We start from the raw sequence: 129730 nt of genomic DNA on the forward strand, positions 1-129730 counted from the left end.
CTACCAGGCAGACCTGCGTTCTTATGCTTTGTTATTCCAAAAGCCTCACCTGAAAGGAGGGGGGAACAACTTCAGAATATTATCTGTGCTTAATAGAAAGCAACACATTTGAAAATGCTCCAGAAATGAGTTGTGCATTATTTAAAAAGGGAAGAGTATTACTCCCTTCCTTGGATCTCACTCTTCTTGCCTATCAGATTATTTTTTTTTTTCCCTGGGATGGCAGGGAGTTGCTTAAAATGAAAAATTTATCACAGTGAACAGCTGAAAACTGGTTTGCATAAGTCACAGTTATTATTCAGATATTACAATGCAAGGCAGTGAGACCCATGAATACTCGCATGGAAACATTTAAATATAAAAGCTTAGTACTTCCAACCCCAAACAATCCCTGCAGCCTGCCAACAAACGAGAATCTTACTGGAATACACATAAATCATCTTGTTTCTGACAAATCCTGAAGAAGCAGGGGGAGGGGGAACAGAATCCCTTGCTAATTCCCCCAAGCTGCTGTTTATTGAAATTAGGCAGCAAGGATAAACTATAGCTGGATCAATAATTATCTGTCTAATATAATCAAGTGCCTCCTATGAGAGTCTGGCGTTAAGCACAACTTCCTGCCAAACCCTCGGACAATGCTTCATGCAATGAACTATCGGGCGATTCAAATGACGGGAATGCAAACGAAGATGTGTCTTGCTGGATCGCTGCATTTCTGGGGGGGCGAGCTCCCTCAAGCCGTTTACCACTTGCTTTCTGCTGCTGCTTCTGCAGCTATTACTCATTATTTGCACGATGACAGCACGGAGCTAGGTGCAGTACAAATATATAGGAAGAGACAGGCAAAGTCTGATGAACTCGCAGGCTACGAATCACCTTGATCTTGCAACAGGCTCGCAGTTGGAGAAAGGCAGGAGTGGACAATCCCTTCACGTAACACGAAAGGCTCATTTTTTAGTATGTTTTTTGCATTGCAACCCTTCTGTCCGTTCCTGCTCAAAGTCCGTGATTCTCCTGCCACCAACTAACTTGCGTGCTTACTCAGAGGGGTAGATCTGGGGGCCTGCATCTGTACCTGAGAGTGACTGGGCGCTCTGATGGAGAGCAACTTTATCTGTAGAGACCAGGATAGAAACAGGGAGTGCAGCTGCGAATCCTGAAGCACAGCGCAGTTAACCAGCACTCCCATCAAAACAAATGAACTGTGAAATACAAATAAGCAAGGAACATTTCCTATAGTGAGAAAATGAAGGGCAGAATCCATTTTGCTATAATCTGCCCACAAAGCCCTGTCGCTTGAAACGACTATATTTACTATTCAGATAATGGAGTTGCTAAGACTGCAGGAAAGCCTGTGATTAAATAGCTGTACAGACAGAGCTAATTGAAACTCTCAGTGATGAGGATGAAAGCAGAAAAGTGTTCTGTTAGTTTTCTCCTTCTCTAAAATGCTTTTAATATTTATCAAGAAGTTCCTCGCATTTTTCTGATTTTTAGGCTTCCTACTTGAAGTTTCACATCTGAGAGTTATTTTGACAGACAATCCAGTTAAACTGTGAATTAGGCATTTACAAGCAACTTTCTTCTGTTTCCACAGTTCAGCTGCAGAATATTAAAGGCTTGTAGGTGTTAGTGATAGTCTCATATTGCAGCAATAATGTGTCCTACTGCTATGAACGTCACTGCAGAATTCATCAATTCCATGAAAAATAGTTCCACGTGCACGAGTGTGTAAGTTCACGGCAGTGCTTGTGCCTGGACTGTGCCGAGGCTGCTGACGGCAATCGGCATAGATCACTTGATGACACTGCTGAATGCTTCCCCACATACATATGAAAATGTCTCTCTGAAATGGAATTCACAATTTTGGACCCTCCCCAACACCCCCATAGGTACATATGTTCTTGGAGCAACTTAATGTATGTTCTTCTGATGGGCACAGCCTTATCTTTTAATATCTTCATTTAAGATAATCCTTCCTTCCTGCCTCTTCTCAGCTTGGATAGAGCGTGGTGCAGGGATGGGTGTGAAATCTCCAGAAGTTTTGGGTTAATATAGGGATTCTTATTTCTTTTGGAAATTTGTGTTTCTTATAAATGAGAAATAATTAAGTAATGAACATGAAATCAAAATAAATACACAGGCAAGTATACACTCGCTCAGTACTCTGGTTGGTGTCATCTGCAGATGTAGCCGCTCACTAGGTCCAGTCAGAATGAGGACTATGTAATTAAAAGCTTTTATGACTAATATCGTAAGCTACAAACGATCTCTCCTGCTGAAGAAGGCCACTTCTAACGCAGACATCCTTTCTCCAGAGAGCTTGCAGTAGGCATTTAGACTTTACTAAAAGCAATAAGCTAATATATCTCTATAACACGTCCTATTTGGTATTTATGTTTCAGCTGGCAATACAAATCAGAGCAGGCACAACAACATTCAGATGCAAAGTCATTTCCTTGCTAGCTAGCAAAAGTCCTAATTAATTCTGTACAAAGTGGTTTATTAGACCTGCTTACTAAGCCTCTTCCTACCAAGCAGAACCATGCTGCCTGCTGGGCAGAGACTCAGGGCTCTCTTTACAGCCCACAACTCTGTAAAGGCCTCCAGGTGAATCCTATTCACCACTTCCCAGGTGCCTTCTACTGGAGGCTACTGGGCTGGAAAAGCCCTTTGAGACCGGCAGGCAACGGTAGCCTTTTCTTTCCTTTCTGAGCCGATACTGAATAAACCAAATATTCTTGTGAATGTTTTCATGAAGCTGCGGGGGCTGGCTCTGCTGGAAGGTACAATCTTAGAAGGACTTCAGGAATGGTATTTATTTTAAAGGAGCACAAATGGGTACCCTAGATATTGCTGGCAGGTTTAAGTCATGTTAGTTTATAGAAATATCCTATAGAAGCTCTGAGCTGTAGGGATCTAAGTAGCTCAAGTTTGCTCTAAAGGAAGAATTACTACTAAATAAAAGCGTGTATTCAGAAAAAGGCTTCTTAAAATCTGTCAAGAATAGGAGACTTTAATACCTGAGCAGATAAAATCAGCTACCAGCTTGTGAAATCTGGCTCCTCAGAAATTGCCTACCAAATGAGTGCAAGAAACGTTTAAAATTCTGATGCTCTAGGGCTACTTTCTGATCTAATTTTACACTCAGGTGAATAAGATGAGCTGCTTTGAATTTAGCCAAGTATAATTTAGATCATCATTTGTGCCCCCTCCCCTTCTGTAAAGGTGTTGGATAAGACGTAAGACTGCTGCTGAGACAAAGCTGTGATGGGCAGGACAGCCACAACTGTGGCCCGAATAAATTCATTTGGTGTGTGTGGATGTCAACTGTGTTTTTGCAAGCTTTTCATTATCATTTAGCTTTAGTTAATAGAAGCTCTAGCAATAAAGAGCTAATCAACATTTGACAGGTATCTATGATTAAAAAGAAATGAAAATGTTCTTTATTCTAGAGGGAGAAAAATAACTTAGATCTCTCCAATGAAACAGCAATTTGGCTGTATAGATACCATGGAAGTAGCCTTAAAACTGTAGTACTTAGACCTGATGATTTGTGGTTCTGTTGTTCTGAGAGTTCTTATGCTCAAAGTGCTTTGTACAGCAAGAGGTCAATTCTGGCTGACGTCTAAGAATATAAGCCAGCAGCACTAATACGTAAACTGAGAAGGATTTGACCTCTGGACTGTATTTACCGATAGGCAGTGGGCATCTTCAGCTATACCTCGAAGTAGGAATGTGCAAATAATAAGTTAAATTTAAGCCTGACAGTCTTTCACCACTGGACCTCTATACTGGTTTATACTGAAAAACCTCTGCAAACAGAAGTCCTGTCAACAATAAAATAACTGAGCTTAGTAGGAATCTGTGTAAAGTCAAACACGCACATGTATATTTAGAGGGTTGAAGCCCTCCACAAACATCCTACTCAGTGAATGCGGTAGTTGAAGCCATGAATAAAAGATCTCCGTTTGGCTCAGTGGTCTCTCCAGGCTAGGTTCATTTCTACTCACCAAATGTATAGTCTATGGAAATCTAACTAATTTGTTGTTGTTTTCTGGTAGCTGCATCCTGCTGAGTTATTGATTGTTTGGACTCGAGGTATGCATGTTATTGTAATAGGCTCCTGAGCTGTTAGCACACCACTGATTCAATATTTCTCTGGAGCAGAAGCCTACTACCAAGGAATTTCCAGGCACTGGGAGGCTGTAACTACTTCCCTATAAATTTTCGTCTTAGCACTTTGACTCGGAGAAAACTCTTCTAGTTGTTGCCAGAACACCATTTCTTGTTATTAGCAGTAGAAGTGGGAAGCTGATTAAAAAATGACAGCAAGAGAAACTCCTTTTCTGATGAGAAGCTTCTAAATGTGTTTTACTGGCTGATCCTATGTTCTCTCTCTTACCAGCCCCTAAGCCAGGGAGGCAGGACACCCTTGTGACCAGAGTGCAGAAGGAGTAAATAAAACTCAGATTTGGCCCCAGCTGTGACTTCAGCTGACCCCAGAGTTGGTCCTGCTCAAGCTCTTGAGATCTGAGGTTACTCATTATTTTTCCATGCCTCAGTTTCCCTGTCCACAAACGGGGGTGGTGCTGTAGCTGCCTCGCTGAGGAGCTGTGCACTGCGACTGTTTAACAGTCGTTAAGCCCGTTGAGTTGGAGGGGGTTAGAAAAAGTCAGTTTGCTCTTTGTTTTGCCCTGTGCTTCTGTAATTCTGGGAAGGAGCCAGAGCTCTGCAGTGGAACTGCTCAGCAGGTGAAGCACAGACCCCAGCGACCTCCCTTGCTGATGGGATTCTCTCCCTGCATGGCTGGCTGTGGCTAGCGGTTCTCTGCAAAGTGCTACCCATTTCACAGGACCACACGCAGAGGTTTTCTCGCTGAGCAATCCTTGAGCACTATCTTCTTATTTGTTAGTGAGGGACATGGGCAATCAGGAAACATGTAGAAAATGAGAGAGTGCGTGTGTGTAACACGTGCATCAGCTGATTGCAGGGCTCTGCGGATCATGGCTGGAGATTCTCTAACTTCTCACATATGCACTCATATTCAATTATGTGCTTGACTTTTCTTTTTTTGGTTGGCAGAGTACTTCTTGCAGGGGATGTAACATCTCCCATGGAATAAGTGACAATGGGTGGGGTGAGGGCTTTATAATCATAAGTAAGGATCAGCTCGTATTTGTCGGCATGGCTAATCCCTTGCCTGTTTCATCACTGATTCTCCCAGCTGAGCAACAAAACCTGCAAAGAACCAACTTAAAAAAAAAAAAAACCCTGCATGAAACTAAAGGAAATCAAAAGCAAATTATTTTCCAGATTATAGCCCTCCAGAGCTGCTGAGATATTGCCCATTTTTCACAGCAGACAAAAACATTTTCCTGGGGATCAATTTAGCTTCCAGAAGTCGGCTCCTTTCAACCCATAATCCATCATATTTCCCCATTTGCAATCTCTCTGTGTCTGAGTGTTTTAAGTTTCCTATGAATTATTTTATAAAGAGTATAAAGAGGCCTTTCTTCCTGCTGAAATGAGGGAGTTGCCTTTCTGCCCTATCAGGTCAGATACCATTAGACTGTTGTACAAGGGGGCCCTGCCATCCATACCTCCATATTGGCAACTACCTTAGTAGGCTCATCTGTCAAAGAGATCTAGTAATCAATCACTGCAGTGATCAATATGCAGCTTATGCATTCATCATTCCTTTGAGGAGACTATTAGGATGAAGTTGTCAGTGAAACAGGAACAAAGGGAGAAATATACTGAGATGGCTGAGGGGTGTGAATGTGTGTTGGGGCAAGAAAGAGGAGCTTAAAAAGAGGAAATACAGCTCTACTGAAAAAGGGAAAGAATTCTGCACCTTGAGGGAAGGAGAAGTTTGTGACAGATTTATCTGGATGCCCAGGAACGTGGTGCAGAAGGTGACTCATCTTTCAAGAGGCAGAGTGGTGTAAAAATTTCCGGATCTCTTGATTGGTGTGTCACTATGATTTGTGGGCTGCTCTGCCAAGGTAAAATGGGTACCACGAGGAGCTGGGCACAAACAAGCTAAGGAGGAAGATGCAGGAAAGCTTGCGAATGAATCCGTGAGAAGCACGTTGAGGCAGGGAGAGGACTATTTATTTATTGCTCTGAACTCATGCGTTTATTCCATTTAATCTGAGCCCAGGAATTATTGCAAACATTGATGATCACTTCTGCCTTGAAAAACACACCAGGGTCCCTCCAGGTCTCAGCAGCACAGGCACTTGGAGGCATTTCTGATGAGCATAAGCTCCCTGCCTGGGGCACTCTGACCACAGGCCCCCAAAAGCACACATTAAATCTGGCTGTGAGACAGGACTACGTTTCCCTGTTCGCCCTGCCAGGCGATGCTCTGCACCGACCCTGAGCTCCGTGTCCACAGGGGCACGGCACGTTTTGCACACTGGAGGGAGACAGATGTGTGAATTGGTGCCAGGGTCAATACCTCCCGGCTGTGCTTCCCTGGGAGGTGGGTTGGACTGGTTGTGCGCCTTGGAGAGTGGGAAATAAAGCACATTCCCCGCTGCTCCCGAGCATGACCCTTCTCAGTCCGGTGAAATGCTGTCCTCTAGGCAGATACCCCAGCACAGTGTATTTCTCTTCTTCCACTGCTCCATCCACATCCTTCCCCGATCTAAAGAATATCTGGTCGCTCTTCTGACCTTGCTGTTGAGTTAAGCTGTAGCAGTTTGGGATCTTGCCTTCCCCTCAAAGTGTCTCCCGTTGAGGCAGCGGAGCCCAGCAAGAGATGCAGGGAGAGGGGTGTCTCTTGCCTGGTGACTGAAAGGACAGACGCTGTGTTTGTCGGTAGGCAGCTGCGGTTACTGTGATTGCTCTGGTGTTGCCCAGACCTTCGTGGATGGTGGTGAGAGCATTGGATCAGGCAGGCTCGGCTCCTGCAGTCAAAGGAGTAGAGCTGGTACCCAGCTCTGACACCGCGTCCAGTGGAGTCAGGGGAAAGGGATAATTCAGTTGGACCTTGGGAAGTTGCAGACTCTTATGATTATTCCCTTATCTGATGGCAGAGCCATTATTTAGTCACTGTAATAATTTACATTAATTGGATGTAATGCATAACAAATTTATGAGACTGGGGCTAGGCTCAGCTTTTGCATGAAACTCATCATTGTGATGTGCTGACCCAGCACAATGGGCTCAGACCTGCCAGTCAGAGGAGAAGTGGTGCTGGCCCACGTTGCCTGGGGACAGGAGGGAGACGTGCTTGGTCCTGGGCTGGTGTGCGAACACCACCTCTGCGTAGCAAAGCCACGGCCTCTGCAGGGCCGTCCCGGGGAAAACACAGGCAAGGAATCCAGCCTTTGCATACGTTTGGGTGTTGCTAAAACCCTTCAGCTGCGGTTGCTGTGGGGCTCTTACCACCATTACCAGTTATGGGTATGTCTCTCCAGCAAACAGGAGCAGTATGTGAGAGCCCATGATAAAACAATAACAAAAGAAATGCAACAGATAAGTGAGAGTGTATTCCCATTGTCTTCCAGCCACCTCCCTAATGCCCATGGAAGCCCCTTGCTGGTCCCTGAGGCTCTGTTGTCTTGGACAGGTGACCAGCATCAGCCCCATCAGATGGCAGAGCGGGGCTGAGTGGCCCATCTCATGCCCTCACAAGGGAGTGAGCACAGCCAGAAAAAACACAAGGCAGTGTGCTATAGCACTCAGGTCCTAGTTTCTTGATCTCTAAACATTCAACACCATCCTTTAAGATCAACTGCACACAGATAATTTTTGGATATAAGTGTGTATGAGGACTGCCATGAAGAAATGGCCTGCCACACTGAAACTCTGATTTGGGGGATCTTATTTCCTTCCCAGCTCTCCACATCCCTTTCTCCTCCTGTTGTGCTGAGCTGCAGGCACAGCTCACACCATTTGGAGAGAGGAATACAGTTGTGTTTGCCATAGGTTGTCTCCTGTCTGGTTGCAAATTGAAATGAAAGAGGAAGAAACCTGGAGGTTTCTTCAGCCGAGCATCTGAGCTAAGCCAGGGGTCTGTCAGCCAGATAACTGCAGGCCAGCGGTGACTGGGAGGCTCTGATCTGGGGTCAGAGAGGACTCGGAAACAAAAAGAAAAGGGAAAAGCCTGGGATGTGATCCCTGGTGCTAATTAGCTTGACCCCAGTGATTGTGTCTTAAAGCAACACTGATGACCTTTGACTGCGAGGTTCTTCAACTGTGATCCAATAAAAGTTGCAGGAATGAATTTTGCTTTGCATGTGGCCCCAGGGTATTTGTCTCTTAACTAATTTGTAAGAAACCTGGGAAAACATAGAACCCTTCCATTAACCTTCATATCCTTACTTTACAAGACATAGTTTCCTTCCTAGACCTAATGACCATTCATAAAAACATCAGTCACCTCTAACCTCACAGCTCGGCAGCAGGACGTGTGCACAGGCACGGGCTGCTCTGCTGTGTGAGGACCACGTGGACCTGACAGATGCTCCAGCCTGCCCACCCAGGGAAAACTCCAGAGGCTCTAAACTGGGACGACTGCTGGCAGAGATGTATCCCTCTGCCCTGAAGTCCAGCACGCCCCACGGGCCACGTCCTGCTGCACCGGTGGCTGGTTCCATTTCGGGTGCTTTCTTCCCCTGGTAACCCCCCTCTTTTCCTTGCTGGGGTCTCCCTACATTGACTGTTGACCCCAAGCATTGGCTCACTGTACACTGGGTCTAGCAGGAGCAGAACTGGCTCTGTAGCCAGCTCTTTCTGGAGGTGCTGTAGCTGTCAGCGTCGCTGTTCTGGCACACAGAGTTTACCTTCCTGTAGTCTTCCCCAGGCACCTTAAGGAGCTAAGTGATTATTTCGCATTAAACTTTGTGCTAACTGTAAAACTAACTTTCATCCCTCTCTGACCTTGGTGCACTGACTTCAAGGGTTTGGTTTTTGTACCTTGCATTGCTCCTCTGAAGCAGATCCTGAATGAGGAACACCCTCGTCAGCAGTAACAGTCCAGGCCTTAAAAACTGGTGCAGGCAAAATCCCCATGCATGAATCTGTCAGATTAGGATGCCAGCTGGAAAACAAGCAAAGCTTCCAGGTCAAGTGGCACAAAGTATCTATCTTTTAGGGACACTTCTCTCTTGCACCGAGATAAAGAAGTGTCATCCTGGCATTTTTCTAGGCAGGATCCCTGAAAACAATGAAGAAACTGTCTTGGCTTTCCTTAAGGTCTGGAGCAGAATTGCCATTTGCCAAAGCACCAATGTTCCCAGCAGGGACAGACCCGGTCCCGACTGCAGGGCGCCACAGAAAACGGGGAAAGGATCTGGCATCTCTTCTGCTCCGTGATGGTCCAACCAGTGACCAAGAGGCTGAAGTCCTTCTCTCTTGACAGTCTCTTCCAGAGTGCAATGTATCTTAGTCATTTGTACTAATAATTTATTACAGAATTAAGTGTATTGCATAGGAAGCATGCCAGTAATGCTTTGACAGTATATGTACAACACTTTGTTAATTAAAAGTATTAGGCAATATAGGCTCCATTGTTGTGAATTAATCAGTTTAATTATGAAGAGGATTAAATATCATAGTTAAAATAATAGCTTTTGTCATACACCAAGGTGAACGCCTGGCATGTGATACATATTTTTTTCCTTTAAATAGTAAATCATTGCCCATGTTCATGTTTTCCTTCCCCGCCGCACTGTGTGGTCACCAAGCTGCTGCCAAGGTGGAGCACCGCGGGAGCGAGAGGGAACATGCTCCAGTTTTCCCGTGTCTTTAGCAAACCCAAACCCTCTTTGGAGTTGCTTTTCAAAGGATGAAATCCACTCTGCCTGTTTGCTGAGTGCAGGCTGAAGGCTCAAAGGTTTCTGAGTGTGTTGCCTGTTCCAGTGAGGTGGCTGCAAGTTTGGGCTCAGGGGAGAAGAGGTTCACGAACAAAAACCTTCACCTGCACTGTACTGTGGAGGGCTGCTCTTTCCCTCGCCCCTTCTCTTTTGTCCACCCTCCTTCTAATCATGGCCATAGACCTTTTTTATTGGGAATAGTGGGAACTTTTTCACTCTAAGAGGAAAAGATCAATTTGCTCACTTCATTTAAAAAATGATTTATTCTCCTTTTATTTCCCTCTCATAAATCAACCCTGGCCCAGGCTCCAGGAGGACAGGCTCTGGAAAGAATAGAATGCTGAAGCTTGGGGATGTAAATAAAAACTGAATCCCAAGCAGATTCCAGGCATCCTCTGGAGCCAAAGATTCATCTCAAAGAAAAATAACAGGACGGCATGGGTTCAGGGCAGCGACAAGCTCCCAGGCCGCGATGTCGCGTTGTTTGCAGGAGCAGTCTACAGCGGCAGTGGTCTGTGCTGATCCTGCTATCAGTCACTCCGGAGCGACCCTGCTGTCCCCAGCCAGCAGGTACGAGGGAGACAGAAGATGACTCTTGGTGCGAGGAAGCAGCACTGTGGACCCCACTGCACCCCACACCATGCCACCGCGGCCAGCAGCTGCAGACCCTGCTGTGCGTGAGCCAGGGCAAGCCGCACTTTACCCCTGGGAGATCCACTTGCTTGGAGAGCTATGCACGTGCAATTCACAGCCACGAGCTGTGCAACAGCAGTCCCAGGACTTGCTGGGATGTGCCTGAGATGCAGGGAAGTGTGGGAATGGGGAGCAATCCCGGGGCCAGTACAAAACCAGAGGCTGCCGCAGCCGGGAAAGGCAAGTGCCGCACGCAGCAGAGAGCTCTCGCTCCTCCTGCGCTCTCTTCAGACCTGCCGGTATTCAGGCGGAGGGCTGGGAGCCCAGCTCTCACGGGGCTGCTGGAGGTATCGAAATCTATTTCCCTTATTTATTTGGGGGATTACTCTTTTCTCTCGGGTAGGAGTGGAGCACAGGGGGGTTGGAGGAGGTTTAATCCCCAAGACAAGAGGAAACCTTCGAAAAGGTTAATTGCTGGGCTTTGCATTTTGTGTAGTGAGGCTGCTCACGTTACAGCAGCGATGCCATCTGCTCAGCACAGCCCGCTGCCCTGCATAATTCACCAGCTTCGCATGTCGGTGTTTGGGTGAGCGCTTGTGGGCTATTCATGAGGAAGTTACCTTTAGGCAGAGCTCAGGTAACCGGTTACCCGACACCCCAGACTGACTTCTGCTCCCTTACCCTTTTGCCCTTACTGTTCCTGCCCCCCGGTTGTGGGAGTTAACAGCCAGGGAGGAGGCGGTGGAGAGGAGCCCGCTGGGTGGTCTGGCAGGCAAAGGCACGGGGCTCTGCCTGTGCCCACCCTGCCCTGCTCAAGCATCGCCTCCTCGAGCAGGAGCGCTCCAGTCGCTCATTTGGACCGGAATGGCAGGTTTGATGCCGTTCCCTATCCAACCCGTCTTCTTGCCCTGCGCATGTGGGCATGGACACGTGCCATGCAAGGACACTTCATTTTTCTTCCCCCGTTAAAAGCTCAACCCGTTTGGAAATTCCCTCCTGCTGCTTTAATGGCCACAAGTTCACGCAGGACTTCACCTGCTGCCAGAGGTGTGCTTTAGGGCTCCGGGCTGCCCAATATGCCACTTCACTGAGCACGCTGAGGTCATTAATGTACTTCAGCAGCACAATGTGATCAGGATGTTTTCCTGCCTCTCCATGCCCAGGCCTTACGTGGAGTAAGTCGTTTCCACGAGGGTTTTTAACTTGATATTGAGTCGGTCTCCTCTGCCAGCGCACCCTTCTCGTCTCCGCTGTGTAACCTGAGTTCTCGCCCCTAGTTTAATAGCTACCTCTCCATGAATATTTAATCAAGGATCTTAGCAGATGAGCTCCAGCTAACATGTGGCAAACAGATTTCCAGTACAATAGGGCCTACTAAAATGATGATGCATAAAAGAAACCCTGGAAGCGAAGGAAAGGTTCACGTTCTGGAAAGGGAAAGGCAGTTTGTACATGGCGAGCTCCAACCGGCTGCTCCAATTATCTGAGGAAGAGGAGCACTGGGGGCTCTGGCAGAGCACGCAAGGAGTGCATTGGTGAGAGGCAGAGGCAGAAACAGCTCGGGCAAATAAACCGGAGCTCTTTTGGTTGGCCTAAAGCCTTATCTACATGAGTTTGGAGTGGTTTAATTGATATCCCTGCAAGATATTGCAACCTGCCCGGTGCGCATCCCCAGCGGTCCCTCTGGCCCAAGAGCCAACTCCAATGAGGCAGCAGCACAGGGGAAGAGTTTAAAAAAAGGGCAGTCCTGCTGTTCATTGCTGCCCCTCCAGCCTTCAGCAACCCACCGACTAGAGACCTCCTGGGCTGAAAGCTGTAGATGGACACATAATGCACAAATTTGTGTGGTCTTTTTCTAGCTCCTTCTTAGTGATAACTTACAGAACATCCTCCAGCAGCAAGTTCCACAGTTCATTAATGCTCTGGGGAAAAAAAATTCAGCCTACTGCCTGATAATTTTACTGTGTGCCACTTAATTCTTCTACAGAGAGGAACCAAAAATAATTATTTTTTACTTCTTTTCTTGGATACAATCATGATTATTTGCAGACATCTACTGTATACAATTTCTCAATATACTCTACCCAGGTAAATCTGTGGTTCTGAGGTTCATTAATCATGAAAGTGAGGATTAATTTGAGATCTAATGAGAGATTAATTTAGCAATTTCCGTTCTCCAATGAGGTGAAAGACAGTAGTGCTGTCAATAGCAAAAGGTCTTTCTGCTCTATTGAACAGCCTGAATATTAACAATAATCTCTGCTGCTCTCTTCAGCCAAAAAGAGATGCTCTGACCCCCACCCCCCAAGGACTCATTAACGATAAAGGGCCCAGATTACCAAATTAAACAGAATTACTTCGACCCAAGTAAGGGCAACGGGTTAATTTTTGCATAAACCATGGCCGTGTTCGTGCCTGAATTGCTCTCCAGTCCCGTGGCCGGGTGGGGGGCTCAGAGGACACCGAGAGGTGAAGGTCTCCAGAAGTCTGCGTGCTGCTGAAATATTGGTTATTTCACCGGGCTTCCCTTACGAGAAGGAGGAGCAGGATTTACAAGGCAGGGCTGATTTGAACTGAAGCAGCCGTTTGTACAGAATAATTTCCTTTTCAAGCCCTAAATTCAGACTTTATGGCTTTCCCTGCTCCTTTTGGTCTGCCGTGTGTTCTCCCCCCGTTCCCACTTACCATTCGCACAGCTCGAAGCCGAAGGTTGCCCTGCCAGGACCAAGGAGAGGTGGCAACAGCCTGCACTCACAGCCTGGCAAATGTAAATCAGGACACTCGTTCCAGTTTTTAATCCCTGTATGTGCTTGTATTTCAAGAGGAAATACAGCACCAAAGGCAGGCAGCGAGAGCTGGGGGGGTTGAAGCTTTTAACAGAGCTGGACTTTGGATCTGTGGATAGAGAGACCGCTTCTTGGGAGACAAATCCAACAACCGATGAGATGAAGGCTTGGCCACCTCTTATCAGGTCCAGCCAGGAAAGCTGGCACAAAGCCTGGGTTAACTTCCACGCTTCTGGGACTAACTAATACACACTTCCAACAGGATTTAAAACAAATTGTCATGAGAGTGGTCAAGAAATCCCTCAGGAAAACATGTGAGGCTTTGAAAAAGGAGCCTCAGCAGTTAGTGCTCTTGCTCCAAAGTAAGGATGATAGGAGCAGGGTTAGCCTCTCCCAGGGCCTCCTTGCTCCTTCCCAGCCGCTTGGTTTCCCCAGGGCAATGGGTCCTCCAGGGCAAACCAGGGTTCCTCTGTGCTGCAGAGCCTGGGGTGCTGCTGGAGGTGGCCCCAGGGCGAGTGGGGTGCAGGCTGCTCCGTGAGCAGCTTCTCACTTTGTGCTAAGCTCTGCAATTTATTGGTGTTAGTCAGGTTAATGTACTATTACTTTGCATATTAATAATATCTTATTACATTTGTTCTTAAGAGTGGTATCATGTTGAGGCAACGAGGATTAATGGCACCTCAGTAATATTTACATATTTACATTATTAAAAAGCAATACATCTTTTAGACAGCCCCATGCATGGTCTAGAATTGCAGATGCTGCTCCCGAGCCCACTGCAGCCTTCACCCCCGATACCCGTCCTGCTCACAGCCGTCCATCCCGGGTGTTCAGCAGGTTTAGCTGGAGTGAGAAGACATGGGCACCCGCTGGGCAGAGCCTGTGGCTCCTGACACCCACCTCCTGCTAAGTCCACCCACCTGCCTGGCCATACCCCTCATGTCTCCCTCCTACTCCATGGTCCCAGTGAAGACATCGGCTCTCCTAAATGTCTGAGCAAAGGGTGCCCAAACCACCCACCCCCTGAGCGGTGGGGAGATGGTGGGGGGATGCGGTGGGATGGTGGTTACCTCCCTGGAGTGGCTCAGGACGATGACAAGGGAGCAAAGGTTTCTCCCTCGCCAGCAGCCCACGTCGCTCCCCCAGGGAAAGGCTCTGCAACTCAGCTGGAGGCTCCCAGTCACCTCTACAGTCCTAAACTTAATTAAAGCTGCCAGCTTCTAATTAAACCACTTAATTAAGTGCCACATTGTCAGTAGGTAAAGATGGAACAGACTTAATTATTTAACACAATGACATAGAAGAAAAAACCCACCTTAAAAGCGTGACACCTCCTAGGTGGGCAGGAGCCCACCCACCTTGCCCCGTGCCACCCCGTGGTCCCAGCAGCCCAGCCAGCGTTCCCAGCAGCAGCCCGATGTGAGCGAGGCCTTTTGGGGCTATTTTGAGTTTCTCCAGAAAGGAGACATCTAAAATTTCCAATAACCGCATCTGGGACGCTCCGAGCAGGGTCAGCACCCGTCTTCTTGCCCGCTCTCCGTCCTCCCGAATCGCCCCCAGATGTGGATCATTAACCCCGGAGCACAGGGGTGGCATCCTGACCCCGCTGAATCAATGAGCAGGACCCAGCTGCCTCCCCAAGGTCGGGTCTTTGCCTTCACAAACTCGCCGAGGCTGCTCGGCGGACGCTCTCCCTGCCCCAGGGCCTCGCGGAGCAGCGCTCCACTTCGCCCACCAGCTACTTTGTCTTCTTTCAATCTTCCTTTTAAAACTTCTCTGGCTAAATGCTCCTGTCTGAAGGGGTGATGTAACCTAAGTGACTCCCAGGCTGGCATTCTGCGGGTGAGATTAATGGCAATGTCTTGTCAATAAATCCATAAAGACCCCAAACCCGGTGATGAACGTGCAGAAGGTAAAGGCAATGGTTAATGTCTTCAAAATAGGCCCCAGAGCCTTTGAGTGCAGGGAAAGAGGAAAGCACCGGTGACCCTTGTTAATCTTTTTATTGGCTGCAGCAGCTATTGGCACCTTTCGCTGGCCAGAAATTTGCAAGTCTTTGGGGAGCAATGATTTCACAGTCGGGGTCTCTTTGAGAGAGAAAAAAAAACCCTTTGCTCCTAAAATGGGACCATTCTTCCAAATGAAAATTGACATTTTGGTTTGAACTTCACGACCTCCAGTAATCACACTAATGGCCTTAGCTGGCTGGCTGGGAGGGAGCTGGCTGTGGCCAGGACTGATGGGACCTGTATGGATCGCTGGAAATGGGCCGGGAGATGAGGACAGGAGAGGCTGCTAACGGGGGGCTCTATCCGGCCAAGGCGCTGCAGGTTATTTCTGACCTGCTCTTGAGACTTTCAACTGCATCAGGTTTGATCATGGTATTGGCAAAGACATTGGGAAAGCAGTGACTGAGTGCTCTCGGCCATCCACCCGCGCACCCGAGCGTCCATCCATCCATGCCGAGCTGTTAAAGCTAACGAGCACCCGTAGAGCTGTCTGATTAGCAGCAACGGTGTCAGGAGCAGGGCTCGCTGGGGGCAGTTCCTGACGTGCACTCTTGGAGCGCAGACCTCCAGCCTTCCTTGGACACTGCCGACGTGCCTCAAGGACCAGCGACGCTGGGTGAGGCTGGGGAGGGGCTCCCTGCCAGCCCCCTCGGCCCCTGGGTCCGAGCCCGGCTGTGCGGGGTGGTGGCCGGGAGCAGCACGAGGATGCTGGTTCCCAGTGCCGCGGGATCGCCGGGGCAGCCCCTGCCAGGGCTGGAGGCAGGTTTTCCTTTGGCCCCTCTGCAGACACACTGTGGGTGAAGGTGCCCCCGCCTCTCCTCCTCACTGACTTCTTTAAGCGAATGCACTTTTCATGAACTCTTTTCTTAATGGAAGGGCAAATTGTGTAGTCAAAAGAGTTGCTCCCTGCAGTAATCTGTAAAAATGAAGGGGGAAGAAAACACAACACACCAGAATCGAGACCATAAACCCAACTGACCAAGCCCTGAGCAGCCCCAGCCAGGTCACGTTAACTTCCAGGCTGAACAGGTTGAATTAATATTGCTCAGCACTTGGCTCTTCCCTCCCTGCAAGGTGTTGCAGACATTTTTTCTATTTTCTATTTTCAGTGTATTTTCACTGGGAACCTGGGAGGCTCTTGTCTTCTCCCTGCTATGTTTTTTCTTCATTGCTGATTTTAGAAAACTCATGTAAACGTCTCTCTCTCTCTCTCTCTCTCTCACACCCAGAAAACTCCAGTGCAACCCCTGCAGCAGGCAGCAGCCGCCAAGGTCCTGCCCGCAGAGCCTGCCAGCCCTCCCGCTGCTTGGCCCTGGTTCGAAGGACTTCAGGGTGAGGAGGGGGCACTGGGGCTGAGACACGTCATAGGAAAAGCCTCATCCCTCTGAAACCGCTCCATTTTATAGCTTGGCCGTGGGTTGTAAAATTGGAAAACTTTAAAACCTATTCTTTTTCAGCTGCAATCCATCACGGGCTGCCCCGGGAGCTGGGTCACCCTCCAGGGCCAGCCAGCGAGGCAAGCAGGAAAGCTCTCGCCTCTTCTGGATGCTGCAGACCTCACGGGAAATCCAGGCGGGCGCTGGTGTTTATTGATGTGTCTGCAGCAGCCCGGGTGTGCAGCGGTGCCACGTTTCGGGGAGGTGACGGGAGAGGTGGTACAGAACAGCCACTTTGCCCAGCTAAGGCGTTTTACGTAGGCTGTCTTCCCGGGGGAGCGTGTTGGCTGGGCACCAGCGGATCTGGAGGTAACCCAGCCTTGGGTTGACTTCCCCACGCTCCTTATTTTCCTGGGTGCAAACAGAGGACCTGTGAGACCTCCCTGAGCGAGGTGTCTTGGGTCTGGGCGGAAAATGCTATTCCCACTAAAAAGAGGGGAAACGGTTTGGGATTTGGGCAGGAGGGAGGATCTCGCCGGCCGCTCAGCACAGCTCCTCCTCCGGCAAGGGCGACCTGGGGCCGGGGCGCTGCGTTTCCACAACGGTGCGGACAAAAGGAGAGTTTCTCCTTCCTCCTCTTTGCACAAACCTTCCCCCGTCTGAAGTGTCTGTCCATCAATCTGCTTAATACAAAGGACTGATTTTTAAGTAGTATTGAATAAATTTAAATGAAGTTGCCGCTGTCCGGAGGCGTTACGCAGCGTGCCTTGAGCCGGCTGCTCCGACTCTCCTGACGGATGGATGCAGCCCGGCGGCGGCTCGGCAGGACCCGACACATCTTGCCAGGGCAGCTCTGCTCCTCCGGCATGGCCGAGACTCCTGGCAAAGTTGAGCTCTAGCATCAGATAAGAATTCTTGGACCATTCAGATGGAAACCCCCACAGATGGCACACTGTTGTTATCCGCCTGCATCGTGGTAGTCGGGGTCAGGAGCTGGCTGTAACTAAGAATGCAAGAGGGTCCTTTTATTTTATTTTTTTAATACCTCATTTAGTAGGTTAATATTCCATGTTATTTTAGGCTGCTTCCTCTATACATCTGCCACCCAAGCCCGTACAGATGTTTTAGGATTCTTTAATCCTGACAAAGGACTTAGCGTTAAGGAAAAATGGGTTACATAAAGATCCTTATCTCCTTAAGAAATAAAGCATGTTTTGGGCATATTGTGTACAAAACAAGACTAAAATAGAGGCAGAACATTCTGGGGCCACTTACCAGATGTCCAGGTTGGAGGATGTGGGTCTGGTTTGCCTGCAGTTCTCCTGCCTGTCTCCTGGACCAGCCTGGGGTGCCCACGGCAGAGCAGCGCCCAGCAGCAGCCCGGGACACGCACTGCTGGGGGCGGAGAGGGGCATGGTTTTGTAGGAGGCAAAAGTACCAGCTCTGACACGGCACGGGGGAATTATTGAGCTCTCATAACTTCCCGCTAACAGCAGTCTCCTGGTTTAGACGGCAGGAGTTTTGCTTGGGAGAGGACTTTTCCCAGGCTCAGGCTGATGCTGAGGGCAGGAAAGGTCACCCCAAGCTCTACGCCTCCCCCAGCCCTGAGCTGCTGGAGTTTCCAGGCTGATGTACAGTATTTCATCCTGTAAAATTGACAAAGTTCTCACATTTTCATGACTCCAGTGATTGATCCAGCCCATGTAAATTACAAAAAGGAGTTGCAATCCTCTGGGGTCTGAGGCAGAATATCAAAAGAGCATGGGCTCATGCCGCTTTAATTAAAACTTAGCTTAATTAAAAACCTTGAGAGCTTTGTTAGACTCAGTAATTGATTTAATTTTCTTGTGGAATTCCATTACAAAACACTTCCAGCACGTTAGCTTTGGGATCCTGGTTCCAGGACTGTCCTTCTCCCTGAATGGCACCTTTGCCCTCTCCAAGGGGCAAAACACAAGCTCCTTCTTGGCCAGCCAAACCCCTGAGCCCCCTGGCATTCCCACTCCGTGGGGGTCTGATGGCTGTTCCTGGCTGAAACAGGCAGCAGCCTCAAAGCTCTCACCCTTGTAAAATTAAGTCACACCCTGGCTCTCAGCTACGGATCTCCTCCTTCAAAAAGGAGCTGGGGCGATAGCTGCATGTGAGACTCGTGTGCTCAAACACGCTCTGATCTCTCCGAGGTGATGTGAGAAACCCTCCAGGTTCTCTCTAGGGCTCTGCCTACTTTGGCATTCTCGGATAACTACGTTTTTTGCAAACAGACTATTTGCAGGGTGAAGGTAGGAAGACCTAACGCACATCATGAAAGATTCTGCAGCAATTCCCAAAGGTGAGGGTGCTGATGCCTCGGTGTGCTACCCAGACGGGCTGGCACGCTAGCATTTGGCCTTGCTGAATTCCCTTTTTGCTCCCAGCTCTGCTCTCTGCCTGCTGCCTTAAACTAACGTGTGTGTGGCTCAGTGCTAGGAACCAGCTGCCACATTTTGCCCCAGCCCAGGCTGTGTTTCTGTGGCAGAAAGGACTGGCAGGGGAAGAGCTCTGTGAATTGCCCCAACATCACCTCCCCAGCCATCTGGCAGTGGATGCTCCGGAGCGATGCCTGGTGTTAAAGCCTTTCTGTCCAGAACACAGGGAATCAAACTGTAAAATAAGAATAATAAAAAAAAAAACCCCACCACACAATGATTGTCTGATCTATATTTATTTCATAACATCCAGAATTAATAGGATACAGGAGTTAAAGCAACCATGGCAACTGAATGCAGAAAGGGCTGTCCTTGTAAATAAATGAATTCATAAATAACTCACAAGTGCTGATATAAAAAGTCATGGGAATCTAATGCAATGCTAATGCAATTCAAGCCTTCCCTTTTTTACATGCAGTATTATAATATTAGGTGCGCCTTGCTTTGCTCTGTGCTACAAGTGTCATTCTTAAGATAATAGAACTTGCTAATTGTACCAGGAGCCAGGCTGTGATTGATGAGGGCTTTGGGTTTTTGTCTCCTCCATGTTCTTGCTTGCAAAATGTTGCACCATTAAGTTACAGGCTGATCTGCCAGCAACAAATTCAGGAAAGTTAGGGAGAAAGGAGCACGATTCACCCTGCTGCGCTCCCTGAGCAGGGTGCTGCAGGGGCACCCGCCAGCTGGGTGCAGGGTCTTTGAAAAGACACTGTGATTAAATGTGAATATATTTGAAGACAGTTCTGTCTTAAAAATCCTTTGTTCCTTTTTTCGTGATCATTTTTATTGATACGGATGTTGCTGCTGTTATGATGCTGGAAAGTTATTTCCTCCTTTGCACGACACAGTCTAAGCATAAGCAGTGTCAAAGAGACTCCTGAAATGTATTAAGCACCAGAAGTTTCTCTCAAACTGTCAGCAAAGCATTTTTCTAAATCGAGGCCAAACTCTTCCTCAGACACCCTGGGCAGCCAGTGCCGATTCCCCGGCGAACACAGGGGCAAAATTCAGCTTAGCAAAAGGGACAAAGGGTGCCGTTTGCCCAACGCAAGTGGGAGAGTTTGTTTTATCCCCCAGGTACCAGAGGCGGAGGTGGCTCAGGGGCCTCCTGGGCCACGAGGATGCAGGGGCTTCCCACGGAGGGTCCCTCCCGCACGCACCCCATTCCCACCTCCACCTTCGGTACGTCAGGAGGGACAGGACCGAGGCGAGGGGGAGCGTGCCTGGTGAACACCTCTTCTCTGCAGAGAGGCTTTCCAAAGCCTTGGAGAAGAGGCTTCGCGCTGCGTAACGCGCTGAATTCGAAGCTTTGAATTTTTTGGTGTTGCTTCCCCCCCGCCCCTCCTTCTGCCTCTGCGGTGCCGGCGCTGCCGCAGCATCCCTGGGGCAGGAGCACCGCCACGCGGGACGCGGCCGCAGGCACAGCCCCGCGCTCGGCCACGCCGCGGGCACCCCCCGGGGCCTGCCCACGCCGCGGGGCCGCGGGTGACACATCGCGGGGACTCGGGGCTGGTCCTTGCAATGTGCCTCCCGGGACGGGAGGTGCTGCACTGGAGGTTTTGGTTGGGGAGTTACTCCCCTGCGCTTCCCAGCTGGTTTCAAAAAAAAAAAAAGAATAATAAAAAAAAGACCTCTTACAGTAATTTACCTGAAAATATTATGGACGTATTTTGTGCACTGGAGGATTCCTGGCCCAGTGAACCCCCTAGTGCTGAAAACGATGCCGTCACAGCTCATCCCGGCGAGCGGGGGCTTGGGCACTGACTGATGCTCTGTAATGATGCTTAAGAAATATAGGCAAACTCTGCTTTCCATTGATCTCAGAAAAATGAATGCTGTCTCTAAATTTGACATTTAGCCAATGCCCAGAGTAGATGGCTTCATTGATTCGCACCGGAGGGACGGGGGCGGGGGGAGCTCGGGGAAATACACCTTTGCCGAGGGAAGGTTTGTCTCTGCTCTCTCCTGTCACTCTCCATCTTCCCCGAGCACCTGCCCTTTCCCTGAACGCCGCGTTGGATAACCGAGGCTTAAGCATCGGAAAAGGGACGGAAGGAGAACTGACTGGGGTAAAAGTTCAAGTCTGCCTGGATATCTTGGTGGCGTTCGTGTTTTTCCCTCGTCATCTGTTTTTCTCCAGGAAATTGTTGGGGAATGATGGAGTGAGATCGGGTCTGAGTTCCGCCACTGAAGAGCTCGATCTGAGTCCTCACATTTTGCCCGGCGCAGGGCTCCCAGTTATGAGCGGTTTCGCTGCTGGTGCTGCTATTTATGTGCAGAGCCATGGTGTGCTCCTGTCGCACAAGGGCCTGTGCAAACTCCCTGCCCCAAAGCCTTTCTGCTCTAAGTGCTGGTGTGGTGCTGAGCACCCTCCTGGGGTGTTAAAATACCTCTGAAAATAGGGGCGGAGGCACTGGAAATGCCAGAGATGAGACATGCCCCAGCTCTGCTGCTGACCCAGGGGGCAGGTTCCTGTTCCTAAAATGACCCTAGAGCAGATAGATCTGATGGGTCTGTGCAATGAGTTTAAGAGGACTCGTCTGCTACTACCATGATACGATTTGAGATACGTTATTAATGAATGGAAAAAGAGGGAACTGAGATTCCCAGAGAAAAGGTGTTACTTCTCCCTGAAATGTCACTCTGAGAAGTGCTTGGCAGAGCCAGAGGAGCTGGGAGGCTTCCCGAGCCCACCAAACCTCAGCTTCACAAGGCAGGTATGGATTGGGTCTGTTTTAACGCCTCGCGCTTACATTAGACCTAGCCTACAAATGAACAGAAGGCAATAATGACACTTCTCCATGAGAGTTTTCTGCATAATAGGCAGTTTCTGACATCAGCCAGATCGGGGCTAGCCAACATGATGCAGCAACAAGCTTTGGCAGGAGTCCTGTCCCTGGCACAGCGTGCGATTCTATTTTCATTTGTTTTAGAGACAGTTTCTCACCCACCATATGTGTGCAGCTGGCTCCTGCTCCAGCCCCCGGAGGTCAGCAGGAATCTTTCCATGATTCCAGCATCTCTAAAATAACTACCTTCCCGTTCTCCAGAGGCGGGGGGAAGAGCCGGGCTGGTAAGGCTCTGTTTTTCGCTGTTATCGGGGCAGTTAAGTGTCCCCACTACAGGATGACATAATTTTTATGTATATCAACCTTTTGTGGGTTCACTGGGATCCCACCCACACTGGCGCTGGTCTTTCTCTTTCTGTCCTGTTTCGTGCGGCGGGGAAGGAGCAGCTTGCCGGGGCAGAGGGGAGGCAGGCTGCCCCCAGCCCCTCCGAGCATCCCCCCACTCGCCTGCTTTGTAGTGCAGTGAAGGCTGGCGGCAGCACTGGGCAGATTATTATGCCAGAAAGCATGCTGATGTGTCACGTATATTGAATACATCAAACATTACTGTCTCACCATGCCTCACACGAACCATTTATTTCTTTAGAAACTGCAGACTGGTCCAGTTTTATATTTCACAAGTCACCTGTAAAATATATATCTATAAAAGTTATTACAGGAGCTAGGATTCCTGCAGGGACACGGCAGCCTGCCCGCATTGTGCTCTGCAACCTTACCATCTGTGCTGGGATTTCCATTTGTACCTGGCACGGCTGCTCTCCAGCCTCGCAGTGTGTATTTGGGCTGGGGGGGTGTTGGTGCCTGTACATCACTCACTCCCTCGGTTTCCAGCGCTGCCCAAACCCCAAATAACACCACAAGCCGAGGCTGCCGCCTTGCAGCCCCGCTGACTTCTCGGGGCTCCGAGCGCTGCTCGGGGGCTGCACGCAGGTATTGCAGTGCTGCAGAAGTGGGAATTAGTTCCACTTTCTGCCTCACATATTTTTATTTGATTAGTCTAATATACTGCATTATTATTTACCCCATGCAAATATCTTCAAGCTGACATTTCAGCTAAGAGAGGAGATCTGGAAAGAAGTAATAAGGAAAAATTATTTCACAAGCTTTTGCACTTTAGATTTGCAGGGAGGATCGATTACATTTAAAATTTAAGGCCCAGACTTGACCCTAAATCTCCTTTAAGGAAAAGGAAAGAATTAATTCCTTAATTTGTTATATTTCAGCTTTACAGGCTGGCTCAGCAAAACCCAAGGGAGTTTGCAGAAGATGCCATTGGTGTTGAATGGTGTTTTTGGATACGACTGGAAGGCAGCAGTGAATGTTTGAAAAATATCATGTTAACACATTTATTATCTTTAAGACCTTAAGAATTATGGCTATCTATATGGCTACAGAATTACTGTGGAAGTAGTTGTTTCTGGGTCACCGAAGGAAACTTGTTAGCTATCTTCCCGGATATACTTTTCAGCACACAGATTTTTATTTACTGATTTCTACTGGTGACCAAATAGCGCTAGGTGCTATACATTTATAAAGCACAATCCCCGTTTCAAATAAAAGATGACAGAAATGGTCAGTTAGCCTCTGGAAAATATATTTCGCAGAGAGAGAGAAAAAAAACAGAGAGAGAGAGGGAGAGTTTTGCAATGACGAGTTCATTCCCACAGCAGCTATACAGACATTGTTATTTTTTTGTAAAACAGGTGTAGAAAGGTTAAAGACCAAATTTCAGAGGTCCGGGTATTTTATAGGGTTGAATACCTTAAAGCCTCCTTCACATGAACCTGTAAATGAGAACCTCTCCATAAAACCTTGCTTACGCTTGCAAAAATGAGATGTTTAGCTCTCCACAAGTAATAGTATTGAAAGCTTTTTCTAGGCAGGGGTCAGACCTGTTTTATTTTAAGTGCAGATCCATTCAAAGTGCAAAAGGATTGAGCTAAAGGACATCTCAATATTACAGGGTTGTTACTCCAGCTCCAGCCTAAATGACTTGACCGAGGCTAACGTATGAATCGGTGCCAGAAAGCAGGGCTGGAAGTCGCAGTTCAGAGCAAAAGATCACATTCACAAAATGAGTAAAAAATGTGGAGGGAATGCCTACCTAGGTTTGACTGCTTCACTCATCTCGGATTGAAATGAGATTGACTCCGTGGGCTAACACTGAAGTCATCCATCCAGACAAGGTCTGTCCACGACAGGCGTTTAAAGTCTTTACTGGAAAAAATCCCCCCCCCAAATGGGAATAAGAAGATGTTTCCTTTATAAAATGATTGTGACAACTCAGCCGTTACTTTTTTGCCCTCAGCCTAGAAAGAATTTCTTGCATTCTCGTCTCGGCGTACTACCTTAGCAGCCCTTCATGTGCAGCACCATAGTAATTTATCATTACCCAGTCTCCAAATTATTCTAGTGTTGATTAAATTAGTAGATGCAATCACAATCTGAAGCAAGTTAATTGAGAGAATTTATTTGGCCCTGACAGTTTTATGCATGTTTGATTAAGTATTATAAGGTTTGTTTTTGATTTTGCATAATTTAACTTTAAATCCTGCACTGGGGGGGCCCATCAACTATTAATGACCGAAATAAACTCTTTTAAGATGCATATATTTATGATTTATTTCTAAACACAATATCTTCCAGATTTTTTTTGTTCTGTTGCCAAAGTGACAAATATGTTTAAAGTAATATTTTGAGCCATTCGGCTCATGCTATAAATCTTGTGAAATGTATACAATTCATTAAAAGTTTTGAAAGAAGTACAAGTTAGCATTTATATTGCAACAAGTGACATATAAATGTGTATGTTTGTCTTCAAAGCGTGCCATAAAATATATCAGCACTAGCTGGCCGCTGTGACTAGTACTAATGGCCCGCTCTCTGGGCTGATGATAAGTTTCATCACAAATCTTCAACGCTGTCAACGCAAAACTGTTCAATCAACAGGAATATGAGTTGTGTCTTTAGTAAAATTAGCACAGGAAAGAAATACAACCCAGAGCGCTGCCGGAGTGTTGTGGGCGGGTTCCCTTCGGGCTGAACTACAAGCGTTCCTTCAGGATCTTACCTCTTTGAATGTCAAAGCTTCAATTCATGCCTGACCTGAGGACAGTTTATTTTTTATGAAGGTACACATTCATTTAAGCAGCAAAGGGGTCAAAATATTTCAGGCAGAAAACGGAATAGTGCCGTCTTGCTTTTTTGTCATCCTCAGAAATTAAAAGGGTCAGTCTCGGTGCTGATGCTGCTGCGTCGCACCCTTGCACACGCGTGTTTAGGTTGTGGGGTCGCTCAGCGGAGCTGCCTGGGTTTTTCTGGAGGCTAGGAAAGACCTCCAGACCTCCTTTCCCACCCTGAGAATGCCAGGAGCCCCTCTTTGCAGCACTTGCATTCAGCAGCATCCCCGTAATTCTCCAAGCACAGCTGGAAAACCAAAGTACCTTCATAATTTCGTTGCTTGGGCTGAAATTCCCATCTCTGGGCTGTGGCTCCAGTCCCAGGCAATGGTGGAGGGAAATAAATGGAACATGGCCCTCCTGCTTATCTTTGTCACTGAACAGATGTTCCCAGTTTCATGCTATTGGGAAAATGTATCAGCTTCGCACCTCCCCTTCTCCCTCCCATCAGAAGGTATATGGGAGACACAGAAATGGCAATTTGCTAGGAGTACACCACCGCTTATTACCTTGCCTATAATTTCCCCTTGATGTATGTCCTGCACCTCAGGCTCCTCATTGTATTTGCAGAATAAAACTGCTCTGCAGGGCAGACGCCACCGCAGGCGGACGGGGAGGACCCAGAACAGAGCCTGCATCAGTGAGGCAGTTGGGACGCTGGGAGGTATTTGGCCTGGTGCCTCAACAGCCTGTGCAGTGCGGCAGGTCTTGGTATTGGCAGATGGCTTGAGTTATTATTATTTAATGTTTTTCCACCGTGGTAGTGCCTAGACGGCAAGTGGGGCAGGGAGCCAGTAACAAAGTTCTGTATTCTTTCCATTACGGAAAGTAATTCCTAATTAAATCTAAGGGAAAACAGCAGGGAGGAAGTTTCTTTTCCTTGTTTTTATATATTGCTTTTGAATTTTCCTCCACCTGTTTGTTTTTTAGGAACTTTTTGGATCTTTCTGGCCTCCCCAGAAGTCTGGGTCTCCTACATTTGTGATTTTACCACCTTGCGTGAGCTCCTCACCTCCCAGGTGAGGCCCTGGGAGAAGCACGGTCCCTCCTGGGAGCACAGGCAGGAATGCCACGGCCTCTCCTGGGACATCGACTCCCAAAGCATAATGGCCCGCGCTGCCGCAGCCGCTCGGCAAGCCTGGATCTGACCCGTGAGCCCACACGCGGTATCCGCCTGGCCACGAAACCGCACTCGGAGTCAGAAAAGGTCCAACCGAGGAGTGACTTGGAGAAATCTTTGCCACGCTCTTGCTTCAGGCAATGGTGTACGCTCTGCAGGTGATTCTTTTACTGGTGATGTTCCAGCTCCCTCGGGACTAGGTCCAACCCCAGGCCACGGGGTCCGGGCAGCTGAAACCCCTGCGTGTGGTGACGAACCCAGCCGGACCCACGATCCCCTCAGCGGTCTTTACTGCCGGCCCGGTTTACGTTGGAAACGACCTTCCGGGCTCCGTCTGCCTTTGCAAGGCTTGTCTGCCACCCCTGCCTGGCCCCACAGGCCGGCGGCGGGACCCCCCGGCACTCGGGGCAGAGCGGGGCCCGCCGCGGTGCCCGCAGAGCCGGCAGCCCGGGCCGCAGGCCGCTCTCCTCGCCCCCTGCCGCCTCTGCGTTGCCCGGGCAACGCGGCGCCTTCCCGCTTCCGGGCGGCGGGGGCGGCGCGATGACGCCATCGTCGCGCGCCTCCTCGGCCGCTCCCTGACCGCCGCCGCCGCCGTCGCCGCCACCGGCCGGAACCGGAGCGCCGCTGCCCCCTGCACATGCGCATTGCGGCGCGCGCCCGTAGGCCCGGGCCTTCCATCAGCCCGGGCCCGGGGCGCCTGGCCTCGGCGGCCGCCGCCCAGCGGGGAGCCATGGGCAGGACGGTGAGTGCGGGGCGACGCCCCGGCGCCGGGGCTGGGGCCGGCGGGAGGCGGCAGCGGCGGCCCGGGCCTCGCCCTGCTGCTTGCGGAGCGGCCCGGGCCTCGCCCTTCTGCGCAGGGGCCCGCAGCGAGGGGCGGCGGGTGCGCTGGGCCCGGTGGGTGCGACAGCGGTCGGTCCCCGTCCCCGGGGGGCCGTGGGCTCCTGCCGGTCTGGGCCTGCGCGGCCTGTGGGTGCGGGCCGGGCCCGGGGGCCCCGGTGCTGCCTCCCGCGAGGCTCTGGTTTCCCTGCGGTGAGTCGCAGCCGTGCCCCGGTGGCCGTGCGGGGCGGTCGCTGCCCGCCGCTCGGCGGGGCTCCGCGTTGTCTGGGCTCTGCTTGCGACCTCGCAGGCACGGGGAGGTCCTGGCTGAGCTTCCTGCCTTCGGTTCCTTTCCCAAGTCGGTGCGGTTTAATTTAGGATCTGGTAGGATGTAGGAGGAGTTCGAATTTCCCCTCCTTCCGGTACTCCCTGCTTTAATTTATCAGCACTAACCTTTATTTGTCATTGTCCCTAACCTTGTTTGGCTCCTTCTGGAACACCTTGGTCCCGCTGGCCCTGACTGATGGTGCTGTCATCTGTGAACGTTGCGGTCTTCCTGTCATCCCTCCTCCTCCACGAATTATGAGTACCCTGAGCAACAGCAGACCTTGCCTGGAATGTGTGATAGATGAAGAGAAGTAGCACTGTCTTTCGGTAGCTTTCTCATCATACACTCCATTTTCAAAGGAGAGGGAGTGAAAACTCACCAAAGCGAATAGTTATCCAGATTTTTACCTTCCTAATGAGGCCATCATTAATGTGATGCTTGGGGTAACGGCAGCATGGCTGACATCAAGTTGCCTGGGCCATAGAGTTGAAATCCTTTGAGCTGTAGGATGATGCCCAGAAGAGACTGACTCAGCTTTCCAGCCTTATAGCGATGTCCTTTAAAACAGAAAGGCCACAAAAAATGATCTTGAGGCATGGGTGTCTAAATCTGTTTGTAGGCATCATGTGCCAACGTGTAGGTTTGGGGGTCTGCTCTTCCATATTCTGTTTGGAAAGCGTTGGCTGTGCGTGCTCTCTGCATCGTGTTTCATACGCCCTGGATGAGCGGTGATGGTTCTGTGATAGGAGAAGGTGACTGATGACAGGAGTTCTGTGATTTTCTCTTTCCTGTCTTTGTGTATGGCATTGAATACAAGCTAGCTGATTCTTTCCAGCACGTATCAGTAAGCTGTAATACATATATTATTGAGCGCGTGATTCTTTTTAGACTCTTTATGGGATTAAAAATTCATGCTTGGGGAGGGGCCTTGTAATTCTGAACTTTTTAACACACAAAATGAGCAAATTGAAACTTACTCTCTCATTTTATCTTTTAGATCAACTCATATGTAGAATGTTGTGAGTCTATGAAGCACCTTAGCAGTTTCTTTCACTCTTCCTAGAAGGCCAGGTGGCACAGGAAAACTTCACTTTTTTCTTACAAGAGTTAAGTGGCATCCAGAAACGGCAGCGGATTACCGACCTTCTGCTGAGTGGATGGCAGCACCATTAAAAATGTAATATTTCAGAAAGTTTCTTTTATTCTCACAATGTCCCTCTGCTCGTGGCTGTTACAGTGTTGATATTTGAGTTTATCTAAAGAGCATGAACCTACCAAAGGCTAGTTATTTATGTGGTGGGCACAGTAAATGGGAACAAGTTGCTGCTATTCACAACGAGTAGGTCTTTGCAGCTGAGCCGTTTGAGCAGTTTTCTTGGATTCACCTGTTGAAGGTTTTGTCAGAATCAAAACTCCCCTTCTAAAACAGACGTGAAGCCAGTGTGTTGAGTTTGCCCCTGCAAACTACAGCTTACGCAGGCGGGTTTGTGCTCGTCGCTCAGGCGTGCCCTTGCTGAGTGCTCTACTAGTGTGCACACTGATTTCCCTGTGGCTGCTCAGGGACTCAGGTTAAGTAGCAACGTAAGAGTTTGCTGGAAAATGATAAGCTGTCTTTTGTGTCCTGGTGAAAGAGGTAGTAAGGAGAGACTGCATCATCAGGTACGGAATGCTCTGAATCCGGAGTGTGTGAATTTTAACCTATCTTGCTAATTTAGTACTCCAAAAATATCTCTGAAAACAAACACTGAGCATTATATACGCAGCATGTGGGAAGCATGTTCAGCTGCATGCTCCAGGCACAAAACTATGTTGTTTTTAAGTAGTGTTGGTTTAGTATCTGACCAATTTATGTGTCTTGCAAAATACATTCTTGTAACACACTTCCGAGCTGCTTAGTATTTCCTTTCTACAGACAGGAAATTATGGCAAAGAGGCACTTAAAATTATGAGGGTGTCTGATAATTGAGAACAGACCTCGATTTCCTAAATTCCTTAATCATAATATAACCCATGCTCCTTTTTATTAGCCCCTGATTCATGTAGAGCCAACAGATTGCCTGCAAATTTCTGTAACGGCAAAAAGGAATTAAAACCTGGGGCCAAACAGAAGAGATCAGAACTGCAGTTTCCATTTACTTGTAGTTTGAGGCAGGAAGCAGTGAAGAGACTTACCCAGTGATGCACATTGTATCAGAGAAGGTTTTTTACATCAAAGTACAATTTCCTGCAGCCTTATAATTTACTCTGCAATTAGTTTTGTTAGTAACAAAGTAAAAAATTCTTGAAGTAACTTTTAAATTACTTCAGTTTTAATTTTAAGAGTAATAGGATTTCTGGTTCAACAAAGGGAAGACCTGCCTAGGTCTGAACGCCTGGGTGTGCGAAGAGACTGGGGAAGTCTCTGTTGTTTTCTAGCATTATCTGATGAGTGCATTGTCATTTCATAATTCCCGGAATTTGGCACATCGTAAGCCTGGGGTGAAGCAGAGAGCAGCTAACAGGCTGCTGCTCATCACTCACATAACAACAATGGGTGTGTGGAAGGATGTTAAGATTATAAATCCTAAACACTGCAGAAGATCAAGATATTTCACTTATCTCTGCGGGTCCCAAAGGGAGAAATAAACTAGTCGATGTCTTTGAAAGGCTGCCGTGCCATTGGATGCAATGACAGTGAGGCCGCAAGGCTCGGCTGAGCGAGGGGAGGTGCATCCTGTAGAGTGTGAAAAACATGATTGCCTCATTGTTCTCGCAAGACCTTCCATTATTTTAAGTTTGTTTATTTGGTGAAGCTTTGCCAAGTTTTGAAATGAGCAAAAATCTAGAATCACCACTGTGTCTGGGCTGTAGAATTCACTTGCAAAAGCACTTGGGGAACTTTTTTTTCCCCTTAAAAGAAATATGATCCAATGCAAACACATACATTAATATTACTACTCGCATGGGTGGGCTGTTGCAGGGTGGCTGTTTGATTAAGAAGGACCTGTGAATTAGCCAGGATAATTCCAGAACAAAGTTCTCATCTTTCCTGCATTAACACTAAAGCTTATAAAAGGTTACCACTAGTGCTGATACTGCATGCTACTAGGGAGCTGTTTGGAATCTGGCTTGGTGGTGATGGAAACAGAATTGTATTTCTATATGTCTGCCTGGTAAACAGTAAGCAAAGAAGCAAAGCAAAATTGTTTTAAGTGAAGAAGTTGAGTTTTGCAAAGCAGTTGTAAGTAACCGCCAAGCCGGAGAGTATCTGCCGTGCTGCCTCTCTTCCTGCTGGGGCTACTTAAATGTGTTTTCCTTCTCTGCCTTCCTGCAGGTCTCTTCCCTCCTGGAAATTCAGCAAAGAGTTAGCGTTGCCAGGCTGTTGAATCTCTTCCATGCTAATGGATAATATTTGATATGCGCCCTGTAAATCCTGCCCTGGGACTCTGTGACCGGTGGGGTGCCTGATGCCTGTAATCCCCATTCCCCGCCGGGTCCGTTCGTTCCACGGCCCCCACACGACCTGCCTGCATTCGGCCTGTGGCCCGGTAAGGACCACTCACTTGGTGCGCACCAAGTACAACAATTTCGACATCTATCTCAAATCCCGATGGATGTATGGATTCATCCGTTTCCTGCTGTACTTCAGCTGCAGCCTGTTTACCTCCATCCTCTGGGTGGCACTCTCTATCTTGTTTTGCCTTCAGTACCTTGGCATCCGGATCTTTCTGCGTTTCCAGTACAAACTCTCCATCATCCTCCTCTTACTGGGGCGAAGGCGGGTAGACTTCAGCCTCATGAATGAACTGCTCATCTATGGAATTCATGTGACCATGCTGCTAGTGGGGGGGCTGGGATGGTGTTTCATGGTATTTGTGGATATGTAAATAAAACAAGCGCATGTGGGCTGAGAAGGTGACTTTTCTTCTACCCCAAAATGTGTCAATATCTTCTTTTCTTTTTTATATAAATTAATTTATTTATCAGTGCTACTCTTTATTGATAAATTAACGTACTTGTCTCTGGAATTTGTATCTTTTTGAGGGGTGAGTGCCATTTTGATTATCAAAGTGCAACACTTGATTGGGTGTTTTTTCTTTGCACAGTGCAAGTTAATATAAATTTCTTCTAGTCCGTGGGAGCCTACCTTGCTGCTGTTCCTGTGGGCATGAAAAAGGCAGTGATTTATCCAGAGGACAGAAGCCAGATAACTTTGCACCCCACGCTCTTAATCCATCTTCACCCTTTTTCTAAAAACGTTCCTTAATGTCTCAGGCATGTAATGTGTACCCTACTTGACAAGTGTTATCCTTTCTCTATGTAGTTTGCATTTTGCATATTCCCTGCTAAGAATATGGGGCCAAATTCAACAGAGTGTAGGGGTTTGGTTTTTGTTTTTCTGTTTTGTTTTTAGATTTGTGCAAGACATGCTTTTGACCCACTATACTGTTCTGTTCACGTCAATGTAATTATATAGCTTTGAATGGCTTTGTCCTTTTCAGGCAGTTAGTGCTGAGTAATTGACTCTTACCCTAATGGAACAAATCCACTGGAGTGATGGGAGCAGAGTTTGGTATCATGTGCTCTTGAAATTCCCAGTCATGGCAAATATGTTACCGTTTTGCAGTGATTAAGGGGAACCCACTGCGATGCTCCTTAGTGTTTAGATCTTGGCATTTGGTTCTACTTTTCCCTGAATTGATTAGTTCCAGTTTTCTCAGAGGTACTTCTGTCTTACGGAGTACGGTGAGATGAGACCGTCTTCCCTAGGAGAGATTGAAAGCAGAGTACAATCTGAAATGGCAATAATTGTTCTCTGCGATTACAGAAGATGTTCTTTCTCCTACCTCTGCAGCAGTGAGAGCGGGGTCACTGGAGAGCTTTACTAACAGCTCGAGAAGGGCGTTAAGTATTGAGCTCAGTTTTACTGGTCTTGATCTAAGATCTCAGACTGTTCCTCTGCAGGTAACTCTTTATTTATCGAGTCCAGAAGCTGGCTTAAAGTTTATTTATATTCTGGTTTTGTTGGTTTTTCCTTGTAGTGGAATATTGCTTTTTTCCATGTGTTCTTTAAAGAACTGTTTAAAAACAAGTTGGGAAAAATAATGGAGACCCTTTTTTCCCTCCCCTGAAATCATTGGAGTCGATCGTAACGGAATAAGCAAGACTGGAAATACATGACTGTTTTTTTATGATCTCTTTGGTCTGAGATATGAATGTGGTTGAGAACAAAGCCAGTTTGCGCACAGGGAAGGATGCTTCATATTTCAGCTTGTGAGTATTGCAGTCTTTTGCTGACATACTTTGATTTGTAGGCTTATGGATGCAAAATAGAGAAGCTTCTGACTGAAGCGCAAAGCTAAAGCAAACCCAGAAATTATCTCATTATCAAGTGTTACAGATAATGCAGACTGAACACGCAGAGCTGAATAAATAACGGGCCATGGTGGTGTGAACTTTAGATTAGCCCCGGGAGAGCCAAAGGCTGTTTCTGCAGGAAAGATGTGTCAGCGTATGTCACAAACTGGTGTCTGGAAGTTTCCTCCCAACTGTAGAGCTCCCTAGAGCTTTGTTCTGGGATCGCTTTCCGGACTGCGGGTCCTCGGTATCCTGCAGGTCCGAGCTACAGCTTGCTCTGTGGGCAGAGAGAATTCCCAGTAATTCCCAGCCCAGTGCTTTCCTCCCCAGTACAGCTGTCAGCCTGGGGCATTGCAGCTCTGGCGTGCAGACTGCGGGACTCCTGGGGTGGCTGTGCTCAAGAATTTCTGCAGGAAACATGTTACAGATGGCCAGCGAACAGCCCTGGTGCGAGCCGAGAGACCAGCCGGGACCCCAGCGAGGCACAGCCGAGAGCAGCTCTCCCTCGCCCTTCGCAGGAGGCACTGGTTGGAGGTTGGATGGCAGGACCTTGTTTCACCTTGGAGTGGCTGTATTTCAGCACTCCTTATAACGATGAGGAAAAGGGTGATTTGCGGTACATGTGGGCGCTGCTGCGCTCCCCACCCGTGCCTGCTTCAGCTGGTGGGTGCTCCTTGTCACGGGTACACTTGACTGCTTGACCAAACCTGTGGTAGTTTGGTTCAGGCTCTGAAGGAAGTAAAGGTCTAGGCAGTGACCGGGTCCTGAACTTCTCTAGTTCCAACCTGTTCTTTGAAAACCCACACAGGAGCGGGGCGACACGGTGAGCTTTGATGTATATGAGCTTGGAAACCGGAACACTGATCATGCGATTAACACATGAATAGCAGGTGGTTCTTCCAAGACTAATTTGGTCAAGGAACAAAGGAGGTTGTGGGTACAAGGAGTCTCACACACGTTTTCCATCGCACGTAATTTGACTACGAGCCAACCACTTTATTCCATAAATACGACAGCCTGAGTGAGCTTTTTTTGAGCTCTCCCTGCTAAGCAGCTGGCTGCATGGCGGTGATCTCCCCTTGAGCTGGGACACCTCTCAAGGTTACTCCTCAAGGTTGAGAGACCCTTACCAACTGCAGATCTTTGGTAAGTGACCGATATTGCGCATAACCTTGTATCGCAGGGCATTAAGATCTTGTATTGGTAACTTTGAATCATTATTATATCCTCTGTGCAGTAAGTAATAGATTGAACCTTGCCATGGGACTTTGTTAAGCCTCGCTTTTACAACATCTTACTCCAATAAAACCACTTTTGCTGCTACCTTTGGCGGTGGTTCTTTAAGCAGTCCAGATCTGCTCCGCAACACTCCTGCAGCGGCAGTTGAACGAAGAAGGGCTTCTGCGTTGTGGTTCATTGCTTTACTGCACAGACTTCCCATCAGCCCTCTGCATCCAGATGCAGTGGTGTATACTGAGGAAAAAGTACATGTCCTCATCAAATCACAAAGAGGTAGTGTTTGCCAAATGCCCCAGTGTTCCTCGAAAGAGACGTTGGGGCTCAGTTGCTTAGAAGATGGTGGGAAGTGATTCCCTATTCTTCTTTTACAAAGGTAGCCAAGTGCCTGCTGTCAGAATGCCCTGAATCTTAAGTCTGCAATTGCACACAAGATAGACAACCCCAGGATTAAATAATTGAGGAGGAGGCCTCGAAGGCACTATGAAGTTCAAAATACTCTCATTCTTGGTCATCGCCAGCACTTGGACACCTTGCAGTGCTCGGGTGGTGTGATCCTACCAGCGTACTGGGGGAAGTGAGGTCCCTTTGAAGTCATGCTGGCAAGGAAGAGGAATTAATTTTCAAATTATTTGTTTTATGATGTAATAATTTGAACATTTTAGATCTACATGAGTGGAGCAGTATTTGGCACCTTTACGGCACTTTTCCTCTTCAAAGCATTTTCTAACTACAGCTAATTAAACCTCACAACATCCCCAGGAGACTGCAGAATAAATAAGATCTTGGTAGTGGTTCAGGATTTAAATTCAGTGTTTTTAAATTTGAGATTTTTTTTATTTTAAAGCTTTTAGGATTACTTTGCCAAAATATTTTTTCTCAAGGAGCTGAGATTCTAAAAGTTTCTTAGAAGCTCAAGGGGAGCCAAGCCACAACTGAGGGAGGGAGAAGGAGGCAGAGTAAATGTTATATTAGGTATATGCAAAGAATAAGCTGGGTGGGGTTTTTTCCCCCCATTTAGTTTAATTGAAAAACCTGAAAAAAGGGGGGGAAACCAAACTTCGTAGAATACAAGAAGTAAGGAAACAGGGGAAGCTGAACTTTCTGCTTTTCATGAGTCAAACAAGTGGCTTATGATGATATTTGCCAGAAATATTTCATGTTCAGCAGGTACTTGCAAACTGTGCCCCATTGGGGAAGTTCACATTCGCTTAGATTTTTTTACTCTTTCCAAATTCGTCGATGCTGGGAGGGATGGATCAGGCTCCAAAATGTGTTAAGTCTTCCCTTCTTACTACATAGATGGCTGTAACTCTAAAATCTTTTGAAATTTTCATTTCAGCATTCCTTCATGCCACTTCCATCCTGAACAGCGAGAGCAGCTGGTTTGTTCCCTGTCTTTTTGTTTTTTTTTTTCTTTCCATGTTTGGGCTTTAAATATTGCTATTATACTTACTGGGTTAAAAATGGCCTCAAGAGCAATTAGGAAAAATACTAGAAATACTGATTTGGGAGAGTGTGTCCATCCCGGACCCATGCCAACCCCTTCGGAGAACTTCCCCCGTGAGTCCTGCTCGCTCCGGGGCTTTCCAGGTGTTTGGGCGAGAGGCTCCGGCTGCGCTGCGCAGATTTAAGACCAGGGATGACGGTACGCGCGGTGGCAAAGCTGCCGTGGCCTGTTGTTTAGCCTGTGAATGTATGAACGAGACTGAAGTGTTGGAGTTCCACCTTGTTAACTCCTCAGAACGTGACACCAGCTGGTGTTTTGGGTGCCTGTTAAATGCTGTATGAAACATGCCACCTACATTAAACTTATTTTTTTAACATGTTGATGGATTGATTGCTTGTGAAGAAAAAGGAAGAATTTTGTCGTATGATGCTGGTATTGTTCTGATGTGGGGGTGTCCTAGATCCTCTTCCTCTCTTTGCACTGGTGCAAATAGGCAGAGCAAGTGCATGGTAGAGGAGGATCAGGCCCTCTGTGGTTATGCCTCACTGAGAGTTGGGTAAAACGCCTCTTTTTACCTCCTTCCAGGGTCATTCAACAATGACTTCCGAGGAGAGGCAGGGGTACAGCACAGCCTCCCCGCTCCTAGGCTTAGGCTCTGGTGAGCAGGCTGTGTTGCCCACCGCGGGCACCTGAGCGATCTGAGGGAGCTGTCGCTGCGTGTTGGGGTGCACGTCGGTTAGTGGCTGGAAGGTGCTGTCTTTCCTCCTTTCCTTGTGTGGAGCGGAGCTTGCAGTGCGGAGCTGTATTGTTTCAGGACACAACTGTGATGATTCCTATGGGAATAAAGAGGAATATTCCTACTATGATGGACTGTGTAATTCCTATTACTCTATGTGGAAAGTGCTCCAGTGATGTGCAGCAGCACAAAATCCTAAAACAGACGCTGGACAGGAGTTGTTCTCCAGTGGCTGGCAAGGTTGGAGCCAGTGGAGACGCAGGCTTCAGAGAACCAGCACGGAGAGGACCGTCGCAGACCGAGCTGGGGGTGAACTGGAGAATTATTTGTGTGGCTAGAGCAGCCCACATCCCCATGGGCGTACGAGGTGCTCCTTTCTGTTATCCCAGCTTAACAGCTGAAGAGTCACGGTGGAGGACTTGAAAGAAAGGGGAAGGAGGTTTCCAAAAGAGAGAATTATTTGGGCAAGGGTGGATATATTTTCACTGTCAATATTACATAGGAAACCGTAAGCAATGCTCGAAAATGTGGCTGGCGCTATTAGCGCGATGGCAGATGGCAAAGTTGGTGGAGTGCTGTGGAGTATCGGCTCAATGACACTAAAAGGCTCAGGAATGTACTATATTAACGTGCATTTTCTATTATTAATGTTATTTTTAAATACATCTCTTGAGCCTTTGCCATCTCCTAGGGAAGAACTTGTTTGCCCAGTTCCTAGAGCGAGCTTCGACCCTGGGCACCTCGTGCTGCCAGTGCGACTGGCCCGGGCTGGGAAGCCGAATGACCCGCGGCCGCGGCCCGAGGGGTCCCCAGGGAACGGCTCGGGGTTCCTCAAAGGCAGGCGCCGGGCTGTGCCAGCAAACCCAGCTTACTCCCAGGGTGTGCTCCAGAAGCTGAGCCTTTTGCTTGTGCCTGTGCAGCTTTAGGATCAGGATTGCCGTTTTCCATAAAAGCAAGCTGGGGGGACGGGTTCTGACCCCGTCTGCAGGTTAAGTCTCAAAAAGGCACTGGGAACAGGCTGGAGAAGGGAGCAGCCCCTCACCCTAAAGGGCCTTACCTGGCTGAAAGCTCATTGGAATTCTTCCTAGGGGTCTCATATATTGCTGATTTTGTTTCTCTCCCTCCTGGGGAGGTAGGAGACGGCATTTACTACCAGTTGTGGAAAATAACACGGCACGTTTACTTTCAGGAACGGCTTTGGCTATTCTAGAGCCTCTAGCACACACAGATAGCATGCTGTTCCAGCGAAGACGTTGCTGGAAAATATGAAGCCTTGTTATCTTTTTGCATTTTTATTTAGCCAAACAAGGTTTCCATAGCTCTTGGACAGCTCTGCTGCTTGGGGAGAAAAAAAAACCCAAACCACAACTGTCATTTCTTCACCTGCCAACTCTCTGCACTAATTTTGTCTTCCTGCTTCAAAGCAGTCATCGTGCCCAGAAAATGTCAGTTCAAAGCGAAGTTTTGTCCAGTAATGAGCCAGTGAAAATTGTTTAGTGTAAGATCTTCTTGTGCAGCTATCAAATCCGTGCTGAGGTGAGAGCAGAGCTGGCCTTCGGGGTCTGCTCTGAGCTCTCCGCTCGGGTGGCTTGAAATCAAGGCTGCCTGCGTGCTGCGCTTCAAGGTCTCTGTGTGCTGACTTACCATGGGAGTAGCTTAACATAGACGAAAGGAGCGTCCCTGCATCTCCCCCATCTTTCTCAAGCAATAAATTCATCTGCCAGGGAAAAAAAGACCACGTAACTTGGACAAGGGCTGTACAAACACGAGACTTCTCTGAGCTGATGCATGCCGGGCGTCGGAGAGCCTCTTCCCCCGCTGACCTCCACCCCACACTCCACTGGCTGCAGGGAGCGGGCTCCGAAACTGCCTGATGTTCCCCCAGCTGGGTGAGTGTGCGAAAGGGAGTTGTTGCTCTGCCGCCAGCTCTCCTCCTGCCAGCGCTCAGCCCCGTGACGGAGGCTGGAAGGGCCGCATCCTGACCTTGGATGCACAAGACTGTAGTAAATCAGAGTCTCTAATATATCCAAAAGCCAACTTTCCCCTGCATGGAAAATACTGTATGTAACACCAAGAGACAAATACCAAAGTCCTTAGCTGGTTCTTTTGTAAAAAAAAAAAAAAAATCTCCCATTGGCCCTGGTGAGAGTTTTGCCTGAGTAAGGACGTCAAGATTATGCATGCTAATTAAATGAACCACCCATCCCTTCAGAGCCTGCTCTCTGCTGGGAATTCCCCTCTGAGTAACTTGCTCCCAGTGAGGAAAGGAGTTGCATGAAAAATTTCCCAGATGGTGAATCCGTTAGAGAAAATCACAATCTGTTTGTGGCTTTTTCAAACAAAAAAGAGCACAGGAGACGCTGCGGAATAAATTTGTTGTTGCAAACCATTTGCTCAGTAATGGGGAGAATTTAGATGGGCAAAGAGCTTTTTTCAGAGGAGTCTTATCTCCCTGCCTCTAAAAATGAGCAAAGGTTTAAAAAATAAATTACAGCGATGTATATTTTTAAAAGCCTAACGCGGTTACTTTAACGATGCCTGTTCGTTTATTCTGACATCAAGGGTGTCTGAAGCCGCGGGGGGACAGTGGCCTGGTCCATGCAAACCTCCGAAGGAACAATTGCTGCTGTGTGCTACGCCCGGCTTAGTGAACCCGCCCGGACAAAGGAGCCGTTTCATACAGAGCCGCCGTGTCCTGCCAGCCTCCTGCCCGCACCCCTGGGCGCGGGGACCCACACAGCCCCGGGACCCCGCTGGGAGAGCGCCGGGCTGCCCCCAACGCCGGCTGTGATCTGGGGCCAAAGCCACCCCCAGCCCGGGGAGGGGGCTTGGGGGGCGACGGGGCGGCCTTTGCCTGGGGAGAGGCGTCTGGGCTTCCCAACCGCTGCCCGGGGTGGGAGCGCCGTGAGGTGCCAGGCTGTGCCCGGGGGGCTGCGGGGCGCTGCTCCTTCCTGCAGCCCTGCTGGAAGGGGACAATGACCGGCGGGTGGCTGGCGCTGGGGGGGACTTGGATCCCTGCTTCATCTGTCAGAGCCCGAGACACCGCATCGCTGTACGCAGCCTGGCTTTGCTGCATTACTGATGTTGCCTGGACGCGTTTCACTTAAAATCTGAATGTCATAAAAAGCTTCAAGCCAAGAAAAGTTCTTCCAAGGTTTTCTTTTTTTTTTTTTCATTTAAACTTCAAATGAACACTGCTTAATAGTTTCTTGGAAACGCGTTTGCTTGCAGTTATGTGCAATGTAGGCACTGTTACTTCCTTCTTTTCCATGTGAGGCTGACTGCAAACTGTCTGGTGGCAAACATGAAACCCGGCGTTGTGCAATGCCGCGGGGCTGGGGGGGAGCAGCATGCACAGCTGAAATGGGCTGCAGTTGAAATTCGTAGGAAAACGGGTGGTGAATTCTTCTTGTGCATACGTTGATTTGATCCGCCGACGTCCTTTTAGTAACCCAGTCCTTACTGCTAAGAATTACGTAAACGCGCGCTGTCTCAGTTTTGCCAGGTTCACTTTAGGAGAGATTTATGTGCCGTCAGGATTTGCACAACTTGCTGAGCGTCAAGGGCTGAGGGGCCGGCACCAGTCGCAACGGGGACGTGCGCTCCAGTTCTCTTGTGCTCCAGCCTTCCCTAATGAACCAAGCTGGTAGTGCTGATTTGCCAACAAATTTCCTATTTACTGTTCACCAGAGCATCAGTTGTGACAAATAAACAGAAGAAGGCAGCATTTCACTGAAAGCATTTTATGTACTGATTAAGACACTGTACAAAGAGAGCTCCTCTGGGTGCATGGGAAGGCTTGGTTGCGAAGTAGCTATTGCTGTGCTTAAGGGGGCTGCTGTTAGGGCTTTGCAGCGCCAGCCAGGCCAAAAATCACAGAAATCATCTATTTCTGAAGTCTGGCTGTCCAAAGCCAGGGGAGTGCGCTTCTCTTTGCGATAGCAGGGGGGTGGTTTCCACAGAGATTGTTTGTTTAAATTATGCCTATATTCACACATTGTGAACGCCTTCAGAAAGGGATGAATGCGGTGCCTGGTTTTGAGAAAACACAGGATAATTTTTATGATCAGTAATGACATGACAGCGATGTGCTACAATAAGGGCAAGCAAATTTCACGCTTCGAGGACCGTAACTGCTTACCAGAGCGGGCAGGAGGGGACTGATGCTGCTTTTTCTGTTCTTTGGGAATGTTGGGCATGCATGAAGGGGCTTTTAGGTCTCTTCCTTTAGAGCATTAAGCACCAACACAGCACTGAAGCAAGAACCAAGACGTGTAACCTGGTTATAGCTCTGGGTAAACGTCTAGTTCTGCTGGAGTCAATGGCAAACTCCCAGTGCTTTCAGCGAGGTCAGGATTTCACCTTGTGTTCTTCTCAAACAAAACTGCCTGTTCTTGAGGAAATAAATAAAACATTTGAAAGCGATGCTCCTAAGGTCAAGTTGCAATGTGCGTACGTACAGAAGATGTACGTTGCTTTGTGTCGGTGTGTAGCACAAGAAATATGAGGCCAAATGCTGAAGTCCCTCACTTCGGGCCGCTGCCGTGGGTTCTCTCCCAGGCTGACTTTGCTGCCGTTGTAGCTCCCAGGTTGCTGCCGTGCTTCCCGGCTTGCACAGAAACACCCGCTGCCTTTGAGGGCAGATGGATGGGACCATCAGGAGCAAGATGGCTTTGCTCTTCCTATGTGAACGGCAAGCCCAAGGGGTTGAGTTCAGCCCAGGTGTGCAAGCTGCACCTCCCTGGGGGGGTCCAAAAGCCCCCAGCGTAATAAGACGCGAGGGGGGCTGACCCCAGCGGCTCAGCCCTTTGGAGAAACCACCCCACTGCTGCGGGTCCCGCTGGGCAAAAGCGCCCATCGCCCTCGGCTTGTGCGCTGCGTGGTGGGACGAGACGGTGCAGCAAAACCGCAGGGGACAGAGATGGGCAATGGCCGGGTTCGTTCACAGCCTGCCTGTGACCTTGAACATCTTTTACATCCTTCCAGCACATGATTCGGGGGAGAAAGCAGGGACGGGGGCGGTGGCACAGTATCGAAGCATTTGTTCAGCAATTGCTGCAAAAAGAAAACTTGCTTCAATCTGCAGAGATGCCAACTGAATTTTGTTTTGTTTTGGTATTTTGGAGGCAAGCCAAAAGCAGGATGTTGGGAAGTCTTCAGCAGCTACTGCCTGCTTGTTCCATACCAAGCATAACTTTGTATATATTTTTATCGGCAAACTCGGTCCCACGCATCGTGATGCGCAAACAAGAGCCCTGGCTGCAGGGCTGCTCTTCCAGGGCGCTGGAGGGAACGGAGCCGGTTTCCTTCCCTGTTTCCATAAGTCAGAGTTGCAGGAGCTGGCCTGCAAAGGTATCTTTTTTTTCCCTGCCAGCTGCGAAGAGGAATAGCAAGTGGTTGATTTGATTGGAGAGGGAAAGAAAAAACAAGTTTCGAACCCGTTGGGGTCCCCGCTCCTCGGTCTCAGTACAGGGCAGATTTCAGTGCGGTCCTGGCTGCGATTCTGCAAAGGTTGCAGGGAATTTAGGGTATTACTTTTTGCGTTTCATGTGGGGATGAGGCGCGTTTCTGCTTTGTCAGCAGAAGGGCCTGTTCTCTGCCTTGCACAATAGAAAGCGGCTGAGTATAAATAGCTTTTCATGCCTGTCACCTCGGTGACTTTAATGGCGATGCCCTGATTTAAGCCCTGCTTCCAGAAGATGCTTCAGGTGTGTGCTCTCCCCACGGGGCTGAACACGCATTTAAATTAAACGCCTGTTTAAGGGGCTGTAAGCAGCGATGCACTAAGCCCGTGTTTTAGCGCTTTGCAGAGCTGGGACCGGCACGAGGGGGGGAGAAGTGAGTTCGTTGTCGCTGTTTAAGCGCTACAACTGTTGCCTTCACAAAGGATCAGCGCTCAGAACAGGGAGACATCTTAAGAGTGTCTGACAAATATATGTACATTCGGGGACCGCGAGCCTGGAATTCGTAATACGGTGAAGGGTATTGAACATGACAGAGCTCCACGGAGGATAGAGCCGACGCTCTACCTGCCTGCCGCAGCAGCACCGGCTCGAGCAAGCCCCCGGGATCGCCGGAGTGGGATGGCAGCCGCTGGCGGGGGGACGGGACGGGTGCCCAGCACCCAGTGGGCACGGAGGGGATGGGTGCTCCCTCCTGTCTCCCTTGTTCATCTCCTGCCTCTTCATGGAGAGCTTCGCGGCTCGCTTTCATCAGCGTTTTCCAGTGCTTACCACATCGCAGCCCCAGTATCAGCTGGGGTCAGTAAGCGTTATCAATCTAATACTAATAATTAAATGATTTATCTCGGGGCATTTAAGGTGCGGGCTGGGCTGGGTGCAGAATCATGACCTGAGCGACAGGAGATCTGTGTCGTGACAAGCTGGGCAGAAGCACCCTGACGGGGTGACCCAGTCCCACGTCTCCCCTTGCCCCGTTTGCCCTGCCTGCATCCTGGTTGCCCCTTTGTTCCGAAGAACAGCATCCGAGGTGACTATGGATGCCTTTTTAAATGCTCATTGTCACATTATCCATCAGATACATATTTACAATCATTCATTAAATTAGGATGTACGTTTCATTCTTCTTTCTTAGAATATTAATGCCTACTCCTGGCTGAAATGCCATATGAATATTCATTAAAAAATCAATCAATTCCTGTGCCAGGAATGATGTCATTTGAGCAATAACTGAAGCAGTAATCGAGCATGCTATGAAAAAACGATGAATGCCATCAGATCTAATGTTTATTGAACTCCGTGTGGGTAAATCACAGAAGGTTTTTTTCCATGCTTTTGCGTGCATAAACTGGTGCTCCAGTTCCTCCTTCTGCCTGGCACCAGTGAGCCCAGCCCAGCGGGGAGCACCTTGGAGCAGGTACGAGACATCCCGCAACGATGGATGAGTCTGGGGGCCGGGCGGGAGTCACATCGCCGCAGAGCTCCTAATGAAGAGAGGATTACAAATTTGTCTTATAACAATGGGAAACAAAAGCTCTCAAAACTGTTGTGGGAAATCTGGAGAATGAATAGGCTGAAGTCGTCTTTCCAATAGATCTTTGGCTGGCGAAGTTCTTTCTCATCACTTCAAGCATTGTCCTGAGGGAGTTGAATGATGGCTTTTCTTGGGTTGTCCTCTCCATTTTTAATGGTGGAGCTAGCAGGGCAAATACAGAGTAAAGAGTAACAATGCGCTTTGGGAGGGATCATTATTACTCTAAATTTTCTCGAACTGAGACTTTCTCAACAATTGCAAAGGAGCTGTGCCAATGCACGGGCTTTGACTGCGGCTCCCGTGATAAGATCACACTCTGGTTGCGTGGGAAATACTAAGAGTTTTGGCTTGAATTCAGCAGCAGGAGTTGCTTTGGAAATCTTGTGTGTGCAATGCATCAGCCTTATAAAAGAGGTCATCTTCAGGATCTGCTTTTTGCCATAGCTGCCATATTAAAATCCTCCATCAACTCTGCAGAACAAATTACGTGGAGCATTTATCCTGCGGAGGAGTTGGTTTGACTGTAACTATCTGAGTATCTGGGGGGTTGTGCCCCATTTTATTGTTATTTACACCCGGCCAGCCCCTGCAGAGCATCCTCTGCCTGTATCCTTGTGCAAGTGCGAAAGGCACCCCACGATCCAGGGCGTCTTTCCCACCCGTCATTTCCCTGCCCCGCGTCTCACTGCTGAGGGGCAGATGTTTGGCCCGATCCTGTAATTTGCTGAGCGCTTCCCGATTCCCACCCTCTCCTCGCCCAGGAGAGGCTGGGCTGAGTGGGCAGAGGAGGTGGGAGAGGAGCCGGCAGCCGGGCGCTGTTTGCTGGGGACATTCTCGCAGTATGTTGGAGCTAAATATTTAGGAAATTTCACAGTCATAAGACATTAAAATTCTTACCATGAATTAAGTTATCGCTCAATCATTCAGAAGATCCCTGCGATCGCTCAGCATAAAAATCCAGCCTATCTCATGTCCAGCAGCAGTATTTCAGGAGACGTCTGGGTCAAGCCCAGAGCCGCAGGGCTGCTCCGTCCCCTCTGCCCCGGCCCGTCCTCACGGAGCTGCCCCTGGAGAAGACAGGAGCCCAGGTCTGCTGCTTTAGCTGTCCACGCGCTAACGTTACCCCGTAACATCTTCAGGGGGTGTCAGTACTGGTATTAGCCCATTTCCAGTGGTGAAAGAGCCGCTTCCCAGCAGCTCCTGCCGGCGACAGCGGACCCTGGGCTCCCGGCAGAGGAGGAGCGGGGAGCCAAGGTTACCCGCTGCCAGCTCCAGCGCTGCAGCATCAGCTCGTGAGTCAGGGCTCTGACAAGAGAGACTTGCTGCATCAGTCACATCACAGACGCGTCAAACCAAAATGTTCTTCCTCGGAAAGGAAAGGGAAACACAGAGCGATTATGCCAGGCTCTCATTTACATGCTTAGCTTAGAAAAATTAAATGCCCGACTTCATCTCAGGCGGTTTCACACTCTCGTGGAGGGCATCGCTGTCTCCCGCAGAGCAGCCCCGCGGCCACCCGGTCCCCTTGCCACCTGGCCAGAGTTATTTGCCCCTCCGAAGGTGACCTGAGCTGCTTGATTTAAGGCATCTTGCCTGTGTTTCTGTGCATCTAAATCACAAAATGGTGAGGGGTGGAAGGGGATCTGTAGGGGGAGGCTGAACACCATTTATTTGCTCAGCGGTCAACTGAGCGGTCAATTTTAAATTAATTAAAATTATTATCCAAGAAAGACTTCGAAAAAGTGATGGTTGTATCAAAAAAATGAGGCACGCTATGTGACAAGCCTGAGCCCGTCTGCAGGGAGTTCTGGTCTGAGAGCCATCACAGGCGTTGCTCGGTGTCCCCAAAACCTCCGGGCTGGCTACAGGCACCCCTCCGCGTTACCGGGGCACACAGAGCCCAGCTTCACCCTCTCCGCTAAACCAGAAAGGGACGCTCCTTTCCCGAGTTTCAAAGCTCTCTAAAGCAAACAGGTGACCTCAAGCGCAGCGCCCTGCAGCGGGGGCTAATCCTGACGAGGGCTGTGGCAGTCACCCAGGTTGCTTGGTACGGCAGTTCCTGCGCTAACGAGCCGTATTCTCACACAGCCAAGTGAAAGATGATGCATCTGGGAGCAGAAATCATGGGCAGACCTTAAAGAGAAAGCGGTCAGCCAGAGAAGGACTTGTAAAGTCCCGTGAATTGTGCCAGTTCACGCTAAATACAACTTTTGAGCAGTAAAGGCAATTAACTATCACGATCATTTACAAGAAGAGGTTCTACCCACCAACACGTTGAGTCTTTAAGATGAAAGTAGACATTTTCCTGAAAATTTTATTTTAATGCTGCTCCTGGGAAAAAAGTCTGCAGTCTGTGTCTGGGGAGGTCAGGAGCCTTCCAGCATCAGAGCCCAGCACCTCCAGCTGAGCCCGGGCGCGTGGTCCCTGCACAGGAATCAACAGCCAGAGCGACTGGGTTTTCTCTTCTCCTGCTTGCACAGCCACCATACCATTATGTAATAAATAACTTTTAAAACAGGCCAGCGATGCATTATTTTTGTTATTGTCCTACTCTGACCTCGTGGGAGGCCCAGCTGGAAAGGAGCGGAGCCTTGCTCTTCGGGAGCAATTCTCACGACAGGATCTGAAGGATTTCTGTATTTACAAACAAGTAAAGCCTTTTCACATGCGACCTTGTACCAGTTTACTTAGGACAATGCGGCCACCTTGGAGACACTCTCATTTCTGTTTGTTTTTACTTCTTCCTAATCATTTTAATGTAAACCAGAGAAGCCTGAGTGTAGTCAAAATAACCACTGTTTGCACCACGTCAACTGTGTGGCATAGTGCAGTGCCCGAGCCTTGCCGAGATGTCTAATGTAAAGGACTCAGAACTTTATTTACTTTATTTCTAAAAAATAACAACTCTTACGTCCAGTTCCGTCACATTGGCTCGCCCTGGGCAGTGCCTTATCCCATCAGCGACTTCGTCACGTTACTGGGGATGCTGATGCGGGAGAGCCCTGCCCAGAGGAAGGAGGTGGCAGAGCCTGCTGGCGGTGTTTCCCGTTTTCTGGTCGGCATCACGTGAGCCGGGGCAGACGGAGGGTTGGGATAGCTGGGGCCGTCACACCACGACCAAAGCTGGAAAGGAAAATACCCGGGGGAGAAAAAATAACTGAGCTAAACAGCTGCCAAAGACAACAAACGAAAGGCTTGCTTGGGTAAGAAATTGTCTCCCTGGGTCCTGCAGCTTTGGCTGAGCAAAGATTCCAGGGGCTTGGCCCAAAATGGGGGGTTAGCACCCCGTCCCTCCGCAAGCGTGATGGGTAACAGCAAGGTGCGGCGAATACGCCGTTCATTGTCCCATCACGGCTGATGGCAAGCGCAATTACTGATGTTACAAGTGGGCTGCAATGGCAGTTATCTCCCAGGGTCACGGTCTGGTTCAGGGAGCTCAGACACCGTCAAAATGCCAATTCTGAGCCCTGGGCTCCCGGGAGATCTCTGCGGGGCTGACATGAAAACATTGCTGGGCTGGAATGAGACCCCCCGTGACCCAGAAGAGATTTACTGCAGCAGGGTTAAAGCTTTCCCAGTGAAATACATGCCAGCAACGTTCCTTAATGGGAGCAGAGTGTAATTCCGGAGTGGGAAGTGAAATGAAGACACCACAAAGCGGTCGAGGAGCAGAGGAGCAAGAGACTAACGAGGCAGAGCCAGCAGATAAATTCCCGGGATGGTCACAGGTTGTCATTTAACCTCTTCATCCTCATTTTCCAAAGGCAAAGGCAGGCGTAACACCTCCCTTCAGACCCGTTTCGAGCTTCGTGGCTGAGAGGTGTGTACCTAGATAGTTACTGCTCTATTTGGCCAGAACCTATGTATCCTCCCACGCCACCCAGCTCTGCTACATTGATTGCAATAAATCCCCCAAGGAACCAACTCTTTCCTCACTTACGGTGTTCTAGTTTTGTGCAAGGACATTAAAAATTGTCTCTGTTCTTGCAGGCGGGAGCACAACAAGCAAAACTCATCATCTGGCAAAGTTCGCTTGGCTGGTATGATGGGGAGAGGAAAAGGCAAACCCCTCTGCCATAAATAAATAAAGTACGTAAACGAGGGTTTCCGATACATTTTGTTTTGTCATTTGCTGCTATTCATGATGGTATGTTAATCCCAATGAACTTTATACGGCTGTAATACAGCTGCCGTGTCCTCTCCTCTCTCCTATGAATACCAATTACGCTGAAGTGTTGGCTAAATGTACCATGGAAGTAAAGGTTTCTGGTAGCAGGTAATTTTCTCTCCCTACCAGATTGCCTCGTAGTTCACAGCGCAATGCAAATATTGGTTGCATGTATTGGACTGGGTAGATAACACTGTTTCTACCTACAAAGAAAACTTCTGTCCCAGTTACCGAAATTCATCCTAATATGACAATTGATCTGCTTTGCAAAGTCCTCTGAAGGATTGCTTCAGAAAAATGAGTCCCTCAGGCAGACTTTTTAATTTTTGCATTTCTTCCAGCATCCTCTTCCAGCGTGGAGCCGCTCTGCTGTGCGTACGTGGTGATTCCCACAGCCCCAAAGCGCTGGGCAGCTGCCCAGCCTGGTCCGTGGCACACCTCGGCCACGGCGATGGCCATCCCCACGGCAGCCGGTCTGGACGGAGGAAGATTAGAAAGATCTTGCAGGTCTTGTTCCGTACCGAGTTTGCTGGAAAGTCACGTCTCTGCACAAAATAAAGTTGTCCTCTGCTCACTGGTTCCACCAGAGCTGGGTGCAGCGGTGCTTTGCCGTGGGCTCCCTGACCACTGTGAGTCTGGAACCCAGCCGGGCCGGCTGCCTCGCACAGGCGTTCAGAAATGCAACTGGGAAGCAAGATGCAAGGTGTGTTTTAACCATCTTCAGTGTCCTTACAGCCCGGAATTCGGAGAAGGGACAAAATCTCTACAGCTTTGCGGTGAACAGCTCATGTTTAACTGAAGAGCTGCAGCCGGAAGGGTTAAATGGACGTGGGGTACTGCGGAATTGTTTCCTCTGCTTTGCTAAACTACTGTTCAGATGGGGGAAAAAAAGAGTTAGCTTTTCTCCTGCAAGAATGTAAATGTTGGGTATTTTATCAAGTGATTTCTTCAGCCCTCGAGCCATTCTTCAATTTGAAATGCTAGATTGAAAAAAAATGCAGGGAAGAGAGAGAAAGAAAGAAAATATTTTCCTCAGCCCAAGAACGCTTTGCAGACATTATGGAAAATGTTGCCTGTTTTGTTTCCTCTAGTCGCTGAACAATCTTTTGCATTAAAATCAGCATAGTAGTAAATAAACATGTTTTCTCTAGCCCTGGAGCCATTCCGAGACATCAAATGGTACTTAAGAAATGTTTCTTTCTCCATCACAGAACATTTTAAAGATGTCCATGGCTGAGGGGAGGGAAGATGCTCTCCTGGCTGAAGCATTAGCAGGCTTTCTGCTCGCTCAGGGCTGGGGAGGCCCTGGGCAAGTCACGGAGCTCGGATTTTCTGTTCTGGTTAAGCACTTGGGGAAGAACAGGAGTTTTCCAACGATGCAGCATCTCGCAGCTCCCCGTGGATGCGGCTGGGTTTCCCGTGAAGCTTGGAGAGGCGCAGGGGGCTTCCGAAATCCACAGCACCGCTCCCCTCCCGGCGCTGAGCCTGAGCTCTGCTGGAAAACGTCGCCAGTGAATGAAGCATCTCGGGGCGATACCAATTACTCGAGTCGCGTCCCCGTGTCCTCTGCAGCAGGGGGATGCTCTGACGTGAGCTGGGGTCCCTCAAGGGGGACACGGGACGGTGCTGGCCGTCCCCCCAGGGATGTTTGCAGCCCCAGGAGGCGGAGGTGATGGTCCAGCCGGGCGCACCCCAGGCTTCTCCTGCGACAGGGGAGCTCTGGCAGGAGGTATTTCGCAGATTTGCACTGAATGAATGAAACTCAGCGGCTCCGCTCTGTCCGGAGAGTGGCCAAATGGGCCATCATTGCCCAATTCCCTTCTCTGTGAAATGGGGAGTGGGTGTCCACGCTGAAGCGTTTGTAGCATCGTGTTGAGATGCTTCAATGAGAAACAAGGGAGGGGAGCAGGGAACGTCACACTTGAAGGGCAGTACGATTGCCCTATCTCAGAATGCAGTTTGGGGACATATTTCTCATGCATCATTTCTAAAAAAAAAATGATTTTATCTTGCGCAGCAAAGAAAATGTGTTTGTCCTGTCCTGACACTGTTTTTTAAAGTGTCAAGTGCTAATGAAATTCCTCAGCCTTGAGCAGTTCTAGGCATCCAATGTTGATTTTTAAAATATGGGGATATTTTGCTGCAGATTTTTAAGGCAGCCTCGAAATGATAAATGTTGGAGAGTGTGAGAGAAAAGAAACTTCCAGATTCAAAGAAGTTCTGACACAATCTTGCATGCAAAGCAGACAGAAAGAGGCTTGTGCTGTAAAGACGTTTTTTGTTATTCCTTTGAAATTTATTTAGAAGACGTAGGGCTAACAGTGTGCACTTTAATCATGCAAATAGGTTTGCTGATTTTAATATTTTGGGCTTAGAGAAGCAAGAAAGGAAAATGACTTTTTTTTTAGGCTATAGGATGAAATTTGGAATGAAAATTTGCCCACAAATCTCGAGCAGTCCCACCCCGGATAACTCTGCTTTTGTGTGCAACGCTTAAAAGGCTTTTTACCGCAGGAGAAGGGCATGGGAGAGGAGAGCGGAGCTGGAGGCAGGCCGGGAGGCTGGGCTCAGCTCTAGCCCGGCTCTGCGGAGCTGTGCGCCAGCACGGGTCTCGGTTCGCTGGGGACCTCTTCCTCTGACATTAAAATCTGGGCTGCGAGACCATCAAAAACCAAAACTCCCCTGGGTTTTGCTGGGGATGGGGGCTCTGTGCCCCCGTGGGCTTCCCTCGGTGGTGACCTTGGGCTGTGGGGTGCAGCATCGCCCGCCAGCCCTCGGCGGTGGGGGAGGAGGGCTGCCGGAGCCCTGCAACGCTGCCGGCTCGGGAGCGCGCCCGCGGCCAGGCACCATCATGGCCAGACCACAACCGCCTTCTCCTGATCAAGGGGTTTAAACCTCCTGAACGGCATCCGTCACCCCACCCCACCCTGCAGCTCGCTCGGTCCCTCCCTGAGCAGAGCAGCTCCTGCACGTGGTGATTCCAAGCAGAATCCCTCGGGATGCAGCCAGGGGGGCTCGGCGATGCTCCGTGCCCAGGGAGCCGGCCCCTCGCCAACGTGCGAAGGTCAGCATAAGCACCCATGTTTATAAAATCAGGGCCCAAACGAGTAAATGTTCGCAGGACCGAGTGCTGCGATGGCACAGGCAGCAGCAAATGGAAAGAGAAGCTGTAGGTGGCAAGATCTCATTAATTACAGAAATAAAACAGGTGTGAAAAACCACCGGGCTTTAATAAACTGGGGGAGCTGCAGGCGCAGGAGGTGGCTCAGCGGGGCGGGCTGGGAACACGGACAGGGACACACGGACATTCCCCAGCGCGATCGCTACGCAAATCCTGCAGGATTTCCTCTGCAAAGGGAACCGCCGGCGCGCAGAGCCCACGGCGTTGCCCATGGACCAGCCCCATCGCAGTGCGGGACCGACGGCACGGCCTTTGGCACGTCTCAAAGAAGGATCCTTCACGATCCCGAGATCCCATGGTCCCAGAGTCGGATGGGGGTCGGAAGCTGGCGAGCGGCGAGGGAGCAGAAGCAAGGGATGAAAGAAGCCCCGAGGGGTCAGGTCCCCGCCGCAGCCCCCCGGGCCGGGCCGTTTGCCTGGTGGAGTTTTCGCATCCTGGCTGGGTTCTGAGCAGCAGGATAGAGAACCAAGAGGGGTTGGTTTGGAATACGGAAATTTCCACCTCCCTTGGTTTTTCTTCTGTTTCTCTCTTCAGTGAAGATTCTGAATGAACCTTTGAGAGAGAAGGGTAAAAATGTCTTTTATTGCCGCGGGTCGCAGAGCATTTGGAAAGCCCCGTGCCGCAGCTGCCAGGCAATGCCATTCACCGTTTCGGGCAAGATTCTGCAATTCTTTAAATTTGGGGCGAAAGCACTTGGGCTGGGACCCCCTGAGAACGTACACACATGTTCAGCACCACACGTCCCGTGGCGGCTCCGCGTACCTGGTAACCATCGCGTCCCACTGTTTGCACCTGCCTGAAGCCGAACTCTTGGCCGGGGCAGCGCGGGGGGACGGTGGAGTGACGCCGTCTGAGCCGGGCGCGTGCCCAGGCGTTACGCCAGCCCACGGAGCCGGTAGGTGCGTGGGACCCTGGAGGGGCTCCGCTCGCTCTGGTTGACATCCTATAGGAAATAAATAAAATACAGTAAGTTTTATTTTACTTTTTATTTATAAATAATTTTTATTTATTAATTTGCTTTTTTAATAAATGAAATAAAAAATGAAATAATAAAATAATAAGGCAGTTGGCAGTTGGACTAGATAATCATTGTAGGTCCTTCCAATGAACTATTCTATTCAAAAATGAAATAAAATAAATGAAATAAAGAGTTAAGATAATAAAATGAAATAAAAAAAAAGAAACAAAAAAGAAATAATAAAATGAAAAAAAAGTAATAAATATAAATGAAATTTAAAAGAAATTAAAAAGTCAATAAAAATAAATAAAAATAATAAAACTAAATGAAAAATAATAAAATTAAATAAAAATAACATTAAAAAGTAAAAAAGAAATAAAAATAAAATACAAAAGAAATAAAACCCGAAATAATAAAATTAAACAAAACATAAAACAATAAAACAATAACATGAAATGAAATAAAAATGATAAAAAATAAAATAAAAATAAAATAAAAATAAAAAGAAAAGAAAATGAAATTAAATTAAATGAAATAAAACAAAAAAGAAATAAAATAAAATAGAATACAAATGAAATAAAATAACGATCAAATAAAACAAAAATGAAATGCAACGCAACGAAGTAAGCCAGCAGCGGTTTCTGCCGCGCCCCGCCCGCGCCCCTCCGCGCCGTGCCCGCGGTGCCCCTGCCCCGGTCCCGCCCTCCGCGCTCCCCCATCCCCGAGCGGCGCATCCCGGGGGGCGGTGGCGGCGGCGGGCGCTGGGACCACCCCCCGCCCCGGTCCCACCCCCCGCCGCCGCCCCTCTCCCCCCGCCGCGGGCCCGGTCCCGCCGGGGCCGGCAGTCTGCGGCGGCCGCGGCTGCCGGCGCTGCTGGGCGAGGTCAGGGAAAGTCCATGTGAGGAGCGGCTGGAATCACTTCCTGCTGCCGCCGCCGGGACCGCCGGCACCCGCCGCCGCTAGGCCCAGGGCAGCCTCCATGGGGCCGGCGCCCCGCAGGTGAGCGCCGCGTCCCCCCGGGACCCCCGGCGGGCGGGAGGACGGGGGGGGCGGCGGGGCGGGGCGGCCGCCGCCACCCGCCGCGCCCAGCATCCCCCTTTGTATTTTAGTAAGTGTAACCCCCCCGGCTTAAAACTCGGGAAAGCCGCGCGACAGGCAAACGCGCCTCAGCCCCCCGCTTTTTTGGGGGGTGGGAGACGCACATGGCCCCCGGAATCGTAACCTTTCCTTCCATTCCCAATGGAATGCTGCGGTTACCCGGAGGGGGGGGGTCGGCTCAGCCAGCCCGGGTGCCAGGGGGTATTTTTGGGGCGGGGGGGGGTCGGGAGGAGGAAGTGGTGACCCAGGGGTGCCGGCCCCCCCCCTGCCCGCGGGAAGCGGGGTTTGGGATGAATTGGGTTAGTTCCTGCTGTGTTTTCAAGTCCTGCACGAATGTGGAAAATCGGGTTATTATTAGAAATACCTTTCTGAAGAGGCTGCGGGGCTGGCTGGATATTTTATTTTTCAATGGCTAAATGCAGACGCAGGCTCGTACTTTCTCTCCCAGGGGAGGAAAACGCTGCGAAAGGGGAGATATTAAAAAACGAAACCCGGCCGAACGCCTGAATTCAGAGCTCAGGAGCGATCCCCGAGGTCGCTGGGGTGCCCGGTGCCCTCCTCACGCGGCTGCGGCGGGGGCTCGCTGTGGGACGGGCGGCTGTGCCCCATCCCAGCACATGAGACCCGTCTGTCGGCGAGGGGCAGGGTGTTAATCCGCTTGTCGGTGTCTGAGCAGGGAAAAATTGGGGTAGGTGGTTGGGTTTTTATTGGGCAAGCGCCTTCCCGAGCGCCGGCGCGTTCCCCTGCCTGCTGCAGTCTGCAGCCTGCTGTAGTTAAAGTGCGTTTGCGGTGCTCAAGGACTTCTCCAAACATCTTCCCTGCTGTAGGAAAATAAAACGACAGCAGTACATCGCGTGCTGCGCTCTGCCGGGCTCACCCGTACCGACCAACGGCAAAGTGCAGGATCGCTTCCAGCCAAGTCTCCATTACCCGCTGGGTCGTTAATTTGAATATTCACTTTTTTCCGCCTTTCAGGAGGCATTTGCGAGGTTGCGGGCAGCTTGATGTGCTTCGTGCCTGCCAAATGTTTGCCTCGCGCCCCACGTAATTGAGGGGCTGGCGTGCCGGTTTACCTTCTCCAGCTGAAATATTAAACAGTAGGAGAACTTGAAATCGGTAAACAAACCGGAATGATTGCTGCCCTCCCGGTGGCACGTTGGCTTCTCGGCAGTGATAGCCGTGGCGGGTCCGGGGTGGCTCCGGCAGCGGCTTTGCAAACCCCGTGGGGTCCCTGGTGTCCGCCGGGTGCCGGGGGGCTGCGAGAACCAGTCCTGCTCAAAAGCGCGGCATTCAAGCACAGCTAAACCCACATTACCTGCCTTATCCATAGCCTGCTATTAAATAAAACCCTTCAACTCATAAGAATAAAGCTGAGCCTTTCCTTATTAGCTGAATTGGTGTTGTTTGCCCAGCCTAGGACAATAGGTCCGTGACCTCCAGGTGTGGATAATGGAGGTTATAATAGTTTGATCTGAAGTCAGCAGCAAATATAAAATAATTAGGGATCTTCTCCTGAGAATAAATGTCCTTCCATAGCTGTAACTACTGGAGGTTTTTCCTCCTGTAGAGGCCTTATAATTAAGGCTTCATGGGAGAAGAGTGGTAATACTTGAACGTTGATGGGTGGGGATGGATTCTAGAACTTAAAAATTGTCAAAGAAAGCTTCCGAGGCTTGCTGAATAATACGAGTCGTTGGGTAGAAGTCAGACGTCAGTAAGTGCGTGTGCAGGAGGTCTCCGCATCGTTTGAAGGGGCCCACTGGGACAGACGTGCCGCTTGTGCTTTGGCCAGGCTGTGCGCCGGCGCAGGGCGGCGCTCCCCGGAACGCCTTCGGTTCCCAGCCTCGGACCCCTGCGCGGGGGGCTCACCCCTCGGGCCAGACCGCGCTTTCTCCGCCGGCGAAGAACCGGCCCCCGGGGAGATTCTCCCTTTCCGCCCCTCCTGCCCGAGCGCCGGCCTGGGGCGCCGTCGGGAGCGCTCGGTGTGCTCGCCGCGGTCCGGAGCTGCTGGCACCGGTTGGTGGTGGTTGTTCAGGTCTCCTCGAGGTTTTCCCAGAGTCCTCCTTTGTTCCGAGAAGATGGACGCCTTTAGATAAGATGCGTGCATTGATGCTCCGTCAATGCTCCGTCTTGTTATTTTGGAACGATGTTTTCAGTGCCCTCTTGGAATGTCAAAGCCTTTTCCCTCCCCCAGCCGTCACGCTGTGCTTTCCCAAGGGAGTCTCCTTGGATTTGGGGCAGGGGGAGCAGGTTTCGGGTCCTCTCAATGGGTCAGCATCCCCACGGGCATCACCGCGGTGCTGCCCGTCCGGGGAGGTGAGAGCATCCTTCCTGCTAGCAAGTCCAGCAAAGAAAAATCCCCTCTCCTTGAACTGGAAGGAGCCTGCCTGTGAGGTCCAGGTAAGTCCTTTCCGGACTAGGTTTTGGTTCAAATCCCAAGCCGAGGTGCCGGGAGGTGCGCGGCGGCTTTGCGGCATTGCCGGTCGGCACTCGGTGACGAAGCGCCCAGAAATCTGCGAGAGCCCGTTCGACTGGGTGAGATTTGGGTTTGCTTCAGAGAAACGTCCAGTCTGGCATGTGCTTACCCGGCTGGGGATGCAAACCATCTCGCCTCGGAATGGAAATATTTATTTTAGACTGTCTTCTTATAAAGCCTGACTTCCCTGCCAGGCCTTCTGGAGGCTGGCCGGGCTGCGGAGTCGGCAGGGACGCGCTCTATCTGCGAGCTGGCTTTATTGACGTACGAGTGCTTAAATCGGTACGCGGCGCCGGGGCGCGGGGGGGATAAACACAGCGAAACAACCTGCGAAAGGGCGGTGCGACTCTGCTTTGCTCTGTACAGGGCCTGCGTTTAAAAATACCCAGGCCTGACAAAATGGGGTTAGAAGGAGGCTTCAGCCACGGGTTTGAATTTTCCCAGGTTTTCTGAGCCAGCTTTTTAGGTGGGGAAATCGGGTGGGCTGTGCCGGGTCGCAAGGAGCATCTCCGGGGATGCTGAGGAGCAGGGGGGGCTGCACTTTAATTGCCTTTTTTTTTTTTTTCCTTTTTCTACATTTCTTTGAGTTTAGTTGAATGCAATGAAAGAAATAAAATACAGGCATTCAGCTGGAGGAAATTAAACTGAATTGTAAGTTCTCTGCCATACTTAATGGCCAGGGAGAGCATTGTATCTTGCTGCAGTTGGCCTTCCCATCCAGCCCGAGCCCGTGTTTGCCCCCCAGCCCAGCGATTCTTCCTCTGGGGAGGTGGGAGCAGACCCGATAGCGCTCAGCACCCAGCTGGGATGGGCACACCTAAAAGGGATGTTCTGTGGGGTTTTTTTTTTTTCAATCCAGCCTGTAAAGCAATTGAGAAATAGGTGAAGCGTGCTTAAAAGAGGGTGAGGCTGTTGGTTTTCTCTACCTGACTTTATTTGTGAAGTGACAGGAATTTTGACAGGCTTTGTGTCTTTTTTAGCAAATCAAGTGTCATGCCAGGTTTGCCTGTGGATGAGATCATTTGCAAAATATGTTTCCCAGCTTGCTTCAGGCATAATTCATTGTGTCAACTGCAATTGCTCATTTGCTAGGAACTGTGATTCATTAGCCTTTTTTTTTTTTTTTTAAAGTTCAACTTGGTTTTGAGCAAATGTTTGGAGGCAGAACAGAAATTTAAAAAAATATTAAATCTCACAGTCTTTGTATCCATAAATGCTGCTGTTAAGGGAAAACTTCCTAAAATGCCGCGAACGCAGGGAGGGAGACGCAACCCCTGGGCAAGCTCCGCTGTGCAGGATTGCGCTCGTTTTGGTCATGTGGTTACTCCTAAATGGGGATGGAGGTAATAAAAATGGGACTGCTGGGACGGAGCCTGCCACGTAGAGCCCTGGATGATGGAAGGAGCGTGCGGAGCTTCCTCCTCCTTTTCCCTGGCGGGGGGTTTCAGCCTGCTGAAGGTACCACACTCTTCCTCATCCCCGGATTCGGCTGGGGCGGAGGCTGCCCTGCGGATGGACTGACGGACGGGCGAGGGCAGGCAGGATGGGGGGCTGCTGGTATTTGCAGCCCGTGCACGACAGCAGCTCTTCCTCCCAGCTCCTTGCCAGAGGAGGCGTTGGGGCCGGTGGTGACGAGAGCAATTATTTGTTTGGTGCGGTGACCGAGACCCCCCGAAAGCTTGCGGCTCAATGGGATAAAATGAAGATAAATAGCACTTGGCATGCGTTTTGTGCTCTATGTGTTCCCGGGGCTGTTCACAGACATCGCAGTTTGGCTTCAGTCTTTTTAGAGGTCCTCACATCAGACTTTTTAAAAAAAATGTGCATGTCAAGTACATTTTTGTGTTCCATTTCCTATGAAGGCAAATATTTCAGTGCATTTTTTCCCTTAGGTGGGTGGATGGGGGGCAGAAATCACTGCTGCTGCTTCGGCAGCCACGAACTGCCCTCCAATAACAAACCCGTGTGTGGGGGCTGAATAAATTGATATGCTTTTCACAAAAAGATTGATTTTTTTTTTTAAAAAACTTCTAAGTGATTGTGAACTGTACATTTAAACATAAGTAACTTGGCAAGGTTTTTTTTTCCCCCGTGCAACAGTTCTCTATAAAGTCCTCTTAAAATGTTTTTATTTCTGTGTTCTCTCTCTTTTTCTCCCCATTTAAGATTTTTAAAAGCCAAAGAAATTGGGAAAGGGGGAGAGAGAGCATAGTAACGTGGGGAGTCTGCTGACTTCTGGCTCGCCGGCGCCGTGCCCAAGCACTGCCGGTTTGCTTCTGCGGCCAGTGCCAGGAGCGAAGGGCAGCGGAGCGTGAGGGGAGGGAGGTGGCTCCATCGGAGTGACCATATATAGTCACTGGGATGAGATTAAATGCTTCACCTCCCGGTGTCATCCCCACAGCAATAAAGCCAATATCGGGATCTATTAATCACTTGCAAAAACAGGAGAAGAAGAATCCTCTTTTCTTTGCAGCATCTCATTTGTAGCAACCAGGGCTCTTCTGCATCTATCGATTTGGGGAGAGGAGCCAGATGTTTTTCATCCCTGGGTGTCTGGAGGCTGAATTTCGGCAGCATGGTGAAGAATAGCGTGTGCAAAGAATTGCAAGTTAAATAGGACTGAGCTTGGGCTTACTCAGGCTCGTGGGCTCGTGGCAGAGCGGTTGTGTGGAAAGGGTCCTGTGTTCGGGTGCCAGCGCTGGCTCGGCTCCACGCGTGCGTTCCTATCATGATATCCACTGGGGAAGCATATGGCAGCCTCGGTTGTATATATATATATATATAGTGTGGGGGTGCATGTTTTACATGCCAGTTCCCTCTGTCATAGGACAAACATTTATGCTCCAATTATATGAAGCATTAGGAAAAGAGGGGTTAGGCTTGGGAATAACATAATTCCTCGCAGAGATGCTGTAGAAGATGCTGTTTAGTGATGACACTGCAAAGGAGTGATAACGTTTCGGTGCTCAGTGCTTCCCAGGGCACTAAGCTTTGAAGGGATTATGCTGCATAGAGGTGTGACATGGAGGTGTGTAAATAAAGGGTTGGCATTTCAAGGGGTGCCGGGCAGAAGTCAATGGCCTGGTGCCCGAAGGACATGGGGAGGGAGGTTTTATAGATTTGAAGGTGGTTAAAATGACTCGATTTCCAAGGGAGGAGGCTGGTGGGCCTGGCCAGCGCTGGGTGGGAGACCTCCAGCGCTGGGTGGGAGACCTCCAGCGCTGGGTGGGAGACCTCCAGCGGGAGGGGACGTGCCTGAGTGCCCTGGCACACCGCGGCCCCCTCCTGGGGAAAGGCTCTTCTCCTGGATGCGAAGCTCGTGGCTGAGGTCCTGCTAGAATGAAATCCCCACAACCAGGGGTAACCCCTCTTCGTAGGTGCCCCTTCCCTGGAAACCGCCTGTAGCGACCTTCATAGGACTAAATCTGCGTAGGATAATGTGCTTTTTGGTTGTGTTCTGTTATAGTTACGGTTGGAATCACATTCTCATTGCAAACCTAGGGTTTTATGATTTGCTAACGATTGTATGGAGGGTTTATATCACTCTGAGTAGATTTTCTCCCTTCTAACAAGTTCTGATGGACTGCGAAGTAAAACGCTGTGGTTTTTGCATCGCTCGTATAGCTGCAGCCCGGCCTCGCAGGCAGGTGAAAGTATCTGCATCGCTCAGTCACTCATTTCTACACAGAAAAGTTGTTTGAAACTTCGTCTGTCTGCTCTGCAATTATCTTCTCCTTTTGTGCATCCCTCCGTTTATACATGCGAACATCATCAATACATGCCCATGCTTAATGAAACATTACCGCTTAGGTTTAATTGTCTTCTAATTAAGAAGTAAAATAGAATTTTGCACGGCGGTTGTAACTGCATTTTTCACGTCCGTGAATGCTGCTGTGGCCACGGAACCTGAGTCTGCGGAGCGGTGACAGCAGCGTCGGTGCCGTTCAATAAAGAGGGTGAGGGACAACGGCAGCAACAGGAGCCTCCTCTGGATCTGCTGCTCCGGTGTGTCACTGTGATTAAGTTAGATGAATTGCCAGGCTTAAAGCACCCTTTTTTGATAAATCTGTGTATGCATTTGGTGATGCTGCCTGGGTCGCTGCTTCACACAGCCCCGCTAAAAGAGACATACCTGGGCTCGTGCTGAGGGCTGGGGAAGGCACAGACAGGGCATGCAACTGTAGTGCTGAATTTTTGACTCTTGTCGGAGGACAATTCCTACTCTTAATGCATCATTAACGCGCTTTTCTGCATTTCATTCAGTTCCCATTACAGCACTCGGTTCCGTCTGCTGATTTTGGTATGTTGATATTTTTGTTGTCAGCAGTTTTTTCTTTTTTGAAGCATATAAAGCCGTTAGTGTGAAAGAAGATTAAAAAGATACATTACAATTAAAATGTTAATGAAATCGGCATCATACAACTTTTGAAACCATTTAGGCATTAATCTTGCTTGGTCTTATGTCCATTAACTCGGGCGATTCTTATTCTACACTGACCCCTGCTGAGAGAGTCGTGCTATAATTGGATTTTAAAAACTGGGGGGAAGAAAAGGAGGGAAAGAGAAAAGCCTTTTAAAAAAGTGCAAGTGGGGAAGCTTGCGTTGGCTTTCTGCGTGGGTGTCCGTGGAAAAGAAGCCGGCAGAAAACAGCCTCATAGCTCCATCGCTCCCTGCCTGCATCCGGGCCCGGCTCCGCCCGGGCGGCTGGCTGTCACCGTGACCTTGGGCAGGGCGGGCGCCGCTCCGCGTCCCGCTGCCGGCTGAAACGTGAGACGGGCCGTGGCGGGACGGTGGGAAGCCTTTTTAAGGCTCTCGGAGGACGGGAGTGGGAGAACAGCAAGTAATCATTTGCCGTTACGGCTTCAGCTTCCCCCCATTCCTCCAAAAGAGGATTTCTACAGATTAACTGGTTTGGGGTTTTTTTTAAATAGTTTTTTTGCCGCTTACACAATATTTGGAGGGGGGCCAGCCGCCCCCCCCAGCCTGCGGGGTAGGCGAAAGAGGAGGATTGACTAATTCGCAGGCTGTGTAGTGAATCGAACAACGGGACTTCTTGACTCCTCAGACAGCTCCCAGGATCCGTGCCACGGCTCCGTCGGGGCCGTGGGCTGCGCTCGGCCGCTCCAGCCTCCCCAAGCCCCAGCCCGTCCAGAACACCCTGTGCCGGCCGGCCCGAGGCTTGGGCTCGCTTGGCTCCTGGAGACCTTCTCCAGAGCTTTGTGCTGTCCACGGGCTTCACATCTCCTGCAGCGCCTGTGGGATGCTGGAGCGGTTGGGAAGGGCAGGTCCTTTGGTGAAGAACGCCAACTGTCCTTCCCAGCATCAGGGCGCTGACTCGTTAACAGGGTGGGTGTGCTGCTAACGAGGCAGCGATGCAGCTCACGAGCGGATGAGCTGTGAAGTCAAAGGATGAGCACATCCCGACGAGGGAGTTGGAGTGGAGTGCCAGCCCAGCTTGCGTTTATGCTGCAAGCGTGAATTTAAAAAAAAAAAGCCAAATAGAAATGTGGAAGTTGCAGAGCTGTCGTCTTCCAGCCTCTCCGCTCTCCTCCGAGCTCGCCGTGCCGTCGCACGGTGCTTTACTGTGCAGGGAGGGGGTGGATGCCGGCGTGCTGGCCGGGAGGCCCGCTTGAGCTGAAGGATCTGCAGGGGTTGGGAGAAAAGGCTGGCGGTTTCTTGGGGCTGGTGAAGCGAGCCGTGAAGCACAGAGCGTGCTGCTGGCACCGCATCACAGGGACTCGGGTGTTGGCCGGCCGGGGTGATGCAGGCGCTTTCTTGGAGCTCTGGACTAGCTGTTCACGCGCAGCAGAGGCTGGGGTTTAATTGTTTTATTCCCTTTTTATGTGGGTAAAAAAATAATTTATACTGTTGTTGTTTTGTGTCAAGTGTTTAGGCATCGCGTGAATTTATAACCTGAGAGAATTTGGGACGAGGATCCAAAATCATCTTATTTGTCAGGAATGGGGGAGACCTCGCTGGAGAGTGACCCACCCGTGTCCCAGCTCTGCTGGTCGGATGAACTGGGATGTGTTGCAGGCACGGGTGTACCCCAGGGTGCCGTTTTGTGCCCGTGGGTGAAACCCACGGCGTTTATACCAGTCACGTTAAACTGCCGTCGGGGATGGGAAGGGAAATCACCCCACCAGAGCGACGAAGGGACTGGCAAAATGTCCTGGGGTGTTCGACCTCTGTCTCTGCCTTCCCATCCTACGGTCCCGTGGGAATCCAGCAGGAGGAGGGAATTCCCGAGGCCGGGAGGGCTGGGAGGCTCCTGAGGGGCACTGTGAGTCTGGTCCAGAAGCCCTCAGAGATGCAGCCAGGTGATGACCACCCTGGAGGCGACCACCCGGGGTGGAGACGGGAGCTCCAGCAGCCGTGTCGCGCGCTCCTTCTCCTGCGTGGGCTTCGAGGCTTCCCGTGCTCTTCCATCTCCCAGCGTGGTGGCAGACGTGCAGGCAGGGAACAAAGAAATCACTGTTCGAAATTCCTGGCTTATTTTATTGACGTGCGCTGGCAGTTGTAGGCCAAGGAAGAGGGAGCAAAGCAAAGCAACCCCAGACCTTCTCGGTGCGTGTTTCTGGCCCGGCACGCAGGTGGGATTTCTAGCAAGGTGAATTTCTGTGTCGCAAGCAAGAAGCGCACCAGAATCAATATCCGAGTAGTCCAATAAAATCTGTGGGAATTTCATTTTGAGTCATTTCAAGCAATCTAATAACTGGTCTTACAGACGACTGTTGGGTGTTTTGTTTTTTCTTTTTTTTTTGGTTGGTGTTTTTTGTTGTGCAACTGTAGAAACGTAGATTGAGCCCAAACATACACGCAGTGCTTTGGTTTTGCAGAGTAAGCGTCGAGCCCAAGGCTGGTTTACCCTGGGGTCGGGCAGCGAGGGCTGGAGACCCTGTGTTGCCAGCGGGGGTGGCTTGGCTCTGGGAGGGTTTTCAGGTCCACTAATGGTGGCAACGCTTCTGCTTCCAGATTGCAATGCTGATTTCAGCACAGAGCAGCTTTTATATCCTTGCACGGCATTGTTAAGATTTCTAGCCCTGTGTCCTTGAAGATTCATGAACCGGTTTGGGGAAGAGCCCGTAACGCGCTGTCCCGTTCCGCTCCCCAGCGGGCACCAGCCTGGAGAGGAGCGCGGGAACGGGCGCATCTCGAGCCGTTGCCTTCTCGGAGCCCGTCAGAGCTGTGGGTGAGGGGGTCGATGCCCTGCTGTCAGTAATACCTCTGTCAGGTCTGTCCCTCTCCTGGGCTTACGCAGGTCCCCACTGGAGACCCTCCTCGGCCGTGGGCTTGGACAAGTGCCTGTGCGTTTCCTTGGGAGTTGGTGGGCGCTTCTGGAGGTACCCGAGCCACTTGGTATCTTCCTGAATAGTTTTACAATCAAATTTAGGAAGTTTCCTCGTTTATCTTCCCCTTAAGATCCCAGACCGGCTGTTGCCTTGTTCGTGAGTGGCCCTAGGGGAGGTGTATCCTGCAGTACTCGCTGACTGATCTGGATTCGGCACAAGAAACGATGCAGAAGGGAGGACTTAACTTTTTGCTCTTTGGAAGGGAGCTGGGGCTGGGGCGGCGGGGCAGGAGGGCAGCGCGGCTTGGAGCGGGGGGAGAACCAAGTGACGGAATCGCTGCCTGTCCTCGGAGGCAGCAGTCGCGTGCACGGCAGGGCTTGGAGCTGAGCAGTCCTGGCAGCGCTCGCACTGCACGGAGGGGCTGTTTTCTGCAGATAGCCCAGAGCTGTTTGGTTTCTGCCGAGGCTCGCGGATCTTCCTGACACCACTAATTTTTTTTTTTTTTACCAAACTCCAATGGATACTTTTAGAAAGCTTCAGTCTGTGCTTGCCTGAGCGCTGCTGGGCTGGCCAGCCCCTGCAGAAGGGCTTGGTGGCAGGGAGCTGCTGCCTCGTGGCAGCTCCCGCCGGAGAGGTGAGAAAAGATCTGCAGGCTCTCGGAGATCACCTGCCTGACACCGTGATGGGCTCTGGGCAGACCTCGCCCACCGTCCGCATCCAGAGCGGACCCTGCAGTCTGAGTCTGCCTGGTTCAGGCCCTGCACCCCACCACGGCTCCGCAGAGCATCGAGCGTTGGTTTTTTTTCGTCTTGGCCACCAACAAAATACAGAGGACCACTACAGGGGTACATGTGTCCACCGGTGATGTCCACAGTGCATCATGTTGCTTTTTAAGTGATTTTGAAGAAAAAAATATTCCCGTAGCCTTCAGTACTGTTTTGTAAGGTTTTATATAATGAAAGTAATGATTTTATACCACCTTGAAAAACAAATGCAGCCCTCGCACCTCCAGACTGGTATTTCCCAGATTCTTAAAGCAGTTTATATACATTCTATTGCAATGTATTTATAAAGCAACACAAATTAATGCCGAGTGCCAGCCCAAGAGGAGCCCTGCTCCCGCAGCCTCCCTCGAGTGTGCAGCACGGAGACGTGCTGTTGAGATGACTGGGACGTCTCGCAGACAGTCGGTAAGCTGGCTGTCCGCTCCCCACCCTCCAGCCTGCTCCTAACCTCCTCCTCTGGCTCTCAGAAATGTTATGTAAAATGCAACGTGCGGCATTAGCAATAGAAATGTTTGGTTCGGGCAGTTCACGAGGCGGTTCCCACACCCTTGTGATCTCCCAGGCGCACGTGCCGATGGCTGCGGTGTTTGCTGGGACGTCGGAGCTTTCCCTCTTGGTGTCCAGCTGATGGCTGTCAGGCACGGAGGGGGTGGGTGGCGGGCATATGAATTGCACTTGGTGGTACCACCCACCGGTACGGATGAATGTGTCGGTTTGGGGAAGGAAGGGAGAGATTTGCTTGCAATTTTTGAAAAAAACACAAGCTCCCAATGCTGCTTGCATTGCTCGGTGTCCCTGAGCGGTCAGGGCATTAGGGGCTTCACCCTGGGACCCACCGTGCTGCAGCAGCATGAAGAAGGATCAGTTTTGATCTGGTCCTTGGAGAGGTGGGCAAATTCATGCCCACGCTGCTGTTCGCGGAGACTCTTCCGCAGGTTTGCTGGAGACACAGCTGGCTGTGGCTGGAGGTGTTGGTGCCTTCATGTGCGAGGTGGCCACTTCTTCACGGGCTTTCTGTGCAACAGCGTTCCCCACGAGCCAGAGACCAGGCTTCCTCGCCACGGTCACAGCTCGCATCTCTACAAACCGAGTCAGCTGATTTTAAATCTGCTCATTAAAGAGCTGTAACGCATTCTGTGCCCAGCACCAGGTCTGCAGCATCCAGCAGCCGCTCTGTGCCCTGACCCCGAACTGCTGGTCGGTGTGTGCCGTGGCCGCCGTCTGCCCTGGAGCACGAGAGCCTGGGGCAGCCGCTGATTGTCCCTTCTTCCAGTGTTGCATCCATCGCTGGTTTTCGTTTCGGTCACCATTACACGAGTTTTGGAGCTGCAGAGGAGCCTGGTGCCCCAACTCCAGCACAGAGAGGAGGACGCTGCTGGTGGGTTCGGCGTGGGTGTGCGTGGTGGTGAGAGGGCAAGGCGCTTGCAAACCTTGTTCAAGGAAGCCTGTGATGAGGTGTAGCAAAGGGACTGCTTGAAACTTGTGAAAAGGCATGAAAAGGAGAGGATGGGGTGGAGTGGAGGATCGTTGGAGGGTTAGCCTGGGCTGCCCCAGACCTGGCAATCCCTGCAGAAGTGTCTGGCCCCGCGGTGTGCTGAACAGCAGGGCGAGGTGGAGGGGTTTGTCCCACAGTGCCAGAGCACCTCAGGTACAGCTTGCTGCGAGAAGACTCGGTGCCCTGAAGGCCCTGCAAAACCTCCTGAGCGTGAAGACGGGCTAATGACACCGTGACGGCCAACGCCACGGAGAGGAGCGTCTGCGAAAATGCTCCCCTAAACACTTCCTAGGCGGTCTGTGGTCTGAGAATTTACCCTGGCTGTTCCTCTCCTGCCCGTCGCTGAACACGGTTGGACGAACTCTGCAAGTTACCCAGACTCATAGGGGAGAGGAGGGGTCGCAGGTCTCTGTGGCGATTTCTGTAGCGAGCGCAGCGGCTGAGCAGACGCAGCTGCCTTGCCGAGCGCACTCGGACGTGCAAGAGGCTGTTTTCTCCGTGCCTTGACTGCACAGATCTGGTGTTTGGATTTTAGACTTAGTTTTGTAGGTGGGAAAAAAACCACCCACCCTGAGTGCTGACTGATGCCCTGTTGTATATGTTGGAGACGTGGGCAGCGCTAGCTGGACTATATGTACCTCCCTCTGTGGCCCTGAGGGTGCCAGGGCAGGGGCTGGGGACACTTGCTTTCTGGGCACACACCGGCGTCGGCACTGCGTGGCGATGCTCTCGGGAGCACAGGCTACGCCAGGGATCCTGCCTCATGCTTTCCTCCAACTCCGAGACCGTTACATCATTTGTGTGATGTTGGTCTGAAAGCGTTGTCTGCCTTTGCTTCGCTGAAGTGTGAGACTCCTGTGTTTTACTGCCTCCTGCGAGGGCTGTCCCAAGAACCTCTGAATTCCTTTCGCAGTTTTGTTTTGGTTCGGGGAAGGTTAGCTCAGGTTGAAAGCACTTGGTTTTGGTTGTTAAGTCTTAGTGACGTATTAAGCATTTAATATCCAAGTGCATTAGCTTCCCACCCACATCCCCCGTTTGAGATGGGTTGAGGGAAATAGTCGGTGCCCACATCTAATCGGATGCTGCTCGGCACGCCTGTATAAATGGCTTCCTCCTGGACCTCTTCTTCTACCTTCAGTTCCTGACCTAATTAGGCGGGAGCGATGGCGTTAGCGGAGATCTTGTGACTGCACCAGACAACACCTAATCCCTCGGAGAGATTTCGGGAAGATAGCCGGCTGCTGGGGGGACACCTCGCGCGGCGGGGACATGGCAGTGGTGGCGCGGTCTTCGTTCCCGGTGCGCTGTAAGTGGCTCTGCAGCCAACCGGGCAAAAGAAGAAACCCAGATAAACCAGTGTCACCAGTACCTGGTGGCAGTTAGGGTATGCGCCGGTGCTGCCACCTCCGCCCGGTGTTACCTTGCGGCTCGGCAGCGTGGCGCGGCTTGGTGCGAGTACGGACGGGAGAATCCGCCTTAATTGCTGCGGTACGTCTAATTGTGTTACATCTTAATTTCTAGGTCCCTGCTCAACCCGTGCAGTACATCAGAAGCTCTTGTGAAATGTAATGTGCTGGAGCATCAGCACAGGAAAAAGCTCTGCCTTCTGTGAAGCCAGACTGTTGCAGCGTAATTTGTTTTGTAAGGTTTTGAAAGGCAGTGTTGCAATCTGTAACAGTAGAATAGTGGGAAGATGGTCAGGTGGTTCTTGGGACTTCAACAGACAGATTTCATGTCTGTGTGTTTTTGCAACACCTTTCTATAAAGGGAAACATAATTTAAAATATGATTACTTAGTGTTGTAACAGTCTTCTCAAACGTTTTTGCATTATGCAGAGATCATTATCAGAGGCTGATATTAACTTGCAAAGAATATTATGCAAATCATTCTCCTGTTCTTCTAAAAAGAAATTTCCTTCATAATGCAAAGCGTGACAAAAAAAATTGTGCAGAGGCTTTTGGCAAAATTACATTCAGAAGATGTAACAGTTTTTCTGCTTACTAGCACAATCCATTTGTGCCTTTCTACTGGATTTTCTCAACTCAAGCTGATAAAGGATGAATTTTAAAATGAGGGCTGGGTTGGGGGGGAGAATATCGTACCTCATGGGTTCAGGAATAGACAGGGAGGCTTTTCGCGCTTAGATCATTGTTTCAAATCCGTACTGATAGTCACTGTGGGCTCTGTTAGTTTTCAGTTATTCATCACTCTCTGAAATTATTTAGTGGTGTCTCTCGTATTTCCAGCGGGCAGGGGCGCCAGCATCGCCTCCGCCGTGAGCAGCGGCGTGTAGGTACCTGACTTAAATACACCTAACAGTGTCAGACTCCCCAATATTAGGCATTTACTGCACTGTTAAGGCTCTGTGTCACTGGTACCAGTAAGACCATCCTGAATGAGGGGCACTGCCTGGGTGATGGGGGTTGGACCACGGACACCGGCGGTGGGACGGGCGGTCCTGCCCCGAGGCCGTCCAGCCGTGGCACCTTCCTTGGGTCTCTCCGAGCACCAGCACGTTCCTGGAGGAGATCCTGGCCCTGGCTGATCGCCGGGGATTTCGCCACTGGCTTCATCCCTCCTCCATATTTTTTTTGTTGTTGTTAGAAACTGGTTGTATCAGTTCAGAACTGCCCCTTTCTAATACAGACACCAGACTACTAAAATCGAGGGGCTTGTTTTATAGGTATCGGCTGTTCTGCTCTTATTATAGATTGATTGAGAAAACCAGACCCTAATAAATATTGTAACCGGCTTAAATGACTAAAATATTTACAGGCTGCGGATCACAGTCGGAGTTGGGAAGGCTCATTCACTGTAGAACCCCATTTTTCAGGCACTTAAGATCATTTTGAAAAACCGTAGCCTTTGTCCTGAATTTTTTTTAGGCATTTCTCAATACAAATGTGATTGAGAAAAGTCAGTAATACTCAGAGATCTATATTGAATTATAGCCTCATAAAATGGCAGAGAGAGTTTTCACTAGCATGGGAAATTTTCAGACTTCTTTTTGTGTCTGGTTAGATAACTCAATATTTTACAATCAAACCAAATTAGATAAATAAGCTGGAAGTCGTAGTTAGCATTCGTCAAGCAACTTAGGCTGGATGTTCGGGCATTGACTGACTCCACCTCTAGCTGCAGGGTTTCCCTGTTACGAACGGGTGAATACTAATCCTTGTTTATTCTCTGCTGCAGAGAAATAGATGCATCGGTAGTTTTCGATCGGTAGACGCAGCCCTCGGTGGGAGCCGGGCTGGAGCGCCCTGCGCAGGTGGATTTAGCCGCGGGACGTGCGCGGCGGGGCTCAGCTGGGCACCACCGTTTATGCCTTGTGCCAACACGAAATACCGTATTTCGGTGGCACACAGGAGAACTTTTAATACCCGGGAAGTGGCCCCGGGGTGTGGTTGCAATGTGGTAATTACAGCAGGGAGGATTACAAGAGTTGGCTCTGCTCTGTGCTTCCCACGGGCTGCCCGGGGCACCTCCTGGTGCCCTGGTACCCTGCTCACCCCTGGAGCCAGCTGCTGGCTGAGCGTGGAGATACCCGCTGGAACCCACTGAATGGATTACTGGGAAAGGGCGACTCTTTATTTTTTTAAAGATCACATGGCAGGATGAATCAAAGTAGTGAGGTGTTTTACTCTAAACATGGTGGCAGAAGGGAATCTTGATCTTCTGGGTTTCTTTGTTCCTGAATGTTTCGTATTGCAGACTTGCTAGCGGAGCGGCGTTAAGCACGTTTCTGCAAATCTCTTTCTGGTGTCCTGAAAATGGTGATGCTGCCAAATGAAAATCAAATATTTAGCTCTAAACTTTCTTTTTTTTTGTTCCCAAGGACTCCTCCTTTTGACTGCATTTGCTTATCCCAGAATACGGCAGCAGCCGTCCCCCCGAGAGCCTCTGTCCCTGCAGATCCCGGGGCTTGCGGCCAGTGGACTTGCAGTGGCCGCTCCTCGGGTAGTCCAGGGTGGGCTCCGTCCTCGGAGGCGGGCTGCGCTGCTGGGCTTGCTGTCCTCGGCTCTGCTGTCCCGCTGCGTGCGTGCCCAGCGCTGGGCTTAACCAGGACAGCAGGGTTCTCTCTCACGCTGGACAACCGATTTCTTTTTCCCATGTGCCCCTTGTGTTTCCAGTCGGAAATATATCCGGGAATATTCCCTATCAATGGGGTAGGCTGAGTTTTGTTCCCTTGAACTGCTGCAGCAGTTAGGAAATTTAAAAAAAAAAACAACAGCCCTGCATATAAATAGCTGGGTTTTTTCTTTTTCTGCCGGAAAAGACTCTAAGTGCAAGGATCAGGAGTGCTGTACGGCCGCGGGCTGAGGTGTGACGCCGGCGTGGAGCTGGGTCGCGTCGAGAGCAGCCCCAGCACCCGGACCCACGGGCGAGAGCCTGGGCGCCCGGTCGGGGCACCCCGTTCCCTTCGCGCGAGTCACGTATTCCCCTTTGGGAGCCTGCCCGGTGACGGGCAAAACGATCGGAAAACTTGTCCAGGTTGAAGAAAGACCTGAGAGTCTTTTAAAATACAGTGAAATTTTCTAGACTCTAAATTATTCTTCCTGTAGGTCAGCCCAACCTCTGTGAAGGGCTGCAGTAGGACGAAATGGAATTTCTTTGGGTTTTGTAGTATTTCTTAGAAGAGCATTTGCAGCGCTAATCATCCAGCTGCTTCCCTTTGTTTCCCCCCTTTCCCCATTAACCTCATGTTAGACTGTGCATATCAACAGCGGCTTTTATCCTCTACTGCTCTTCACCAGGTTTTATACCCCTACCTGCCTCGCTACAACCCCGTTCCTACCATCGTGCGTTTCTAGAACCAAAGCAGAGGCCAGCATGATCTTCTGCTGGCTCTGCGTCTGCTGGAGGGAAACTCTTCCCAGCAGAGAGAGAATTGCAACTGGTTATGTAAATTATGGGCAAGGGGGAAAAAGAATATTCAATCTTGGTTTAATTTGTGAGTATATGTCTTGGAAATAAGTTATACTAATTGTAGGACAGGTTATTCTAAAGCGAATTACGGGCTCGCCCTTCTGCAAGCGTGATGCTAGCTCACGGATGTGGAAGCAGATATTGCAACCTTGAAGAATCTTGTAGGACGTAAAAGTTTTAATTAAAAATCTGGCTTCGTTGAGGGTATTTTGGTTTAGTATGAATGTCTTCATTTCTTTTGAAAAAGAATTAAATGAAACCCTTAGTTTTTTTTTTTATTTCTGCATATTTATTCTTGAAGTTGAAGCATTAGAAAATAATTGAGTAAAACAAAATCCACAAGGCTTCAAATTACCTCTAGCTTAATGTTTTATTTAAAAGGTTTGCTAACTGACATTCTTTATAATGAATTAGGTCACACGGCTCTAAAGAGTGTTGTGGGTTTTCTTTTTTACATTGAAATTTGAGGCTGCTTCCCTCCAAACTTGGGCTCTGCTGCCGTGAACCGCCGTACGGTTGTGACTCCCGGGCTCCCCGGCTCGGGGAATCTCGCTCTAATTATTCTCCATCGCACCAGTGCAAACGAATCTATCCGTGTTCGGAGGATCGAAGCGGTGTTGTCATGGCAATCTCCGTAAGGTCATGAGAAACTCAGGGATACTCACCGCCTCCCCCGGAGACCTCTCCTACCTTTGCGAAACTATGGATTTGGGGGGCTTGGGTGGTAACTTTAAAGCACAATTTTCTAACGGTTTGGCTAAAAGGCTTCTCCGCTGGATAACACGCTTTGTCGTGCTGTGGCTGAGCCAGCGGCAGCGTCGGGAGCACTGGGTGCCCCCAAACTGCCTTTCCGCAGCTGGGGCCAGCGGTGCCCGTCGCTGGCCGCACAGATCGCCCCGTTCCCGGCCGGGCGGCCCAGGCACGGCGGGGCAGCTGATGGCGCGCTGGGGCTCGTGTCTCAGGCGCTGGCTAGTCGTCTTCCTCTGGGAGCTGCAGCTCGCCACAGCCCCAGCGGGCCGTGGACCGGGCTCGCTCCGGAAGGCGGGATCCGTGTAAACCAGCGGGGCAGCGGAGGGGACCCGGCTGGTGGTTAATGGTGCTGGGTGTGCTGGGATGGGCGCTGGCCTGGGTTCTGTTGGGAAGGGGTTTGCGTATATGCAATTTAAAAAACTAAACAAACAACCAAACAAAACCAAAAAAACCCAAAACCGAAAAAAAACCCACCAAACCAGCTCAGCTTTCTTAATTGCAGGAGGTGCTGCCAGCTGGAGCTGTGGCAATAGGAACCCCTCCGAGCTGTCCTGTCCCCCAGCGTGGCTGGGGGGTGTCACCCCCAGTCCGTCCCTTCCCTCCATGTCTGGTGGGATGGTGGTGCCGAGTGCTGCAGTCACTGCAAAAGAATGTGGGCAATGAAATAAATGCATTGCTGGGCTGTGACTCCCTGGAGCGCGCGCACCGCTCCGCCGCTTGCCGTGCATCGGGCGGGAGGGGATTCATGTAAAAAATATGTGAACAGTAAACACTGGAAGAAGTGGTGGAGGGATGTTTGCTTAGTCCTGCTTGGGCAGAGCTCTCCTCTCCTGAAAGAGATGATGGCAAAGTCACAAGATGGTTTTATTCAGGTTTTGAAAGGTAAGAAATTGGGAGCAAAGCGCATCTACATGGGTGTGCAGCAAGAGGTTTTATAGATGCAAGTGTGGGTCTATGTGCTTTTGTGAACTTGAAAGGTGCTAAACTTAAATTAGAATTAAAGCTAGATTTAAAAAAAAAGTCTAAAAGTGATCCAAAAAGTTAGTTCATTTTGTTTAGTAACATATATGGAAACCTTTTGCATGTTTGGACTGCAGCAGCAACACCGATGACTTTACAAATATCTTGTGTAGTAGGACAAATGAATTCACTAAAATTGGCATTTAGCAAATCTTGGCTTAGGTGATCCACGTAGTGGTGGGTTTATGATTTTGTATTTCTAAGTTCTTTTTGTTTTTAAAAAAACCAAGCAACACAAAAAAAAACAAACCCCCAAAAAAGTTTTATTGATAGAGAGCCATTAAAGCACTTGGATTTGCAACTCAGTGCATGTTAAATCTGCAATTCTTTCGCTAGCCCAAAGAAGTTATAAATACATGCACACACCCTCCCCCCCTTCATTTGAGCCTTTAGACAGGTTTAGCACAGACGTATGCAAATTTTTTACATGCAGGTTACTTGGTTTGAAAGATCTGACGTTATTTAATGATTGATATCAATATTTACAAAAAGCTAGGAGACCCCTATTTAAAATAAAAAGAAAAGTCTTAAAATTCGTTGGCTCTAGAAGAGAGGTGACTACGCCTGTCAGGGTGCGATGTAAGTCCATTACATTACACGCGTTATCCTCACTTAATTGCTTCTGGTTACCGCGTCTTTCGAGATTTTGAGCCTAGCCCATCTTCTCCTCTCACACCCAACATGCCCTCACAGATCAGCGGAAGAAAACAGGTTTTCACGGGTTTTTGCACCTTGCAGGTGTGCAGACCGGTTCACCCTTCCCGTGCAAGGTCTGGCTTGCAGAGCCCCTGCCCCGGGCCGTGGGGTGCCCTGGCACCGGGGGGCCCGCACACGGCGGGGGGGCACCCGGGACCGTCACCGCTGCCCTGCGACTTGTCTGCCCGTCGCGGGGCCCGTTTTGACCCGACTTGCTCTAGGACTATATCTATATCCGTTAATATTCCAGGCCTTCAGGACTTGCTGAGACGCCCTCTAAACAACGTCTTCTGACCTAGTCTGGCTCGTGTAGCCAGCACCTGGAGACGTGGCCAGCGAGCTGCTGTCCGTGTGAGGGGCTCCGTGCGTCCGATGAGGTTAAAAAAGGCACGGTGGAGCCTTTGATGCTGGGAAAGCAATTAACTGCAGCTTCTGCAATACTTAACCTTGCTTCAGAGCCCTCCGGTTATCCCTCGCATTGGCTTTTGTCGATCGTTTGGTTGACTAACATGTTCCTTTCAGCTTTGGTGACAATAATGTGTGAGTAAGCAGAATACCCAAATTTCTGAACGATGGCTCGTGGCAATTTCTTAATTTCCTGAGTGAGCGCAGGCTTCTTGGGCTTTCATTCCTGTGCCAGAAAGACTATTTGCTCATACAAAGTTCTTCATTGTAATAGGGAAAAAATCAATTTGATTACTTTCATGTCAGCATGCATGTCTAATGGCTTAGAAGTTATTGCAGCCATAAAATATACAGTATCATTTCTCTCTCACTCTGAAATTTGACAGGATTAATATAGTCAGCATGAAATCTTAGTCATAAAGTCGACCATAAGTGATGGTAAAATTAGCTGCTGAAATCGTCTGCTTATGGAAAGCATCTTCTGTTTTCCTTCTGGGAAAAAACGCCAAGGGGCTGGCGTGCGGATCGGAGCGGGAGTTTTCTGCATTTCAGGCTCTAACACAAATGTGTCCGTTCCATCTCGCCCTCTTCTAACGAGGGAGGCGGCGAGCGCCGTTCAGCTCTGTGATGTCCCGAAAAGCCCGGGGTGCCGTTGTACAGCCCGTCCCTGGGCCGGCGGGCGGCGGGGGCCGCGCTGGGGCTGGGTCCCGTGCCCGGGGCAGCGCCCGATCGCGGCTCTCCCAGTCCTACCCTCCCCGTAAGTCATTCCCTGTGGGAGCCGACGTGAGGTACGTTGCAGGGCCTGAAAAGCATCTCCCCCTTCGGAGGTCGGACTTTGGGTTAGGAACGGGGATGTTGTGGTGTGGCCCTTTGACGGACCGCGTGTCCTCCAGCGGTGTGGGATGTTGGGGTGAATGATGCTCCGGTTTATCTCGTGCGGTGCAAGCCTTGCCGTGGCTGAAAAGCTGTTTCTTCCCGCGGGCTCCAGTGAGGTTGGAGGGAGGTGAGGTCCAGGTGAGCTGAGCTTTGCCCGTGGTCTTCACCCGTGGGCTTCAGCAGATGCTCTTCCTGCCCGTGCAGGCAACCTGCTGCCTTCTGCTCGGTGGCCTGCTGTCCTCCTCCTCCTCCCCACGTGGGAAGCAGGCTGACCACCTGCATCGGGGTGGGAGAAATGCCCCGTGGAAAGCTCCCTTGCTCCGAGCTGAGACTGAGAAACCTCTGCTTGAAGCCGAGTTTCCTCCTGCCGAGGGACCGCGCCGGGTGCCCGCGGAGGAGCCCAGCAGATGGCCGGAGCAGCCACTCCTTCCTCCTCATCCGCCTCCAAAACCGCCCTTGGAAGCGGAGATAAAGTGCTGAGGTTAGGCAGGGGGATGTTTGCTGACGTGTAATCCTTCACCAGCCCAGCCTTTTAATTACTTGTTAATGTTTTTATTTAATGACATCTCGTTTCGGCTGCATGGTGTAAGGTGCCCATAGCTGTTTTTTCTGCTTATAAAGCTGGTTCCAGAAAGAAGTAAGGAGCTGGGTGCTGGTATCTTTATTATCAACTTTAAAATTAGACCGAGAGAAGACAGCGTCTTGCATCCGGGCATCATTTACCCACCCTGTCAGGTCCAAGACCAGGGTTTCGTTGCTAGCCCTTGGCCCGCTTGGCTTTGCAAGGCAGAATTTCTCCTGCCTCTTGAGCAAAAACGTGCAGGGTTTTACTTCTCCAGGGGGCTCGGGGGTCCCTCCCGTCGTGTCCGGACGCTCCCGCCTCCGCTGGAAGCTGTCGTCCTGCTGGTTTCGCATGCTCTGCCTCCCTTGGCAGCCTGTTGTGAAAAGTTAATATCTGGTCATTGGTTTTGGCTGCTTCTCCAAGGCAACTTCATTCATACGCAGGCTCCCGGTTCATACCGATCCGGACATGCCTAGCTGACTAACGCCGTCTCCTGTTACGCCGTCCCAGAAGAGTTGTTAACTCCTTCGGCCCAGGTAGGTGGTGATACACGGGGAATGGGCAGGCAGAGCGGGTGGATGCCGTAAACACCCAGCAAACGCCGCCTTGCCCGGTCCCCCTCCATCCTTTCTGCTTTGGTTTGCTTCCCAGCGCCCTGTCCAGCCTGGAGAGCAAAGAGCTCGTCGCTATTTGAGATCCTTTTCAGCGCAGAAAGGTCTCAGACTAAGTTTGTTGCTCCTGAAATTATCATGCTTCGTTATCCTTTGGTTTGGGCAGAACGTTGCCTTTGGGATCCAAACTTTCCGAAAAATTTCATTTAAAAAAAAGAACTGGGCTGCACACTAGCAATACACTCTGAAATGCAGCTATAATTTAATTTTAATTATATTTCATACAAGCCGAGGGGGGATTTTCCTCCAAGGGGCAGGCGATGCAGTGAGACCACTGCATTCCCGGCGTGTGTTGGGGGTCCGTGAGCCCTGCGAGTCGGAGCTGTAACAGGTTAAACGTGGAGACACCCGGCGTTGTGCAGCGCCTGCTCCCTCCCCGATGTGCCTATTTCTGTATGGGTTTGTCAGATACAGATTTACAGCCCCCAGAGACTCCTTTTGATTCTCACCAAAAGATGTAGGAAGGAGGAAAATGAGCCAAACTCCATTTTTTTTGCTGTTTGTTTCTCTCACGGCAGTGCTGGGAGGTGCCGTTGCACTAGATGATATGTCCTTATAATCAGCACCGCTCGCTGGGATGGGTCCCGCAGCGCCCGGCGATTCCCCATCGGGGCGAGTGGCCGGTCCCCGGGAACGCCTCCGACCCCGGGAGGGAGTGGGGCAGAGCAGGAGTAGCTCACACCAGCACCAAGCAAAGTTTGCCTTGAGCTGGACGAGCGTCGCTTGGATGCGATGCTGCGCTCTCTCCTTGGTGCGTTTGAATACTGACGTGGTCCATGTGTCGACCTGGATGTCGTGATGCTGCTTTTATCGGGGTCCTGGAGGTGATTTGGCAGGAGCGTGGGCACATCGGGTTTTACTGGTCACGTTCCTGTCCTCCTGCAGCCTAAGCGGGGTATCGCAGCAGAGATCAAGGGTCAAGATAGCCCTGAGGATCACTAAGATGTACAAACTTGAAACCTGTTAATTTTTTAACGCCTGATGCATTTTGGGAGATCCGTTATGCTGAAACATCAGGCAGAGAATTAAACACGCTGGGAATACAACCGGCCGTGGCTCATGACTGTGCCTGAGTGGCTGGACGAGGCTGCTGGCCGCAGCGGTGGTGGTGTGCTGTGGAAGAGTTAATTAGAGAAATACCGGAGAGATCACCCCAAGGACCTGGGGTACGACTCGGTCGGAGACCGTTACCCCGGGCACCACGGGTGAAACCCGCTGTCTCGCCACCCTCCTCCTCCAGGTGCTGCTTTCCCTTCCTAGAGAAGAAAAACTGCTGTAGGACTGTTTGAAACGTAGCTGCTATAACTCTTAAATTTTAATAATAGATTACCATTAGTATCAGCCTTATATAATGCACACCTCATTATTGCTTACTCAGAATAATTTCTCAGCCTGCTTATAGAACCTTGGAACTTTATTTGCTGAGTATAAAATATGCAGAAATGCATGAATAGTTTTAAGACTTGGTACCCTAAACTAATACAGCATGCTTTTTTTTTTCTGCACCGTGATTGAAGTCAAATTAACATATTTACCTTCAGTGCTCCCAGGAGTAGCATTAAAAAATTCAAGAGGTGATTCAGAATAGTCTCCGATTTACTGTGTTTAAAGCTGGATTTCATTTCTCAATAAAACCATGCAAACACTTGACTCCCTTTCAGCTTTGCAGCCTCTTTCCTCCCTGTGCAGGTCCTTGGACTTATCAACAGATGGTAGCAGTATTATTACCGCCGCATTCCCAAAAGGGAGCTTTTTATTTTATTTTATTGGTTTTCCAGGATGGGGGAGAAAGCAGAGACAGAGAATAAGGGAGGGAATGAGTTATAACAAATAGCACAGAAGCATAGCTGCTATTTTAGTCTGAAATAAAAGTATCAGGCGTGATTTTGTCTCACTGCCTGCAAGCACTGGTTCGCTGTGTAATGCTGGGTACGTTATTGTGCTCTGCCTCAGTTTATCTGTATGTGATAACAGCTTCCTAGGGCAAATCATGAAGCTTAATGTTTGCTATATGTTGACGTCTTCCCAGGAAAAAAAGCCGTGTAAACGCAGGGGTAGGAGATGGCAATGGTTGCTTTATTGCCCAGTGGTTTCTTTATTCTTGCCAACGATTACCCAGGAGCTGTCCTGCCTGTGCCGTGATTTATTTCTACAGCTATAGGATGCAGCTCCTATAGCTCGCAGGATTTCAGTCAGGTGCAGGGGTGCAAATTCGTGCCCCGAAGCCGCAGGCTGCTCCACCATCACCTCTGCCATGGGCTATATCAGTGCTACAGGGAAAGCTTTGACCCTCTTGGTTTTCCTGCCCAGGTAATAAATATTCTGGGGAGAGGGTCTATGTAACAAGCCCTGGTACTTGGGGTCGGTACCCTCCGAGTGGAACAACGCTGCCTGAAAATTTTGTTTACCATGGGCTAGAGATACTTGCAGCAGCTTTTTTTCCACGCCTGCTCCTAGATTAGGAAGTTATTTCAGCAGATGTTGTTTCCTAAGAAAATGGGTTAATGCTCGGTGGTTAGAACAGTGTGGCAAAAAAGCTTATTTGTGTGAGGTTTTGGCTAATTGCCTTGCAAGTGTTACAGAGCGTTGCAGCAAATTTCCTGGATTTCGCAATCGCGATGGTTCTGGTCTAACTGGCCAGAAAGATTTTCAAAAATACAAAAATAAATGGAAAAATAGAGGCAAATCACTTGCCATATTGCTGTAAAAAGCTGAAGGACCTTAAGTCTGGGGTGAAAAGTCTCCAGGTGTCTGAGCAAGTAATTGAGACTCGGGGCTGAACAGATCTCAGAGTTTTATCATGTTTTAATTGATGAAAGATGGATGTTGCTCTGGGGCAGGCCAGAACAAACCCCTCTTAGAAATAAGAAGTAATTCCCAGGCTAAGAGTTCCCTGGGAGAACTGGGATGTTTCTCCTTCCCAGTTCATGGGAACGGGAATGTCTTTACGGGGCTGTTGGTGCGGGGAGGGGGAGGCTGCTGGTGGCAGGGACCTCGGGAGGTGGTGGGTCTCAGCTCTGCCGTGGAAGCTCTTTCTCAGCATGGAAAGCCCTTGGGGACCACGTTCCCGTGTTTTGCACTGGGAGGCGAGTGTCCGGGCGCCGCAGGGACTGCCTGGGGCTGCTGGTGTTCTTCAGGGACCGTGCTGCTGAGCTGGGGGTGCTCTTTGGGGTCACCCCTGGTCTCACATGCACATGGTGCCCAGCCCCGCTGGGGCTTTTTTTGCACGCCTGCTCCCACCGTGGCCCGCGGTGAAGGACCAAGGCTTGTTCTCTGGGTTCCCCAATCCGGGGGCAAGCGAGGTGGCTGCCGCCAGCGCCCCGCGCCCAGCCCTGCTGCTGCCGCCGCCTCCCGCTTGGCACCTCCACCGGCTCCCCGGGAGCCGGGGCACCGCACCGGCAGGCAGAAGAAAAGGAGAGGAGATGTATTTCATGCACTTATGAAATGCATCTGTGGAAGGTTCTGGTGCAGGTGAAAACAGAGCCTGGACTGAGAAAGGGGTTGGTCTGTATTCGATAATACACGTGCAATGGGTCCGGCTGCTCCGTACCACGATGGTGGTGGTGTGTCTCGCTAACGTAATGCCGTCTTGGTGGGGAAAGCTGCCTGACCCCGGTCTCGCCCGCCGGCATCCCAGCCGCCGGCGGCAGGACTGCTCCCCAGCGCTGCCTCGGCTCGCAGGCACCGATCCTGCCCGGGACTGGTGGAGGTGGAGGCTGCTCTGAGCAAGAAGGACAAGAAGGAGTTTCAGTCTGCACACAGTGAAGCCAGCAACTCAGTAAGAAAGGCAGGTGCGCGGGAAAATGCAAATCAGGTGTTGCTGTTTCTCAGAGCATCACGGTAAAAAGACTTTTCCGGTGTCGAAAAGTCTGATGGCGATGAACTGCGGCTGGCGGGGCTGGAAGGAAACCGCGGGCTCTCTCCCGGGCAGCTCCGCGCTGCCCGCCCGGGGGGTGCTCCGGGGAAGGGCGCCCGCAGCGTCCTCTTCGGCCGGTCCTGCGCCGCGGAGGAGACCCGTGTCTGGGCCAGGGCCCCAGGGCCACGTGCCGGCGCAGCTGCGGGCCGGGGGCTGGCGGCATCGGCCAACACCTCATCCCCACGCTGCTGGTTAAATCGCTAATTAGATTCCATCCGAGCAGCAACATAAACCAGGAATAAATGGACTTGGCTTCATAAACTTAGCACTTAAATATTTTCCCAGGCAGGAAAAAAAACATTTGCTTTCCATGCAAAACATATAAATCTTGGAAAAGTTCCCGAAGTTGCGTGTTTAACTGTTCAGATCTGTGCCTTTGTAGAATAGAAGTGGTTATTCTCCCGCATAATTATTTTTCTTTTTAAAAGGAAGCTGAAATGTTTGCGAGGAAGACATTTTAAGCGGCTGCTGGGGATGAACAAGAGTGAAGGGAGAGTCAGGTTTAATGATGATTGCTTCGCTTTGCTTTATCGCTGTTGGAAATGAAGCACCTTCTCCTCATCCCCTCCCCACAAGGACTAACCACAAGTGCCGCTTTTACCGTTGGGTTTTGGGGCTGTTTCTGCTTGTCTTACGAGTTTTATTGAAACGTGTATCTGGTTGCTAGTTTCTTTTTAATCCCACTAAAATACAAGAGCTGTTACTGGCGTTTATTTAACGCGATGGAGTCATTATATAGTTAAAATTGCGGATGCTGTATAAAACCCGGGCTCTCTCCTTCCTTCCCACTGGCCCTGGGGCAGAAGGCTGCAGTCGGATGCTCCTTTATTTAACCGGTGTGGGCAAGGGGTGATAGGGAAGGGAGCAGCCTCCTCCAGCCAGGCTGCGTGGAGGGGAAGGGCCGTCGGTGCCGCTCGCCCCTTCTCCGTTTGCTGCGGTGGCAGGCGAGGGGTGCCCCTGGGAAACGGGGGGCTTCTGCCTCCGGGCACGGGCACTGCTCACCCAGGATGGAGGGTTCTGGAGCGGCGGGCGAGCTTTCTGCAGCTAGATCCATCATTATGTCCTGTACTGCCCCTCGTGCTCACCCCACGGGAGACCCCCCGTAACTATGTAAATATAGAGATACAGCGCGTAGATTTATTTTTGCATAAAATCACTGTTTCGCATAAAATCCCCGAGGAGATGCTGCGGAGACCCGTCACCGCGGCTGGCGTGATGCACAGCCTGCGTCGGCACCTTCCCGTCCCCGTCCAGAGGTGCAGGTGGGCAGCGGGGGGGCAGCACCCCCGGCCCCGCCGTGGCACTGGGATGTGGTTGGGGATGGGGGCTGGAGATGGAGGAGCGGGTCTGTGGTGACTGTCCTGCCTGGAGCAGGTCGGGTTTTGGAGGGAGGACACGTGAAATGAGTTTGGTGGTCTCCTTACTTGATGGACTTGTTTTCTCGGAGCTGGGATGAGGTGGGGTTGGGGTGCGCCAGGCAGGAGTTCTCCCAGGGCAGCGGTGCGCTGGAGGAGGCTTTTCAGCACGTTGGCCCTTCATGAGCACCATGAACACACGGTCTGAAAGAAGCTAGAAAATAAAAACACACAACAGTCTCCTCCGCAGAGGAAAAAACCCCAATAACCATCCTACAGCTTCCCTCCACGAGCACTTTCTGCACGCTTTGCTGTCGTTAATAGTCACCATTCCGGAGCTAGAGATGTTTAATTTATCTGTGTTCTCCTAACACCTTTCTGTTTCATAACAGTAATCACCTCTCCGGTTTGGCCGGGAGGCAGCGGTGTCTGCCGCGCTCCCTGTAATCCAGGAGTGAATCAAAGCAACTTTTTACAAAACAAGATTCTCTCGCTGTTGCAAAAGAGCTTTGGGGAAATCTGGTTTTTGTGGTTAAGGATCTTACTCTGATGCACAAGGAAAATTATGTGTAGCTTTTATTTGGCCCAAAGGATTCTTACAACATTATCCGTATTTCCTTTAATTTGTGGGATTTCTAGTAAATGGGCTTAAAAATAGGTCCGGGCAAGATGCCAAGGTACATACGAACAGCACAAAAGCTTTGCAGGCTGCGAGCAGCTCGCTTTCACTTCTCCCTCGGCGCAGGCTGGGGGGACGGAGCAAACGCTCACCTTTGGGGGTTAAGTTTAATGACGTCTCTGGAATTCTTTGGAAGTCGATATTGCAGAGAAGATCCTTTAACTGTTTAATAGAAGCAGTGCAATGTTGTCGTTGAAGTCGGGAAGGGGAGCAGGACGAGCTGTAGCGCTGGGGGAGGACGAGAGCATGGGGGGACCCGGGGACCCTCACACAAGTCCCTGGACCGCTCACTGATGGGATGTGGTGACCTGGAAACCCGGCGTACGAGCAGGAGCAGAACATGGCGACGATACACGTTTGGTTTTTGTTTTTTTTTTTTTTTTTCTTTCAGCTTTTCATTCTCAGAAGTCTCTTTAAGCCTTTTGTAAGATGGGAAAAATCTAATAAGGGAGAAGCTATGGCTCGGAGCCGCGCTCCCGGCCGGGGCGACTGGCGGGTGCCCGGCTGCCTTTGGTGATGCTTAGCTGGCTCTTTCTTCAAAATCAGTCTGGGTTCAAGTGCCTTAAAAATGCATTTTTCCCTGGGGACAGCCACCCACAAAAGCCTTTCATTAAGATGTAGTAGGTTTATGCAGCTGGAGTCCCAGCGGTAAAGGGAAGGTAAGTGGGAAAGGATGCCGGCTGCGCCGTGCGGCAGCCAGCCCACCTCGCCCCACGTTCCTCTGCCGGGCAAGGTCGCCTTACGGCTTCCCAAAATGTGTGATTTTTGTCCTACTTTTGCAAAATTTAGTTCATTTGATTTTAATTAAATCTTTGGGCATAAATCTGTAAAACTTTATTTTAGTTTGAGTACCGTGGATGCTGTGTCTCTCTGTTGTGAGTAGCTTCGTGGGAGATGGATGAAGAGGAGGAACGGGGAGACGGATGAAGAGGAGGAAGGTTTTGAGCTTCCTGGGAGCAGCAGCAGCGTGTCGGATCGGTGTGGGCAAGGGCAGGAGCGCGGCAGCAGGGCCAGGGTTGGGTTGGGGCTGCGGCAGGTCCTGTGGGTCACGGCCACGAGGGACCGGCCTTGCGGGGAGCGGCGGGCGGGTGCAAGCCCACGCCGTGCCCCTGCCAGCGCTCCTGAACTAAAAACCTGCATTTTCACCTGATGGTGGTGATGGACTTCCATAAAATCAAGAGGACCTCGGCGCTCAATGCAGAAGCAAGCTTGTTAATGGGAAATTATTTATGCCACTGGCAGCAATGTACTAGTAGTGCTTTTCATCCAAGGATATTGGGTTGCTTTACAGATGTTAAGTCTTCTGATGCCTCTGTGAGCTGGGGGAAGTGTGGTTAATTCGGTCGTACAGGTGAGGACGCCAGGCCTCGTCTCTGCCCGCCCCGAGCGCAGCCTGGCTCCTCTCCCGTGCCGCACCGGCACTGGGACCACGCTTTTCCTTAAAAGTCGATAACTTCAGAGTTGTCATGGGAGCGGACCCTCCAGGATCGCGGTGGCCAGGGACTGCAGTCCCACGAGCCCTTAACCGTGCCACCCGGCTCCCCGCTACCCTTTCTGGAGGAGGCAGGTGAATTTGCTCTAGCTCTTATTATCAGGGATCATGTCCGGGATGCGCCTGGAGGGCACGCGGCTCCCTAACGCCAAGCCTTTCCATCGGATAGCATGGCCGGCAGTCGAATGGGATCTCGAGCCTTTTCCACGGGACTGATGCCGGTGGATGCCGGTGCCGGTGGGTGCCGCAGCAGGCGCGGGAGCACCGTGGGGCTCCCGGCTCCGAGGGCTCTTCCACGTTTGAGGGAAAAGCAGAGCAGAGAAAAACGCCCCGTGCTACCTTGGCACGGTTTTGGTGCGTTGTGAGCAGAAATCATCTGTTTCCCTCTGGCCGTGGAGCCGCGGAGTACGCGCACCCCAAGGCCCCTCTTTTCTCATCAAACCTCGGGGTTTCGCAGCTTCCAGCCCCGGGGACGCTTTCCCTGCCGCGACCTCCCGCCAGCCCAGTGCTGGAGCAGAACTTCACATTCCAGCTGATTCTTCAAATTTTCCTCCTTTGCTGGAGATCAGCTTTCCCGGCTGGCCCGGAGGAAAAGGCTCCTGTTGTTTCTTCAAAGACCAAGGTTAAACGAGCAGCTGCAGCACAGCGCGGTGGTAAATGCAGGGTTTTTAGGGGCTGGGGAGATGAGGTGGTGCCGAGGGCTTGCAGCCGGCGCTGCTGCCGGGGTCCGTCGTCGGGGCTGGGCTTGGATGTGCGAGATCCCTCTCGAAACAGTGTCATCCCTGGTACACACCCCTGTAAGCCCCTTTGATTTTGCTTTTTAAAAATAATTGGGTTTGTGCCTGCGGTGTTTTGGGGTTTGGTTTTTTTTTTTTAAAGATTTTTAACTGAGAGACAGCAAGTTCAATATTTTCTGTGTCTTGGATGTGTTGTGATTTACATTTGATTTTAGGCATAATTAGAAATGCAAGTAGAGCGCTTTGTGTTTTACCTCTGCTTCAACTATTTATGGCATGATATGCAAATGAAGCAAGCTATGAATATTAAAGATTAGAGTATGTTACAAAGTATCACTGTCTTTAATGAGTTCGGTAATGGGCACAGGCTTTGCACACACTTTAATATGGAGGTATTTTATGTTGTGTGCCGTCTCCGCGGCTCTGCAGCTATCGATGCCGTCTTCGGTTACATCCCAGGAGAGCGGGGCCGTGATTTAAACCCTCGGAGCCCGGCTCGGCTGCAGTAGGTAGGTGCGATTTCCAAGCGTCCCCCTGACAAAGGCGGCTGCGGCTGGCGAAGGGTGTTGATGGATTATTTCACAGAGACTGTTTCAGTTCTCGTCTAGGTCAATCCGTTTCATCTGCTGCAGCGGTGTAGATGGATCTGAGAATATGAAAGCGCTCGTCGACCTTTCAAGGTGCTTTGCAGCACTGGGAGGGAATCTTAAACACGCTCCTGCCAAAATGGAGCCGCTGCCTGTAACATCACATAGAGCCCCAGAAATTAATTTTGCCGTTCCTCGCCAGTTAGACTTACTGACATAGAATTATTTTGGGGTTTACTGACACATCCGAAGGCATTTGAAGGAACATCTTATCTACTGGATAGCGGCGGGTTGGGAAGCGGGGCTTCTCGCATTAACCCTTTCTTGCCGTAGGAGCCTGGGCAGCCCGCTTAGCTCGGTTTTATCTCTAAACCGTGAACGGTTTTATCTCTAAACCGTGAACGGTTTTATCTCTAAACTAGCATCCTAGTTATAAGAGGAAGGTGGCGGTGTGTTGGGGCCCTGCGGTGCGTACAGATTTCACCCACGGGTAATCTGAAGAACAAACTTCTGCTTGAGCAGCGGGGTCCCGGTGGGATGCGGGGGGTGCTGCGGGGGGATGCCGGGGGGCTGCGGGAGGTGGGGGAAAAACCAGCCAGATAGGGAAAGCAAGGGATTTAATGCCAAATGGGGCTTGGGGAGGGTGGGCGGCGGGAAGGGAGAATGAAGCATGCCCCAGGGAGCGTGCTTTTCAGATTTGAGGTATTTAAATTACAAATTTTGATGAGGAAGATTGTCAGCAGTATTCAAAACAGTGCTTAAATTCTTTTGAAACGCTGTCGAGCTGTGCTGTGGCAGTTGAAAAGTTTGGCACACAAGAACTTGGCCCAGAAGTTGCTGCTTGGGTTTTTTTCCTTTAAAACTCAATTCATCTGTATTCAAGTATCCCACATGCTTAAGGAGAAAAACCCACCAGGCTCACACTGGTTTGAGACAGACCCTGGTGTGTGAGGGAAGCTGCAGAAGTGATTGATCTCTAATATTAGGGGCTTTCCTTGTCGGTTAATGAGCATTTATAACTCCTTATACTTGTGTATTAAAAAAAAAGAAAAATTCTAGCGCTTGCGTCTACTCGTAAAAACAACCAGCAAACTAAACTGGGGATTAGAATATGCTTGTGTTCCACTGGATTATTAATCCACATGCATTAGCTATACCTGCTTTTTTTGATGGGTCGATCGGTGTTTGTTGGTGTGGGATCAGCTCAGTGTTTGCAGCTGTGTTGTGGACGTTGGGGAGACTTTCTTACCGCCAAGCTCTGACCCTCCTCTGCTGCATGAGGCTTGGATCGCTGTTAAACCCCCAAATTTAAGCCATGTATCCTGTGCTTCAGCTAGAGCTGTGCATCAGTGGGTGTCCCGGGGGCGTTTGCTGTTCAGCTGGGGCACAGCAGCACAAAACTTGTAAGATGTTAGTGTTGGCTCTGAAGATGTTCTTGACCATATATATATACACACACACACATATATAAAAAAAACCCCTTTATAATATTATATATGTAATATAATATATTGACCATATATAATATATAGTATAATATCATATATGTAAAAATATAATATTCTGGGCTGCGGAGTTGTCGGGGGGGTTAGGATGCGTTACAGAATTTGGGCAAAATTTGTTGGACTGGTGAGGGGTTTTGTTGCAAGAGCAGAGAAGTCAGAAATGAGAAGTCGGTTTTGAGTCTCATATACATTCCTGCCTTGCTGCTGCGATCCTGAGGGTGGGAGCTGAGTCTACAGGGAGTTTTCCCCCCGGGAAGTGGGGGGAGAGAGAATTGTTTGCTGAAGTGTAAGCAATAAATGCAATATATGAAAAGTGCGTACGATGTGGTCTTCTGCTTTGCCCTCATCAGCCGGAGGAAGGTGGGCATCAGGTTGAGGTGACCATCTCAGGTCACAAATTTTAGGTTTCTCAGGGTTTTTGCTTAATGATAGAAACCTCAGTTTTGAAAAACACCCTGTGCAATCTAATATTTGCTTCTATAAACCTGGAAGTACAGAGTTAAATTTCTGCAGTATATAACTTTCCTGTTCTGCAAGCTTATATTTCCATTAAGGATCAAGCTCAGATGCAATTGTAGCTTCACTTTATAGAGTATTAAAAGTTTAATGTATAAATGTCTTCCTTCGCCAGAACTTTTTGGCAGTATTGTTTTCCAGTGCTGAAATTTCTACAAAAACATGGAGATCCCGATAGCTGGAAGGACTCAGCTGCCCTTGAAGGGTTAATTATATTATGCCTACTATTTTTCCTTGTAAAGCAGGGAGAATAAGCTGTAGCCAAAAGTAAAAGTCATTAATTTTAAGACAGAGATGTAAGCAAAGTTTCCTTCCCCTCTGCAGGTTGGTCAGGGTAGGCTATGCAGTAATTGAAAAGTAAAGGCAATTGAATTACAGGCTCCTGTCCAAACGGAGCGCGATTTCTTTTTTTTTTTTTTTTTTTTTTTTTACAACCTCCATTGCATCAGAACTAGGCAGTATTCCTGATGTTCTCATGTGTGTTAATGCTGACTCACAGACTAACTTGCACAAGAAAAAAAACACACAGGCAGCTCCACCATACTAGGTAATGAGCTCTAGCAAGAAGCAGCGTCTGATGTTTTGTAAGCTTTTTTTAATTGACCTTTTAAGATATTTACTTTATTTTAAGGCTTTCTGTTCCGTAGTGGCACGATGGTAGAACTGAGTCATGCATGTTATATATTGCTAGCTCTGCTGTTGTGTACTAGGAGTGAGGAGAATACAATTCAGCACGGCACTTGTCTTTTTGATGTGTTACGGATGTGAAATAATGTTTGTGATGGGATGCAGGCAATGCACGCTTTGCAGAAGGCATGGTGATGGGGTGCTGTATGCTTTCTGGTGGACGTAACTTAGTCGGGGTCTTGAGGTTTTATTAGATTGCAAAAAATTGAATTCTGCAGAATAATTGTATTTTTTATCCATGTCTCTCCCTTACCCTTTTCCTTGCAGCAATCTGCAAAAAATTTAAAATGTTGCATTTTCTATTTTTGCTTCTCCTTGCTTTGAGAGCTCTTAAAATCAGTGATAGATAGGGGGGAAAAAAAAAAAAACCTAATTAAAAAATAATGGCAATAACACGCTTCGCCTTGGCTGAATGACTGCACTTTTTGGAGCAGCAGCCTGCCGGTGGGTGACCTCGAGCAGCGGTGTTGCGCCCAGGCTGCCGGTGACTCACCTTGCAGCAGGACAGAGCCCGGGGAGCTGCCGCCGGTGCCGGGGCTGTGCCGGGGTCCCCAGGCAGAGCTCCCAGCGCCCCGTCCCCGGGCTGCCCTGGCAGAGGGGCTGCGTGCGCCCGGCTGGGCTGGATCGTCGGCATTCATTTAATTCACTTTTCCATCTTTTCCCCCGTTCCCCTGCCCGAGCCTCCAGGTCTTTACTTTCTGTGTGAACTTTCAGGGTTATAAAGCAAAGGTAGCTCCGTGCTGCATGCCTGCCGCCCGTGCGTTGCTTGTGTGTTACTGAGTAATACTTGCAAATTCAGCTTCTGCTATCTTAATAAGGCAGAAATAATCTTCTTTCACCCATTGCCACTGGCTGCTACACTAAAAATAGGGTACGTTAGCACTGCTCGCTGCTTGCCACTTGCAGCATTTCAAAAATAAATACTTTGGAGCTGCAGAAACAAATGCTGCAGAAGAGGAGTCTCGGCATGACTGTCATTTGATTACCAAACTTAACCTTGTTTTCTTTCCCCTGCCAAAGACGGGCATTAAACTGTGCAGGCATTCACCGCGTTTCACATTTGCACCCCAGTCCCTCTCCCTTCCCCTCCCGGGGTTTTCTCGCCCCGAACCCCGACGCGGGCAGAGGGGAGGCTTGGTTTTGGGGTGGGGGGTGCAAAGACTTTTTTTTTTGCTTCTCAGTTCCCTGACACGGCGACCTGCGGTGCATGGGGGGTATGCACAGCATGGACCTGAAGTGCATTTTATTTTACTTTATTTAACTATTTATTTTTATGACGGCGTTACAGCAGCTCCGTGCTCGGGGAATGGTACTTCGCCACCGAGTTTTGCAGTTAGCTGTTGCATATTTTCCTTCGGGCTTATATAAAAAGTGCATTTCCTTTTCATTAAAAGGGGGGGGGAGGGGGAACCACCCCGAACCCCTGTAGCAAGAGCTGAGCAGTGGCACCCCCGTGCCCGGGGGGACTGGGGACAGCCCCGGGGTGGCGAGCAGCTTTGGGGAGCCCCTGCCCGGCGGGGTGACATCCCCCTGCCAGCCTCAAATCCAAGGGTGGGATTTTCCCCCTTTCTCCTCATTTACAGAAGAAAGGGAAGTTTCCTTTGACCCTTTGGGGCCTTCAAGGGCAGGACTTTTCAGCTCTTTTCTTTTGAGGGGCTTTGGCTGGCTGGGGGTGAAAGCCCTCGGCCGCTTTGTCTCCCAGCCCCGGAGGGTCCTGCTGCCTTTGTCCCGGCCCCAGCTGCCCAGCGCACCTTCCCGCGGAGACCTGGGGCTCTGGGGGGCTTTGGGGGCGGCTTTTTGGGGGGGGTGAAGTCTCTGAGTCTCTTTGTGCATTGGCTAAGGAAAAGACAATCTAAATACATTATCTAATTATTTCTGATTACTCCTGGGGGAGCTCTGATGCCAGCATCTTGTTCTAGGTCGATGCTTTTTTCCTTTGTTGTTGTCGCTGAGCCCCGACCTTTCAGGCCTCGGAGCAGGAAAATAGTTTAGAAAAGAGCAAACCTGCTTTTTTTTTCCCCAAAGCATGTGAACGCAGAAACTGAGAATTCTCAAATTCTCATGGAAGTTGTATCAAATAACGGCTGCAATTTTTGTGAACATCTTGTGACAAAGGCTATGACTTTACAAAAATCGTGCAGACATGTAGGAATTGTCCTGGTATATCCAAGAGCTGGAAAAAGAGGCTGCCATTAGAAAACAAAATGATGTTTCGCTTGAACGGTCACATATCTTAAACGATCGGGGGGGGTTGGCTGGTTTTTATCCAGTTTTGTCCAAGTTTTCCTGTGTGGTAGGAGGTGTCCATCTCATCATCTGTCACCTGGAGGACATGGCAGCCAAAGGGGACTGGATTTTTTTGGGTGGCGATGGCGCTGGGGGCTCCTGCACCCTGGGGCACAGCTCAGCTTGGGAGATGAGATTGCAAAATACAGTTTACATCGGTAATTGCTAAGGTCTTTTTTCCTGCAGCGTGGTTCTTCCTGTGTCACATGGACTGAAGCCATTTCAAACCATTCAAAAGTAGCTCGGTGCTCTATTTTTTTAAAAAAAAAAAAGGCATATTTAGTAGAGGAGATTTTTAAATTAGACATTATCAAGTGTTATTGCATTCGCTATCTAGTCACAGTAACATTTTGTTGCTGTTGTTTTTAGGGGATGTGAGGTCTCGTGGTGAGCAGGTTCTCCTTGGCTTTCCAGACTGCCTTCTTTCATTTCTTGGATTTTTGGGAGGTTTTGGGTTCTTGGTGGTTTTGGGTTGGGTTTTTTTTTTTCCTATATTCTGGTCATAAAAAGGCAGGGGCAGAGGGGGAAGGAAGAAACAAAAATCCAGTCCTGGCCTACGGTTTATTGAAGTGGTTTGGACTTTTGCAGCTCACTGGTACGGCTTTGCTCGCCTTCCTCAGTGCTGTTTCTAGACCAAACGCAGTTACTTTTTTCACCGTTCCCTGTGAGCGTGTTTCAGGGCCTTTTTTCTCCGGGCAGACTGGAGGTTTAGACTGTCACTGAGTGCCACCAGCAAGCTCGGCCGCTTTGTGACCAGCAGCTACAAAATCTACTGGAATTGGAAAAAAGGCCTCCGGGAGCTGGAGGGATGCGGTTCTTGGGGTGGGATCCCTTCGGGGTGGTCAGGCCAGGCTGCAGCCCTGTGGAAGGCGAACCCTGGGGGGGATCAGTTGTGTGGGGCATCTTGGTTCAAACTCGAATGTCTCATGGGAGGTTTTATATGAAATCTGCCGATAATTTGCTAGGCTGGGGCACTCTGGTGCTTCTCACCGGCTTAAACGTATCCTGAACCGGCACAATTTTGGTGGTTTTAGAGAAAGACGTGAGTTCCTCCTGGCACGCCTGGCTTGTTTATAGAGCAGATTCTAAGCAATATTAATAATTGATACCTATTTTAAGATGGTTTGTACCACGCTGTCCTTGGCCGGTCCCGCTCATCCTGCCCTGTTGGGTTTCTCCGAGGCAGGGGGTTGTGAGCGGGTCTAAGGAGGTCCCACCCGGCGCCTGCCTGGTCCCTCCAGCTCTAAGGGAGCTCTTGCTGGAAGAAAGAGGAGGAGCTCCTTCTCCACCCGTGGTCTGCCTCACCACGGACAAGGCTTCCTTCAGGTGCCTGAGTGGTGACGGTTTGTTTCTGTAAAGCACGTTATTTTTCAGTAATTTTCACAGATCCAGAGTGGATCTGCTTTTGCCAGAGCAGACTCCTTTCCTTCTCCAACGGAGGTTGGTGCTGGTGTGGTTGGAAGGGGTCTTGGGCTCTTGGGCTTGGCTGTCGTGGTGTCTTCTCTGCCCTCCTCGCAGGATGTCACCTTGGTCCCCTCTGGGTGCCTTAGCCTCCTCATCAGCACCAGGCAGAGATCTCCTTGACCTGACACCAGGTTTGGATGAACCCCTTGAGCGCTCCCGACGCGTGGAGGTCCTCGGCTGGGAGCGTCACGGCTCTGCCAAGCGCTGGGCGGCTGCAGGTCCTGTGGGATGCAGAGCAGACGTGTTAGTGCCGTTTGCTGGAAGAGCAGGGGAAGGCAGCCAGCCCTGGGCGCTCGGGAGTGGCAGCAGTTGCTGCCGTGGAGTTGAACTTAATGCACCAAACATCTCTTTGGGCGGTGGGAGCGAGGTAGCGCGCCATCGGCAGGGAGCATCGCTAGCACTACACCAACTGTAGCGCTCCCTACAGTTATCCTCTATCTAGGGATGGCTTCACCTCTAATCTCTTAAATTTTAACTGTGTGTGACCATCCGAGCAGAGCCGTTGCAACAAATCCGAGAGCAACAGCAGAAATCAAAACGCTCTGGGCAAGAGAGAAGTAAGCAAAGCGAGGCCCCACCCTCTTTCCCAGAAAAAAGCACCAAACATGCTCAATAAATGCGAAGGTAATTTAAAATCTGAATCCAGGAGACAATGTGACTAGGATTTCATTACTTAAGCAAATGGATTTGCTTTTAGTGGATTCAGCCACAGACTGAAAGAAGCTTTCCCCAAGGGGTAAACATTTTTCCTGCATTTGAAAGGCTTTCTTGGGGGGGGGGGGTTGGGGGGATCAGGACTGTGGCTGCCCACGGAGCACCTTTGTTTTGGGCAGATTTGGGCATTCCCAAAGCTCTCCTTTTGGGCTGGCGGTTTTGGGGAGCCCCTGGGGCGGGGCGGGGGGATGCGGGGGGATGCAGGGGGATGCTCGCCCCCCGCCCCGCGCCTTCCCCCGGCTGCAGGAGTTAACCAGCAGCAGTGCCAGCTCTGCAGACTGTTTGGAATAGTTTAAATGCTTTGACACTCTGGATGTACTAGATGGCAGGGGAGGCAGTTTACAGCGTAATTCATATGCAAAACTGCACTATAAATTTAAAACCTGTCTCAGTTGCCGTGGCACCACTAAGCATTTCATCAGCATACAGTACAGTATTTCTGCCATCTTTGTTTGCATTGCAGTGACTCATCAAAAGTCTGTCTTGTACCAACACTGAGAGCATTCCTCTGGCACTGATATTTCTCTGTTTTTAAAGCTTCGGTTTGAAACTGGCATTTACTTCAGGTCCCTAATCAAAGGGCTCTATTCATTGCAGAGAGCAGCCTGAATGTTAATCTGCATCCGGCCTATTCATTTAGATGCTGTGCGCTGCCGGGGAGATTTGACTTGGTAAAAGCTTGAGCTACAGCAGATACAAACCCAGGGTTTGATACTATATATATTTTTTTTTCCCCCCCTTTTCCTGAGCGATCGTCGTTGCTGCGTATAGCGTGGTGGCCGGGGCCATACGGGGGGACGCAGAGCCCCTCCGGCGAGCGGCCGCGCTGGGGACGGGCGCTGCTGAAGGTACGTTCGCTCCGAGCCAGGCGAGGGGACCGGGAACTTCCTCGCTCGGAAGAATTTTTTTTAACCATGCAGATACAATTAAATTGGCTCCGAGTGTGTTCCCTTTTCTTCCTGTTACCCCGTGGCCTTGCAGATAGGACTTTTTTTTTTTTCCCCCAGCAGTGGGAACAGAGCAGCTCTTTGTGGGTTATTATTTTCTTTTCAGAGATTTTTTTTTTTAATCTTTCTCAGATAAACTTCTTTTTTTTTTTTTTCCTTTTTTTTTTTTTTTTTTTTATATTATTCTTATGAGCTTTCAGTATTAGTTAACCGTAGTTTTTCTTCAGTAGTATTGAAGGCAAACAGGATTTTAAATCTCCTGGACTCTTGCATGGAGCTCGGGGAGGGGGGACGGGGGGTTTGGGCTCCGGCTCGTGTCGGTGAATCCGCAGTGGTTTGCTTCGCTGGAGTTTCAGTGCGCGGGCTGCACTAGTGCTACCTGCTCCGCCGCTGCACGGGGCTGTGCACGAGGTCCCTTCGAACGCACGGCTTTCCTGGCTCGGTGAAAGGAGGAATTATCCCCGTGGCCAAAAGGTACGGCTGGCCTTACAGAGCGGCCGCGGTGGGATGCAAAGCCGGAGCCGTCGCCTCGAGCCCGTTTCGTGTGAGGTTGCTCGGAGGGTCCCCGATGCCGCTCGGCTGGGGCCGGTACCCCCGGCCGGGGGCGATGGGCTGGGGGGCCGGGGGCTCCGGCCGCAGGAGGGGCTGGGCTGGGGGTCCCCCTGCCCCACTGCGGATTTAGGGGAGAAAAATAAGAAGACAACTTGGTCGGCGGCTCGCTGCGGCGTGTCGGTTTGTTTTATTGGGGCTCAAATACCTGGCTTAATTTGGAGATAAGCCTCGTTTTGTTGGAGGATAAATCTGTTGAGAAGGGGTTTAACTGTTGAAATGCTCCCTCTTTCTGGTGCAAATGGGAAGATTGCTTTTCAGAGTGCTTTTTCCTGGGAGCTGTCGCTCCGGCAGAATCCTGTATTTATTTCAGGCAGAATGGCACATTGTTTTATAAATATCTTTTCTGTAGTTTCAACATAGCTGCCGGTTGTTGTGTTTCTTATATAATGCTACCCGAGATCTGTCTGACTATCTCACGTTTGCTTTACTGTTCACTCCTCTCCCATTACCGTTGAGATTTTCCTGCATAAAGTAAAACCCCCGGGGGAATAAATCAGTGGTGCTTATTTAAACAGACCACAACTTGAAGAAAATACTTGCATTTTTGGAATATCCACCAATAGCCTTTCCAACGTTGTTTGAAAACGTCGATAAGTAATTTTTATAAGCGATTGCTTTTCTGCATCGGCTCTCAGAGCTTAGCTTAGAGCCTTTGATGTCGGGTGAGGTGGGTTCCTCTGCTTCTGCCTGCTTTGGTGAACTGTCTAAAAACGCTGTGCCTCTCTCCCTGCCTTCTCCGTTTTTCAGATGTGCCCTACTTTGGATATTCCTGCATTGAATGTCTGAGGAGCTCCAGCCGATCCTGAGCCATGTCGCAGATGTTGCACATAGAGATTCCCAACTTTGGGAACACCGTTCTGGGCTGCCTGAACGAGCAGCGGCTGCTGGGGCTGTACTGCGATGTCTCCATCGTGGTGAAGGGCCAAGCCTTCAAGGCGCACCGGGCGGTCCTGGCCGCCAGCAGCCTCTACTTCCGAGACTTGTTCAGTGGGAACAGCAAAAACGCCTTTGAGCTGCCGGGTACCGTCCCCCCCGCTTGCTTCCAGCAGATCCTCTCCTTCTGCTACACCGGGAAGCTGACCATGGCGGCGAGCGAGCAGCTGGTGGTGATGTACACGGCGGGCTTCCTGCAGATCCAGCACATCGTGGAGAAAGGGACGGACTTGATGTTCAAGGTCAGCTCTCCCCACTGTGACTCTCAGACCACCATGATCGAAGACCCCAGCTCGGAGCCGCAGAGCCCCTGCAACCAGCTGCAGTCGGCCTCGGCGCCCTACGTCATGTCCCCCTCCATGCCCATCCCGCTCCTCACGCGCGTCAAACACGAGAACCTCGAGCTGCAGGCAGCTGCCCTGCCCGGCCTGCCCGGCAAGCGGCCCCTCGAGCCCGGCGCCCGGGAGGGGGCTGGCGGCGGCGGCCCCAACACCGGTCCCCTGAAGCTCTCCCGCGTCTCCTACTATGGGATGCCCAACCTGGCCACCCTCATCCCCAACGTCCAGCAGGTCCAGTACTCGCAGGGGGAGCGGACGAGCCCCGGCGCCAGCAGCATTCCCACCACCGACAGCCCCACCTCCTACCACAACGAGGAGGACGAGGAGGACGACGAGGCATACGACACCATGGTGGAGGAGCAGTACGGGCAGATGTACATCAAGTCCTCGGGAGGCTACTCTGGTAATGGACGGTCTCTCTCCTTGGGTTTTCTGCTCTCCTTCAGTGGTTGCTTGGTCCTTCTCCGGCCAGCATGGGTAGTTTTGGGCTTGTTCATCAGGCTTGGGCTTCGTTTGTTTATTTACGTAGCGTGGTGCAGAAGGTGGTGCACGTGGTGGGCTCGGTGCTGGTGTCCGGGTATGGCGCCCATGCCATCGCTCATGGGCTCTGTCCCCAGCTGAGAGGCTCTTTAGATAAGAGAGGCTGCGTCATCCGCCACGGTCGGCTTAGCCCTTTGCTTTTTGGCTGAGGCTGCCGACAAGCCTGGTGGTTAGGCGAGCCGTGCGGTGGTGACACCCATCCCTGGCCATGGCTGGGCTCACCTGCCGTGGGTCATCCGAGAGGGATGGTCATCCGTGGGAGGGGAAGCCTCAGCCCTGGCCAGCCCGGTGGAGGTGAGGTGGTCGGTCTGGGAGGTAGTCTTCAGCGAGGTGCAAGGCACGGTCCCTCTGTCCTGCCCTTTTAGAATGAATTTTTTAAAAAAGTTTTTAATATGACAGTTGGAGAAAAGGAGAAAACCATCAAATAAATAATTTTCATCGATGTTAATTAGGAATATCTGCAAAAAGAAGAAAAGAAGGACTTTTACGCCCACTGCCTGAAGTGACCCCCCTCTCCTTTGCCAGCCTTGCCCAGCGCATCGCTGTCAAAAAGGGAAAAGCGGTTTGGGGGCCCCTTGGTAACACGTTGTTTCTCTGTTAGGTGAGCCCCTGGGCGTGCTGAGGCAGAGGAGGTGGCTTCACTTCGGTGGTGCTCGGCCGGGAGCTGCTGGCTCAGCCCCAGAGCTGCAGGTGTTTGTGGCAGCAGCTTTGATCCGCGGGCGCTCCCCGGGGAGGGACATCTTCCCGCCGGCTCTGCCAGCGCGGAGCATCCTCTCACCTGGAGCCGCTTTCCCCGCTACGGGTCTGCGCTGAAATTGCTGGACTAATTTTGCAATTATTTAAGTCTCGTTTGTTGGAGAGCTGGCATGCTTTCCTCAAAGCTGTTTGATTTTATTCTTAAGCAAGGGAGAAGATTTGACAAATACGGCCTTTTCTGTTACCTAAAGCCAGGCTTTCCCTAGTACTGAGAGCTGGCTCATCCCCATCGTGTCCCAAAGAGCAGGAGCCCAGCGTCCCCCTGGCCCGTCCCCCTGCCAGGTAGCAAGCAGATAAGCAGCATTTTCCGAGTGTTTTTACCCAGCCATCTGCAGAAGGGGGAAAGCATACTGGCAGCAATGTTACTATTTTAATATCAGAAATATTTGCTGAGAAAAGCGGACGAGCCAGTTGTAGAAAATGAGCCTCGGAAGCCTGTCTGCTCTCTGCTGTGCCTCGAGTCCCAGCGGTTGGTACCGGCTGGGCTCAGGGGACGGGATGGGGTCGGGGTCCCCTGCCCAGCAGCCGCGGCTGCTGTTAGAGTCAGACCGAAGAGAAATCAGGCTGTTTTCCCTCACACTGGTTTTTGTTTTATGTTGCTTTGTGCTTCCCCGCCGTAGAGCGTGCGGTGAGTAATGTGGGTTTGCCTTCGGTGCCCGGGCTCGCAGCATTATTCTCGGAGCAAGGGGATTATACCCTTGGACACGGTGTTTTCCTTCGCTGTCACAGGGCTGGTTCATGCAGGAACGGAACAAAATAAATTCAGAAGGCGAGGGCAGGACCAGCCCCGGGACGGTGCAGGCAGCGGCTATTAGGCTGTACCTAATTCTTGCGGTGCGGGAGTCATCCCAGTTGGAAAAGTGAAAATACGAGCAGCTTTTTCAGGCGTCGCTGGAGATGCTGCAGCCGTCCAGCCCTCGTGTCGGAGCCGGGCACCTCGCAGCGAAGTTTTCCTACTTGGTTTCTGTAGGGGGAAGACTTGAACCGCGTCGTGATGCCGAGGCAGGGGCCATGCAGGGAGGAGGCAGGTCGGCCCTGCTGTAGGGCTCTAATATACCACATTTCTGCTAAAATATCTCTTCTGCACCAGCACATTTCAAGGGAGTTTCCTGTTTTAAATAAGCCAGCTATAGTATCAGGCTTCCTGGAAAAAAGGGCACACAAAAAAGAGATTTAAAAAAATAGAACCTAAGCTATTCCATTATGGTTTGGACTTGTAGAGCTAACTGTGTTTTAATTACTCGGGATAAACTGTACCTCAAAAGGTGCGGAATAATAAAACCATAAGATGGAAGAGAGAAAGCCAGCTAATCCTGCTCCTGGCATGTAGATCCCGACAGCCTTACAAAGGCCTGGGGGAGGGGGGAGCCCTTTAAAATAGTGATTGCCAAGGTTTCCAAGAGCCCCATTTGTAAAAACAAAAACAAAGCCAAAGAAGAGCACAGCAGATGAAGCCTTGAATTTCAGAGAGGGTTGGTTTTTTTCCTCCTTTTTCTCCGCTTTTTCATTCCCCGGCAGAAGCACTGACTGAGCTGACGCCAGTGAGTGTGTGGTGGGATGCTGGTGGCTGATGTTCTTCACTTCCCTTGAGCATCCCTTGCCTTGAGCATCGCCCACCGCCCCCGGGGCAGGGCAAGGCGCTCGGCAGGACCCCGCCGAGCCCGGGGGTCATGAAGCCTCCGATTGCCCCGAGGCTGGGGTTTTTTATTTCTTTTTGTTCATCCCTCTTTATAGTCAGAACCACACCGATCTCCAAAGCCGGGATCAGAGGCATCCCCGAAGCCGGGATCTGAGAGACAAGGAGCACATCATCACCTTGGCCAAGGGTTTGATGGTGGTAGAGCGAGGAGGAGGTCTTGCTAAGTGATGTGTCTCCTGCAGCGGTGGCACTGGTGTGATGGACCAGGGAAAGCGTTGGACCTGCCAAAGGAGCAGCAGATAAATGAAAGGATAAGCCCAGCCTTAAACACAGGCAGCTGGGAGGGTTAGGTTTAGGCGTTGGTAGGAAAAGGTGCCTCAGCTCCCAGCCGCTTCTGGCCACATTCGGTGGCCGTGGTCTCACCGCCGCCGGCCCCGCGCCCGCCTGCTGCTGTGGCAGGCTGGGAGCATCGCGGTAAAATGGCTCCTTATTCTATAACTAGGTCTGGTTGTGGAGAACATGTGGGCCTTGAGGACACGAGTGAGACTTAATGAGGTTTCTAGCATCTGATCCGAGGAATGCACAACTCCAGAAAATTTTAAACAAAAGCCAAGTATTTTTATCCTTGTTAATTACAGCGTCGTGGGCCTGATCTGAAGTGGGTTTCAGCAGGACTTGCAGATGCTCGGCGTTTTTCTGCACTGAACCGCGTTCTTGTCAGTCAGCTTGCTGCTTAGCAGATGCAGTTAATTTAATTTTGACAGGCGCAAGCGAAGTTGCGCGAGGGTCCGACCTCCTCCCCTGCTCCTGCTGGTTTGCAGGGGAGAGGAGAAATCTTTATGCAGCAAATGGCTGGAATGTAAAGGCTGGACTTGAAAGTTATGAAATCCCGAACTGACAAGAGCACACTTCATTAAAAATTCATCTAAAATAGCCATTATATAATAGTTGTGGTAATTAGCTGAGAGAATAGTTTTCTCTCCTGGCCTCTGATTCCTGACAGTAAGGAAAGAGGGCAAGAAACAACCCAGAATCCGTAACGAGCGGCTCCGGCGCAGCCCGTGCAGCATCCCGAACAGGGCTGGGAACGGCGCGCTGCAACGATGTAAATCACGGCTCGTGACGCCAGATAATTGCAGCCGTAATAGAGTAGCTGGTTCTAACTGCGGGAACAGCGAGCTGATCCCGCGAGGGCCGGTGCCGTGCGGTGGCCGGTCTGACGCTGTGCTGCGCACAGGGGGACGCTCGCGAGCAAAGAGCTATGGGGTTTTTTTAGGAAGTAAAGTGGCGAAAAGAGGATGCCCTGTGTGTTCGCCAGAGCACTTTTCCTTTGGCTTTTCGTTGAGGGTCTTTGAATGGCTGCAAACAGCCCCACTGCTGAAAGGGCCGACGGGAGCCGGGCAGCGCCCATCCCGGCACGGGGAGCGGTGGTGCTGAGCAGCCGGAGGAAGGCAGAGCCCACGCCGGGGGCGCGCAGCCTCTGGCCTTTTTTGGCGTTAAACTTCCAGTCCCAGCTTCCTCACCGTAAAACACAGATGTTTAATTTTAGGCTGGCAGATGTTTCACTCCTGGCTGAGATCTGAAGCGAAGGCAAGATAGGGGTATTTATAAACCAGTAATATTTTTCCTATACTAATTCCAGATTAGCTCCCCGTATAAATAGGTCACAAATCAAATCTCTACATTCCAGTCCGTTGTTATAAATGTACTATTTGTAAAACGTAAACTATCTCAGTTGGGACTAGATCATATATCTGTCCCGCGGTGCGTGCGTGTGTCCTCTGTGGCACAGGTTTACGTACGCAGGCAGATGCTGGCGATGCCAGGGCTACGGCAGGGATGCTATTTTTGGGGTAGTCCCACTGCCAGTGGAAAATAGGCTAATGGGATAAAAGTGTTTATGAAATACTGCTCTTTGAAAAGAAACTTCTCGCTGCGTAGAGAACGGGAGAATTATCCACGTGTTTGCATAGGTGACTGGTGGTGGAGCAGATGGAGATGGTTCTGTAGCCATTGTGGTGGACCAGGGCTCGTGACTTGTGGTTTCATGTTGGGGCTCTGTAAATGTTAACTTTTGGGTGAGGGTCCGTCACTCTGATCTTTCTGTATCTCAAAATCCCATTCCTGAAACAGAAATAGTATGTTGAAGTTTATATGCAGTAAATGGTCAAAAGGAAAACCCAGACTGGTGGGAATTGGGGGTTCATGAATAATTTTGAAGCCCTGGTGTTTGGATTGTCAGGAGCTAAGGAAATAAGTGAATAGTGGCACCAGGTGTGTCCCAGCCATTCCCAGCGCTGCCAGACCCCGGGCACTCGCCCGAGCAGCTTGTTGCCCATCACCGATGAGGGTCAGCGGGAGCTGCGTGGGCGCAGCATCTCTGGTCCCAGGCACCTGGGGCGGGATGTGCAACCATCCTGGCATCACCAAAACCATCGTGGGCTCAGCAAGAGGGTGGTGTAATGGACCTCTAAGCCGGACGGTACGTTTAGGGACAAGGAGGACATGTGCCCCTAGCATCACGCAAAGCCTGGAGCTGTGGAGCACCGGTAATTCCCGCGACTCCGAGCGTGGACCGGTGAGTTGGTTTGAGGTTGCTTCTTCAGCCAGAAAACCCGGGCTATTTCCCATTCTGGACCACGTGTTGCCAGCTGCAGCATCCATATAAGTTTGAGATGAAAGCGTATATCTGAATAAATAAAATATAGCGGTGTTGGGCTGGCGGCTCTCATTGCTTCCTCTGTAATGATTTCCTGCCCCTCTGCGCTAGCTGGTAGGCTCCTTTCTTGGTCGAGAACAAAACTGTGTTAAACAATACTTCACATTGTTTGCTCTTTCATTCAAGGGAAGGAGCCGCTGCCCTCTGAAGATACAAATTAATTAGAAGCGAATACTATCCTGTTCTTCAGAGCATAAAGGCCAAACAGAGTGGCTTTCTTTGAAAACATGGGACCAAAGTGTCTCTTGTATCCTGCTTCTTTACATAACCGATTGCTATCTGCTGAATTGAGGTGGCACCGAAAGGCCTAAGTCTTCGGTCGTTTTTGTTTAGTATCATTGAATTTGTGCTAATGCTTTAATGGAAACAAAGTCCAAAAAATGATTCATGCCCACGTTTAGTGAGAGATTTATAGACAGCGAGCCAGCAGGACAGATGTAGCCAAAATAGAATAGTGGATTGAGTTATACTTGGGCTTTTTAGCCCAAATTTTGGTTTGTTTTATGAAGTATGTGATTTCACAGGAAGAAATGTAAACTTCTCGATGGCTCCATGCGTGGGAAATGAAATGTCTCTGAAAGCAAAGAATTTCTTCAAGGCAGGTTGTCACTGACCCCTCGGCACGGGTCTCAGTGCGGCAGAGTTTTTTTCCCCAAAAGCTGCTTTTCTTTCAGGAAACAGATTTGACACCAACCCTTGAAATGTCTCCAGGAAGGTGGTGTGAACTCGGTGCTTCTGCTGCCCACTCTCTTGCCTGCCTTGTTATTGCTACCTTCGCATCTGTTTGGCCCAAAAGTTGTTTTTTATTGAGTGTTTGCCCATGGAAGGAGGTGGAGCAGGTAGGTTTGTCCTTGTCTGCTGTAGCTGTTTGCCAGCTGGATGTTGTAGGTGTTTAATTTCTTCGCTGCCAGCAGTCGTGATGAAGGAGCGGGCAGGAGCAGGGCATGGTGATGGCCCTTCCAGGCTGAACTCTCTTCTGTTCCTCTTACAGCAACACTGGGTCACAAGCAGCGAGGACCTTCTCCCTGCCACTCCTGCCCTGAACTCCGTCTCGTTTGGGGTATTGATTGCAACTGCTTTCCCTGGAGACCCGCGGCCTTTATACCGCTCAAAAAATAACTGCAGGCGTCTAGGAAACTTTCTGAGAATCCGTACCGGTCTGCCCAGCTTCCCTTCAGCAGCTTAACGTCTGCTGGTTTTTAGGTGGTGATGAATATCGTGGGTGCTTTTGACCCGAGTCATTAGTTAAAAGTAAAAATAAAAACCTAAAAGTGCAGTTTTACAGAACCTGGGCAGAGCGCTGTGCTTGTGAGGGCTTGCGACGGTTTTCCTGCTCCTGCCGGGCAGCCGGAGCGGTGGCTCCGCGGAGAGCCCGGCGCTGGGGAGCGCTCGCCCTGACGAGCTGCCTGCAATTAGCAGGAGCCCCGTGCACAGGCACACCTCGGCCTCGCCTGTCCTGTCCCTGACGGCACAGGGACGTGCGTTTAGCACAGAAAGCTCTTGCCAAATTCTGTTTTACCCCTAAGGGCATCGTGCACCAGTCTTTCATTGCCGCGAGAAGAGAAGAGGAGAGAACATCCCAGGCTGGTTTCTGGGATTTATCAGCAGAAGAATAGGGCATATGTGGCCTATATATAATTTTACCTTTTAGTTCAGCCTGTGTGTAACCTGCAGAGGACTCTGGGTGGGAGCTCCATACCTGCTGCTTCCTCTCCCCTTGAGATGGGCATTTATTTTGCAGCGGCCCTTGCACCGCATAGCCTGCCTCGGTGGGCATGCCTTGCCAGAGCCAAAAAGCCTGTGAGGGACGGCAGAGCGGGCACTCCCTGGGTGTGGGTCCCCCATACCTCCTGCCCATCTGCTTTTGATTTGTTTGAGCTGGAAAAAATACCAGTGTTCAATGGGATATACTCTGCTTATCACTGTTTGAAAGCACCAGAAATACAGCAGGTCTTTTAGATGCTTCCTCTGTGTGAGCAGAAGAGGACTCCCATCTCCAGGGAGAAGGTGCCTTGGGAGCGCTGTTAAAGAGGGAAACACTGCAGTGGGTGAAAATTCTGTGTGTAGTGGGACTGCACCCAGCACCGCACAGCCCTGCCACTCTGCGGAGGTAATCGGCCGTGATGGCAAGAGAAGTTCGTTTCAAAACACCACGTGAATTGTTCTGCTCCTGCTGATTCTTAATCACCGAAGGAGATGCTCCTCTGCCACGGTGCAGCTCCATGAGCAAGTGGGAATCCTCCTGGCATTCCAGCTCTTTAGGGAAGGAGGGAGCGGTGAGGATGGGGATGCTTCCAGCCCCGTGCCTGCGATAGGATGCCACGGCACAGCACGGCGTCGCGGGGCATGTCCTAGTTAGAACACTGCTCCCATTGTACGGGAGCCATCACCCTTTGGTTACTGCAGCAACAAGTCTGTAAAACTTGTTATTTTATCTAGAGTGGAAAAATGTCCCCCAGAACACCAAAAGAATTGCAGGAAAAGACACCTCTTGAGTGGGAGACATTTTGAGTTCAGAAACGCTGATTTCTGGGCTTTTTTCTTCTCTGTATTCACAGATACTGAAGCACAGAGCTGGGTTTCATTTTGTGTGTGGCACTTGCCACATTATCAAACCTTTTTGGGAAAAAAGACGGATCATTATAGAGCTGGGCTGCCATTCAGAACTGTAACTGCTCCCACCACCTCCCAGTGGAGTCGATGTACACCCGCGTCAGCCCTCTTTTGCTGTCAAAAATTGTAATTTTAAGCAAGCCTGTGGACTTGCATGGTAAATGTGCTTTAGAAAGCGAATCCTCTGTATGCCCACAAGACCCAGACTTGCGCGGTGCCGGTAGGACAGCTCGGTAGTCTCAGCTTTTCGACGTTAACGGTTGCTGATGGGCGGTGATGGGCTCTGGGGCTGGTGCAGCGGGGAAGTCACAGCTGTGTCCTGGCAAAACCCAGTAATTTGGGTTTGAAGCCACAGCTTAATAACATTTTTTGGCTTGTTGGTTGGGGTCTCTCTTGTAATTAAGAGGAAACGTTAGCCTGCGAAAGGCAGAATAAGAGGAGGTGCTTCGGGGGGTGAGTTGGAGCTTGCAGGAGGTGCTGGTGGGTGCCGTCCTCGCGGGAGGCTACAGTGACCTTTCTCGGTGCAGTGGGTATCTGCAGAGTCTGACTTCTAACTTCAGTAGGAAAAAAAAACATCAAGAGAAGTAGTTATGGTACTGATGCAGGTGTTTATCAAACTCGGGCAATTTATTGCCTGTTTTAGAAACCCCTGGTGAAGTAACCTGCAGTTCTTCTGGGAGTGTTTGGGGAAGCCAGCTCCGTATGCTGCGCTTCCAGAACGATGCCAGCTGTGCAGAGTTGCCCATTTTCATAAATGATTAACTTAGGAAAAGTTAAAGCATAATTAGATTCCAAGAATCCCTCTCACAGAACCGAAACGCGCATACGAGACTGCTGCGGTAGGTGGTGGGGGAGACCAGGACATCTCTCCGTGCTGTGGGTGGCATCTGCCCTGCGGTCACTGGCCCTGGCGAATGGTTGTATTTCTGGAGGGAGGAATATTTCCAAGAGCTACCTGAAAAAGTAAAAATCTGACCTTCTGTTACTACTGTGCCTGCATAGTAAACTGTTTTAATGGTTTTCCCTTTTAATTTTTAAGTTGCTCAAGAGAAGCCAGAGCAGATCCCGCTGGAGAACCGCTCCTGTGTCCTCATACGACGGGATCTAGTTGCTCTCCCAGCCAGTCTTATCAGTCAAATCGGATACCGTTGCCACCCAAAACTCTACTCAGAGGGAGATCCTGGAGAAAAACTTGAGCTCGTTGCAGGTAATAAGGGGGTAGCTTTCCTTTGCTTGAGAATGCCTGGAGATCACGGATGTTTTCCTTCTTGAAACATGTTCTTCATCTTGCTTGCACCATTGCTGGAGTCGTGCGTCTTGTGTGCCCTTGCTGTGTCTTTCTGGATTATTCATCTTCTAAAAAGTTCTAAGTTTCCTTTAATTTGCTGATAGAAAAATGTGTCATTAACAGGATTTATTCAATTGAATTAATTTAGCATTTTAATTGAATTCTCCAGCTTGTGTTCTTCCTGATTGGTGTGGCTGCATCGCAATTGTATTTTGATTTAGATGCACAGATCTAAAAAAAAACCAAAAAACCCCATCGCATTTTAAGATTTACAAAGCAATGGAGATAAAATTTGTGTCAGTGAACAAGCTTTGAAAAAACCTGTAAAAGTTTTTTAAAAATTGGGGGTGTTACTGAACTGTGAAACGCTGCAGCAGGAAGGAAGAGAAGGAATTGGTTTGAGTTCTTTCTTCTACCTTTATTTTCATTTGGGGGGAATTTACAATATCGGGAGAATTCACGACTCTATACAGGATTTATGGCCAACTTGAGGTGGAAGGTGGTGCTTTTAATGATACTGGTGGTGTTGAGCTAAAGACAAAGAGAGAAATCCGGTAGCCGTGGGGTGGCCATGCCAGCCTGTAGCCCGGGTACCTGAGTGCTGCACGGATGACGGATGTTTGACTGGGGTGTCCAGATCAAATTCCAGCTTAAATAATTATATTCTGCTTTTATAAGTTCCCCCCAGCTTCTCTTTGCTGCAATAGTCCCCTCAGCTTATAGCCCGCGCTGTTGTGAGGTTTTTTCCCCGGGACGTAGCTATGTTTGGGTGAAGCGATCTTTTCACGACAGCCTGTACCTGCTGCCCCGGCGCAGAGGTTTAATTAATACCCGCAAAGCCCTTGGTACAAAAACGACATGTGGCAGCGCAATCAATCCAAATCAGTTGCCTTTTCTTTCTAGTCATTTATCTCTCGGTAAGTAGCATGATTTTATTTTCAGTCTGTAGAAGGAATCTGGATTTCAGGGGATGCCCAGAAAGGTTTCCATCAGATCGAGGGTGGGTCTTTGATGGAAGGCAGGAGTAATACGCACGTGCTGTACCACAGCATACAAGCACAAGTATTTATCTTGTATCTGGAATATTCATTTTGTACCCATTTATATTTTATGTGAGACTTCTTAAAACCATCAAGTGGTGCAGGTTATTTTCACAGTGAGAGCTGCAAATTGGCTTGAGGCAGCTCTGCTTGATTTACATTTTTCAATCTGGAAAAAAAGTAGATTAATATCTCTAACCGATAGTGGCTGCCTCGGTTATTTTTTTATTTATTAAAGTGAAGTTACCCTCGGTAGCATCTGGCGTTCCCTCGGATGGCTTATCTCTCAAAATACTGCTGCCAAAGAAAGACTGCAGCTAATTGCTGTCTAAAACCTGGTGAGACCTGGGGGTGGGACTTGGCCCCGGAGCACGCAGGAGGATCCTGCAGCGAAGGTTTTCCTCAGCTCTCCGTTCGGAGTATTCTCCTTTTGTCTCCGATTTTTCATGCCGTAATTGATTCTGCAAACTTCAGCAGCTCTCTCCGCGAGGGTCTTCAACAAGCCTTGCGGTCCTCGCAGTACCCCTGATGGACGGCTGCTGTGCACGGAGCATGGCGAGAAGCGGGATGGCTCCGAGATCCCGCGCGATGCTCCGGGGCAGGACCGGTGCCCTGGGCTGCCCGCGGCGGCAGGGAAGGTGCCGGCGGCCGCCGTCCCCGGGGAGGGGGTCGGGCTCGGGGAGCTGCTGGGCGCCTGCCCTGGCGCAGCCCGCCGGCGCGGGCTGCTCTGCAGTCTGTCCTCGTCCGGAAGGTCAGGGACAATCATCTGTGGGCTTTCCTGGAAATCCAGGAGGTAATTTTATTTCTCCAGTAGATGTTTTTATATCTGGAGAACAGAGCGTGTTCTGGACCCAGATACGACCCATTATTTAATCTTAATTAAAAGCAAATACCAAAACCCTCTCGTGTAACAGTATGCTTGAAAAATAGAGTAACCTCCCCCTGCAAGCCGATGCCGAGGCAGGAGCGGTTTGGTCTGTGTGAGCCCTGCGCAAAGTAAAAGCGTTGATAAGAAACCTGCTGCAAAGCGCTGCCAAGCCCCTGGACATGTGGGGCCGCTTTGGCAGGGGCTCCTCTTTCTTCCGGAGAACATCCTTAAAGGCAGGGTACTTCAAAGTCAGCAGCTCCTGCGCATTAGAAGGAGAATTCCCTGCTCACCAGAAGTATCAAGAGGTGGTGGGCTGGGGTTTTTGGAAACTGTTAGATCTGTAGTGTAACCAAGTACATTTTCTGGGCTAGACGGGGTTTTTTGCTTTCTTTCTAGTTATATGTTCTACGATCTTTCACTTGAGAAGTGGCCAAATGGATTGGGGTTTTCTTCCTTCAGAAAGAATAAATAATCTGATCTGTACATACAAAATCACAGAATAAAGCCTTGCACTGTATGTCTTTGCAAAAAAAAAGAAAAAAAAAAAAGAGTCCTTTCATTTGATCTCCATAGACTTCCTTTCTGTACAGATAAAATTAGGAATTATTATTACCTGGGACTTGCCAAGAACCCAAGGGACTGCGATAAGAGTCCCTGCTGGGCTTTCCAAAAATCCTGCCATCCTCGTTGGGCTTTCCTACAGCAGGTGAAGAGCACGTGCCCTCCCCGTCACACCGGGGCCGGGACCGGCCCGCGCACGGGAGCGGTGCTGCCCGCGCGGCCAGGGTTTCATCCTGAACTCTCCCTCTCCAACCCTTCCAGGCTCAGGTGTTTACATCACCCGGGGGCAGCTGATGAATTGCCACTTATGTGCCGGTGTCAAACACAAGGTCCTTCTGAGACGTCTTCTGGCCACCTTCTTTGATCGGTACGTGCTCTTGGTTCAGTTTATTTTCTGGTGTTTTAACCACGTTAATAGATAATGTGTCGTGAGTGCTTCATCCTCTGTATATGCTGCACTGATTTCTGCGCTTTTTCTCAATGCTGCTTGAACCTGAGCACCCGTTTTTCCGATTCCTTGCCTTAAAATCACGTAACGTGGTGATCCCTCCGTAAGAACCTAAAGGGAAGGGGACGGCGTCCCCTTGTGATGCGCCGTCCCCTGCCGTCCCCGGTGTAAGGGTCCTTCTTCGCCTTTCTTGCAGGAACACGCTTGCCAACAGCTGCGGAACTGGAATCCGGTCCTCCACGAGCGATCCCAGCAGGAAGCCCCTGGACAGCAGGGTTCTTAACGCAGTCAAATGTAAGGAGAGAGATTTACTGCTGCTCTGTTGGAACGGCATGCCGAGAGCAAAGCCGAAACCTGAGCAGGGAAGGCCATCTCTGTTGAGTAATATGGAACTATGTATGGTGAAATTAGGTTATAGGAAAATTAACTTATTTTTTACTTTGCATAATTTGGGGGGGGATGAAGTGAATATTTTTTTTTTTATTTGTTTGGCAGTATCTTAATATAAAACATTATTGCTACTTGACTATTTTGCTGTATTTTAAAGCACTAATTTCGCAGTTAATTATTTGATTGATTGGTGCTCTAAGAAAGAAATCAAAACTACGTTTTTGGCAGCACATTCAGAGCTTGATACCACTGAAACAGGCCATGTCCATGTGCTGGCTTTTATGCCCTAAGGCTCTGGCTTGCATTTGGATTCATCTGAGTGCAGGGCTCTGCCAAACCCCCTGGTTTACGGGAGCAGAGTGTGTCCAATCCATCTCCCAGAGACGTCCTCCACACAGCTCTCGGAGGTGCTGGCCCCGCGGTGCCCGAGGCAGCCGTGGTTTGCGGTGCCCGGGGCTTTTGGGGCGGTAGATGTGCCCCCAGGAGTCAGGGAACCCACTGGCAGCTCCAGCCCTGGTAGCAGGGGAGGATCTGCTCTCCATCTCGCTGGCAGCCTTTCTGTTCGGTTTGCAGTCTATTTCCTTGAATATATTTTGTAAACTACTTTTTTTTTATTTTAAAATATGTGAAATGGGAGCCCTGCTGCAAATAATTGCCTTTTTAGAAGATTGCATAAAGCAACAGGAGCTTTTGTTTTTAACACATGAACTCCACGCAAAGTTCTGCATCGTGCGGTGCGGCTCGGCTAGTCGGTCTGTCTGTCTGTAGAGCCGCGGAGCTCTGTCTCAGAGCGGGGGGTACAAAAGGTTCAGCCCTTTAACACCCCTTCTGGGGTCCTGCAGGTAAGATCCCCGGTGTTTGCGTGATTACTCAGCGCCCTAACTTTAGCCAGGGCTGGGATGTGCAGGGCTCCCTGACGGATGGCCCTTCCCTCTGCACGTTTGTGCCCAATGTCTGGTGGTTATACAAGAAAAGGAGAGTTTTGTTCCTTCGGTCAAGGTAGCTTAATTATTTATGGCAGGGACCAGAAACAAACGGTTAAATATTTGGCTCTTGCAGTCGCCCTTGAATGCAAGGAGCGTGCTGCGGGACAAAAGGTGCTGCTGGTGAGTGAGGACCTGGGTGGTGCAGGAAGCCCTGGTGGTTACTGCAGCGAAGCCCGTTTACCATGAGCGTGATATACAGTGGAAAGCAATGTGCTCTCTCACCCTCGCTGGATTCTGGATAGTAAATCTTTATGTAAATATTATTGCGCTGGAAAATGAAACTCTAAGCAATTTTTTTTTATTTTTAAGATTTGGAAGATAAATCTTTCCTTTCCCTAATTGTTGCTGTGCTGCTGAATTCCAGGGGCCTTCCAGCCACCCTCTGAGATCCGTAGCACGTGGAGAAAAGGGACAAGATGGCAGATATTCAATACGTAAAGAGAAAATCACTAGACTGTGCTGTTGGTGCTTGCCCATAGCTTGTGCGTGGTGCTCTCCTGAGACAGCCTCCCTGTTAGCACCTTCACCCTGGGGAGCCCTGGGTCTGGACTTCCAGCCTTGGTCCTTGCTGAGGCTTGCAAAGAGTTTCAGAGGTTGGAAAGGCCTTGTTGTCCAGTGACCGTGCCTACGACTCTGTCGTGTGTCGGGGCATAAGATGACATCTTACTGCCTGAATTTGACAGAGAAATATCCCGTGCACAAGCTTTAGTTGATAATTACTCACCATGGCAGTGTGACGATGTTGCTCCGTAACATCAGGTGCTCGGCCCCCATGGAGGAGCAGGGCTGCAGCCGAGGTATTGCTGGGCTTCTGCAGAGTACGTGCCAGCTGATGTGCTCCCGGTGGGATACCGGAGCTGGCGGGGCCGGTGGTGGCCCTGCGGTGGGGCGGGCAAGGACGGTCCTTCAGGCTCTCTGGTCGAGAGCAGCTCGGACGTTTCCCAGCCCCGCAGCTGTGCCTGCCCCACCGTGGTTTTAGGAGCCGTTAATGGATCTGCTGCTGAGGAGTTCGTGTTGACCTTTTCCGTGTCCATCTCTGCTTTTGGCCGTCCCAGCGTGCTGCGGCCGGGGGTACCGGGCTGGGTCCTGCGGGCAGGAGCCTGGTACCTGCGGGGCTCGCTGGGTTCCCGGGGAGTGAGTGGTCCTTCTCCAGCCCCCTTCCCCGTGCCATCTGGTTTTGTCCCTTCTTGATCATCTCCATCTCGAGCGGAGGAGCCCGTGTCTGTAAGTCTCTCCTTGCGAGAGCTCTGGCGCGCGGGTGGCATCAGCCCGTGCTAAGCCTTGTGGCAGGTCTCTAGGACGGGGCAGAGGCTGTGGTCACCTTTGTATTGCTTTCTCTGAATCCTCAGCTATATGTATCCCTGTCTTTGCAGTGTATTGTCAGAATTTTGCCCCGAGCTTTAAGGAAAGCGAGATGAATGTTATAGCAGCCGATATGTGCACCAACGCCCGCCGGGTCCGCAAGCGCTGGCTGCCGAAGATTAAGTCCATGCTGCCCGAAGGGATGGAGATGTACCGCACGGTCATGGGCTCCACCACAAACAGTGTCCCCCTGGATCCTGAATTCCAGCCCAACACTGCTCAGGTCTTTGAGCAGCGAATCTATGCAGAAAGGAGGAGCGATTCAGGAACTATAGTAGCCTTGAGAACTAACACAGTGAACGTAGAGCTAAGCAATGGATCCAGCCAGTCCTTCGAACAGAGCGAGGATGCCGAAGGGGCTGGCTCGGTGATACAGGAGGCAGCTGCCACAGATGCTATGGCATCGGATACCCAAAGCACTCCGCAACCTTTTGAACAAGGTTCGGGCTCCTCCAGCCGGCCCGAAACTCCCGTGAGAAGACAAGATGGTACTTACGGAGGGACTTTATAAAGAGAGCAAACGTTTCGTGACCTATAAGGGATCTGTAATACTAAAGCTGCTTGCATGCATTACTAATACAAAACAAAAAATGTGATCAAGCCACTTACCTACTGAACTGCTACTGTTGCCTGAAAAAAATGTGATTTTTATTCTGCTTGTATTTAAAATTTATGAAGGAAATAATCGCATTCGTTATACTGTAAACGACTAGGTCTGTGGCGACCTACTTAAAAAAAAATATTGGGCTCCTTTTTTGATATTCCTGAGGTTAGTCTATAAGATTGTAGCTTTTTTCTTCTTTTTTTTCCCCCCCTTTTTTTTTTTATTTTAAGAAGGGGAGGAGAAAAGCTAGCCACCCCCCCCACCACCCCCATCATCACCACCCCATCCATTACTCAGCTCAGAAGTAAAGCCATCGTTAACCTTGTCCTCTAAAGAAAGTTTTACCGTCACTTAACAGGAAAGCAAGGTGTGTTAGGGTACAAGTGCTGTGACTGGCGATGTTTGTCTCTAGCAGAAGGGCTCTAGCCAAGTGGGACAGGGTGGGGGAAATCGTTAAAGGCTTCTGGCGTCGGAGGGAGCCCCTTGCCATGGGTGCTGCGGGGCAGGGTGCTGCGGGGCAGGGTGCCACGGCGCCCAGCCGCTGGCGAGGGCTCGGTGCCGTTGTCTCGGGGAGTTTTATCCGGTTCCCCGGAGCAGGGATGGTTCCGCAGGAGTTCAGGCTTGCACGTGTCGGGAGGACTGCGTGGGATGCAGGTGGAGACCCTGGCCAGTGTAGTGGTTCTTGTCAGGTTTTTTCCCAATACGGCTGAGTTTTGGGTTTGGTTTCTCTCTCCCTCCCTCCCAGCGACTCCTTTTCGTTTGCTCCTCCTTGCTTGCACCTTCACGTCACCCGCTGCTTGGGCGAACGGGCTCGCGCCACCCCCCTGCACCCCATCGCCTCGGGGCAGCGGGGCGCGCAGGCAGACCAAGGCCAGGGGCCACCTCCTGGGGGGGGGTGGCCCCCCTCAGCCGCCTGCAGCGGGCCTTGGAGAGAGATCAGAGCACGGGAAGCACGTTGTTCTTGCTCCGAAGGGCACGGAGCCGGGAGCTCTTGGCATCAGCTCCCAGCAGCATCCGCACCGGAGGCAGAGCGCGGTGCAGCCGCCGGCGTGCGGGGCTCGCCCGCCGCCCTCTCCCCTCCACCCCCGGCCAGCAGCAGCCTGCTCTCGCTTTTTAATAATTTGAAGTATATTGGATGCAAAAAGGTTTTTAAAAAAAAAAAAAGAATTAGCTTTGTGCCCTTCTGTGAAGAGGTTTTGGGGAGGAGGAAGCATTTCGCCTCTTGCTTATCCTCCAGACAGGCCCTTCTGGGGAAAAAGCCCAATGTTGAGTTATTTGTCATTTTTTTCTGCGAAAGCTGATGTCTCCAGGCTGCCTTGGCTTTGGCTGGCCTCGGCTCGGTGGCGCGGGCGCTGCGATGGGACCTGCGGGTGCCGCTGGAGCCTGGCCGGGCAGCGGGTACCAGCTCACCCCCGCGGCTCTGCCGTGGCCCTCAGCACCCCCCGAAGGGGCCGGGATCCCTCCGCAGACCCGGCTCCCGCAGGGCGTGGGGTGCAGCCGCTGCCCGGCCCCGCTCGCTGCCGCTTCGCCCTGGCTGCGGGGCCGGGCGGGGGGACGCCGGGCGCCCGCAGGGATGCCGAGGCCGGGGTGTCTCCGAGGGATGGGGGCAGTGACGTGAAAGCCAAGTATGGCTTTTTTCTTTTCTTTTTTTAATTATTGTTTTGACTGTGACTAAACGGCCTGCTTTAATGATATTTACAGTCTGTTCTGCAACAAGTTTGGGACTATGGACAAGTGCAAGGTGCACAGAGGGTCGCTTTTGAAGGCTGCTGTGGCTGTGCTCTCCCTTTCTTTCCTGCTTTCGTTCCCGAATCGGCGCTTTGCTCAGGGTTTTCTTCCTTCTTTGTATTTCCATTGGGAAAGGGGGAGGGGGCAGAGGATAACCCAACTTTTGGCCACTTGTTTTGTTTTCTTCGATACTTGAAGCAGTTTTTTGCATCCTAATAACAAAGCTGTCCGGCGCTTAGCCTCTTCCGCTGCTCCTTGCCCTGAGAAAAAAAGATCAAGGACGGGGTGGTTTCTGCCTCACGTCTTGCACAGCTCTCGGTTTTTGGCGCGGCTTGGCTTGGGCGGACCGCGGTGCCCCGGCCCGGGGGGGCCGGTGCGGGTGGCGGCACGATGAGCCGGTGCAGGGGCGCGCGATGCTTTGGGGAGTGGGGACGAGCACAGCCAGGGGCTCTTTTTGCACTTTACCCACGTCGGCAAACAAAACTCACGCTCTTGCCGAAGCCCGGAGCCGGTGCAGCTCGTCTGCCGCCCGGCAGCGCCGCGGGAGGAGGACGAAGCTGAGGAGGGGGACCAGAGAGCTGAGCTCGGGGTGGGCTCCTTCCCCAGCCACCCCGAGGAGATGGGGCCGTCCGGCTCCCTGGCCTGGGGGTGTCCCCGTCCCCCCGGGAGCGGCTGCTGGGCGTCCAGCTCTTGGGCAGCTTGGCGGGTCGGGGGGGCTCGGGGGGGTCAGGTTTGACTGAGGACCCCCCCCGATCCCCCATCGCCTCCCCAAAAGTTTGGGTTTGCCAAACGTTTGAGGCAAGCTGGGAGCGGATCCGGGCGTCGGAGGTCACAAGTCGTCCCTTCTGTGTGTGTCTGTGTGCGCGTAGAGAGAGAGAGAGAGATTAAAGCTGTTGCCAAGGGTTCCTCCTCCCTTCTGGCACTTGCTGGGCTGTGGTGAGGGGCTGAGCCCTCCAGCCGGGGCTCGCGGTTGGCTCTCGGTATTAATTCTGGACCAAACCCGCGCCCAGAGATTCGGCCCGGGCCGGCGGGGCCAGCCGGGGGGCGGCAGCAGTACTTGAACGGCTTGGGACAGAGAGTCTGAAGAGAGTCAAGTTGCACAGTGAAAATATATATTTTTATACCTAGCACAACTTCCTGTATATTTTTGGGGTTTTTTCTTTCTTTTTTTCCTTTCCCTTTTTTTTTTTTTTTTTTATTTGGGTTTGTTTATTTTATTAATTATTATTATTAGGAAGGCAAACTTCTAAAATGTGAAGGGCGTTGGGTTTTTCCTTATCTGGTAGATGAGGGCAAGCATTTTGCACTAATGTTTCCTGTGTGTGGAGGATTAATGATATGTTTGAAAATGTTATATGGTAATGATTGTATTCTTCCGAAAAAAAAAAAAAAAAACAACAAAAAAAAAGTAACCCCTTTAAAATACTGAATGTAAGGTGAGAACAGAGCAGTCCATCGATTGTATGCGGCTTTCCTGAGTGCCTTAGAATTTTTTGATCATTTTTTCCAAGGAAAACAGATTAAGAAGATCAGATCATAACTGACTCCTTCCTCCTCTTTGTTTACGACACTATTTTAAATTATAGAGTTTGGGGCTGCTTTATAATGTGAATAGGAAACTGCATTCATCTAGGTCTGATAGTGTAAAATCAAAGCATCAGTATTTATGGTATGTCTGCACCTTTATTCTTATGCTTGACTATTAGCAATATTACATGTATATTATATATCTAAAGTTATACCAAGCACCTTTAAAGAAAACAGAGTGTAAGCATACAAGTTACCTGCAGCTGCCATATAGTGTAGAAGCCAGCCCCCTCCTCGTTAGCGCCAATTACCACCGCCCTCCCGAGGGCTGCCGCTTTGCAGAAGGGCTGCATGACCTTCTGCCGCACCGTGGGCCCGCGTCTCGGCGTCCCGCGGGCCCAGCTTTGGCCGGGGGTCGTGGCCAACCCCCGGTGTCCCACGGGCCGGTGACGTTCCCGCGCCGGTTTGGTCGCGGTGACGCTGGCGCGGGCAGGAGCTGCCGGCGGAGGGGGCTCGGGAGGAGGAGGGATGGTGCCGGCGTTGCCGCGTCGCCGGCAGAAGATGGGGAGCGGGTCCTTTTTGCCACCTTGATGATTTAATTCTTCTAACTGTGGTTTCACCCTAGAAATTCCCCGGGGGGAGCGGGGCTGGTGGCGGGGAGCCCGGCCGTGGGTGGCACGCACCGGGGCCCCCCTCCTCCGGCCGGGCGAGGGGTTCAACCCCACCCGGCCCCCCAAAACTGGAATCGCCCATGGCTTAACCGGCGTTTGAGGGAGCGGAGCATCCTCGCCGCGGTGTGAGGCGGGGGGCTGCCGCCTGCCCCCAGCCCTGCCCCGGTTCGCTGGGGTGGCTCGGTTCTCTGGAGATCGCTCGCTGCCAGTGCAGAAGGGCCAGCGGGAAACCGGGACGAGCCCCGGCCGCAAATCCCCACCGCCCCATTGCCAGCCCGCAGCCATCGCGGGCTTCAACCGCTGTCCCAAGTGTCCCGCTGCCGAGCCGGCCGCGCTGGCAGCAGCGAGCCCCGAGCGCGGGGGGGAGGGCAGCGAGCGGGGGGCTGGGGGGGCCGGCGTCTACCGCGCTCACAGCGGAAACCCCGCAACTCCTCCCATGAGTTTCTTCCACTGTTAAGCGTTTTGCACACAAAATTGTGATTTTTATGTCAAGGTAAAAGCCAAAACTTGCAATACTATTTTTAGCAGACAAAAAAAGAAAATAAAATAATAAATAAATAAATAAAAAACAACTGAGTATAAATGTATAAATATTTTTGACTTGAACATTTGGATGGCACTTGATTCAAATAGAACATTAATCCTTTGGACAGAATGTTTGGGAAAAAAAAGGACTTAAAGTACAAGGTTGTTTTTAAAGCGTCTTCATAGGGTATTAAGTAGTACTGTAATTCATGACTGTTAAAAATACTTTCTGTGCTGTAAGGAAATCTCACAGTACCACTGAATTATGTTCCTCAACTGTCTCAGCCACGAACGATGCTAGCTGCTTTTTTTTTTTTTTTTTATCGTGCATTATTCACTAGTATTTATGTGCTCTTACTCTGTATAGTTAAGACTGTTATTTTGTAGCCATGGCTGACATGATATATCAGTAACTAAAAAAAAAAGAGAAAAGATTAAGACCCCCGAGTTGGAACTGTGCTCATAGCTGTTTTCATATGATGAAAAATCCATTTAAAAAAAAACAAACCCAATGTGATCATTAATTGTAAAACGCTTTGTAAAATTCACATTTACAAAATAATAAAGTAAATTACAATTAAAAGCTTTTCTTTGCTCTGTTTTCTTTCCTTCTGGGTCGTGGATGTTGCGAACCAGGAGTGGTTGTTAATAGGTGCTGCCCTGCGGGGCCAGGCTCCGCGTCCAGGTGTGAAACTACCCCCGACCTTGGCCAAGTGAGCGGTTTTACCCAAATTTGGGGCTTTTCGGCGTTCCCTGCCCTGGGCTCTCCACCCACCTCACCTGAGCTGCCTTGGGCATTTTCGGCTTTTTTTCCTGGACGCATCACACGCTCCCTCCCTCCCGCGCTCGCTTTATTTATTGGTATTTTTAAAAATTGACTTCGCAGCCCCCCGAGTCGGCGCCCGGGCGCGTGGCCAGAGCGCGGGGCCGAGGGCGGAGGACGCAGCATCAGCCGAACCCGCCGCTCCCCCGCTCCCTGAGCCCCTTCTGTCCACCGAGGGAAAACCTTAACCGGGCTCCGAAAATACGGGCAGGTAAATTATTGTTGCCGCACTTCCAGGGTGGGAGTCAGCACCCACGGACACCTGTGACGAGTTTGCCAGGCCTCGGGCAGCGGGGCGCAGGGTGAGGATGCTCCGTGAGATGCGGCGGTTGCGGTGCGTTCGCCATCCCGGCTGCGGGGGATGAGGTACCGGCGTGGACGGGGAGGACGCTCCGGCGGTGAGGCCGGGAGGTCGGAGCCCTGCCCCGGGGCTCCTGGCTCGGGCTCTGCCCAGGGATGGGGTTCTTGCGGGGGTTGACGTTGTCTTTAGGATGGGGAGGGGGGGAAAAGGGTTGCAAAGCCCCCGGCAAAGCCAAAGAGGCTGAGATGCCCCTGCAGGCGGGTGGGGCGGGTGCAGGGGACCCCCCAGCTGGAGGGGAGGGCTGGGGGTGTCGGGGCGACTGGCAGCAGGGCGGGCTGCGAGGGTGGTAATTCTGCTCTCCGTAATTTTTTGTCTGTCTGGTTTTTTTTTTCCAACCCAATTGGCCGTAAAATTGCTGAGAAGCTGCATTTTCTCTGCTTAGCAAAAAAAAAAAAAAAAGTGCCCAAAACCACTTGCATTTGGGGTTTCATTTAATCTCATCTTCCTGAAAGGAAAAACACAGAAACTTGGATGCTCGTGTACGGCACATACCGCCATGTTATATAAACCATCTCAAACTGATTTATTCTAAATGAGTTGTTATAATCAGAATTTTCCTTATGAGCAGCTTTCTTGCAAACGTCAGTATTTCAGAAAAAAAACCATCATACGACCGCTCCAATATTTCAAACTGATTACTTATAAACACCATTTCTAAAATTAGGTCTTTGGTGTGCGGCATTGTCAGAGTGGGTGTATTATGATCTGCAGAGAGTATAAAAAGATAAATGAGTTATTTAACCAAGTAAACGACGTTGCTGTAGAAATGTGCAGAGGGAAAGCGTGCGGGGGGAGGACCGCGCCGTGGCGTGCCTCGCATTGCGGCAGCGAGAGGGGCCGGCGCGGCGCGCGGGGAGAGCGGTGGAGCGAGCAGGGGCTGGATGGCGAAAGGTTTCCTCTTCACGTGAATGTTAGTGGGTTTATTGCTATTGTTATAAAACGGCCGGTCTCCCTCTGCCCGGCGCGGGGCCGTCATTTCGGCAGCGCCCGGAGGTGGCGGAGGCTGAGCCACGGGGCAGCGGGTGCACCCACGGGTGCGCTCTTCCCCAGGGCATTAAAAAATGACGATTTGTTGCTGCTGTATTGGATCGCAGCTGATTTCTGGGAGGCAGCTCTGGGTTTTAAAGGCTCGACCTGTCTTCTTTTGCTCGGGATCTGCTCCGGAGGGAGAAATGCCGGAGCGCTGCACCCGCTCAAACTCTCTGAATTTGGCTCTTTCACCTCCACCCCCGCTGGTTTTTGGCCCCCGGGGTGTTACAGGGCTGCGCTGGGTGCAGGGTGTCCCCACCACGGGCCCCCAGGGACACAGCCAGGCGGGTGCTGGGGTCGGGGACCAGCCCGGGGACAGCAGGGACACTGCACCACCCTGCCTGGCTGGGGGGAAAATACATCCAGGGCTCTCGCCGTGCCCAGCGGCTCCCTCCTCCTCCAGGAAAAAAGCCCAAAAGGAGTGAAAGCTGTTCCGCTCGCTGCAGTCCCCGCTGGGCTGCATATTGAGGCTGCTTTTTGACTTTTTTATAGTTTATCTTTTCCAGCGCTGCTCTGCACCGGCTCCTGATGACGGATCACCCCAGGAGGGCAAAGGGGAGCTCGTCACCCACCGCAGCCCAGGAGGTGAGGCCGCCCAGCTGGAACCAAACACGGCCAAGCCGAAAGGGCCAGGAACTTGCTCCCAGGTGCCTGGAGGGGTCCCAGAATGTGAGCTGTAGATAGGGGAAAGCAGGAGACTCTGGAAGGCAGCTGGCCAGGACCGCGTCCAGGAGGGCCAGGGAGCGGCACAGCCTCGGGCAGACATACCTGTGATGGCTGGTGCAAAAGGCGCTGGCCATTGCAGATGGCGTGGCCATTGCAGAAGGCATTGGCCATTGCAGAAGGCGTTGGCCATTGCAGATGGCGTTGGTCATTGCCAAAGGTGTTGGCCATTGCAGATGGCGTGGCCATTGCAGATGGCGTGGCCATTGCAGAAGGCATTGGCCATTGCAGAAGATGTTGGCCATTGCAGATGGCGTTGGTCATTGCCGAAGGTGTTGGTCATTGCCGAAGGCGTCGGCCATTGCCGAAGGCGTCGGCCTTTGCAGACGGCGTCGGCCTTTGCAGACGGCGTCGGTCATTGCCGAAGGCATTGGTCATTGCCGAAGGCGTTGGCCGTTGCAGACGGCGTCGGCCTTTGCAGGTGCTGGCCATTGCAGAAGGTGTTGGTCCTTGCCTTGGCAGCCAGGGGATGCCGGCAGGCGGCCAGCAGACACCGGGGCTGCAGCATCCCAGCACCGCGCTGCTCCACCAGCACCGAGCTCCCATGTGAGCCCGGCACCGTCCCTGCTCTCGGCCCCGTGGGAAAGAGGAGAGAGCGAGAGCTGCGCCTGGCCAGAGCCGAGGCACCGGGTACGGCTGGATCCACCCCAGCTCGCCCCCCTTTCCCCGAGACTGCTGCCTGGGGGGGATAGCAGGGAGGGTGCGCGCCCGCGGGTGCTGGGGGTGCTGCCGCTCCCTCTCCTGAACTCCGTACATGTGAGTGAAGTGTGAGATTTACGTCCGAGAGGCCCATCGAGCAGATGCTATAAATCACGGCCGCGAGCGCTCGCTGCACCAGCGCTGAGGAACACTTCACAGCTTCTCTTATTTATATGCATCTTTTGCACCAGGCCATTTTATAATAGACTGCGGAGCGGCACTCCAGCACCGGCGATGGCTGATATATATCGTGCAGGACAGAAAATACAAATAAAGGGTGAAGGGTAGGAACTGCATCATTCCCGACGCACGCCGCCGTGCCCGCCTTGCTCTGCGGCGCTGACTTGGGCGCACCGGCGCTGAATTAAGATTGCCACCGGCACATAAATCAGCCCCGGCGAGCAAGGGCTGCAGGCAGGGTCTTCGGAGTGTTATTGTAGGGTAGCTTAAGAGTAATAATAAAAATAGTAATGATAATGCCCTGGGTTTGGCGAAGGGATTTGGGGGTGGCAGAGAGGGGTGGGAATGCGAGCGGGGGGGGTCGGCCATGTCGTTGGGGTCGTGCCGGGACAGCGACAGCCAGCGACGGCGGCAGCGGCACGGCGGCAATTAACACGTTCCTGCAGGAAAGCCGCCGCCGGCGTGCAGGTAATTAATGCGCGGCCGCTCCCCGAGCAGCTAACGGGGGATGCGTTGCGGGAGGGCGGCGGAGCCAGGCTCTTGATTTTTGGCCCCGGCTGATGCCGTCTGCGCTGGGGCTGGGACGGGGGCAGGGGCGGCAGGGCGGCACCCCAGATCCTCGGGGTGGGTCCGGGCCTTGCCGGGTTGGGCAGGGTCCCGCAGGGCCGGCAGCCCTCGCCCAGCCCGCGTCCCCCCCGGGGCTCCGCTCCCTCCGGGAGAGGAATTAGATCAGTCCAATTCAATGCAGGGACAAAAAGAAACAAAAAAGGAAAAAATGCCGAGCCACAAACCAAGACGACAGGTAGATCCAGGAGGGGAATGTAATCTCACTCGCTGGGCCCAACCAGAAGTTGCAATACATAAATTATTGCGCCTAAAAGCTTCTATAATTTCACTTCTGTTTGATTCACCATAAAGTACCACCATGCCCTCCGCATCTCCCCGTTTGATTATACATTTGTACCAAGACACAGCTTATGCTTAAAATAACATTACTGGAATAGAGACGGACAAGAGAATTCATTTGAATGGAAATCAATTTGATTAGAAAAGTAAATTACCCAGAGTCTATGAGCAGCATATTGCAGTTTTGAATAATAATAATAATAAAAAAAAAAAAATCATGGCAGCAAAGGATCTGAAATGTTGTCACGGAACGGAGCCGCTCGGGCACTTGAGCTGTGATCGCTGCCCAGCACAGGGCCGGAGCTGGGTCCCTGCGCCCGGGCACCCCCAGGCAGAGCCCCCCCACGCCCCCGGGGACCCCCGTGCCACCGGGACCCACGGTGGGGGACGAGCCGGTCTGTGTCTGCCAGTAGCACCTCCCTGCCCCAAAGCGACGGGCACGGCTCGGCGTAGGTGCGGGGCCGCCGGCAACGGGCACGGCTGCGCGCGGCCGAAGGGGACGGGCAGGGGTCTGTGCGGCTGGAGGTGCCTGCGGGGGCCTCATTTGATGTGCCCGGGGGTGATGCTGGGCAGAAACAGCCACCGGCCGAGCCATGGGCCCCCCCCGGCCGCCGGACTGGGGGTCACCGCTCCGATTTGGGTGTCCTTTGGGATGACAGCACGCCGGGGCGCGGGGCTGGCTGAGGGAGGACGGCAGGATCCCTCCCTGCGTGTCCATCCAGTGCCAAGGAGGTGGACGAGGTGGCAAGCAGCCGGGGAGGCCAGTGGCCATCGGTGCCCGGCAGGAGCGGGGCAGGACCCCCCGTCGCTCCCTAAAGGCGCGTTTCTCCTGCATCAGCTGCGGGGCCAGAAACGGCTGAGTCGCACACTTTGCTGAGCTGTGATATTTTATAAATAATCAATTGGTATTTAATTCCCATGTGATAACTGTCTTATTAAATCTAAATTTAATGTGTATTTGGGAAACCCTAATTTAAAGTGTTACTGCATGCACCATCTGGTGTGCTCTCTAAATACAAATGTAATAACATAATTCAGAATTACATCATAAAAGTAAGTTATAAGAGATTAAAATGCACAACTACGTTCTTCAGTCAAGGCAGCTTTTATGCTTTTTCTCCTGATTTAGACACAAATCACAGCCGAAACATCCCCACCCTGATTAAGTGATTTTCTGCAGGGATCCTCTGCGCGGAGCGCCCGGGCGGGAGGTCAGAGCAGCGCAGCGCAGGGGCCGGGCTCTGCCGCACCAGGGACGCTCCTGAAGCCTCCGCTCGCCGGTGCTGAGGGGGTCGGGGCCCCGGGGGTGGGGGAGAGGTGATGGGCACGGGGCACCCCGGGGTGCTGCGTCCCCCACCCCGACAGCGAGCTGCCCTGGCACGGGCGGCGACTGCTCACCTGGAGCGCTGGGGTTTAAGGCAATGCCTTAACACGGGTCAGAGCACCCCCTCCAGCCCCTTCCCACGGGCGCAGGGCAGGCTCGGCGACCCACCGGGCCGCCTTTTGTTGAAAAACCGGGCAAATATAACCCAGAGTTCGGTGCCTCAATGGTCTTTTATAGTGGCAGTAAATCTAACATCTTTGCAAAAACCCCTATTTTCTCTCCACGTTGAATGAAACATGAGATTCCTTAATAGAGAGGGAAATTAAAATCTAGTTTTATTGCAGTTCCTGTAACTGGTATCTAAGCTATTAATAATCAATCCATTCTTGCTTAAAAGCTAACATTTATCACGCCAGCTAAGATGAGCTGACGGGCACTGGGGGGAAAGTACAATTGACTGCAATTACACTTTGAAAAATGTTATCTGTGCCACTGACCACTGGGGATAAATGATGAGATTTCATTTGTTTCTTCAAGCTTCAGATTCTTTTTCCCAACTTTTTTTGTTGTTTTTTTTTTCCTTTTGCCCACAGGTTGCCTCCACGCTGAGCTGCTCAGGGCAGGACCTGGGGGAAGGGAACTGCAGTGTCCCAAAGTGGGGGGGATCCTCCACGCTGTGCCCGGTGAGTGCAAGTGCCACCCCTCTGCTCCCCTCCTGTCTGGGGACATCGCACCTTCCTCATCCTCAGCTGGGGACATCGCACCTAGGGACATTGTACCGTCCTCATCCCCTCCTGTCTGGGGACATCACACCTTCCTCATCCTCACCTGGGGACATCACATCTAGGGACATCGCACCTTCCTCATCCTCACCTGGGGACATGGCACCTTCCTCATCCTCACCTGGGGACATCACACCTAGGGACATCGCACCTTCCTCATCCCCACCTAGGGACATCACACCTTCCTCATCCTCACCTGGGGACATTGCACCTAGGGACATCGCACCTTCCTCATCCTCACCTGGGGACATCACACCTAGGGACATCGCACCTTCCTCATCCCCACCTAGGGACATTGCACCTTCCTCATCCTCACCTGGGGACATTGCACCTAGGGACATCGCACCTTCCTCATCCCCACCTAGGGACATTGCACCTTCCTCATCCTCACCTGGGGACATCACATCTAGGGACATCGCACCTTCCTCATCCTCACCTGGGGACATCGCACCTTCCTCATCCTCCCCTGGGGACATCACACCTAGGGACATTGCACCTTCCTCATCCCCACCTAGGGACATCGCACCTTCCTCATCCCCACCTAGGGACATCGCACCTTCCTCATCCTCACCTGGGGACATTGCACCTAGGGACATTGCACCTTCCTCATCCTCACCTGGGGACATCACACCTAGGGACATCGCACCTTCCTCATCCCCACCTGGGGACATCACACCTTCCTCATCCTCACCTGGGGACATTGCACCTTCCTCATCCTCACCTGGGGACATCGTGCCCAGGGCGATCTGTGATTTCTGCAGCCGGGGGCCGGTGCTCCCCCCGAAGGGCACCCATGGGTGCCTGTCGGGGCTGGATTGCCCTGCCAGGGGTCCCTTCCCCTGATTTAGGGCAAAGTGCCGCTGCAGAGAGGGGCTGCAAACGGCTCCGCGTCCGGCACAAGCACGGCGCCGGGAGAGGGGCTCCAGAGCAGCCTTGTTGCGGGGCCGCCAGACCTCTCCCAACAGACCCCAGCACAACAGTTTCTTACTTTTATTCCTGCATTTACAACGGGGAGGAAGAGGCTGGTGAAGGAATTGATTTGCTTGATTTACTGGTATTAATGAAACAGCTGACCGTAGATCTCCCGCAGCAATATTACGCTCCCCACGATAATTCTCCAGACTCCAAACTTTTCAAATGAGTTTTTGCAATTTAAAATTAATAATTGTTCTGTCTAGAACAAGGATAATTAAATGCCTGTTCATCCTCATTATTGTCAGCCTTGTGATTTGTTGTTTTCCCTGTAATAAAATTAACCGGTTTAACTAATGGGTGCCAAAACTTGATAATTAAAGCTGAGCAAATAATTTGCAACAAATAGTTTACCCACTGGATTTGGCGGGTCCGGGGCAGACACAGGGCCGACGGCGAGGGGCTGGGAGCCAGCGGCGGTGCCCGCCCCGCGTGGGGCACCCCGGCAACCTCCTTTTTCTTAAAATGGTCATTTTTTTAAATGAAATTTTAAATTTTCTTTCTTTCTAAGGAAGCACGGGTTCTGTCACCACGGGGCAGATCCTTCACCAGAGTTTGGCAGGGCCGTCCAGCGATGAGGAGGCCCACAAGCGACAGCAGCTGCGCTCCGGTGAACCCCGCGGCCGTGTAGGTGGTCGGAACATGGGAACTCTCAAGGGGAGGAGAGGAATTAAAACGAAGAGCCCACAAAAGAAATTTGGTCAGACACAATCTTCTAACAAGAACGGACTTTAAACTTACGGTTATTATCAAGGTTTCATTTCAGCAGCAGTTAAAGAAGCTTTAGAAGGTATTGCAATTAATTTGTACGTTTATATTACACATTACAACGGAGGGGCCATTCACGAGGCGCTGACATTAAACGTAATGTCCTGGGCAATGGACAGTTTGTCTCTCCCTCCTGGGCGCGTTCCCGGTGGACGGTCGGGGCTCGGCGCTGCCGCGTCTCCGCGGGGGCAGCGGTGCCGGGGACCCCGACGCTCGGGAGGTCGGGCAGGGCTGCGCGGGCTCGGCCGGTGCTGGTGACAGCGGGGGGTCATCGCGGTGACGCCCCACGGGGCCGGGCCGGGGCTGGGGGCACCGGTGGGAAGCGAAGTGTTGGCCCCAGCTCCGCGGCACGGCCAACGAGGCTCAGATGAATATAAGGAGAATATGAAATGTCTCATACCTATAACTTTAAATTAAAAAAGCAATGTACTGTTTATTGGTTCTTCCGAGTGTCTCCGGAGCGGCAGGCTCATAAAGATCATATTACAGTACAAGCCATTATGCAAAGAGTTTACTATATATACATTTCTAAATGCTTCAGCAAACAGCAGCCTACTTACGAGCAGAGAAGGATAACTGGTTCGTTTGGGGTAACAAATGATCCTTGATTTGATTTTAAATGCAATGACAGCAAAATTTATTTCTTATTTAATCACTTGCCAGAGCTGTTGAGGACGGGATGGTATTAAACTGCACAATGCAGCATATGACTACTGAATCAGTTGAAATAGGCATAAGAATATATTATGTTTATAGGATAGAAAAAGATTGTACAGCAATGCATATAACTAGAATGGGTATTTTTGTCATTTATACAGTAGCTTGTATCATTATTTCTTCCCGCTTCCAATTTTTCAGTAATAAAAATACAGGGGATGTGATTCTCTTTGCATTACAGATAAAGCATCTTGATTCTTTATTAAATATTTTTATTAATCTGAAGTACTACAAAGCATTTGAGCAGATAAATCAGGCTCTGAATAGTCATTTCCTCTCTGCTATGGCTCTATAAAGTGGATTCATTTATGAGTGCGCAATACCAGAAAAGAAGGTTTCCATATTCATTAATACGCTCCCTTATGGTCCTATTTTTATATCCCGCTGTGCCGTGCAGAAGGGCTAGCACTAACTTGCTCCCAAAAATGAAACAGGTCTCGGTAATCCCTCCTGGTTGTGTGTCCGATTTAATTAGGAATCACCGCTCGGGTACCAGCCTGCGGCCCCGGCAGGGAGGGTGCCCAGGGCCCCCCAGCCCCGGCTCCCCCAGCCCCCCCTCGCACCCCGGCCGGCAGCGGGGGGACACCAGCACCTTTGGGGTGATTTGGGAATGTATCCCCCCCAGATCAGTGCCTTCGCCCATCGCCCCGGCCGCTCTCCCCATAGGACGTGGGGATCCCGTTATTCGGCAGAGGGACTGATGGGGGATTTGGGGGTCCCCTGCCTGATACTGTGGGGCTCCGCTGGAGGCTGCTTGACCCCCTGCGGAGTCGCTGGCCTCTCGCTGTCCCTTCCCCATCACCCACATCCTCCTCCCTACGGAAAGCGGCCCTTGGGGGCCAGCACCGCGCTTTCGGCCAAGCGCCCCCACGCCCGAGCAGCTCGGGGCTCCCCGCAGCCCGGCTGTCCCAGGGGACGCTGCCGGGGGACACAGCGCTGCGGGGGCAAGTTGAAGCTGTCGGCATTCAGCCTTCGACAGCTGACAAGTCATTTAGTCATCGGAGGAAGCTGCGGAGAGGCACAAAGGAATTAAACCTATTTAAAACACAGCCAGGTGTGCAAACAAGTTTATCCTATTGTAACAGCTAAGGCGCGAATCAGGAGGGCTCTATAAAGGTTACAGCAGCCGCGCGGTTATTTAGGGCTCCTTGGGAGCCGTGACATTTAGCGCCCGCGTTTGCTGGGGCCGGGGGACTCGCCGGGACCCCCCGAGCCGCTGCCTTCGCCCCGCAGAGCCCAGGGCTGCGTCTCCCTGCCCCGCGCCGGGGTCAGCCTCAGCCTTCGCCCCTCCTCGCCCCAGCCGCCGCCGGCACCCCGCGGGACTTGGCTTTGATTTCAAATTTCACTGCAGCAGCTGTCTAACATTTGTTTGCTGTTTGGAAAGAGGAATTACGGCACTCGGCGAAAGGCAGGGTCCCTCCGGGGCCGCAGCCGGCAGCCGGCACAGCCCCAGCCCGGCACCCCGGGGCTCCGGCACTCCAAAATGTTCCTCCTGCTACGGGCGGCCTTTTGCAGTGACGGCACGCCGGGAGCGGGAGCCCGGCTGCGGGGGGATTTAGCCGTGCTTCTGCATCGACCGCTGCCTTTTCCTGCTTTTGAGCATCCCTGCGCTCTCCGGGGCGTCCTCCCAGCCCTGCACCGGCGCAGCGGGGCCGCGCGCGCCCGCCTGGTCCAGCAACCGGTGGGAGCCCACCGGCGTCGCAGAAGGATGCGGATGGGGCTTCCCACCCCCCTCCTTTCCCATTGATTGCGCTGGGCCAAGGCGAAGCAGGGGTTTGTCCCCACGGGGAAGGGTCTCACGGGGAACTGCAGCGGGGCCGCCGATTTCATGTGTTTCACCAGGGTCGGAGCCCTTCGGGGAGAGGAGCGGGGCTGTCGCACCGGGGTGCTTTCCTTGCCGGGAGCCGCTGGGGCTGCACATAAAGCCGCCGTCAGCTGCAACTGTGTCACAGATGTCCCAGGACATGAATTTTTTCTCCAGTTTTAGTGCTGGCGTAAAGCTAAATTATGGTAGTTGTCAGCATTAGCAAAAACCCCCATCTCCATCCTGCCCGTAAAAAGCACGGCGGTGGGGCCTGGGGGCTGGAGGAGACGGAGGAGAGGTGGGTCAGCTCCCGTTTTCTGGAAATTATAGGGACCAGATTATCGCGCTGTGGAGCTGGGACTGGTGCTGGTGGGTGAGCCGTGGCCGGGGTCACCGGCACCGCAGCAAAAGCCACGGCAGGGCGGCAGCGCGGGCGCCTCGGCCAGGGGAAGCTCTTCTCCGCCCCACCACCTCCCCCTGCAACGTCGGCAAGGACCGGCGGCACGCTCAGAGCCCTCTCGGGGCCGGTCTGTCCCGCGGTGAGGATGGGGGAACCGCGTTGGAGCTAAATTGAAGCCAGAAACTCTTACAGCACCTGCCAGGGCTCGAGCAGGGACCCCTCGGGAAGCGCTGGAGGTCTGCACCTCCGCTCTACCGCGGTCGCTGCCGACGTAGAGCGCCGGCCCCTCGTTTCCAGGACACCAGTTAAAAATGCTTTAAACACCGACTTAGGAAAAGCGGGAGTGGAAGAGTTTTACACCTTCGCAAAACAATGTTCAAGAAGGAAATGAGCAGCCAGCAATTGTAATTGAGATGGATGAAAGGGCGGCCGGCTTTCCCCAAAGCGTTTCAGGCAACGTACTTGAGAAGAATATGAAGTGCTGATGCTCTCTAAAGATCGCCACGCTGCGGCTAAATTATTAATGACTAGGAATGATTTCATATTTAATCTAAAGACTATTAATTACACTGCAGAAGAGCAACACACCATCCTGAGAGCCCCTCTCACCAACTGAATAATTTAGTGATGCCCCATATTTTACCTCAATGTCAAGGCGGGCGGCGAGACGCCTCCTGCGCGGGCAGCCCGGCAGCGTTTGGGCAGACACGGCTGTCCCAAGGGGTAGGTGGTGCTGAGGACGAACCCGACCTCTGAGCCCCCCGGCCCGGCGACAGGCGCTGGGTGGAGGGGGGCACGTGGGGCTCCCGTGGGGCCGGGGGCACGGCTCTCCCCCCGCCCCGGCCGGGCTGGGAGCCCGGCGGCAGCCCCGGCTGTGGAAACACTGAAGACAGATGTTTATTTGTCCAGGATTATTTGCTGATCGCTGTTACGGTGATCCAAGATGATCATTAAAAAGTGAAATGGGCTGTTTAATAATAATGCTCAGAGCACGCAGTGTGCCTGGCATTACGAGGATGTTTAAGCACGAGCCCAATTAAGTCCCTCGCATCCCTACAGAATTACCCCAGTTGTGCAAACTATTAGGCAAACTCCAGGCTCCTTGTACTCGCAGGCAGTGCCGGAGCCTGGCGCTCTGCTAGAGACCCATTTCTATCCTGAAGCTAAATTAAAATCCTATTGTGCTGCTAATATTTCCTGCTCTTGTTTCCAACAATTAAATTGTGACATTCTGCCAAAACGTACGAGGAAACTAGAAAACGCTCTCGATCAGCCGGAAAGAGGAGGCAAATCCTCCCGGCTGCCTCCTGCCACCCAGACGCAGCGGTGACGGTCGCGGGTAAAACGGGCGGACGTGGGCGTTCATCGTTCTCTGCTGGCGTGCGTGGGAAGCGGGACTTTAAATATGAAGTTGAAAGGTTTTTCTTTGCCCTTTAGGAGAGAAATCTGTGAACTGGATCCACGCGGTACCACAAAGTAAAACGCTGATGATAAGGAAGGACTCGAAGGATGATTTGCACCACTGCCACCCCCAGCACCGCCAGTGGCCTGATCCTGCCGCCCTTCCCACGCAGGTACTGTCACATCCACTTAAACACCCCCCGATTTCTAATTCTCTTTTCCCCCTTGTCTCTGCTCCCCTGGCCACTGCCCGGCGCTCCTCAGGGAGAGGAGGGGATCCGGGTCCCCTGCCCCACGCCACCTGTGTGACCCCAAAGTGACCCCCCCATGGTGCCCCCATAGCGATGCCCCCCCCGGTCGATGCGGGCAGAGCCGCATTGCGGCCGCTCCCGGGGAGAAACGAGCTCCTGGGGGCCCGGAGGGTGGCGGGGGCCCCTGCGGTGGGACGGGCAGGGATGGCACCCAGAGAGCTGCGGGTCCCAAAAGCTGGCGAGAGCAAGTTAACTGGTGCGGGGAAAGAGGGGGAAAATAAAAGGCTGTTTAAGAAAGAAATGACTATTTGGTCATGGCTTAGGAGTTGGTACTTAGAAATTCTATGAATTTTAAAATAAAGACATCGTAAGATTTGAACTTTCTTTTGAATACTCACAAACTGCGGTGCCTAATACCTTCCCTGGCCATTAAGGAGCTGTGCTGGGAAGCAGAGTGTGCTAAGTACTACACTGATAGAGCAGTTAACCACAGTAATAGAACTGTGTTTGGAGAGGCTGCAACGCCAGGTATAGAGCCCATACATAAACAAGGCCATTACCAGCCAGGGTAAGCGGTGATAGAATTTCATGAATAACCCCACAAAAAGCTTTCTATATTTATAACAACCTACAGAGTCGTTTGGAGCACAGTCAGGGGCCTTTCAGAGTGATTCCGGAGTTAAATCGTACAACAGATCTGCGTGTCTCCGCACTGGGATATCAGCCACAGCCGCTGCAGGCGGAGCTGGAGGGGGCAGAGAGGTCCCGGGGTGCTGAGGGGGAGTGGGGCAGCCCTGGCTGGGCACCCTCCTGCCCGCCCGCGGCCCCGGGGTGCTGCGGGTCCTGAACCTGTGGGGCAATTACAGCCTGACGGATATTGCCCACAAGTTTTTCCAGTTTCCAACTTAAGACATTCTTTTTAGAAAGGTTTTTAAGGTGATCCTCTGTTTGCAGGGAAGGGGAAGCAGAAGGGTGCTGCTTCCCAGCCGGGATGGAGAGGGGAGCAGGAGAAGCGCTTGCTCCTCCTCCACCCGCCTGGGGAGGTTGCTAAGGGGCAAGAGATACAAGTTTCCACGTCTCAGAAAAAGAGAAATAAATCTGGGACGCATCGGCCTCGAAGCGTCAGGACGGGGCTCCCGCGGGGCTCAGCAGCCGCCCATGGGGACAGCGCAAGAGCGGGTGAGAGCGGGGCTCCTCGCGGTACGGCGAGGCACCGGCCTGGCAGTGATGAAGGCAGCCGAGATCCCATACTGGAGCTGTTGGGCGCAGGCAGATCCTGGCGCTTCCCTTGGCTGCTTTCCCGGCGATCCCGCACCGGGTCCCGCGGCACCCCTGGGCCAGGCTGTCAAACACAAGCGGGACGCGCGGGTGCTGCCCGAGCCCGGGCGAGGAGAGCCCCGTGAGCCAGCACCCCAAGAAGCCTCTGCAAGAAATCCACGCTCTCAGCCTCTGCAGCTTAAAAACAGGAAAGCAACCTCTTGAGCATATTTATTGCTTTCGTTTAAATAAATAGGTACTTTAAACTTAAGAAAACTTTGCTCTGCAACTCTTGCAAAACCTGAACCCAAGCGATAGATAGGCAGCTCAAGCATGAGCCATAATAAAATGCTAATTGCAATTCATAAATTATATTGGGATGCCTGGGACTATTGAAGATCCTGGATGAAGTGTAGCGTTCAATTTATCCTGTGCATGTTGCCGACAGTGCTGCCAGCCTCCTTCTTGTCCCCCTGTGTTGTTTTGTCATCTCTGTACTATCACCAATTCATCACAAAGGCAACTGAACTCTCCGATGTCCACCCACCGGGTGACTTTGTCTTCGCTACTCTATGACTTCTACATTAAATTGTCAAAACACATTACTGAGAAAAATATCGCGAAGGGAAAGTTCTTTACCCTTTTATCCCATCTTGAGAGAGAATCAGTTTGATTTGAAGAAAACATGTCTGCTTCACTATCCCTCCTGCTATCATATTTCTTCACTCAGCAGATGCAGGAAAAGAGAGTCGATACACAAGTCTTGGATGACATGATGTAGCATCCCACAGGAGTTGTCTCAATAAATTCTGAGATTGCCCAGGAAAAGCTGGGGGGGGCTGTAATTTTCACTGTCTTTTATTCCTCCCACTCTCAGAAAATTTAAAAGAGATTATGGGTTTGCTGGAAGATCCCTGGTGCGGATTTCCCTGAGCTGGTTGGTCTGGAACGAGCTCCTTGGAGTCCTTGCAGCAGAAGAAACCAGCCCAGGAGAGGCACAGCCAGCGCCCCGCGCGTGCCGAGGAGTCCTCGGACCCGCGTCCTCCCCAGAGGGCCACAGACAACTTGCAGGCATTAGAGCAGTCCCAAAACTGCTCCAATTTGTATCAAAGGAGGCCCTAGGCAGCAGCGCCTGCTCCCACACCCCTCCTCTTTGGTCTTGCAGGAGTCAACACCAATGTTACGCTGCTCCCTAAGTACAGCCCAGAGAGCCCGAACTCCGGGTGTTTGACTGTGGGTGGGCTCCGTCCCCCCTCCTCTGGTCTGCTTTCCCCCCCATAACGGGGGTAGCCCCCAGGCCAACACCTGCAATCATCAAATCAAGGGACTTCTGCAACCCTCTTCCCTGGGACTTGTATCACCCTCAGTAACGCAGGAGGTTCCTGCTGCTGGATGCAATCACGGAAAATAATTCACCTGGAGACGTAAAACAAAAGGAGCCGTTTCTCAAAGGAAAAGAGCTGTTGATTTCCCCCTCTTCTCATTCACCCGTTGGTCTCTGGGCATAATGGATCAGTCATAAAAAGCAAGTAACACATTGTGCACTCATTCTTTTGGCTGTGGACAATATCAACATAATACACACATATTGTTTATTTATTCTGCTATAGTGCAAGTAATGGAGGTAATGCCTGACGTTTAAATGGGGTATTTTTAAATGCTCACATTTCCTTAGCCGTTATGATGCATTAGCCATCAGTAGTCAAATTGCCTTGTATTTGCAATTTTATGGGTACATTTTATCAAGCACACAGGAGCTGCATTCAAAGCATGAAAATAAAGTATTCCACTTGT

General features: G+C 51.0%; 2 protein-coding genes and 1 long non-coding RNA gene across 12 annotated transcripts; 2 read left to right on the forward strand and 1 right to left on the reverse strand.

Moving 5' to 3' along the window:
* The first annotated feature begins 26854 nt into the window (after window positions 1-26854).
* TMEM250 (transmembrane protein 250) lies at window positions 26855-31300 on the forward strand. Of its 5 annotated transcripts, none has more exons than XM_075170744.1 (3): window positions 26855-26989; window positions 28389-28568; window positions 30705-31300. In XM_075170744.1, the coding sequence occupies exon 3, from the start codon at window positions 30838-30840 to the stop codon at window positions 31255-31257; it is 420 nt and encodes a 139-aa protein (XP_075026845.1). In that variant the 5' UTR covers window positions 26855-26989; window positions 28389-28568; window positions 30705-30837; the 3' UTR covers window positions 31258-31300. The 5 variants fall into 5 exon arrangements, with proteins under 5 accessions (XP_075026845.1, XP_075026849.1, XP_075026847.1 ...); XM_075170746.1 differs by having other exon boundaries at window positions 26902-26989; window positions 28455-28568; XM_075170745.1 differs by lacking the exon at window positions 26855-26989 and adding an exon at window positions 27319-27717.
* On the forward strand, window positions 26899-114122 carry NACC2 (NACC family member 2). 6 transcript variants are annotated; one of them, XM_075170739.1, is made up of 6 exons: window positions 26899-26989; window positions 92751-93677; window positions 102581-102748; window positions 105560-105665; window positions 105943-106040; window positions 108496-114122. In XM_075170739.1, exons 2-6 carry the CDS (start codon window positions 92813-92815, stop codon window positions 108993-108995), a joined length of 1737 nt encoding a protein of 578 aa, XP_075026840.1. In that variant the 5' UTR covers window positions 26899-26989; window positions 92751-92812; the 3' UTR covers window positions 108996-114122. The 6 variants fall into 6 exon arrangements, with proteins under 6 accessions (XP_075026840.1, XP_075026838.1, XP_075026844.1 ...); XM_075170737.1 differs by lacking the exon at window positions 26899-26989 and adding an exon at window positions 52265-52449; XM_075170743.1 differs by lacking the exon at window positions 26899-26989 and adding an exon at window positions 85481-85877.
* On the reverse strand, window positions 50518-51377 carry LOC142091455 (uncharacterized). The gene is made up of 2 exons (XR_012676818.1): window positions 51255-51377; window positions 50518-51044 (listed from the first exon to the last, which is right to left on the reverse strand). It is a non-coding gene; the product is annotated as an uncharacterized LOC142091455 (long non-coding RNA).
* Window positions 114123-129730: the final 15608 nt, after the last annotated feature.

The sequence above is a fragment of the Calonectris borealis genome, chromosome 21, assembly GCF_964195595.1.
Source record: "Calonectris borealis chromosome 21, bCalBor7.hap1.2, whole genome shotgun sequence".
NCBI lineage: Eukaryota > Metazoa > Chordata > Aves > Procellariiformes > Procellariidae > Calonectris > Calonectris borealis.

What these genes read in the sequence shown, in the direction of transcription:
- TMEM250 (XM_075170744.1), top strand. Translation starts at nt 30,838, where the DNA reads ATGCCTGTAATCCCCATTCCCCGCCGGGTCCGTTCGTTCCACGGCCCC.
- NACC2 (XM_075170739.1), top strand. Translation starts at nt 92,813, where the DNA reads ATGTCGCAGATGTTGCACATAGAGATTCCCAACTTTGGGAACACCGTT. An exon ending in AAAACTTGAGCTCGTTGCAG is followed by an intron (nt 102,749 to 105,559) that starts GTAATAAGGGGG and finishes CAACCCTTCCAG; the next exon opens with GCTCAGGTGTTTACATCACC. An exon ending in GGTTCTTAACGCAGTCAAAT is followed by an intron (nt 106,041 to 108,495) that starts GTAAGGAGAGAG and finishes CTGTCTTTGCAG; the next exon opens with TGTATTGTCAGAATTTTGCC.